The 121,662-nt window shown below is 42.6% G+C and overlaps 2 protein-coding genes across 4 annotated transcripts; one reads left to right on the forward strand and one right to left on the reverse strand.

Moving 5' to 3' along the window:
- Positions 1 to 23,145: 23,145 nt before the first annotated feature.
- snx20 (sorting nexin 20) lies at positions 23,146 to 41,210 on the reverse strand. Its single transcript, XM_080188110.1, has 4 exons — positions 41,060 to 41,210; positions 34,088 to 34,265; positions 32,730 to 32,881; positions 23,146 to 23,965 (listed from the first exon to the last, which is right to left on the reverse strand). Exons 2-4 carry the CDS (start codon positions 34,251 to 34,253, stop codon positions 23,294 to 23,296), a joined length of 990 nt encoding a protein of 329 aa, XP_080044236.1. The 5' UTR covers positions 34,254 to 34,265; positions 41,060 to 41,210; the 3' UTR covers positions 23,146 to 23,293.
- A 14,883-nt stretch (positions 41,211 to 56,093) lies between these two features.
- nod2 (nucleotide-binding oligomerization domain containing 2) lies at positions 56,094 to 107,448 on the forward strand. 3 transcript variants are annotated; one of them, XM_080186977.1, is made up of 12 exons: positions 56,094 to 56,327; positions 74,354 to 74,888; positions 76,884 to 76,986; positions 82,624 to 84,445; positions 91,442 to 91,525; positions 92,039 to 92,122; positions 94,739 to 94,822; positions 95,567 to 95,650; positions 95,766 to 95,849; positions 101,807 to 101,890; positions 104,305 to 104,388; positions 106,993 to 107,448. In XM_080186977.1, exons 2-12 carry the CDS (start codon positions 74,400 to 74,402, stop codon positions 107,063 to 107,065), a joined length of 3,075 nt encoding a protein of 1,024 aa, XP_080043103.1. In that variant the 5' UTR covers positions 56,094 to 56,327; positions 74,354 to 74,399; the 3' UTR covers positions 107,066 to 107,448. The 3 variants fall into 3 exon arrangements, with proteins under 3 accessions (XP_080043103.1, XP_080043104.1, XP_080043106.1); XM_080186978.1 differs by lacking the exon at positions 56,094 to 56,327 and adding an exon at positions 56,359 to 56,531; XM_080186980.1 differs by lacking the exon at positions 56,094 to 56,327 and having other exon boundaries at positions 74,670 to 74,937.
- Positions 107,449 to 121,662: the final 14,214 nt, after the last annotated feature.

Here is a 121,662-nt window from a genome sequence, read left to right on the forward strand (position 1 = left end):
TCCCAACATGCTTCATAGATGTACAATCAGAATAAATGCCGATCCTGAGAAGCGGCTATCGGAAGGAGTGATTCAAAGATTTGTTAAAAGGGTGGGTTTTAAGAAGGGTCTTGAGGGAGGAGCAGGAGGAAGTGGTGCGAAGGAGGCCCTTAAGCAGGAATTTTAGAGCTGAAAGGAAGGCTGCTAGTGATGGGACAAAGGGTGAGGGTGGGGGTTTTGCACAAGACAACAGATTTGGAAGGATGTAAGTTACCTACATGGGGAAGGGTGAGGCCAAGAGGCATTTAAGCATGCCAATAGGAATTTTAATTGGAAGCATTGGAGCTTGGGAGTTAATGTAGATCAGTGAGGAAGTGGGTGATAAATGAGCTGGGATTGGCATGCCATCAAATTAGAACAATGAAAGTTTGGACCCATTGGTGTTTATGGGTGTGAGGGATGAGAGGTAGGTGAGGAGAAGGGTGGAAGAAACCCTCTCCAGCAGGCAGCTAACAGATGAAAGTTTAAATCTGCCCTTCCTAGAGAAAAATAGTGGAGCGAAAAGTCCACACCCATACAATATTTCCATGTGTTACTTTGAAAGGCAGGGATGCCAAGCTCAATGGAGAAGACTTCATAGAATCTCTACATTGCAGAAGGAGGATATTCGACCCATCGAGTCCGCAACGACCACAATCCCACCCAGGCCCTATTCCCATTACCCTACTTACTTACCCTGCTAATCCCCCTGACACTAAGGGACAATTCAAAGGTTTCTGATTGTTAGGAAGCCTCAAAACTTCAAATCAAAGCTGTGTGCATACATTGGGGCTGAGTGCCAGAGTGCTAGGGGGAACTGAGTTCAAAGTTCAAATGGCTCTGCTGATTTTGAGTTTGCCTCTTTTGTGAGTCTAATTCCACCCCTATTTAGCATAGCCAATCCACCTAACCTGCACATCTCTGGAATGTGGGAAGAAACTGGGATGCCCCAGAGGAAACCCATGCCCACATGGGGAGAATGTGCAAACTCCACGAAGATAGTGATCGAGGCCAGGATTGAACCTGAGTCCCTGGCGCTATGAGGCAGCAGTGCTAACCACTGCTTAGCCCTATACCACTGTGCCGCACCACTGAAGTATTGAAAAATCAAACAGTGCAGTAACCACATCACCCAACAAGGTAACCATGATGAGGATGGGCCAAGAGGGAGGAGTTTCTGCATCTGGAGTTCTTTCACCAAAGGTCTACACTTGGTTCCAGATTATGGTTGGTCCTGATACAGCTGGTGATTAAATGGCTCAGCTGGGAGTCGATGCATACCAGTTGGTTCCATGTGTGGTTAAGGCTAGGTACTCTGAAGGTGAAGAATTATTTTTTCAAAATCTGCTTCTATGCAGTTCCCTTCATGAAGTAAGGTAATTGGAAAAGGGCAGCAATTGTTTTTTTTCTTTCTACTTCCCTCTCCCTCCTCCCCAAACCACTTGAGTGGCAGGTGTACACCAGCTTTCCAGCTTGGAGACAATGGGCCAGATTTTCACAGTGTCATGGAAGGCCTGGGGGTCTTTAAAATTGGTGGGCAGTACCCAGATCCAGAAGTTCCACCCCCATCTCCAGCAGTTCTCACTGTTGTTTGTCGAGGAAAGGGGTGGAATTTGACTCACAAAAGAGGGAAACTCAAAATCAGCAGAGCCATTTGAACTTTGAACTCAGTTCCCCCTAGCACCCTGGCACTCAGCCCCAATGTATGCACACAGCTTTGATTTGAAGTTTTGAGGCTTCCTAACAATCAGAAACCTTTGAAACCCTCTCCATTCCACTGGAAAGCCTTGCTCTCTGTCAATTTCAAAGTTTGGTACTTTGAGAGAACCTCTATTGACAGTTACGTTTATTATCATTTCCCTTCACTCATGAATGCATCTCAAGTACCTCCATTATTTCTAACCGCAACGTTAACATTCATTCTAAGCATGATTGACAGCCTGTGGTTCCTTCAAAAGGAATAAGTGGTTTGCAAAAGAGGAGGTCAATCTCATACTGCGTGACTTCTGTCTGTATGGTTTGGGAGGGAGAATGCTTATCATTGTTGAGGGGTTGATGGTGCTCTATGGATCTTTGGGATTCAACGCACCAGGTCCATGCTTGTGAGGACATGTACCAGAGCCTGCCCAGTGCAGATTCCACTGGGGAGGCAGGTGAATAGCAGGAAGGAATCAAATCAAGCTAGAAACCTGCAAATCAGATCTAAAATATTTGACTATTTATTGGGTTCCTGGTAAGATTGGGCAGGAACCTGATCAGGGCCAGCCTGGCAGACCAGAAAGGGTTCGATAACTGGCATAATAACCATTTGACAGCTTATTTTTAATTCTCTGGGCCATCACAATTCTCCGTGGAGGCAAGCAGAGAATTCTCCCACCTCCCCAATATTGTGGAACTGTGCAGCTATGGAATGACATTCTTGTTGAATAGGAATGCTTCTTCTGTGTGATGTGTCTTTGCTGTATTGACTACTTAAAGTGAAATTTAGTGTTTCTACTGAGATACCATTTGTCTGTGAATGCATGGTTAATTTTATGTTTGACTGTTAGAATTAAAGGTTTAAAAAGAAATCTTATCCATTTCATCAGATTTGTTTGGGGCTAACTTTCTTTTCAGGTCATTGGTCCATAAAATAGAAGCATAATATCATAAAATCGTACAGTGCAGAAGAGGCCTTTCGGCCCAGCAAGTCTGCACCGACATGCAAGAAGCACCTGAACTTCTACCTAATCCCACCGGCCAACACTTGGCCCATAGCCTTGAATGTTACGACATGCCAAGTGCTCATCCAGGTACTTGTTAAAGGAGTCTCTACTACCCTCCCAGGCAGTGCATTCCAGACCGTCATCACTCCTTGAGTAAAAAACGTTTTTCCTCACACCCCCACTAAATCTCCTGCCCCTCACCTTGAGTCAATGTCCGCTTGTGACTGACCCTTCAACTAACGTGAACAGCTGTTCCTTATCCACTCTCTCCATGTCTCTCATAATCTTGTACACCTCAATCAGGTCACCCCTCAGTCTTCTCTGCTCCAATGAAAACAAGCCAAGCCTACCCAACCTCTCTTCATAACTTAAATGTTCCACTCCAGGCAGCATCCTGGTGAATCTCCCCTGCATCCCCTCCATAGCAGAGGAGCGTGTAATGGAGTATGTAATGGAGTATGTAATGTACATACTCCATTACATACTCCATTACATACCCTAATCCTAATAAAGGTTTTTACTTTATTAACTAGGACAATTTTTCACTAGATTTGAGTTGAAAAAGTAGGAAGATTATAATCAAAATGTACATTTATTTTTTGAGTTACAAGTTGTGTCAGATCTGTTGCTGCAATGTTTGTTGCCTTTTTTGAAGCTTCTAATGTAATTCTGTAGCCATGTACTTTTAATCACTAAAACTCAACATATACTGGTATTTAACAGATCTCCGCACTAAGGATACCAGAAAGATCATTTTAACATATATTCCAATGTGAAAATAGAATCATAGAATCCCCACATTAAGAAGGAGTCCATTTGGTCCATCGAGTCTGAACTAACCATAATCCCATCCAGGCCTTATCCCCGTAACCCTCATTTACCCTGCTAATCCCCTGACACTAGGGTCAATTTAGCATGGCCAATCAACCTAACCCACTCATCCTTGGACTGTGGGAGGAAACCGGAGCACCTGGAGGAAACCCGGAGAGAATGTGCAACCGCCACACAAGCAGTGACCCAAGGCTGGAATTGAACACAGGTCTTTGGCACTGTGAGACAGAAATGCTAACTAAAAAGAAAATGTTTGTGCTGTTTACCTAATTAACTTTTACTTTGATGTTGCTCAGAAACAATCGTGAGAGCAAAACAGGAAAGGAAAACCCTACTCTGGTACCAGAAGTGACAATTGCATTATTACCTGAGCAGTTTGTATTTTCTGTGGAATTATTGGAATATTTTGATATTTGAACTGATCCCCAGACTGATCTAAGTGATGACATGCTAATGTTTAGCACAAAATTGTTATTCTTCATTTACACTTTGGCAGAGAACTACTTTAATGTTTAATTACATCTGCATATTTTCAATAATTTTCCAATGCTCATCTGGTGATCAGCTGTGTGCTTTGATACTTAGTAACATGCTAATTTTCAAAGCAAGGTTCTAACGTGTTTGAATTTAATATCAAAATATTGTATATTTTGTGTTCACCCTCCCATGGGGCATTCTCCTCTCTAGTGTGGAGAATGAGAGATAGAGAGAGAGAGAGAGTGAGCTTGCATTAAACAGGATCTTCCAATGTCCCTCAAAAACATTTGAAAACATCTCATGTGCAATGAATTCACTGACAGTGTAGTAATTGTCAGTGTAAGTAAATGCCTCAACTGTTTTATGCACAACCAGGTCCCAGAAACAGCAATGAAATGAGTAACCGGTTAATTAACAATTAGCTCTACTGGCACGGTGATACAATGGTTATCACTGCTGCCTCACAGTGCCAGGGACCTGGATTTCAATTCCCGGCTTGGGTCACGATTTGTGCAGAGTCAGCGTGTTCTTCCCATGTCTGCGTAGGTTTTTTCCAGATGCTCCGGTTTCCTCCCACAGTCTAAAGATGTGCGAGTTAGGTTGGTTGGTCATGCTTAATTCTCCCTCAATACACTGAAAAGGTGCTGAAGTGTGGCGATTAGGGGATTTTCACAGTAACTTCAGTGCAGTGTTAATGTAAGCCTACTTGTGACTAATAAATAAATAAACTTACTTACCTGTCAAAAAAGCAGTTCCATACCTCCCGATCATGAGATATGTCCTGGCAAGGATAGCTGAGAATGGTCTTCATAGGGTCTCAGATATCAGTGACACAGATGCCAAGCTGTGCCATCTGCTGCAACAACAATTGCAACTCTAATGCAATAGATAGTTGTTAACTTCCAGTGACCAGAAAGATCACGAATGGTTTGATGCATGACTTCACCTTCTTGTAGGTATGCCCCAGCGGTGATCCATAGGCATTGTACTGTTGACCGACAAAGAGGGTCACCACCTTTCCCTCAGCAGCCATTAAGGAGCTGCCATGAGGCAGCCTGCTCTATCCCTTCCATATAGACTTCTGGTTGTAACTTAGATTTTCCTTACTTTCACTTAGATTATCATGTTTTTGTCCTATCTTCCTCTCAACTTTGTTAAGTTTGATAAAGAGTTGGCATGTGTCTGCATCTTTGCAAAGGCTTCAGAGTTGTGCTAATATTCTAATGGTTCTCTACCCTTCCTTTAAATTTCACTTCCGCACAACTTTCTGTTGCATTAACTAGTTTGCTGGATGCATCTGTCTCAACCTGCACCTGAAACTATGAAAAAGAGTCAATGTCAGAGTACTGACTGAAAACTGTATTGAATCTGTCTCAAATTGGTCAACACCATTTGCATATATTATAAAATCTAGGCTAATAAGGGACAACTTATTACTCTGTGTTTGAAAAAGGCTGTCCTTCTCCGGGGAATAACTGCAGCAAAATTTCTTTGAAGGAGAAAGACGCAGTTTATTTTCTGTCGAGACTATTCATCTTATATATTATCTGACAAATGTCATGGATTTTTAACACCACGCTCCAGTGCCTGTTCAGGGACACTGAGGAAGAATTTAGCATCTTTGAACTGTGGGAGGAAATCAGAGCACCCGGAGAAAACCCATGCAGATACGGGGTGAACGTGCAGACTCCGCACAGACAGTGACCTGAGGCCAGAATTAAACCCGGGTCCCTGGCGTTGTGAGGCAGTAGAGCTAACCACTGTGCCACCGTGCTTTGTAATAATGATGATATTCTAGCTCAGGAGTCACCTCAGGCTGGTTCAAAATTGTATATTACATATACTGGTTATAACAAAGCCAGTGCGGAAATTCTTTGTAATTGTTATTATGTGATCTTAATGGTTGCAATAAATTATAAAAAAAGGAAGTTTTAACTACTGGTATTATTTTCTTGTATTTAAACGCAGAGTACATTTAAGAAATCAGGCTTTTTACCAGGTTTCAAGCTGATTGGAAGACCTTGATTGCCTTTGAGTGATAAATTGTTTTACATTTTCCTGACTTTATTTCCATTCCCTCTAATGGAATTCAAAACTAGGAAAAATGTGAAACATTAAAGTGCAAATCTTACTCACTGCCTTTCCATTAACTTTGACTTTTTAAAAGAAATTGGGTGCCTAATCCATGCGTGAGAGGCCTATTTATAATGGACAGCCTCTTAAGCGCTGAAAACAGGAATAAACCCATTATAAATAAAATAGTAACATATCAACTTTTAAATTTTATCTTTTGCTCTTCTGTGTTATAAATTGTCCCTGACAGCCGTATAAAAGTGGTTTCTACACACTGGTCACTGCACTTCTGATGAAGGTTAACAATGACACCAACAACTTGGCCTTAACATGTCCCAAAACATTAGCAAACCACATTTGACACCAAGCTACTTGAAGAGATATACAAACTGATGGTCAAAAGAGATAGGTATATAGAACATCTTGAATGAGAAAAAAAGAGATAGCGAGGTTGAGGATTGGGATGGGAATTCCAGAATTTAGAGCTTCGGCAACTGAAAGCACAGCCACCTGGATTGTTTAAAATGGAAATGCTCAAGAGGCCAGAATTAGATGAGTGCAAATATCTTAGAGGAGTGTAGAATTGGAGGAGATTACAGAGATAGGGAAAGGTGAGGCCATGGGGAGATTTAAAAATATGAATGAGAAGTTTTATGTTGAGATATCCCTTATCTGGGGGCCAACATAGGCCATGAGCACAAAAGTGAATAGGGCCTTGTGTGAGTTAGAAGATGATCAGCAGAGTATTTGATGGCCTCCTGTTTTGAAGTGTAGACAAGGAAATGAATGATAGTTTCAGCAATAGATGGGGTGTCACAGTGAAGGGGCGGCGCGGTGGCACAATGGTTAGCACTACTGTCTCATAGCACCAGCAACCCCAGTTCAATTCCAGCCTGGGTGACTGTGTGGAGTTTACATTTTCTCCCAGTGTCTATGTGGGTTTCCTTTGGGTGCTGCAGTTTCTTCCCATAAGGTGTGCAGGTTAGGTAGATTGGTCATGCTAAATTTCCCCTAGGTGCCCAAAAATGTGTAGGTTAGGAGGATTAGTGGGGTTACAGGGATAGGGCCTGGAAGGGATGCTATGTCAGAGAATCAGTGCAGACTTGATGGGCCAAATGGTCTCCTTCTGTACTGTAGGGATTCTATGAACTGGGGCAGGGGTGGAGTTGGGCAATGCTAAGCAGATGCAAGTGAGCAGTCTTAGTGATAGCACGAATATGTGGTCAGAAACTTTCCCAGGTTAATATGACACAGACATTATGATCATTCTGGTTCAGGTTCAGACAGTTGCCAGGGTGAGGGATGGATTCAGTGACTAGGGAAAAGAGTTTTTGGGGCAGACCAAAATCAATGGCTTCGGTCTTCCCTATAATTAATTGGAGAAAATTTCCACTCATCCAATACTAGCTATCCAACAAGCCAGCTGACAATTTAAAGATGGGAATAGTCAGAAGAGTTGGTAGTGAGATAAAACTGGATATTTTTGGCATACATGTAGAACCTGATGTCTTTTTGGATGATATTATCCAGGCGAAGATCAGTGATGGAGGGTAGGGAGGAGGATGGAAAGAGTAGCATACAGGTGGAAAAACAGACAGGGTAAAGGATAGATCTATAGATCCCTGTGGGGATTCAGAGATATCTGTGCAAGATTGGAAAGGGAAAGCCATTGCAGCCACTCTCTGTCAGGGAGGCACAGTGGCACAGTGGTTAACACTGCTGCCTCACACGCCAGGGACCCGGGTTAAATCCGGCCTCAAGTCACTGTCTGTGTGGAGTTTGCACATTCTCACCATGTCTCCATGGGTTTCCTCCGGGTGCTCTGGTTTTCTGCCACAGTCCAAGAATGTGCGGGTTAGGTTGATTGGCTATGCTGAAATTGTCCCTAGTGTCAGGAAATTAGCAGGGTAATTATATGGGGTTATGGGGATAGGGCTCAGGAATGGCCTCCTCCTGCACTGTACAGATTCTACAGACTCTTGATTCTATGATTAGATCGATATAATGGAATCAAGTTGTAACATTTCCATCCATGGCCAAAATCTCTTGCTTTAGATAGTATTCAGCCTGCTGCATTTATATCACAGCAGACCACAACTTTTGAAAGAAAAGTACTGGTTGGGCAGCAGTTTTGGAAATTCCTACTATAATGAAAGATGCAAATCTTTCTTCCTTTTCACAGTAGTTTCTATTCATATTTTAATTTTCAAATATCAATACTTTTTTTTATTGTGTCTCATTTGGCAGGATTGTCACCTCAGAGTCCGAAAGTTGTGTATTTGAATCCCACTGTAGAAACTGAGTACAGAATTGAGGCTGATATTACAGCACTGTACTGGGGATGTGCTGCACTGTCGGAGGTGATAAGTGGCCATTAAGCCGAGGCCTCGTCCGCCCTTTCAAGTAGGCGTAAAAGATCTTCTGGCACTATCTTGAAGAAGAGCAGGAAAGTTCACAACGTTGTTAGTTATAATTTAAACAAAGATTGGATCATCAACCAATGTTGAAAAGAATGTGTAATGGAGAATGAATGTTGAACTACTGGTTTGAGTTTGTGGTGAGGGCAAGCTGAGTTTAAATGCAGAAAGTATGACTTTTCTGAATTATTCAGAGCCAGCAGCTTTCAGCCAAGCTCAGCCAATTCATCAGCAACTCCAAAATTCACTTAACGTTGCCAGAGCAGCTGAAAGCATACTGAGGCTGGAGAGTGCACTTGTGCTTGAACTATACTGGAAAAAGAAAGTGATGGGAAATATGTCAGATGGAGTCTAGTGGAGTGAAACCGGCTCCCAGATTCACATGATGGAAGCTTGCTGAGGAATGTAAGTTTTCTGCATGGTGGAGCTCGGACTCACTCGGGATGTTGCAATTTTACAAAGTGGTGATTTGGTCCATTGGTTCCTGCAGCATATGCCTGCGAGCTTAACGTCTTCAGGAACCTGAAGGTGCAATGAGGGAGTCTCATCATATCAAGAGCTTCTGTGGCTCCTGTTCCTCAGCACTCAATCATCCTACTTTCCTCTTGTGGAGAAGCTCAGTCTTAATATCTCACTTTAATTGCAGCGCTCGAGGCTTATATTTCCTCGATCCTGTCTGGAGGTTTTGATTGACTCTCTGTCTTTTCTCGCTGGCATCATCCTACCATCGCTCCACTTCTGCCTGTCTTGATGTAGTCAGTGCAACCAGTCTAATGGCTTGTCTTCCGATGCCCACACTGGCACCTAGTGCACTCAAATGCTTCAACCTTCCATTATTTCAAATTGTCATTTGCATGCTATTCCACATAACAATATCTGTAAGTAGATGGGCAATTAGAGCATCAAATAGAATTTTACTGGTTCATCCCCCATATAATTTAAAACTCAGTGCAATGGGAATTTCACCGAATCTTCTTAAGGCTGTTATTGAAAACAATTTGCTTTTACTGAGTCAGAGAGCCAGAGGATTTGATCAGCTCCATGGTTTGCTTGCTAATATTTTTCACATTGCAAATGCTATTTTCAATGAAATTTTAGTCTGGGGATTTCAAAAATGCAATCCAGCCATGAGTGCCAGGACTGATAAAGGAGGTTTCATTTTACGATGGTCTGCAGTGAATAGGGCAAGATATTTAAAACTATCTTTTCAGCTTCGAATGAGGGAGATCAATTTAATGAGCAAAACACTGCAGATGCTAGACTCTGAAACAAGAACAGAGGATGCTGGAAAAACTGAGGGAGGTCTGGCAGCACCCATTAGGGGAGAAAGCAGAGTTAACATTTCGAGTCCATTGATTCTTCATCAGGACTGAAGGGAGGGACAATGTGTAAGATTGCGATAAGAAGTGACAACTTTAAGAACAAAAGATGGAGGGAGGGGTGGGGGTGGGGGCAGGGAAGGACGTGTTGAATTGAGGCAATACATCGAATAGAATCATAGAATCCCTACAATACAGAAGAGATTTAGTCCATCGAGCCTGCACGGACCATAATGCCACCCCAGGCCCTAACCCTGTAACCCCACGTATTGACCCTGCTCATTTCCCTGATGCTAAGGGGCAATTTAGCGTGGCGAATCAACCTTACCCGCCCATCATTGGACTGTAGGGGGAAACCGGAGCACCCGGAGGAAGCCCACGCAGACACAGGAGAATGTGCAAACTCCACACAGACAGTCATCAAAGGAATTGAACCCGAGTTCCCTGGCAGTGTGAGGCAACAGTATTAATCACTGTGCCACTGTGCCGCCCACTGTGCCACTGTATGGGATATTTTAAAAAAGGGTTTAAGAAGGAGGAGAAAGATCACAATCTAAATTTGCCGCATTCAACGTTGAGTCCCGAGGGCAGCAATGTGTCCAACCAGGAGATGAGATGCTGCTTCTCCAGTTTGGCTGGCCTTCACTGGAGCATTGCAGCAGGCCAAGGATGGACATGTGGGCATGAGAGCGAAGTGCTGAGTTAAAATGGCATGCAACAGGAAGTTTGGAGTTATGCTTGGGGACTGAGCAAAGGTGGTCACCCAAGTTAATATTAAAATTAATATAATGCTCATCAGAAACTATGGGATATTTTTCTTACAGACATACCCAGTGCCGGTTAATAGCAGAAATTATTTTGAAGAATTCCCTGAATGGAGTTTGGTTTAACACTGTTGGACTATTCTCTGCTGGTTCAGTGCATCTAACAATATTTTAGCACCATCTAATGGTAAATATGAGACATATCAGGAAAATGGCTAAGGGCTTGCAAACAAGCAGCTGGAGTCCGTGGTTGCCTTGGAGTAATTTAAGTACAAAAGGGACACTTTGCTTATTGAAAGCGCATTCATTTTGCAGGTTGAATTGAATGAAAAGATGTTAACTGTAATCTGTGGAAAAATATTGTATAGCAATGCAACTGAAATATTTCTGATTTCCCCACATTAAAATTTATGTTTCTTTAGCAACTGAAATTAAGCCCTTCATTGGGACGGTCGTTGAAACTTTCTGCTACTTCCTTTAAAAAAAAGTTTCTTACTGTCTTGACATTGAATAACAAAAATTCTTAATTTCAACCAAGCTGATCAGAGGGATTTTAATGATTTCCCAAATGCCTTCACAAATGTATCTATCGTGTTGCCTTTAACACAGGAATTGCTTCAGCACAAGATACTTTGCACAAGGAAAACGAAACACTAAATCATGGAGGATAAGGTTGCTCAAGGTTTTCAATTAAAAAATGTGGTTTGAAAAGGAATTTGAAGGAAAAGAGCTGCAGAGAATCTTGGGAGAGAAGCTCAATGTAGTGGCTGGAAGTTTCACCCAACATGAGCGAGAGGGGGAAGTCTCCAGGAAAGCTCACACCCATGAAAGACAGTACTGGAGTTAAGTTTCCAAACTGGGAAAGAAAAAGGTTGGAAGTAAACCCTCTGGAACTGAATCATTTTGGACTGTTGCTGGGAGAATTGAACGTCTGCTTAAAGGATAGTGTATTGTATGCCTTTGAAACATGTTTTCTCAACTGTGCTAAAATTAAAAGGGGGTCTTCTGCTGCACGGTTTAAAGCAGGGTTTGCCAGCCATAGACCACTTTTAACCCCTCAACATCCTGATGTAATCTCTAAGAAACATTCTTATTGTGTTGAAGAGTTAAACCTCGAAAACGTGATTGTTTTTACATAAGAACATAAGAAATAGGAGCAGGAGTAGGCCATCTGGCCCTTCGAGCCTGCCCCGCCATTCAATAAGATCATGGCTGATCTGTCGTGGCTCAGTTCCACATTCCCGCCCTCTCCCCATAACCCTTAATCCCCTCGCTTATCAAAAACCCATCAACCCACGTCTTAAAAATATTTAGCGAGGTAGCCTCCACCACTTCAACAGGCAGAGAATTCCAGAGATTCACCACCCTTTGAGTGAAGAAGTTCCTCCTCAGCTCCCTTCTAAAACGCCCCCCCTTTATCTTGAGGCTGTGCCCCCTAGTCCTACTGTCTTTTTTGAGCGGGAAGAGTCTCTCCACCTCTATCCTATCCATCCCATTCATCATCTTATACGTCTCAATGAGATCTCCCCTCATTCTTCTAAACTCCAACGAGTACAAGCCTAGTTTATTCAGCCTCTCCTCATAGCTCAACCCCCTCAACTCTGGCATCAGCCTAGTAAACCTCCTCTGCACTCCCTCCAAGGCCAAAATATCTTTGCGCAGGTGCGGCGCCCAAAAATGCACACAGTACTCCAGCTGCGGCCTCACCAATGCCCTATACAGCTGCAGCAAGACCTCCCTACTTTTATATTCAATCCCCTTCGCTATGAAGGCCAGCATTCCATTCGCCTTCCTGACCACCTGCTGCACCTGCAAGTGTAATATGTACAAAAAAACAAATTCATAGAAACATTTTCTATTTCTTACATTTATATATTTACTATATTTAAAAAGTTATTTTGTTTTTTAAAAAAGTACTTAAGTCTTAGCTTTTTGTCATTTTTAGTATCAGGAGTGATTCGGGTTCTTTGGTTCACTAGTTGGTTTAATATTTGGAGTGCTGATGGAAAGATGGATTCTCATATCAGACACAAACACACACACACACACACACACACACACACACTATCGCCTCTCAGACACACACAGATTCATACACACATGTACATATACACACACAAATACATGCACTCACTTTCATCCATCTCACAAATCCTCCTTCTCACATACACACTCACACCTTTCTCACACACACTCACCTCTCTTATACACACAGACAAAGATCACCCTCAACCCTCTCTCTCACATGACAGTGATTCACGTTTTCCCACCCTAACCATCATCCCGTTTTCCCTCTCGTGCCGTTCTCACTCCCGCTCTGAGGCTCACTCGTCCTCTCAGTCCTGCTCCATGGCTACTTTCCCACCTGTGGGATGGTCACTTCCACTCCCACTAAATCACTTGCTCTGCCAAACACTTCTTTTGTATGCTGTACTTCACACCATATCTGCTCTTGCACTGACCTGGAAATTTGAAGATTTACATTTGTGCCGTTCCCAGCTCATCAAATCAGTGGTTGGATTTTGGAGAAGCCAGCCTGTGATTAGGCAAGCAGCTTCATAGCATTTTTCAAATTTTACATGTTAGCTTGGCCTATCACAGAAACCCTGGATTTATCCAACTCCGTGGAACGCAATTTGGGAAACCCTGGCTTAAAGAATAAGCTCCCTACAAACTTAAAAAGATATGTTCAGAATGTAAAACTACCGATAACCTAAATTCATGCGATTCAATATGATTGGCTGAAGGCAATGTTCTATCTTTTCACCATGATCAGAGCTCCAAAATGGCCTCTGACGCCCTTTGCTCACTTTGGAAATATTAACCTTGAGCTGCAGGGACAGAACGAATCACATAGGAGTAGGAGTATGGCCCGTCAAACCTGCTTTGCCATTCATCATGATTATGGCTAAACTTGGGCCTCAACTCCTTTCACTCCCATTCCCAATTGCCCTTGATTCCCTGAGAGACAAAAATATGCCTAAATCATCTTCAAATATATTCAATGATGGAGCATCCACAACCTTCTGAGCTTTAGAATTCCAAAGATTCACGACCTTTTGAGTGAAGGCATTTCTACTCACTTAAGTCCCAAATGATCAGCCCCTTATCATAGAATCCCTACAGTGCAGGAAGAAGCCATTTGGCCCATCGAGTCTGCACCGACCACCATCCCAGCCAGGCCCTACCCCCATAACCCTACATACTTACTCGCTAATCCCACTGACCTACACATCTCAGGACTCTAAGGGGCAATTTTTAGCATGGCCAATCAATCTAATCTGCATATCCTTGGACTGTGGCAGGAAACCGGAGTACCTGGAGGAAACCCACGCAGACACGAGGAGAATGTGCAAACTCCACACAGACAGTGACCCAAGCCAGGAATTGAACCCAGGTCCCTGGAGTTGTGAAGCAGCAGTGCTAACCACTGTGCTACCATGCTGTCCATTATCTTATCCTGAGACTGTGCCCCCTAAACTCGATGTGGAGATGCCTGGGTTTGCAAAACCTCACTTACTGTACTGCCTGGAGACAATACACATCTCTTTAACCTGTGCTTAGTGCTCCTTCCACTCACACTGTTAGCCACTTTAAGACTTGAATAGCAGGTTAGGTGTAAAGATTCACATTCTAATCAGTAATCTGTAAACTGTCTGGGATGTAATATGCTCTGTCTGAGGCCAGAACTCTCCATCCACCTGAAGAAGAGGGAAACCTTGAAAGCTTGTGAGTTTACTATCAAATAAATCAGTTGGACTTAAACCTGGTGTTGTCAGACTTCTTACTGTATTTCCCCCTAAACTCCCCAGCCAAGGGAAACTGTTGAAAGGGTGATGGCTATAGAAAGGTATCCATTAAAGAAGTCTTTGTATTCTTCAATTGGTTAACTGTAAGTCTTTATTAATAAACTAATCTTCTCTTAACTGCTTCCAATGCATTTACATCCTTCCATAAATAAGGAGATGACTACTTTTCACCGTATTCCAGATGTGATCTCACCAATGCCCTGAACATAATAAACTTTTGCGATTGATGCGCCAGGATGCTGTCAGGAAAATATTAGGGACGTGAAAATATCAGGGAAATTCAAGAAATTGGAATATTTTCTGCTGGTTATATACTTTAAAAACCGCGGGAAAATATAAGCTAATTAAGACAGGGATAATGTGGATGTGCTGAAGCACAGTCTTACTATTTTTGTATTCAAATTCCCTCATAATAAGTAATTACATTCTATTAGCTTTTCTATACAGTAAAGGTACAGACCAGGAACTATCTTCACATTTGTGTCTGTCTCCGATCAACATGACCTGTTGTGCCATCTTATGTCACTATGTGGGTGATGCTTTATACTCACTGATGCCCTGTACAACTGAAGTATAGTGTCCCTTTGGTTCCAAACTCTCTCGCAATTAGCAATAACACTCTATTAGCTTTTCTAATTACTTGCTGTACCTGCATACATTAATTCTGCAGAAACAGTGGGAAGAATTCTCCAACTCCTCCTGCCAGCAGGATCTTCCTGTCCCGCCAAAGTCAACCTCTTTCACGGATTCCTGATGGTGGCACAGGCAAGAAATGTAAATCGCCATCAACTTCGCCACAACCAGAAGATCCTTTCAGCAGCAGATTGCAAGCAACGGTGCAGAGAGACCTCGGGGTCCTTGTGCATGAGTCGCAAAAACCCAGCTTGCAGGTGCAACAGGTGGTCAGGAAGGCGAATGGGATGCTGGCCTTCATAGCGAAGGGGATTGAATATAAAAGTAGGGAGGTCTTGCTGCAGCTGTATAGGGCTTTGGTGAGGCCACAACTGGAGTACTGTGTGCATTTTTGGGCGCCTCACCTGCGCAAAGATATTTTGGCCTTGGAGGGAGTGCAGAGGAGGTTTACTAGGCTGATACCGGAGTTGAGGGGGTTGAGCTATGAGGAGAGGCTGAATAAACTGGGCTTGTACTCGTTAGAGTTTAGAAGAATGAGAGGAGATCTCATTGAGACGTATAAGATGATGAATGGGATGGATAGGATAGAGGTGGAAAGGCTCTTCCTGCTCAAAAAAGACAGTAGGACTAGGGGTCACAGCCTCAAGATAAAAGGGGGGCGGTTTAGAACGGAGTTGAGGAGGAACTTCTTCACTCAAAGGGTGGTGAATCTCTGGAATTCTCTGCCCGTTGAAGTTGTGGAGGCTGCCTCGCTAAATATTTTTAAGACGCGGGTTGATGGGTTTTTGATAGGAGAGGGGATTAAGGGTTATGGGGAGAGGGCGGGAAAGTGGAACTGAGCGACGACAGATCAGCCATGATCTTATTGAATGGCGGGGCAGGCTCGAAGGGCTGGATGGCCTACTCCTGCTCCTATTTCTTATGTTCTTATGTTCTTATGTTCATCATGGGAAAACCCATTGTGGCGGGGGCTAGGGAATTCTGCCTGAAGTCTCAGTATCTGCTCCTTCATAACCTTAAATGGTTAATTGTTGCAGTGAGGATCACCTTTCATTTTTCTAAACTCCAGAGACCAGCCACAACCTATTCCGATTCTCATCATAGGATAACTCATCCCAGGAACCAACCTAGTGAACTTAGGATGTACTACTTCCAATGCAAACCTATCCTTCCTTAAGAATGGAGACCAAAGCTGTACACAGTACTCCAGGTGTGATCATACCAAAGGCTGCACAACTGTGGCAAAACTTCTTCATTACATGAAAGCATACGTACAACACACAAACCAGGTGCAGGAGCAGGCCATTCAGCCCCTTGAGTCAGTACAATCAAAGTTGATCTGATTGTAACCCCAATCCCTCATTCCCACCTTTCACCCCCTTGCTTATCCAAAATCTAACAACACCTACCTTAAACTATTTAAGAACTCTGCTTTCTCTGCCTTTTAAGGAAGAGTTCCAAAGATTTACAACCCTTTTAGAGAAAAAAAACTCATCTCCCATATTTTTATAGTGACCTCTAGTTCTAGATTCTCCAACACCTTATCTGCATCCACCCTGTCAAAACCCCTACGGATCTTATATGTTGCCTCTTACCCTGCTAAATTCCAACGGATACAAGCTTTGCCGATCTAACTTTCTCTTATCAGATAATCTGGCCATTCCGGAAATTAGTCTAGTAAACTTTCTCTGAACTGCTTCCATTTATGTCCTTCCTTAAATAAGGACACTAATACTCTTCACTGTATTCCAGGTGTGGTCTCATCAATACCCTATACAACTGAAGGATAGTCTCCCTACTTTGGTGTTCAAATTCCCTCACAATAAGCAATAGTATTCTATTAGCTTTTCTAATTACAGTAGAACCCCGATTTTATGCGCCCCAATTTAGCACAAAATCGGATATGACGCGATATGACGGATGGACCTTTTTTTTTGCTCTTTCCGGTTTAGTGATTTAGCGTGACCCCGATTTAGCACGACCCCGATAACATTCACGATAACATTTTATGGACCCCAGCCATCACGTTACAACAGGGCTGCACTGTACTTGCTGTACCTGCATACTAAACGTTTGTGATTCATACACTAGGACACTGTCAGGCAAATACTGGTGACGTAAAAATATCAGCAACATCCAAGAAATTGGAATTTTTTTGCTGGTTTTAAAAACTGTGGGGAAAATGGAATTTAATTAAGACAGGGATAATGTGGATGTGTTTATAGAACTAGTGCTTTTGAGATGTTGATGAGCTTGACAACACTGCAGACAAGACTGGAAGCAGCCCTTACATGGCCAATAATTGTCCACTCGTAGGCCTCAGCCACCCAGTGTAAAATTGTGGACTGCTCAGGTTGGGCAGGAAGAGCAGCCAGGAAATTTTACTCCCTGCAAACTTCCCGATGGGGGACGGTAAAATTCTGCCCCATTTGGCATTTAGATCTAAAGCCTTTATCTCTATTTGTGCCACCCACACATGTTTAATAATGCATTCAGATAAAGTGACTTGAATTTTATCTTTTTACTTCAATTCCCTGCATGGACTTTACTCTCTGATTACCATTACACACTCTATTCCTTCCTGTCCCACTCAGCTTGTCTTTATTCATATCGATTTACCATTTTATTGCCTCAATTTTTATGTTTGGATTTCTATATTGCTCTTCACACAAAAACTCCTCGCACTCTGTTAGTTAAAAGTAATTTTTCCCTCCTCTGTCAACAGTTGCTGGCTACACTCTTATAAGAACATAAGAACATATGAACATAAGAAATAGGAGCAGGAGTAGGCCATCTGGCCCTTCGAGCCTGCCCCGCCATTCAATAAGATCATGGCTGATCTGTCGTGGCTCAGTTCCACTTTCCGGCCCTCTCCCCATAACCCTTAATCCCCTCTCTTATCAAAAACCCATCAACCCGCTTCTTGAAAATATTTAGCGAGGTAGCCTCCACCACTTCAACGGGTAGAGAATTCCAGAGATTCACCACCCTTTGAGTGAAGAAGTTCCTCCTCAACTCCGTTCTAAACGCCCCCCCTTTATCTTGAGGCTGTGCCCCCTAGTCCTACTGTCTTTTTTGAGCGGGAAGAGTCTCTCCACCTCTATCCTATCCATCCCATTCATCATCTTATACGTCTCAATGAGATCTCCCCTCATTCTTCTAAACTCCAATGAGTACAAGCCTAGTTTATTCAGCCTCTCCTCATAGCTCAACCCCCTCAACTCCGGTATCAGCCCAGTAAACCTCCTCTGCACTCCCTCCAAGGCCAAAATATCTTTGCGCAGGTGCAGCGCCCAAAACTGCACACAGTACTCCAGCTGCGGCCTCACCAATGCCCTATACAGCTGCAGCAAGACCTCCCTACTTTTATATTCAATCCCCTTCGCTGTGAAGGCCAGCATCCCATTCGCCTTCCTGACCACATGCTGCACCTGCAAGCTGGGTTTTTGCGACTCATGCACAAGGACCCCGAGGTCCCTCTGCACCGTCACCTGCTGCAGTTTTTCGCCCCGTAAGTAATAGTCCTTCCTACCATTCTTCCTACCAAAGTGGACCACCTCACACTTGCCAACATTAAATTCCATTTGCCATTTCCTGGCCCATTCACCCAGCCTATCTAGATCCTTCTGCAGACTCTCCACACCCTCCGCACAATTTGCCGTTCCCCCAATCTTGGTGTCATCCGCAAATTTCGACACCCTACACTCGGTTCCCTCCTCCAGATCATCTATATAAATGGTAAAAAGCTGAGGCCCCAGCACCGACCCCTGGGGCACTCCACTAGTCACCATCCGCCAATCCGAATAGCACCCGTTGACCCCCACTCTCTGCCTCCTATTTGACAACCAATCCTCTATCCACGCTAACACCCTACCCCCAACTCCATGTCCCCTGACCTTCTGCAATAACCTCTTATGAGGTACTTTGTCAAACGCCTTCTGAAAATCCAGAAAGACCACATCCACCGGCTCTCCTCTATCGACCGCCCTAGACACATCCTCATAGAACTCCAGTAAATTTGTCAGACACGACTTCCCTTTAATGAAACCGTGCTGCGTCTGCTCTATCAAGCAATTGCCTTCAAGATGCCTCGCAATTTCCTCCTTAATGACGGATTCTAACATTTTATCTACCACAGATGTTAAACTAACCGGCCTATAATTCCCTGCCTTTTGCCTGGCACCCTTCTTAAACAACGGCGTAACATTAGCCGTTTTCCAATCTTCCGGCACTTCCCCGGAATCCAGCGACGTCTGGAAAATAACCACCAATGCATCCACTATAACCTCCACCATTTCTTTCAGAACCCTCGGATGCATTCCATCCGGTCCTGGGGACTTGTCCACAATCAGCCCCTCCAGTCTGTCGAGCACCGCCTCTCTAGTAACAGTAATGTCATTAAGACCCTCCAGTCCTACTACCTTTCCATCGCTAACACCCGGCAAATTATTCAAGTCCTCCTCCGTGAAGACAGAAACAAAAAAGTTATTCAATACCTTAGCCATATCCCCATCCCCTACCACTAGGTCCCCTTTCTCATCCTCTAAAGGACCAACGTTCACCCTAGCCAGCCTCTTCCTTTTTATATATTTATAAAAACTCTTGCTATCCTTTTTTATATTAAGCGCTAGCCCAGCTTCATAGTTTCTCCTACCCTCCTTTATCAACTTCTTTGTCAATCTTTGTTGACATTTAAACCTCTCCCAATCCTCTTCTCGCCCACTACTCTTAGCTACTCTAAATTCCTCCGCTTTTAATTTAACACTTTCCTTCACCTCCTTCGTTATCCACGGCTTATTACCTCTCCTCCTACAGTCCTTTTTGACCATCGGAATAAATTTCCGCTGAGCACCAAGAAAGATCTCCTTAAAGACCCTCCACTGCTCCTCAGCAGACCCTCCCTCCAACGCATTCCCCCAGTCCACATTCGCCAATTCTTCTCTCATCCTACCGTACTCCCCTCTATTCAAACAAAGGACGCGTGTCCGGGAACCCACTTTCTCCTCCTCCATCTGCACCAGAAACTCCACCATACAATGATCACTTTCTCCAAGAGGATCCTTCACCACAAGGTCCCTAATTCTACCCGCCTCATTACATAGCACCAGATCCAAGATAGCTTGCTCCCTCGTCGGCTCCAACACACACTGTTCAAGGAAATTATCCCGGCAGCATTCCAAGAACTCCTCCTCGAGCCCACCGTGTCCAACATGGGTCAACCAATCAATATGCAGATTGAAATCCCCCATAACTACGGCCGTTCCATTCCTGCACGCTGCACTTATTTGCGCGTTAACAGCCCGCCCCACCTCCAGATCATTATTCGGGGGCCTATAGACGACACCCACCAGCGTCTTTCTCCCTTTGCTGTTCCTAATCTCCACCCACAATGATTCCACGTTCTGCTCCTTGGCTCCAATATCATCCCTTGCTACCACCTTGATGCTATCCTTAATCAGCAGAGCTATGCCCCCCTCTTTCCTCCTGCCTATCCTTCCTAAACACTTGATACCCCTGGACATTCAGCTCCCAGTCCCTGTCACCTTGCAGCCACATCTCTGTAATGGCCACCAGATCGTATCCATTTGTGTTGATCTGCGCCACCAGCTCATCCACTTTATTCCGAATGCTTCGTGCATTCAGATACAGCGCTTTCATCCCAGCCTTCACCTGGACCCTATTTGCCGTAACGCCACCAACCATACTCACGCCCCCTACTCCCTCTATTATTGGGACATCCTCGGCCTCTTCCCTTACCTGTACCCTCTCCTTAACTTTAGACCTCGTAAGGTCACCTACCCTCGCACCCTCCCCCCCCCCCCCCCCCCCCCCCCCAATTAGTTTAAAGCCCTGTCTACAGTCCTCTTTACTCGATTCGCCAGCACTCTGGTCCCAGCACGGTTCAGACCCACCCCGTCCCGCCCGAACAGGTCCCACCTACCCCAATACTGGTGCCAATGCCCCATAAATTCAAACCCATTCCTCCCACACCAATCTCTGAGCCACCCATTCACTTCCTTAATCCTGTCAACCCTACGCCCGTCTGCACACTGTTCAGGCAGTAGTCCAGAGATAACCACCTTGTCGGTTCTACTTTTTAATTCCATTCCCAGCTTCTCATACTCCCTCCCCAGATCCTCAGTTTGCATTTTGCCTACGTCGTTGGCACCCACATGTACCACAACGACCGGATTCTCACCCTCCCACTCCAGGTTCCTCTGCAGCCCAGCTGCCACATCCCGTACCCGAGCACCAGGCAGACAACACACCCTTCTGTGCACTTTGTCATTGTGACAAAGGACAGTGTCAATTTCCTTCACCCCACTGTCCCCAATTACTACTGCGTTCCTTTTCCCCTTCTTTTTGCCTATGTCCTGCTGCATCACTGTACCGTGTGCAATTTGCTCACCAACCTCACCTGCCTCGTCCTCTTCCAGACTGGCAGCAAGAACCTCAAACCTGTTTTGCAGATTAAGAGGCTGAGGCCTCCGCTCCTCACGCCCCTTCCTCTTCCCAGCAGCCCCCTCTTGTCCCTGACCCTTAGAGTTAGCCAGTCTAGGGGGGGTGGATGTCACTTGCACCCCATTGACAATGGCACCCTCTCTCCCCTTGATGAGCCTCAGTGTCTGTAGCTCAGAGGCCAGCTCATCCACCTTGAGCTGGAGCTCCTCCAGCAACCTGCACTTACTACAGACATGGTCACTGGGGAGGACCCTGGAGTCCACCAGCTCCCACATCATACAGAAACCACACATCACATGCCCCTCCATTATTCGCTGTAGTGGGTTTGAGAAAAATTTTTTTCCTTGTTTTTTCAAACAAACTCACCTGGCCTTTTTTCCCTCAAGCCCTTTTTGATATTAAGCCCTATTAACTCACTCTGCTTCCCTCTCACTCCGCTGCCCGCTCAGACGCTGCCCGCTGTCTACACCAGGCCTCCTTTTAAACCTGGCGCTGATTTAAAGCAGGCTGGTCCACAACTCCTTCTAAACACTCCCTCAGAATTCTTAAAGCAGTAAATACAATAAAATAAATGCTTTAAACAGTTCTACAAAGAACAAAGTGCTTTAAGCTTATTTTAAACAGGTTTTTAAAGGTAAAATCTTAGCTCTCTCTCTGCTCCTTCACTCATCTATGCTTGCATGTTCTGTGCTTCCTTGTCATACCCTGGTTATCATTATTGCTATCCTGCACTATGGCCTTGTCCCTTCTCTCCAACTTCCCAAATTTCCCCTCATGTGGACCTTTCCCCTGACTATTTAACTTAAAGTGCACTTTCAACCACAAATATCTGACCACCAGGACTCTGGTCAGATTGCGGTTCAGCGATGACCCATTTAAGTAGCAGAATAAGAAAGTTCTTCGATATCAGCTGTTTAACCTGTGCAACAATGAGTTTGAACTAATTTTGTAATTTTGCAAAGGAAAGAATTACAGAGATCTATTAAAGTGGAACATAGTTCCATTCAATAGATCACCATTGTAATGAACACTCTGGGGGAAATTTTCTCATCCCTGTTATAGGAACTGTAGCAGGCACGGGGGCGGATAAGGTCTGTGCTCATCCCAAAACTGGAAAATCCCTCCTGAGATCAATGGGCCCACAAAGGTCCGTTGACCTCGGGGTGGGGTTCCTGTTTTGAGGTGAGTGCGGCCAGCAAATCCCGCAATCTATAGTGACTTTTGGATGCAACAATAAATTAAAGTCAGCTATTTCATGGCATTGAAATCATAGAGTATAATTGTGTGCGGTGATTGGAGGGGTTACAAATGATCAATAATCCATTTGCTTCAATAGCTAATTTTCTTGTTTAAAGGTTATTTTTCAATCCAGAATCCACTGCAAGCAGTTCTTCATTGTAAATCCAAACAATGATCAGTATTACTTATTTGCCCACTTAAAAATCAGGGAGTTCAATTTCTATTTCTTCCAGACCACAAAGCCCGGGTTTTAGATTATCCATAAGACAGGCTATCTACGGAGAAACCAAGTTTTAAGGTCAATGCACCCTACAGCTTCCAGATGATCTTATACTTCTTTATCTGTATGTATATATACACACACAAGAGAATGAGAGAGAACATTATTTATTACATTGTTTATTGGAAAATTACTTTTTTTGATAGAATTGACTGCACTTAGTAAGATTTTTTAAACGTGCACAAAAAACATTTTAGCAGAAGTGTGGCAATAACCTTTTACTGAGCTTTACAAAAACAATTTTTTGGGAGCTGGGGACTTAAACTTTAATGTATGTATTCCTGTACCACCAGCTCTTTCAGTGAAGGTAAGTTGCCTTGGCAACCATGTAGTTCCTCTAATTCAATGACCTTTTGTCGGAGGTCTCTCATGTTCTTGCCCAGATCATTGCCTAGAGTTATCTGAAACTTCAACAAAGGGATAAGGTACTTGTGGCGACTCTGGTTGTGCAAAATAATGCCACCTTTCTCACAGAATTGGTAGGCATCCTCTATATTACCCAAATCCCTGCAGCACACACTGATAGCGCTGAGTGTAAGAACAGGCCGATCATCGTAACGCATACACAGTTTTTCCTGCAAGCTAAGTACATTCAGAAGACAATTCAAAGCTCTTCTATACTGCCCACTTCGAAGGCAGCAGTATCCTTCTTGCACCTCTGGTAGGAAGAAGAACTCAATAAATTCATCTGTTTCACGGATGTCTTTGATCGCGTACAACTGTTGTAAGTAGTCGATGAATGCCAATTTACGCTCGGTGATTTTCTCTTGCACGAAGTTCCTGGCCACGATTTTCTTTGGGAATGTGATTTCTTCTATCTCTTCTTTAAAATTCTTCAAAATGTTTTTATGTAATTTTTCAAAGTCCGAGTATCGCCGTTCAACATAAGCTTGGCTGCCGTCATAGGTGCCAGACTTTATTACCACCACTTTGTACACCTGAGGAGGCAGAAAATATAGATCAGAATAGTCGTCAGCAGTTCCAACTAATGGCACATGTTTAATTAGAAAATAAAGAGATGCCACAAACACTCTTGCGGCTCAGACAGTACAATTTTATTGTCTTTGCTAGCTTTAGTGCTGGCCTATTTGATGTGGCACAAAGCAAAATTGGAATTCTGCACCATAACACCTTTGGAGAATTTCAGATCCCTTTTTACATAAATACAATTCAGAAGCTCTACCCCATTGAGGTTTGTGGGATTTGTGTTATTAATTAATGACTATGTTTTCCTCCCTAACTAATTTTAGCACAAAAATGGATGTGAATATAAAGCAGGGAGCAGAATTAGCAAGTGGAGGAAAATATCTCCCCAAGGGCACTATTCCAATCTGCAATATAAGCAAAGAGCAAACTATGAAATGGATTTTTTAACCAAAGTAGAAGATTTCTTACACTTTCTTCTACCTAACAGTTGCAGACTTCTGCATATGTGCTACAAGATGTAGAATTCACCTGGGGAGGAATATAAGGGCCACAAGCACTCAGAAACAGAATTGGAAATGTCTAGAATTCAAATGTGATTGGCAATAGAATTTGCACTATTATGTCACATTGGAACCAAGAGCTTATATGGAAGAAAACTCTGAAGATGCAACGGCGACGGTCGGAGCTTATTGACATTTTAATGAAGGCTTACCAATGTGTTATCAAATGGGATGTAAAGATCACATAACAATTTATACAATAAGAATAATGTCTGATTTTCCTGTTTGGTGCAGACTTGTCATCCTGATAGCACAACCATATGAGGAGGGAAATGTAACATTTGTAGATTTCTCTGATGGGAAAATTATAATTCAATATGCAATAAAGCAATATTTTTTCAAAAGTTTTGTTTTCTTGTGATTAAGCACCATGTGAATGTTTTAAACATAAAAAAGTTTCTTCCTTCTTTGTAGAGTAGCTTTATCATTGAACATCGATGACTGGAAAGTCAAGGATTAAATCCTGCTGCACATGTCCTTTTTAAACAGCATTGGTATCAAATAAATATGAGGCAATTTGAAAATTGAGTATGTATTTGCAGTGACACTGACGATGAGGAGATGAATTACTTTCATTTGGCCTGTAGGATATGCCAGCATCAAACTGGAATATAAATTTGTATTTTGTCATAGAGTGACCCCATCTAATAATATCTGTCAGCAGCCAGTTTCCATTGGCCAAATGTGGACCATGAGTCTTAGCAGCATCTATTGAGGTCATTATATGTATTTCTCCTTGAGTCCTCCAGCAGCAATATATCAAACTTGAGGGTTTTTAATGCATCTGGTTTGCCAAATCAGTTGTGCATCAACACACCTTCTGGAATGCAACTTGTTCCTTGCAATTCAAAGCAGCTGATATATAGAGAGTGGCTGAGATTGTCTGGCTGTTCACACCCCACTGCAAGCAAGGATGGAGAATGTGGCGTTCAGCCAAATCTTCATTCACTGCAGCAGAACCAGAAATTCCCACTGGCATGAACGGTTGGAGAATTCTGCCCACTATGTTGTGGACTAGGTAAAATCAAAAATCTGGCTGTCAAACCTCCACAATTGTGCTCTAATTTAGCACTTGGGGTTGGGTGACTGTTTTCAAATGGAGCACACATTTGATGGGCAGCCAATGGCCGTAGCGAGAAGCCCAAACCATTTTCACAATAGGTCCTCACCTTAACATTGTGGATAAGTGTTTATTTATTTGTTCATTCATTAGTCATAAGTAGGCTTACATTACCACTGCAATTTCCCCTAGTCGCCACACTCCAGCACCCTTTCGGGTACACTAAGGGAGCATTTAGCATGGCCAACAGACCTAACCAGCACATCTTTTGGACTGTGGAAGGAAACTGGACCACCTGGAGGAAACTTAATAGCCATGATTGAATGGTGGAGCAGGTTTGATGGGTCAAATGGCCCAATTTTGCTCCTACATCTTATGCTCTTATGGCTATGCGAATGTACATCCAGGGTGCTACATGTACTGCTGCACTGTAGTCGTACGCCAAGCAGCAATGTATCAGTTCACCAGACACATGGCAAGCTGTAAAAAATATACTTGATGAAACCCCAGTATTTTTAATCTAAAAGTGTGATTATTCTGAAATTCTGGGAACCAGAAGATGTAACATGAATGACCCAGCAAGTTCAATGGTCTACTCCTGTTCTTATTTCTTATGATCTTATGAGCTCCGCTTTAAATTTATTATTTTAATAACAGTATAATGATAGGCCATTGTGGTAAAATCAAGAATCTACCTACCTCTGACTTAAATATACTTAATGACCTGGCCTTCACAGCCTTCTGTGGCAATGAATTCCATAAATTCACCATCCTCCGGCTGAAGAAATTCCTCCTCTTTTGTAATCAGTAAATTTGGCAAATTACAATTGGTCCCTTCATCTCAGTCATTAATATAGATTGTAAATATTTGAGGCTGCAGCACTGATCCCTGAGGTACTCTATTAGTTCCACTTTGTCATCTTGAAAATGACCAATTTGTCCCAATAGTTTCCTTTCAGTTAGGCAGTTCTCTATATTTGCTAAAATATGACAACAATGCTATAATCTCTTACCTTATATGGTAATTTTATCAAATACTTTTTGGAAATCCAAATGCACTACATCTACTCGTCCCCCTTTATCCACCCTGCTTGTTACATCCTCAAGAACTCTAATAAATGTCAAACATAATTTCTCTTTGACTTCTGCCTTCTGTAAGACATTCCTTAAAACCTACCTCTTTGATCAAGAATGTGATCACCACTCCTACTGTCTTCTTTGTTGACTTGATGTCAAATTTTGTCTGTTGACACTCCTATGATGCATCTTAGGACATTTTGCTATGTTAGAGGAGCAATATAAATGTGTACCGCTGCAACGATAACACCTGAGGTCAGAAATTGCTGTAATGCTGGATTAGGCAGTGCATGATGTTGATTGGACTTTTATACCCATCATTTGATATTGCATAATACTAGCACCACAAATTGCTGGATCATCAATCCAATAATGGTACAGTAGTGTAAATGCCACAGCTGGGATGTTCTTGAGCGATAAAAAAAAATAGAAAGAAGGAAATCAAGCAAAGCAAGGAAATAGGGTGAAATGAGTCAAACAAAATAGAAACAGAAAGAGGAATAAAGTGAGATAAAGACAGTAGATTATAAACAAGAAAAAAAGCAGAAAAGTAAAGGAAGAAAATATTAAAAAGAACAAGGAGTGAAAAAAAGCATTGCAACCCTATTTTGTGTTTAGGATTTTTGCTTTGTTTTTTGTAAAGTTAGTGAGTGAATAGTATGCAAAATAAGTATTATGTTCAAATGTTCTTAGTCTATGAAATTCAGAACCCCAATACACCAATCAATCATGATCAGGAACAATGGAACACCCCATGGGCGCAGTAAGAACATAGGAGTTGCTAGACAGACAAATACCAAGGTCCTTTTATTTTGCCTTCTACTATCTAGGTAGTTGCTTGATATGATGGAGTTATTGATTAATCATAGCAATAAATCATTATCAATTAGTTTACAACAGATCTAGGAATGTGACAACAAAAACACCAGTGGTGCAGAGCTTTGGAAGCAATTAAATCACCCTTCCCCTCGCTAAGCATGCTACACCTACACCATCCTGTCTCAGACCACTCAGATACTACATCGCAACATGTTATTTTCTGAAAGAAATGCATTTCCCTTGCATCTGAATGAATGAACGCTTCTGTCCAAACAGATTTGCCTTCTGAAAATAATTGCCTTGCAACTGTGGATGGCATGCCTAGCATGAAGGACTGCCAAGACAAATAAACAGATTAAAAGATCTCTCAGAATAAACCGCTGTCTGCTGGACTGAGACACCGCAGCTGCACTGGTCTTGTGGTAAGCCTCCAAAGTTCAGTGATATATAAGGAACAGAAATCATTTCATTTAGCAGAGGCCTCCACAAAATTGATTATCAGTCACAAGTGACTGTTGTGGGAATCAATCTTAACAATGTCGTAAATCCAGGGATTTCACAATTGCCATTAAGTTTAGTGGCGGGACCAATGGCATGAAAGAGCTTTTATCATTGGTTTTGGCAAGGCCAATGATGGAAGGGTACAAATCATCCAGCAAATTCGGAACTCATCATCTATCTTTCTTACTCCGCTAATTGCTGGATTTTTAACTAATGAATAAAGCTGAGTGCTGTGAACCCATCACTTGCACAATGCAACCTCCCAACAAATTTTAGTCCAATTTGTCAGCTATGTACAAAAGGAGTTCATTCAACTTCAGCAAGAAAGCAAAATAACCAAGGAATATCAGCACACAACATGGCTAAAATTCCAACTAATCTCAGTGAGGCGGAAAGATAATGGCTGCAATTCTCCCAAATTGGGACAAAGTGCCCATCCCAGCAGGAAAACCAAAAGGTGTCTCACTGGTGTTACCAGCGATCTGCACTCACAGTTCAGAGTATGTTAATGAGCCAATTCTGCCCCCATATGTCTAACGCAGACTTCCCAACGTCTGCTGCCTGATTCACTGCAGTTGGGATTCAGCTGTTAGCCCTCTACAAGCAGGAGAAATATTTTGGCGCTCCTTTCAGCCGCACTATCAATTCATATAACCGGAAAAGGTCAGCACCCAGATTCCTCGAGTTGGAGGTGGCGAGGATGCCTGAAGCTGTGGAGGAGGGTAGGGCCACCCTCTTCCCGAGAGTCGGCAGGAGGCTGCCATTAGGTCAGGTAGCAGAGGCGCAGGAAGCAGTGACAAAGGCAGTCTACGCAAGGATCTTTACTCAGAGGGTAGGCATGCAATGCTGGAAGATGAACGACCTGCCCCAGTCGGCAGTGGTGAATGCCCACTTCTTGCCCCTGATGACACGCATGTCCCTAACCTCTGCCATCTCACTTTAATCTACCTTAATCCCCTTCAATGCCACCCCTCCCCCTTCTAACATTGTCACACAGAATCCCCATCTGGCCCATCCCACGCCCACGCCCCACCTCACACGCAGTCCAGTTTATTGTTCTCAGCAGGTATCATTTTTTTAAACAATTGCATTTGGCTCACGTAAAAACAGTTCAGATGAAGCTATTCCTTTTCCTTGATATTAAAAATGAAATGCAAAATGCCTCCTTCCCTGTCCATATATTTTACTGGGCCAGAGACCAAACCTGGGGTATGTCGGTTGTTTTTTGCTCAGTACTTTCTCCAACAAATACAGAAATTCCACTAAAATGAAAACACAGAATCCTGTATCAATCCCTGAGAGCAAATTACTGAAGACTTACGCAGTGCAGAATAGGGTTTAAAAAATATAAACAAACAACATTCTTCATAGTTAACCAACATTCTCCTTTCTCTTTAACACAAAACTCTAGTCTGTGTGTTCAACTGGACATTGAATTTCCCCCGGAAGCTCACTATTCCTCTTTTCGTTCCTTAAAATGGAATTTAAGGCATTTAACACGTTGCAATTTTCTCTTATTAATGAGGAAGTGGTTTCAAAATGGCACCATACCATCTGCCAATCATTTTCAGTAAAATTAGTTTGAGGTGGATCCAATGGCCGTAACAGGTGAAGCCATAAATGGTATGAAGCGTATTCTAGGAGGAGGCAATTCTCAGAAGCAGAAGAAAGAACTTAGTGTTAGCAGTTATACAGCGATGGTAACCTACACTAGTGACTGTTCTCCTTCATCTCAGTGGACCGCAAGATCGCTATGACCCTTTGAATAAGATTGAAAATATTTAATACACATTTCATAACAAGTAATAGAAAATCCTTAATCATTCATATATTTATAGAACTTCAAATGGCAAGAAGTAAGATAAATATTTATGCTTGATTGGATGCAGAGGGAGCGCATGATTCTTACAGTCAATGTTGTATGCAATCAGTATGCACTTTGCTTTACGGGCATATCACATCAATCATACCAATAGGGGGAAAAAATATGGATGGAAACCAGCAGAATGTGACATCTCTGTGCAGGGCCAACAGGCAACAACCCAGGCTGCAGATTGCCCACCACTGATCTACTAGATTCTGTTGTTGGATTTTAAATACATTACGACCGGTTTGCATTTTTAAAAACAAGTAGTGATTCCCACCAGGGTAAAGTTACATTGGGGTGTGGTTTGGGGTGGGGAATTAATGATCCCAGAAGCAATGCTGCTAAACCAGGTAATGATATTTAAATACTTGGAAAACATGTTTTTGCTCTTTCTGGGCGTGAACCTGATTATATCGCTAGCCGGGATCAAGGGAGGGAGGAGGCAGAGAAGATCACAAACTGTGATCTCACTGCTATACATCCTGAAATGCCGTCTCAGAGTTAACAGCTATAATGGGATTTCTGCCTGTAGCAAAAGCACTCTGAGAATCTCACCCAGGGATTTTGAAACAAAAGTACGTAGAAGACCAGGAGAATAATACAGGCCAATCAGATAGAATCATATTGGTCACCAAAAGCTTCAGTCCGTAATAAGTATCCAAGAGTTTGCCTGAAGAAATTCTCTTGTCTCAACTTTAACAAAGACTCATTCTTGAGACATCTTTTACCCGCACTAAGAAGGCTGTGATTCAAATCTGCTGACTATTGCAGCTATAGCTTCTGCCTCAGATCAGGGTAAAGATAGCATTGCCCCTGACTGGCAAAATGACGGTGGCTCTTAAGTCTTATATTCTGGCTCCTTCCAGACTGCTGCTGAAGATATAAGCACTACACTGCATATGGGAAGTAACTGAGGTTTTCTATACACAGAGGAACATCTTCACCACATTCCCTCTTCCCAAAACACAAGCAGACAGAGGAAGGATGAGGGGTTGCGTAAAACTGCAGGCTTCCATATGGTAAAGGGTCCTATTGATTATACACAAACATGCACGTACACGCATGCACGATCATGCTACACTGCTTTGCATGAGCTTCATGTCAATTAGGCCATTTCCATGAACCAAATGGGATTCCGCCCAGCGGTGTGTGACCACAGACCATCTTACAAATGCAGCTGTACAAAACTCTGGTGCAGCCGCACTTGGAGTACTGCATACAGTTCTGGTTGCCGCATTAAAGAAAGGATGTGGAAGCATTGGAAAGGGTGCAGAGGAGATTTACCAGGATGTTACCTGGTATGGCAGGTAAGTCTTATGAGGAAAGGCAGAGTGACTTGAGGCTGTTTTTGTTAGAGAAGAAAGTTAAGAGGTGACTTAATAGAGGCATACAAGATGATCAGAGGATAAAATGGGGGGGCAGTGGGAATCTCTTTCCTCAGATGTTGATGACTAGTACGAGGGGACATAGCTTTAAATTGAGGGGTGATAGATGCAGGACAGATGTCAGAGATAGGTTCTTTACTCACAGAGTAGTAAGGGCGTGGAATGCCCTTCCTGCAATAGCAGTGGACTCGTCAACATTAAGGGCGTTTAAAGGGTCATTGGTTAAGCGTATGGATGATAGTGGAACATAAGTCAGGTGGGCTTTAGATTCGTTTCACAGGTCGGCGCAACATTGAAAGATAAACGGCATGTACTGCACGATAATCTTCTATGTTCTATGAATGCCTGTTATTCTGTTAGGAGTCAGGATTCCTTCATTCTGTGGCAATCTTCCTTGCGACCTGTATTTGACCTATTGAGGCAAGTCAGAGACTTGGCTACAATGCAACAAATGTTATCCGTTGGGATTTTCAATGCATTTTATTTTCTGTCCACAAGAACCGTTCAATGTGATTGGTTACTTGGGCTCTTGACAACATCACTGATGTTAGATGCCAGCGATAGTGAGCACTGGAATTAAAATTAACAGCAGCAAAGATTAGATCATTAAATTTTAGCATGCAGCTTTCTTCAAGATGGCAAGTGCCATCATTTGACCACTGGCTGCCAAATCCATGCCAATTATTTTGGGTGATTCAAAACCAGTAAAACTTGATGATAGGAAACTCTAGTTAAAATACATGTGTCTGAGTTGAACCCATTTTCAGTTTCATTAATACAATTGCATCATGTCACCATTCTTGAAGTACATCAGTGGGTTTTTTTTCCCCAACAAGGATAGACAATTACATTCTATTATGCTGCACTGGCTCACGGACGATTTTACATTTGTGATCATGCCAGAAAGTTTGAGTGGATGCTTAACCATAACTTCAATTTGGAAAAACAGTGCAATTTGCACCCAGATCTGTCAATTACACCCAAAGTGGCAATTTTTAGGTGGCACGGTTGCACAATTATTAGCACTGATGTCTCACAGCACCAGGTTCCCGAATTCGATTCCCGGCTTGGGTGACTGTTTATGTGGAGTTTGCACATTCTCCCCGTGACTGTGTGGGTTTCTTCCAGGTGCTCCAGTTTCCTCCCACAGTCCAGAAATGGGCAAGTTAGTTTGATTGGCCGTGCTAAATTGCTCCTTAATGTTAGGGGGATTAGTAATGTGATGTTACGGGGTTAGGGCCAAGGTGGGATTGTTGTCCTATTTCTTATGTTCTTATGTTGTCAGTGCAGGCTTGATGGACCAAATGGCCTGCTTCTGAACTGTAGGTAGTCAATGATGCTGTGATTCTATATATCCCCAAGACTATGATTTAATGTGAAATTTCAGATATCACTTGTAACCAGCTTGATATTTTGGTCCAATAGCCTTTGCACACCTTGTAATTATTTTTTGTCCATTAGCTGCTGTATAATTACATGTAATTCAGTTTACTGATTGCAACTTACCACATATTTAGACCCCTGATCTTCCACAGTTCTAGTTTCTGGTATTTCAAAGAGCAGTCGGATTGGTTTCACCTTCTTATTTACAGCATTCCAGTACTGCAACAGTTGCTTTGTGGTTAGTGTAGCTTCCGGGACTGCTGTGCTGTAAGGAGCTAAGAAAGAGAGATAACGTAGAGAGTGCATGTGTTTTTAGCTTATTGAAACATCAGTTACATGTTCAACTTTTTGTGGCTTGAAATCAACCCTGTAACTTCATCAACATATTATTTCAATTCTTTGTTGTGCTGGATTTTGATAGAACACTTATGGCAGATACCCAATGTTGGTATACCCGTGACCTATCACTCTGTAGGATAATAGAAACTAAAGGACAAATGGAAGCCTTTTGGCCTATTGCACCTATAGCCAAACTAGCTCTCCAACAGAAGCTATCCAATCTTTTCCCATGTACTGTTATCTTCTTATATTCCTTTCCGAATGTTTATCCAGCTCCCCTTTAAACCACGTTATAGACTCTGCTTGAATAGTTACTTGTAGCAAAAACTTCTGTATTCTCATAATGCCATATGAAAAACAATCCTGAAATTTTTAACATCATTCTGGTGAAATTCTGGAGTCCATGCCACGTGTTACTAATTTGCCACAGTGAGACTGGTATTTCACTGTTTACATTTTATCAACCTCTCCATTTTAAAACTGTACATTATTTGTCTTCCTTAACATTTTCTGTCGTTGAGAAAAAATGTTTCTCAAACTTCTTTTATCCTCATTTCTCGAATTATTCTGCCGAATCTTCCATGATAGTATATTTCCTAAAATGGCCTGCCCAAAACTGCACACAATATTACATCAGTGGCATAACCAATTCCTTTTTAAATCAACATAATTTCCTTTTATGTTCAATGCCCCTTTGTATGAAACTCAATCTTGTTTATTTTTTTTAGTGCCCATTTTTGCTTTCCATCCCACCCATAAAGATCTTTATAACCACAATCCTGGATCGTTCTTGCCTCAGCAGATGGGATTTTCTGCTCTGGTGAGTGGAGGTTCTGTTCATTGAACTGAGTAAGCGGAACACCTTCGGCTGTTGAGCTCAGAGGCAGAAAAACCTGCTGGTCTGTTGTTTTAATATGCTGTGCCAACATGCTGCCCTGTCTGTTCCAAAGTTTGGGGGGAACAATTCACTTCTGTTCAATGTCTTGTGCTATTTTACTTATAAAACCAAACATAAGAGAAGCTAACAAGATTTGGATAGAAATCCTGAAAGGGTTGGAAAGCATTCAAATTGCACAACAATAACATAATTTAGTATTAAATGCAAGTGTAAAACTATCTTTCAGATACACCACCTCTCTCACCTTCTTTCTTTGGTAATGAAACTCCACCCGTTGTATTGCATCCTTGTGCACTGGGAACCGTATGCCTAACGCCGGTAACACTTTCTTCCTTAGTAGGCTTGTAATTGCAAAATGCAGATGAAAGTTTGTTGTTCACTGATGAATTGTGTTGTTCGTTCTCTTCCATAGTTTTAACAACCTGCGCACAGTAAATGCACAACATTATATTTTTAAATCTGAAGTGAATCTATGGATGGCCGATTGATTTGTATTATCTACAAAAGGTTGCTGAGCTGTAGATGAGCAGTATTGTAAATTCAGTATCTTTACCCCGGCATATATATTTGAAATTCAAGTCCTAATTTGGAGGACTTATTCTTTTCACTTATCTAAAAGAATGAACAAAATAAAAATATGCATTTATATTCTCAGAACTTTCTCAAGGTGCTTAACGGGACAGCACGATGGCACACTGGTTCGTCCTACTACCTCACATCACCAGGAACCCAGGTTCAATTCCCAGCTTGGGTCACTATCTGTGCAGAGTCTGCACGTTCTCCTCGTGTATGCGTGGGTTTCCCCGGATACTCTGGTTTCCTCCCACAGTCCAAAAGACATGCTGGTTAGGGGCATTGGCTTGCTAAATTCTTCCTCAGTGCACCTGAACAGGCATCAGACTGTGGCAGCTGGGGGATTTTCACAGTAACTTCATTGCAGTATTAATGTAAGCCTACTTGTTAGCTTAATAAATTAATAAACTAAAAGATTCCTGGAACTGAACTGAGACAGACAAGACAGTTTCTTTGTGCTTTGAGCCAGTCTAACTTGGAGGACTAAGGTGGATCGATTGCATAGGTCACCAGATTGGTGCTCCCAGTTTGCCACAATTATGATGATGTCTAAAAACAAAGTTAGAATGGGCCCCAAGCCTCACTGTCCTGGTGTGCCTTGGCTTTCACCACATGGATCACAACCAGTTTTGGGTGCGATGTGAATATCGGATCTTTTGTATTTCTTGAGACACAGAGATGGAATTGTACTGTCCCATCTCCACAAGAATTGGCAAAGAGCGGAGCATGGGAAGGTCTGCTGACCTCAGGTAGGGTTTTATGGTTTTGGGATGAGCAAGGCCATAAAATCCTGCCCAATTGGCTCAATTTTACGATTGCATCAGGCCCGTTTTCAGGCGCAAAAATTTGATATAGTCAGGTGTGAAGCAATTAGCGCGATCCGCACCCGTGTCCACGCAGACACCCACTTTACCAAAATGGCCACGATTCGAACTGAATCGGCCTGAAACAGGCACAACAGCAATTTACATGCATTTAAGTTGAATCAATGGGCAGCCCACCCAACTTAACCAGCATTTCCCCCTTTACCATTGCGTGAAACAGACATGCTCGGCAAAGGTCTGTTTCAGGTGCTCCAGCTTCTGAAGAGGTACGTTTAGAGCTTCCAGCAGCACTCTGAGTCAGATCGGTGGTGGGGAGAACGGAGACAGGCCAGATCATTCTCTGGTGAGTGCGGGGAGAGAGGGGTGGTGGAGGGAGGTCCGATCATTTTCTGGCAGGGGGGAAGGAGACGGGTCAGATGTATCTCTGGAGGGGTGGGGGAAGAGGGAGGCCTGATCGTTCTCTGGTGGTAGGGAGAGAGGAGGGAGGTGGTCAGATATATGTCCGGTGGGGCGGGGGGGGGGTGGAGGAGGAGGAGGAGGAGGCCAAATCGTTCCCTGGTGGAGGGGTGATGGGAAACTGGAGCCAAATGGTATTCTGGCAGGGTGGGGGTGTGGTGGGAGAGAAGGGAGGCCCAATCGTTCTCTAGTGGGGGGGAGGGGCATGGAAGATGGATCAGATGTATCTCTGTTGGGGAGGGGGGTGGTGGTGGAGGGAGGCCAGATGGATATCTGGTGGGGAATGGGGGGGGTAGGGGGTGGGGGAACCACTGCCACTCTGCGACTGATCAGTGGAGCGAGGGACGGCAGGGGTTATGATTGGCCTGGGTGGTAGAGGGAATGTGGGTGGATAAGGGGGACAGTTATGTTGTGGGGCAATCTCTGTGGGAGCCATTGCTCCTGAGCTGCTTTATTGCTTTTTGCGGCCTGGGAGAGATGTAACAGGGGCGTGTTTTTCAATTTTCTTTTTCACTGCACATGCGCAGCTCAAATCTCCAATTGGAGATGCAGCATTTCGGGCTCACAGCATGATTCAGACACATGATTTTTTTTTCAGGCTAAGTGTGTATGGGGGCGCCTGAGAGCAGTTTTCCAAGTTGTGCCTAGAATAAGCACTTAGAATCAAAATGGTAAAATTGGGCCCAATGTGTCCTAAATTCCGTGAGAATGCGCCCATGAGAAATCCCTTTGATTTCTCTCACCAATACCTCCTATTGTCTGCCTAATTCTAACTCGAATATTATTTTTGTCACATAATTATTTCTTGTTCTTCAATTAGGCACTTCTGGCCATTCTATTTCTTTTCCCCATGTGTGTTTTTTGCCCACACTTTTCACCTTGCTCCATTCCAGTTTAAACACTGGTCATCAATAATATCTTCCTCTGAGTCTCAGTATTGAAGTAAACAGACAATAATTGGAGAAAATTAGCCAGTCAAAAGCTCAAATTTTGAAAATTAATATATGGACGTTACTGGGTCAATCTTAGACTCCTAAAATTAAATGTAATCAAACAGAGCCAACATGGTTTTATGAAAGGGAAATTACATTTGGCTAATACATTGGAGTTCGTTGAAGAATTAACAAACAGCATGGATGCACCATATTTAGATTTCCAGAAGGTATTTGACAAGGTGTTACATCATGCCATACAAAATAAGGCTTTCTGACATTGCATGTAACATATTAGCATGGATAGAGATTTGGTTATCGAAAAGGAAACAGAGAGTCAGCATAAGTGGGTCATTTACAGGTTGGCAAGATGTGATAATTGGAATTCCACAGGGATCAGTGCTGGACCTCAATTGTTTATAATTTATATCAGTGAGATGGAAGGAGGGATCAAACATATGGTTACTAAATTTGTTGATGACACAAAAATAGGAAGCTGTGAAGCAGATATAACAATCTGCAAATGGATATAGATAGGCTCAGTGAGTGGGCAAAAAATTGGCAAATGGATTATAATGTGGGTAAATGTGAACTTAACCACTTTGGCAGGAAGAATAGAAAAGCTGCACGTTATTGAAAAGGTGAGAGATTGCTGAACTCTGAGACTCAGAGGGACCTGGGCGTCCTGGTACATGAATCATAAAGAGTTGGTAAACAGATATAACTAGTGATTAGTATGGCAACTGAAACGTGGATTATTGTCAGGGGATGGAAGATAAAATTATGGATGTTTACTGCACTTTGTACAATTTTGGTCTCCATTTTCTAAAAAAAGGACATAAATGCATTTGAGACATTCAGAGAATGTTCACTCAATTGATAACTGGGATGAGGGTGTTAACTTATGAAGAAAGGTTGGACATTGAGCCTGTATCCAATGAAATTTAGAAGAATGAGAGGTGATCTTGTTGAAAGATGTGAGATTCTGCGGGGACTTAACAAGATGGATACTGAAAAGATCGTTTTCCCTTTAAAATTAAGGGGCCGGCGATTTAAGTCTGAAATGAAGATAATTTTTTTCTCTTAAAGGGTTGTAAGTCTTTGGAACTCTCTTCCATTGAGTGTGGTGGAGGCACAGTCATTGAATATTTTTCAGGCAGAGATAGATAAATTCTTAAGTAACAAGGGAGTCAAAGGGTAGGAAGGAACGTGGAGTTGTGGCCACAATCAGATAATTGATGTTATCAAATGTCGGAGCAAGCTCAAAGGCTAATATATTCAGGGTTCGATGCCCACTGTGATTGGGCTGTGAAGAGACAAACAGTTACTGCTGAAACTCCACAGTTTTAACTATTATTTTTATTCCAATGCTGCGCTATACACCTTGCACCTTTTTCACAGAATGTTGGGTGTATTTCCTGATACCACATCTTCTTCTAGTGCCTTGTTCAATTATCTAATGACAAATGTTGGCTACTCTCCATGTGTGGTGGTAGGTTTGGGGTAGGGTTAAGAGTAGTGGGTTGGTTGAGTCCCTTTGGGGTCTATTTGATTCCAGAATCATATGTCTGGTAGTAAGTGTTAAGCTTCTGCTGAGGCCTCAGTCGTTCAACCTGAGTCAGACAGGTTTGCCTGTCTGCGGCAATATTGATTATTAGGATTTTAATTTGGTTTATCTCAACCTAATCTTAACATTCCATTTTAACTTCAGAATTAACATAAACTTTTCTTTATTTACCTGTTTACTTTTTCATACTGGTTCCTAAAAATCTATTCTGTGATTGGGAACAAATTCCAAAGCAATAGATCTCCTTTGGTTGAAGACAAGGTTTAAGAGTTAATTGTCCAGCCAATCAAAAGATTGACAACAGTAATTTAATCAAGCCCATCTACCATATGTAAAAATGCTTCAAAAGAGGAAGTGACTATGCCAAATGAAAAAAATACTTGTTTGCAGCTCCTGACACCTGACAATATAAATTCATCTGCGGCACAGTCGGCAAGTGCAACTAAGTCTTTAGATTTTACTCATAGGCAAGCCATTTCCTGTGTTTCCACATGGATGCATATTTGACATGTCTTTTATGTAAATATTGTTAAATAAAACACTTTGGTAATAATCTCCAGAAACTCCTGTAATTGTTGAGCAGAAGTCCCCGAAACTTGCTTTTACAACCATGTTGAAAATGCGCAGAATCTCGATTGACCTTTTAGTTGCCCCCCTGAGCATCTAGTGGACTAGGTACGCTGGAATGATCACTTGGGACTGATGAGTCCTAACAACCCAGTTCAAAAAAATCTTCTATTTTACTGCTAACTTGCTCTGCTTGAACTTCACGGCACTGAAAGTTCCAAATGAGCAGTTGCTAGCATTTTACTTTAATGGTAGATGAAACTGTACAGAAAGATCTGATTATATACGTAGTGAAAATGAAGGGAAGGGTTCATTAAACTGGTGCATGGGTGCAGCTAAAGGGCCCATGAGGGTAAAATGCTTGGATCCGCCTGGCCCAGGACATAGTCGATTACAAGGAAACCAATGCTGTGTGTGAATGCTATGTGGGCTGATTGTATAACTGCACAGAATTTTCAACTCAACGGGTAGGACTTTCTGACCGTGTTCACCCCAAAACCGGGAAATCCCGCCCAAAATCAATAGACCTTTGCATGATCTGTCCCCTGCCTGTTATAATTCCTGTGGCAGGTGGGACAGGGAAATTCCCCCCAACATATAAATCATAGAATTTACAGAGCAGAAGGAGGCCATTTGGCCCATTGAGTTTGCACCAACAACAATGCCACCGAGATCCTATCCCCGAAGCGCCACATATTTACCCTTCTCGTCCCCCTGACACTAAGGGGCAATTAATCATGGCCAATCAACTTAACCCATGCATCTTTAGAATGTGGGAGGAAACTGGAGCACCCAGAGGAAACCCACGCAGATACAGGGAGATTATGCAAACTCCACACAGACAGTGGCCCGAGGCAGGAATCGAACCTGGGTCAATGGCACTGTGAGGTAGCAGTGCTAACCACTTTGCCACCATGCCGCTAATGTGACCCAACAGTTCATGCTGGTGTTTATTCTTCATGAACCTCCACTTACCTTACAAAATTTCACATTATCAACATGTCCTTCTCTTCCTTTCTCTTTCATTCACTTTCCTAGCTTCCCCTTAAAAGCCTCAAAACCTCCATGTGGCAGCATTATATTCTCACCAAAGAGTAACAAAAGTTCCCCCTGAATATCCTATTTGATTTATGAGCAATGACCTTTCAGGCAAGACCCATAGTTTTAGACACTGTAATCCAATCAAACCCCTATATCATCTTAAATTCTAATATGCCACTAATATGCCAGAGAAAAGAGTCCAGTCTGTTGTGTCTTTCAGAATTTACAACCATTCTAACAAACATTCTAGAATAGACTATGAACAGCAAATTAATTTTCTTTAATTTCTGGAAAGTGTTCATTTATTAGTAATTTTACTACAAGCAAGATGATTATTTACATGTGAATACAGTTTAAAATTAGATTCGTGTGCCCATTAAAAAATAAATCTAAAATCTCACTTGTGACTACAATGTCCCATCATTGCCAGAACTGAATATTTGCTGTGCAGAGCCCAAAGCAACAGGTCCCTCCCACGCACAACAAAACCGTTATACTTCCTTAATTCCAGTAACATTTCCTCAAAATATATTAAACACAAAATATATTAAATAGTCCTCTGCATATTTTAAGTACTGAAGAAAAGAAGCGAAAATCAAAACTTCAAATTATTTTCACGCAGTAGTTACACGTTCTTACATACAGTTATATAGAACGTTGGTTAGGCCACATTTGGAATACTGCGCCCAGTTCTGGTCACTACACTACCAGAAAGACGTGGAGGTTTTAGAGGGAGTGCAGAAAAGATTTACCAGGATGTTGCCTGGTATGGAGGATCTTAGCTATGAGGTAAGATTGAGTAAACTAGGGTTGTTCTCCCTGGAAAGACGGAGGTTGAGGGGCGACCTAATAGAAGTTTATAAAATTATGAAGGGCATAGATAGGGTGAACAGTTGGAAACTTTTTCCCGGGTCAGAAATGACGAACACAAGGGGTCACAGGTTCAAGGTAAGGGGGGGCAAGGTTCAATACAGATATGCGGGGATGTATTTTACACAGAGGGTGGTGGGGCCTGGAATACACTACCAAGCAAGGTGGTTGAGAGACACACTAGGATCATTTAAGACTTATCTAGATAGCCACATGAACAGAATGGGAATAGAGGGACACAAACAATGGTCTAGTTAGGAACACATGATCAATGGAGGATTGGAGGGCCGAACGACCTGCTCCTGTGCCGTATTGTTCTTTGTTCTTTGTTTGTTATTGTTGCAATTTGCAAAATAGGAAACACTGAGGTAGAAACATACACTAACCTTTAGTATCTCGATCCTGTCCTGGAGCTAGTGCGTCAAAGCAGACTCGGACTTTGCTGTGATGCTAGATGTGAAGAACTGAAGTGTGCTTTCAGTTTTACGATACCACAATGTTTTTCTGTGGAAGCACGCAACTATGATAAAGACACTTTGCTTTACATGGTTAAAAAAAACAGAAGCTATGCCCTGCTAAACTAATCACTTCCTACAAGGGAGGGGTTTATACAAAGGAAAATAGTTCTGAGCCGTTTGCTTAAAGGGACACATACTAAATCGAAAGATAGATAAAAGATAAACAGTAAATAGGGAGAAACTATTCCCATTGACAGTAGGATGAAGAAACCGAGGATATTAGTTGAAAAGAATTGGCAATAATTGGGTTTTCAGTGATGTCAGCGAAAGAGGAAGCACCTAGGCCATGGTCAAAACTCTTAATTTTGGAATAAGAAAGCATTTTATAAATAGATATGAATTATCTTTCATAATCTGATCTTTCATAGCAGCCTTCCAGTGCAGAAGGAGGCCATTCAGCCTATCAAGTCCCACCTAGACCCTATCTCTGTAAACTCAGGTATTTACCCTACTAATTCCCCTGTCATTAAGGGGCAATTTCACATGGCCAATCAACCTAATCCACGCATTTTTTGACCACAGGAGGAAACCAGAGCACCTGGAGGAAATGTGGAGAACGTGCAAACTCCACACACAGAGAGACCTGTGGCTGGAATTGAACCTGGGTGTCTGGCGCTTTGAGGCAGCAGTGCTAACCACTGTGCCACCATTCTAGCCCAGATAGGGCATTAAAACAAACCCCCATCTGATTTGGATAAAAAAGATCCCAACCACACTTTTTGAACAAAAGGGATATTCCTGGCCAACATTTATCTAACAATTAACATCATTAAAAGAGATTTGATACTTTCTCTCATTGCTGTTTGTGGACCTTGCTATGCACAAATTGACTGCTACTTTCTCCATATTACAATAGTAACTGGGCTTTAAAAGTATTTACTTTGCTGTAGGATGTCACAGTTAGAAAAGGCACCAAATAAACGCAGTTATTTTGGAAAAACTGCGAAGTACTGGTTACATAGGGAGCCACAAAAAATATGGGTACCATAGAAAAGTGATTATATTACTAAAATAATAATCCAGAGACCTGGATGAATAACCTAGAGACTGGGAGTTAAATCTCTGCCTTGGCATTTGGAAAATTGAAGTTTAATTAATTACATAAATCAGGAATTTGTGATGGTGACCATGAAAGTATCAGCATCATAAAAAGACTTTTCTTGAGTATCCTTGGACAAGGAAATTTTCTGACCTTATTTGAACTATAATTACTGTGGCAATATGGTTGGCTCTTAACTTCCCTCAGGAATGGACAAACAAGTCACTCAGTTGCATAGGGAAAATTGAAAACCTTGGGGCACATTTTCCCATTCCGCCTGCTCCGGAATCGGAGTGCGTGAGGGGGGACCATGGAAAGGTCCTTTGACCGAGGGTGAGATTTTCCAGTTTCAGGGGGAGCATGGATGGAAAATCCCAGCCTGGGGTTTGGATTTTCCCATTGGAAACAGCTTGCTTGGATCAGAAACGTGTCTCCTTCAGAAATCTGAGTCCAGTTGCAATTTTCCTGCGGATGAGTCCTTAATTGGGCTGGAGGCAGTTTTTCCATCCAATTAAAGCTATCAGGGCAGGAATGGAAACAGGATTTAGGTCCAAACTTAGGGTCCAAAACAAAGTTTAAAAGTATTCAAATAATTCCTTTCGCTTGTCCTTGAGGCACAAACTGTTGAACTATTGCAAGTATTTTGAAGTTCACTGGTATTCTTTTAAATCTTAGGAGTTCAATTGAAATTCAGGTAACTGCACCTTTCTGGAATTAATTTTAGTTTCAGAGAGAGAGAGAGACTCCTGCAGTGATGTCCTGGAGATGAGATGACTGATTGTCGATCACCACAACCATTTTACTTTATGCTAGCCCTGACTCCAACCAGTGAAGAGTTTTCCCCTTGATTCCCATTGACTTCAGTTTTGCTAGAGCTCCTTGATGGCATAAATGCAAATTACTGCAGATGTGGGAATCTGAAACAAAAACTGAAAATGCTGGAAAATCTTGATTTTCCAGCATTTTCAGTTTTTGCTCCTTGATACCATACTGTGCCAAATGTTGCCTTGGTGATAAGAGCAGTCACTCTCACCTCACCTCTGGAGTTCAGCTCTTTTATCTATGTTTGAACCAAGATTGTAATGAGGTCAGGAGTTGAGTGGTCCCAGTGAAATCCAAACTGAGCGTTAGGGAGCAGCTTATTGCAGAGTAACTGCTGCTTTACAGCACTGTTGATAACCCCTTCCATCACATTGCTGGTGATCGAGAGTAGACCGATAAGGCTGTAATTGGATAGGCAAAGGACAAAACTGGGCAATTTTCCACATTGCTGGGTAGATGCAAGTGTTGTAGCTCCACTGGAACAGCTTGGTTAGGGGTGCGGTAAGTTCTGGAGTACAAGTCTTCGGTACTATTGCTGGAATATTGTCAGGGCCCATTGCCTTTGCAATATCCAGCTTTCAGACATTTCTTGATATCTTATGGGGTAAACTGAATTGGCTGAAGACTGATATCTGTGATGCTGCAGATCTCCGGAGAAGGCCAAGATGGATCGTCTACTTGGCGCTTCTGGCTGAAGATTGTCGCAAATGTTTCAGCCTTATCTTTCACGTTGATGTGCTGGATTCCTCCATCATTGAGGTTGGGTATATTTGTTGTGTCTCTTCCTCCAAAGAGTTGCTAATTTTCTACCTTGACCATTCTTGAGATTATTCATGTCTCAGGAACTCATGCAGGGGCTTGTTTCATGGAGAAATTGGCCAACCTCATGATGAGACACGTGTGGCAGCATTTGGAGTGCATATATGATCAGTATGAAATTCTACACAGGATATAAGGCTCACTCAGTGACCAGCCTGTCCATGACATGAGTGCTAATCTCCAATGAATGTGCAAGGAACTGTGTACCCACAGCAGGACACTTGCAATGATGAGGGGTTGGTATTGTGCCCCTGCAGCTGACTCCCTGTAGGCTGCCTGAAAACCTACTCATGCCTGAGGAGGACAAGGAGGATGTGGGTCTCCAGCAGCTTTCACACCCTTATATTCCAGAGCATGCCCAGCCCCTCAGTAGCCACCTTCTGTGGTACAGATCCCGGTGACCACAGCTGCCCTGCAGGGGACATAGCTGCAGGCCAGAACCAAATGGTTCCTTACACACTGAGGCCAGCCACCACATTACTCAAAGTCACATAAACCAGAGTGGTGAGCAGCCTGTCTCCACCTCCTCCGAGGAAACACACAGCATCACAGAGGAATGAGTGCATTTGCAAGGTGCCCTGTCACCATAAACACTAAATGGGTCACCATGTTGTTGTAATAGTTGTCAACGTTTGTTCATTTAGTAAGTTGATGATTCACTTCAAAAACTAATGCAAGACTTCTTGAGAAGGTGAGAGGGCATGGGATCCAAGTGCCTTTGGCCTTGTGGATCCAGAATTGGCTTGCCTGCAGAAGGCAGAGAGTGGGTGTGGATGGGGCTTTTTCTGAATGGAGGTCAGTCACCAGCGGAGTGCCTCAAGGATCTGTTCTGGGACCCTTGTTGTTTGTCATTTTCATAAATGACCTGGATGAGGAAGTGGAGGGATGGGTAAGTAAGTTCGCTGATGACACTAAGGTCGGTGGTGTTGTGGATGGTCTGGAAGGATGGAAAAAGTTGCAGCAGGACATAGATAGGATGCAGGACTGGGCGGAGAAGTGGCAGATGGACTTCAACGCGGATAAATGTGTAGTCGTCCATTTTGGCAGAACCAAGGGATGAACGAGTACACTATCAAGGGCAGAAGTCTGAGTAGTGTTGAAGAGCAGAAGGATCTAGGGGTCCGGGTCCACAGGACTCTTAAATCGGCCTCGCAGGTGGATGAGGTGGTCAAGAAGGCGTATGGTGTACTGGCCTTCATTAATCGAGGGATTGAGTTTAGGAGTTGGGAGGTAATGCTGCAACTTTATAAGACCCTTGTCAGGCCTCATTTAGAGTATTGTGCGCAGTTCTGGTCGCCTCACTATAGGAAAGATGTAGAAGCTATTGAGAGGGTACAGAGGAGATTTACAAGGATGTTGCCTGGACTGGGAGGCATGCCTTATGAAGTTAGGTTGAGGGAGCTGGGACTCTTTTCCCTGGAGAGACGAAGGTTGAGAGGCGACCTGATAGAAGTTTACAAAATGTTGAGAGGAATAGATAGGGTGGACTCTCAGAGACTATTTCCCCGGGTTGAAATGGTTGCTACGAGAGGACACAGATTTAAGGTGCAAGGAGGGAAGTTCAGAAGTGATGTTAGGGGTAAGTTTTTCACTCAGAGGGTGGTGAGTGAATGGAATCGGCTGCCGTCAGTGGTGGTGGAAGAGAACTCGCTGGGGTCTTTTAAAAGACTTCTGGATGAGTATATGGGGTTTAATGAGATTGAGGGTTATAGATAGGTCTGTAGGTTGGTAGGTGTTGATGTGATCGGCGCAACTCGTGGGCCGAAGGGCCTGTTTGTGCTGTAGTGTTCTATGTTCTATGCTCTAAGTAAGATTCTTACCACGACCAATTGAGGCGATAGAATGTAGTCCGTCTGTCAGTGATGGGACGATTGTGAAAAATGGTGGCATGGACACTCTCCACATGAAGACACAGATTGGTTCTGTGCCTGTGCTGTGAGCTCCACATGGCCGCTCAGTTGAATTGTCATTATATTAGGAGGGCCTTGGTGACAATCGCATCTTGTGAGACCCACCAACAGACTCCTGGCATGCTGTGTATTGATCCTCTCTTCATCGCCCGCCACTGCTAATGACTCACCTCTGACTTCCTTGGCTGTTCCACTCCCTTCTTCTCCTCTGATTACATGGCCCTTCTTCAGAGTCTATCCCCTTAAGGCATACCCTCCTTCTCTGTGCCTTATTGTGTGTTTGCAACAGACAATTGCTATTCTGGAGACTGGCAGATTAAATTCATAGAATGCCTCCAGAATGGTCAAGGCACCAAAAGCACATCTTTAGCAGGCTGAGTATCCAGTCAATGCTGGTCCGCCTCTGTGTATGGCTCACACTATGAAGCTATTGGGCCCCACTGTGTGAGGTTCTCAGGGGAGTGAGGAACCACCTCCTTAAGGAGCAGCCACACACCTAGGGAATAAATGAGGCGGGCACAACTTTCTGCAGAATAAAAGCATTGTGACATTTGCCTGGGAACTAAGTACAACATGCAGAAATACCTTCCCCTGGTCACACAACACCTGAATGTTAATAGAATGGAATGCCTTCTGATTTATGAATCTTTCAGGGTTGGCTGTGAATGCCCTCGTGGCTGCTCTTCCCCTCATGCGTAAGGTTGACAGTTATGTCCAGGTGACTTAAACAAACTATTAATAGTATGGGTTAGCTTTGTATAAAATTTCTCCATCTTCCTCCAACAGCATTTACAGCTCTTTGTGAAGGATCTGCTTCCAATCACTGCAGCTTCAGGAACAATGAAAATGGGGCCTGAAACCATTTTCCAGTATTGTTAATGGTTCCCCTGACTTCTCCCCAAACTCCTATGTGAAAAACACCCTCTCTTCTTTCCCAAACAAATGAAAAAATACAAAGCAGAAATGTGAGCAGGACTTCTGCATCTAGGTCTTGTCCGACATTTTTTCTTCTTCCCATTTCCATTTTACAAGAATGGAGGCATGAAAATCCATTTGATTTGATTTGATTTATTATTATCACGTATTAGCATACAGTGAAAAGTATTGTTTCTTGCATGCTATACAGACAAAGCAAACTGCTCATAGAGAAGGAAAGGAGGGTTCAGAATGCAGTGTTACAGTCATTGCTAGAGTTAGAGAAAGATCAATTTAATGTGAGGTAGGTCCATTTAAAAGTCTGACGGCAGCAGGGAAGAAGCTGCTCTTGAGTTGGTTATTACATGTCCTCAGACTTTTGTATCTTGGTGGAAGAGAGGGGCAGCTTGGTGACACAGTGGTTAGCACTTCTGCCTCACAGTGCCAGGATTTCAGGTTCAAGTCTGGCCTTGGGTCACAGTCTGTGTGGAGTTTGCACATTCTCTCTGTGGGTGTTCCAGTTTCCTCCCACATTCCAAAGATGTGTGGGTTAGGTTGATTGACCATGCTAAATTGACCCCAGTGTCAGGGGATTAGCAGGATAAATATGTGAGATTGCAGAAATAGGGCCTGGATGAGATTGTGGTCAGTACAGACTCAATGGGCTGCATGGCCTCCTTCTGTGCTGTAGGGATTCTATGGAATTCTATGCCTGGGATGCATGGATGTCCCTGATTATGCTGGCTGCTTTTCCAAGGCAGCAGGAAATGAAGGTGGTGTCAATGAATGGGAGACTGGTTTGAGTGATGGATTGGGCTTCATTCATGACCCTTTGTAGTTTTTTTGTGGTCTTGGATAGAGTAGGAGCCATACCAAGCTGTGAGACAATCAGAAAGAATGCTTTCTAGGGTGCATCTGTAAAAGTTAGTGAGAGTCATAGCAGACATGCCAGATTTCCTCAGCTTGCTGAGAAAGCAGAGGTGTCGGTGAGCTTTCTTGACTATAGCATCGGCATGGAGGGAGCAAGACAGGTTGTTGGTGATGTGGACTCCTAGAAACTTGAAGCTCTTGACCATTTCCACTTCACCCCTGTTGGTGGGGCATGCCCTTCATTGTACTTCCTGAAGTCAATGTCTATCTCCTTCGTTTTGTTGACACTGAGGGAGAGATTATTGTTGTGACACCAGTTCACCAAATTCACCATCTCTTTTCTGTACTCCGTCTCATCATTGTTTGAGATCCAACCCACTACGGTGGTGCCATCAGCAAACTTGAAAATCGAGTTGGAGGGGAATTTGGCCACATAGTCTTAGGTGTATAAGGAGTATAGTAAGGGGAGAAGGACACAGCCTTGTGGGGCATCAGTGTTGAGGATGATTGTAGAGGAGGTGTTGTTGGCTATCCTTATTATTTGCGGTCTGTGCGTTAGGAAGTCTAGGATCCAGTCACAGAGGGAGGAGCCAAGACCCAGGCAACAGAATTTAGAGATGGGTTTTGTCGGAATAATGGTGTTGAAGCTGAGCTGTAGTCAACAAATAGGAGTCTGACATATGTGTCTTTGTTGTCTCGGTATTTCAGGGTTGAGTATAGGGCCAGGGAGATGGCATCAGCTGCGGACCTGTCGTAGTGATAGGCGAACTATAGTAGATCCTGGCAATCTGGGAGGCCAGAATTGATTCATGCCACAACTAACCTCTTGAAGCATTTCATAATGATGGGTGTCAGAGCCACCAGACAATAGTCATTAAGGCACGTTGCATGGCTTTTCTTTGGTACTGAAATGATGGTCATCTTCTTGAAGCAGATAGAGACCTCGGATTGGTGTAAGGAGAGGTTAAAGATGTCTGTGAATACCCTCTCCAGCTGGTCCATGCAGGGTCTGAGTGCTCGTCTGGGTACCCCATCCGGGACAGTCGCTTTCCGTGAAGTCTGTGATGGTTACCTCGGATACAGGTTCATCCGAGACTTCTGGGGAGGAGGGCGTGCTCTTGCTCAAAACGGGCACAGAATGCATTGAGCTCATCAGGGACGGGGGCATTGGCGTCAGCAATTTTACCTGCCTTCATCTTGTAGCCTGTTATATCTTGCAGACCTTGCCATAGTCGATGGGAGTTCGTGTGGCTAGCCTGGGACTCTAGCTTAGTCTGGTGCTGTCTTTTGGTATCTCTGATGGATCTCCGTAGATCATATCTGAAGGATATCTGCATTATTAACTATTCCCTTCAGGCCTATCTCAAATCATTGATGTACACAGTGAACAGAAATTATTCCGGAACAGAAGCCTGTGGGACATCATTATCCCCTTTGAGAACTTGCTTTTAACAGCTACTCTTTCCAACCTTTTAACATTTTTTTAATCAACATTGTTAATTAGTTAAAACATATTGAGGAACTAACACACCAGTTACTCATTAGAGACAATGAGCAGGATTTTACAGCTTTGTTCATCCCGAAACCTTAATGTCCCATCCGAGGTGAATGGACCTTCCCACTGTCCACCCCTTGCATACTTTGATTCCTGTGGCAGGCAGGGTGGTAAAATTCCAGCCAATGACCATGTAAACTTTATGAAACAAAGGGTTTTTTTTCTCAGAATAAACAAGTCAAAAACTGCCTCCATTGAAGCTTCTAAAACTGTTTTCACTTTAAGGCAATTTTCTGTACCAAACTTGCTAAATATTTTGAGGAGAAAATGTTAGAAGCAGATGCTATAGATGACAAGCACATTAGAATCCTTATAGTTGTGGATAGATATAATACATATGACAAGCTATAGTAAAATAGGTGGCACAGTGGTTAGCATCACTGTCTCACAGCACCAGGGACCCAGATTTGATTCCTGGCTTGGCTCATTGTCTGTGTGGAATTTGCATATTCTTCCCCACATCTGCGTGGGTTTCCTCGGGGTGCTCTGGTTTCCTCCCACAATCCGAAAGGTGTACTGGTTAGGTGCATTGACCCAAACAGGCGCCAGAGTGTGGCAACTAGGGGAATTTCACAGTAACTTCATTGCAGTGTTAATGTAAACCTTACTTGGGACTAATAAATAAACCTTAACTTTTAATTTTGACATGGTACCACACAGTATCTGATTGGAGAAGATTTAGGCATATGGAATTAGGAGTAGGGTAGCAAAGTTGACTGAAAAGTTGTTAGAAGGGAGGGAACAGTAACAGCTCAGGGCAGTTTCTCAGAATGGTTCAAAGTGGCTAATGATGTCCCACAGGCTCACACTTCTGTTCACTATATCAATGATTGGAGATAGGGCTTGAAGAAGTGGTGCCCAAATTTCCAGGTAATATTGAAAACAGGAGACACATTAACTAATTCTGAGGACCAACGAAAGCTGAAAGGTGATTTTAATAATCGTGCAATGGGTAAAAAAATGGGTAGATGGAATTCAATGCTGGCAAATGCAAACTGGTACATTTTGCTAAAATAAATAAAAGCAAGAATTATTCTTTGACTGATATCAAAGGGTAGATGGATTTAAAGGCTCCAGTTCACAAGGCATTAAAAACAACAGCTGAACTTAATAATTTAACAGTGAGATGAGGAGGATTTTCTTCTCTTAGGGAGTTGTTACTCTGAGGAATTCTCTTCTCCAGTGGAGGCTGGTGCAATGAATATATCTGAGGCTGAGTTAGATAGATTTATAATCGACAAGGGACTTGATGGTTCTGGGGGATAGGTAGGAAAATGGAGTTAATACCACAGTTCAGATCAGTCATGATCTTACTGAATGGCTGAGCAGCCTTGAGGGGCCAAATGGCCTACTTTACTCCAGCTCCTATTTCTTATGATCTTATAATTAAAATAAATGAACAGAATACCAAGTTTTATGACAAGAGGTGTAGAATATAAAAGGCACAATGTAGTGGTCAATGTAGTGGCAGCAAGATGGCACAGTGGTTAGTACTGCTGCATCACAGCGCCAGGGACATGGGTTTGATTTCCAGCTTGCGTCCCTGTCTGTGTGGAGTCTGCACATTCTCCCTGTGTCTGCGTGGTTTTCCTCAGGGTGCTCTGGTTTCCTCCCATAGTCCAAAGATGTGCTGGTTAGATGAATTGGCCATGTTAAATTCTCCCTCAGTGTACCCAAAAAGGCACCAGAGTGTGGCGGCTCGGGGATTTTCACAGTAACTTCTGTGTGGTGTTAATGTAAGCTTATTTCTATGAGGATGTGACCAGTGTGGTAGACAGAGGGGAACCGGTGGACGTGGTGCTTTTAGATTTCCAAAAGGCGTTTGATAAGGTGCCTCATAAAAGGTTGCTACAGAAGGTTAGGGTGCACGGAGTTGGGGGTAAGGTGTTAGCGTGGATAGAGGATTAGCTGTCTAATAGGAAGCAGAGAGTTGGTATCAATGGGTGCTATTCCGATTGGCAGTTGGTGACTAGTGGAGTGCCACAGGGATCGGTGCTGGGGCCTCAGCTATTTACCATTTACATAGATGATCTGGAGGAGGGGGCTGAGTGTAGGGTGACAAAATTTGCTGATGATGCGAAGATGAGTGGAAAAGCAAATTGCGTGGAGGGTGTGGAAAGTCTGCAGAGGGATCTGGATAGGCTAAGCGAGTGGGCGAGGACCTGGCAGATGGAGTATAATGTTGGCAAGTGTGAGGTTATCCACTTTGGCAGAAATAATAGTAGGACGGATTATTATTTAAAAGGCGAAAAGCTGCAGCATGCTACGGTACAGAGGGACCTGGGGGTCCTTGTGCATGAGTCGCAAAAACCCAGTCTGCAGGTGCAGCAGGTGATCAAGAAGGCGAATGGAATGTTGGCCTTTATAGTGAGGGGGTTAGAATATAAAAGTAGGGAGGTCTTGCTGCAACTGTACAGGGTACTGGTGAGGCCACAGCTGGAGTACTGTGTGCAGTTTTGGTTGCCGAACTTGCGGAAGGATATATTGGCCTTGGAGGGAGTGCAGAGGAGGTTCACTAGGCTGATACCGGAGATAAGGGGGTTGGACTATGAAGAGAGACTAAATAGACTGGGTCTGTACTCGTTAGAGTTTAGAAGGATGAGGGGGGATCTTATAGAGACGTATAAGATAATGAAGGGGATGGATAGGGTAGAGGTAGAGAGATTCTTCCCACTTAGAAAGGTTGGCAGGACTCGAGGGCACAGCCTCAAGATAAGGGGGGGGTTGCAGTTTAGATCGGAGTTGAGGAGGAACTTCTTCACTCAAAGGGTGGCGAATCTCTGGAATTCTTTGCCCATTGAAGTGGTGGAGGCTACCTCGCTAAATATATTTAAGTCATGGGTAGATAGGTTTTTGATCGACAGGGGAATTAAGGGTTATGGGGAGAAAGCGGGAAAGTGGAACTGATCCACTTCAGATTAGCCATGATCTTATTGAATGGCGGGCAGGCTCGAAGGGCTAGATGGCCTACTCCTGCTCCTATTTCTTATGTTCTTATGCTTTTATTATTACTTATGACACTAATAAATAAAAAAACTTTATATATAAATCTTTTGGAATCATAGAAGAACTACAGCACAAACAGGCCCTTCGGCCCACAAGTTGCGTCGATCATATCTCTACCTATTAGGCTTACCTGTAACCCTCAATCCTATTAAGTCCCATGTACTCATCCAGGAGTCTCTTAAAAGATCCTATCGAATTTGCCTCCACCACCACCGACGGCAGCTGATTCCATTCACCCACCACCCTCTGAGTGAAAAACTTACCCCTGATATCTCCTCTTAATAAGCTTATAATTGGAGCATGTTGTGTAATTTTGAGCTCAACTACGAGACTATTGGAAGGATGTAAAGACGAAAGAGACGGCACAAATTTACTAGGATGTTATCTGGTTTCAGTAAATTCAATTATGAAGAAAGACTTAAAGATCGAGATTGTTTTTAGAAGTGATTTGGTGGAGGTGTTGAAATATATGAAGAAACAGAGAAGCAAGAAGCAAGCAGTGTTAATTTTTAAAAATTCATTCATGGGATGTAGGCATTACTGACTAGGCCAGCATTTTTTGCCCATTCTAGGTTGCCCTTGAGAAGGTGGTGCTGAGATACCTTCCTGATTGCTGCAGTCCCTGAGGTCTAGCCCACAGTGCTAGAAGGGAGTGAGTTCCAGGATTTTGACCCAGTGATAGTGAGAAAACAATGATATATTTCCAAGTCAGGATGATGAGTGGCTTGGAGGGGAACCTCCAGTGGTGGTGTTCCCAGGTTTCTGCCATCTTTGTCCTTCCAGATAGTAATGGTTGTGGGTTTGGAAGGTGCTGCCTAAGGACTCTTGGTGGTTCCCTGCAGTGCATCTTGCTGCTTTTGCTGCACACATTGCTGCTTTTGTGTGACAGTGGTGGAGGGATTGAATATTTGTGGAAGGGATACCAATCTGGGGGTGGGGGAGCTGCTTCGACCTGGATGGTGTTGAGCTTCTTGAGTGTTGTTGGATCTGCATTCATCCAGGCAAGTGAAGGATATTCCATCACATTCCTAATGTGCCTGTAGATGGTGGAAAGGCTTTGGGGAGTCAGGAGGGAGTAACTCTCTGCAGAATTCCTGGCCTCTGACTTGTTCTTGTAGTCACATTGTTTGTATGGCTGGTCCAGTTCAGCTTCTGGTCAATGATAACCTCTCAGGATGTCTGAGGAATGTGGGGAAATAAAGATTAAATGTTAGAGATGAAGCGCAAACCATATAGAAAATTTTGCACAGAATTTGTGAGACTATGGAATGCAGGATTTGAATTAATGATAGAAGCAGAGACAATGTCAACATTTAAGAATAGGTTGGATAAGTAGCTGAGAGCCAGGGAAAGTGAAAGCTGTTACATACAGTCACACCTTGCAGCAATACCAGACAGCAGTTCACTTATAATAAAACTCTTATTAAAACCAGGCATTATGAAACATAAAATTGGTCTTTTGAAGCTGTATTCCTCATTTCAGGATAAATTCAGAATCATCTTAAAATACAATTTTTGTGTTTTTAATGTATTTATTGGCACTATGTACTGCATAACTATTCTATGAGAAGTCATAGCATGCAGGTTGATTGGATTTAATCCTCTCAGCATGCTCAGTCAATGAGGAATTAGCAGCAGTACCATCAGAGCATCAAATTAAGCGCTTTTTAAGCAAATAAAGTTGCTTTGTCTTCTTCTTAGGCAGTCCCTCAGAATGGAGGGTGACTTGCTGCCATTGCAGTTTGATGGGTTAGTCCATTGCATGATCTGCAGATTCTGCCACATGCACAGCACATGGTTCCAGAAGGATTGGATAGCCGAGTGCTTTAGAAGTTTGCATTCTCTCCCCGCTGCCTCAATGTTAATAGAATCCCCACAGTGCAGAAGGAGGTCATTCGGCCCATCGAGTCTGCAACTACCACAATCCCACCCAGGCCCTATCCCTGTTACCCCACACATTTACCCCACTAATCCCTCTAATCTATGCATCCCGGACACCAGAGGGCAATTTAGCATGGCCAATGCACCTAACCCCCACATCTTTGGACTGTGGGAGGAAACTGGAGCGTCCGATGGAAACCCACGCAGGTACCGGATGCTGCATAGTAAATGATTCATCAGTCCTCCTGTCCTTCAAAAGATACTACATTCAGCAACTTCAACAAGGGCACCCCGGTTTGAAAGTAACTAGATACAGGGCCAAGGAATCACTGTACAGGCCATCCATTTACACAGATATGGAAATGGAAATCTCCAGATATGCACCATGCAATGCACTCAATCCGCATCAAGTAAAAAAAGCGCTGTTTTTACTTGAATTCCAAGACCTCCCGTGATTATTCACAGCAGTTAATAGCTTTGAATAGAATGGTAAAGAGCAATGGTCTTAGTTGATTCACATTCCGGGTGGTTTGAACTTGATTACCTGCCAAATATGACAATTACCACAGTCATCAACAAGCTCAAGAGACATTTCACTACACATGGCATCCTCTAGACTCTTGCCAGTCAACGCTTGCCAATTTACGTCCTCTGAATTTTGAAACTTTGCACACACATGCAACTTTGAGTATATCACGAGCAGCTCCCTATAACCACAGTAAAAACAGACTGGTAGGATGCCAGTTTGCTCAGCCAAGCACCTTCTAGAGAAATGTACATGGGATCACACAGACTACTATGCTGCACTCATCAGCCTGCAAAATTTACCACCACAGGGCCTGCCCTCATCAGCACAATGATTCTTTTCCATGTGTACCAGGACCAGTTTCCTACCAATATGGCTCTGCTGCAGCCCAAACTTGGAAGCAATGTGAAGGATGACCCTATGCAATGCAGATTGAGAAGGAAAATGCATTATAAGCAAGATGCCTTGGACTTCACCCTCTCACATCTGGTCCAAATAACCAGGATCCAGACCGTACATGGCCATGACAAGTTGGTGGTTGTACTCAGTGATGCCTCAGAGCTGAACACTTACATGGCAGCCTCAGACAGTGCCCACTATGTACATAGCTGTTGCCACCGTCTTCAGGTATCAGAACCAGCACCAACAGATGACACAGCACTTCAGTCATTGGGCTTATGGCACAGGCCATCTACGGCAGTAAGCATGCAGACTAGTCCAGAGGCCAATGCAATGAGCCCTGCACCCACAGAACACTTTAACAGAACATTCCGAGTCATCCACACCGAGAACCAAGCCAGAGAAAGACTGCAATACTATCAACCAGCATAACCATATGTTCAAAGTGTCTGAGCAAACCAAACATGAGGTTCCAGAACTTTATTGTCATTTCGCCTAGATCTGGCTTTAGAATCTCATCTTTCTACAATGACAGGTTGACTGAGAGGGAAGCGAAAGAGATACAACGAACTATGCACTAGCTGCATAAAGTTGATGTGTGCCTCACTGCATATATAAATAATTATGCATTGTCAGCTTGTTGCTCAGTGGTCTGTGAATTGATTTCCTATTGCACAGATTGCAGCAGCTCATGCTATTAGCTGTTCTAATGAAATGGGGAAGGTGTAGATGGAGTGGTCACCTGAAGGCACAGCTATAAAGGAGGTCACGTGTTGGGAGTTATCCATGGGAGCATGGGCAGAGCAGAAGTGTTGAACTGACCGAGTAAATGAACTCCTCTTTGTTATAACTCATTCATGTTTGTGGTTCGGGATCCCAACATGTTTACACGAAGTATATCAGAGTGTCAGAACACTATTTCTACAAGGGGCAGATGCCATTTCCTATACAATTCATCATCAATATTTTTTTCAATTACCATCTGTTGCCAACTTAGACACATAACATTTGAACATTCTGTAAATTCTGTAATGGGGGGAGGCTGGAATTCCTGGAGCTACACATGCAAGTTAACCAATAATCAAAAGTGTATTCTTCCCAACTGCCGGAAGTGCTGAACTGTCTTTTTTTCTCGACATATGCCAGCAGACTTCCTGTGTTGCATCTGATGCCAGCTTTCTCTCACTCAAACATAAAGTATCAGGAACTGGAGAAAGCAGCTTCGGTGTTTTGATGGGGTCGGAGTGATTTCACCCTGCCAACAGCCTGAACACCCCACCGTGTGAAACACCACCACAAGCAGCCTGGGCGCTTGAAAACACTAGAGCTTGCACGGTTTAACAGCTGGATGTAGCTGCATTTCCTCTCCGCCCTAGATAGGAAGTTCAGCGAAGGTTAGTGTTCTTTCCGAGCCTACAATCACTAAAGCATTTAAACACCCCCCCCATCAAAGTTGACGGCACCGGTGAAAGGGAGTAGCCTTTCCGGCTTTGAAGTTGCCTGCGGCAGCTACAAATTTAAAGGGAAGTTCGTGTAAGCTTTAATAACACGATGGAACCGCTGTATTTTTGCTACTCAGGCTATTGGGACCGAGAAAGGTACATATTCTGGAAAAGTAGGATCGCACCTTCTGTCCAACTTCTTACTGAAGGTATTTGTGGAGTTGGATGTGGAAGCATTGGAGAGCGTGCAGAGGAGATTTACCAGGACGCTGCCTGGTTTGGAGGGTAGGTCTTATGAGGAAAGGTCGAGAGACCTAGGACTTTTCTCTTTAGAGTGGAGGAGGATGAGAGGCGACTTAATAGAAGTTTATAAGATGATGAGGGGGATAGATAGAGTGGATGTTCAGAGACTATTTCTTTGGGTGGATGTAGCTGTTACTGGAGGGCATAACTATAAGGTTCATGGTGGGAGATATAGGAGGGATGTCCGAGGTAGGTTTTTTACTCAGAGAGTGGTTGAGGTGTGGAATGCACTGCCTGCTGTGACAGTGGAGTCAGACACTTTAGGAACTTTCAAGCAGTTATTGGATAGGCACATGGAGCACACCAGAATGATGGGGTGTGGGATAGCTTGATCTTGGTTTCAGACAAAGCTCAGCATAACATCGAGGACCGAAGGGCCTGTACTACGCTGTACTCTTCCATGTTCAAAATCTTGCGATAGCACCACAGGAACGTGCCTCTGTGCCCACCTACATACTCTCATCAAAACTTCCTGCTTTGCTATAAATGGGTATTTGAATCTTTTTTTAAAAAAATGTTTCTCGATAGCATTCGTGAACTAAAAAATCTGGAAATATCTATTTGCGAGAAGCAGTATTTACTAAGCTCAGTTGCAATAACTGAGGAACAGACAGAGGCTTTTATATCTTCTGGGTTCATATTGGGCAAATGAAGCGACTCTGCTTTGTGTGACTCACTCCGCGTTTTGTCCTGGGTGGACACCACAACCACCGCCCCACCCCAGAATAATTGTTTCTTACAAGTTTATAACTTCGCGGTTGTTTCAAGGGAGCAATGTCTCACTTTGTGGCAGCTGAATCTTCCTAGAGCTCTGGAGGCTTGAGGTATAAAGGTGAGTAAACTGAGTACAATCACATTTCATTTTGGAGGCCCACTTATGTCAATGTATGTGTTGCAAGAAATAGAAGCAGGAAGAGGCTACCAGGCCCTTCAAGCTTGCCCTACCATTCAATTCAATCATGACCAATCTATGCCAGCCTCAACTCCTTTTCTGTGTCATTTCCCCATTGCCCTCTATTTCTCAATCAAATATTTGTATCAAATATTTATCCAGAAGCACTTTGAATATTTCTGATGATTCCGCCTCCAGTACCCTTTGGGCAGAGATTCCCACCCTCAGTGAGACGAAACTTTTACGCATCCCAGTTTTAAATGGCCAACCCTTTATCTAGTAGCTAGCCCCCTTGTACGAAACTCTCCCACTGGTGGAAACATCTCATCATCTATCCTATCTGCCAAGCCCCTTCAGCATCTTATATGTCTGGATCACCACTTACTCATCTAAACTCCAAGGAATACAGAGCCAGTCTTTCTTGCTATGACAACCCTCTCACCTCAGGAATTGGCCTGGTGAATCTCCTTTGGACTGCCTCCAATGTCACTGTATCCTTTCTGAGGTAAGGGAACCAAAACTGTACACAGTATTCCAGGTGAGGCCTCACCAACAACCTGTACAATCGCAACAAAGCCTGCCTATTTTTAAACTTCAACCCTTTTGCACTAAACACCAAATGCTATTTGTTTTCTTAACTACTTGTTGAACCTGCCTGCTAGCTTTTTGTAATTCATGCACTGGATCACCTAGATTCTTTTGTACTTCACTCGTCTGCAGTCTCTTTCCATTTAGATAATAACCTGCCTTTTGATTCCTCCAAGTGCATAGCCTCACACTTCCCCACATTAAACTCCATTTGCCAGGTTTTCGCCCAGTCACCCAATCTTTCTATATCCTGTTGCAGAATCACAATATCCTCATCACAATGTGGCCTTCCACCCATCTTCATATCATCAGCAAATCTGGAAACCTTACATTCTGTTCCTTCCTGCAGGTCATTAATGTAAATATAAATGTTAGGGTATGGATCAGAAACCCCAAGGTATGTTATGAAATTAGACTAGATGTCTGCTATTTTTTCTATTTTAGCATTGGTTTGAGGAAGATGTTTCACTCTAGGTATGATTCTATTGACACACTCGGGAACTTTATCAAAACAAACTTTATTTAACAATACTGTGTTCTAATTAAAGCAATCTTAAATATTTCAATGAGATCACCTCTCATTTCTTAATCTCCAGAAAATATAGAGTCAAGTGATTGAGGAAGGTACAATAGCAACATTTAAAAAGCATTTGGATAAGTACATGGATGGGAAAGGATTAGAGGGATATGGGCCAAACTCAGGCAAATGGGACTAGCTGGGAGGGCACCATAGTTGGCAGAGACCATTGGGCCAAAGATCCTGTTTCCATGCTGTATTGCTCTACGATTCTATGACTGGGATTTTACTGCCATGCCCCCCCGGAATCAGGACAGGCACTCATAGAACAGAGTTCTCCATTGTCCTCGAGCAGGATTTTACAAGTTTCACCTGAGCAAGGTTGCAAAATACCAGCATATAACTCTATTTTACTCAGCCTCTCATTATAGGACAATTCTCTCATCCCAAGCCACAGTCAAATGAAGATTCAAGATAGAGACATATAAGATAATGAAGGGGCTAGATAGGGTCGAGGGAGAAAGATTGTTTCCACTTAGAAAGGAAACCAGAACTAGAGGGCACAGCCTCAAAATAAGGGAGGGGGGTGCAGTTTAGAACAGAGTTGAGGAGGAACTTCTTCTCTTAGAGGGTAGTGAATCTCTGGAATTCTCTGCCCATTGAAGTGGTGGAGGCTACCTCATTGAATATGTTTAAGTCACAGGTAGATAAATTTCTGATCGATAAGGGAATTAAGGGTTATGGGGAGCAGGCGGGTAAGTGGAACTGATCCACTTCAGGTCAGCCATGATCTTATTGAATGGCGGGGCAGGCTCGAGGGGCTAGATGGCCTACTCCTGCTCCTATTTCTTATGTTCTTATGAAGTGGCTTGACAGGGCTAGATGGCTGAAGTGTGGTGCAAAATGATGCCAACAGGACATATTCAATTCCCGCATTAGCAGTGGTAATTCAGGGAGTGCTACCTCTTTGTCTTGCCCCAAGCTTGCTGTAGAGTGGTGGCTCTCAGGCTATATAACCATTTGTCTCTCTCTTTCTCTCTCTCCTCTCTCTCTCTCAATCTAATGGAGAGAAATGCCTCTGGTCCCTCATGAAGTATGGCTAATTACCTGACAGGATCTGCACTGAGACATTGTTTCCCCAGATTCGGGAGTCTTGAACAAGGAAGCTGTGTCAAGATAAAGGGCCAATCATTCAGGATTGCAATGAGGTGAAGTTTCTTCACTCAAAGGGTGGCAAATTTTTAGAATTCTGTACCCCAGAGAGTTTAGGAGGCATTTTCACTGAATATATTTAAGGTTGATGGGAGACAGTTATTTGGTTTCTCAGCAAATGGGACAGTGAGTGGAAAAGTGGAGTTAAATCCCAAGATCAGCCGTGATCATGTTGAATGGTGGAGCAGGTCAATGGGTTATATGTCTTCTCCTGCCTCAAGTTCTCAACAGGGCAAGACTTGCTGTGGCACTGTCTATTGTGGGGAAATTGTTAGACCTTGTGATATTCTGGAAATAGAAAATTTCAGGATCTTTATTTTAAGAGGAGGGGTGCGCATCAGCCTGTGGGTGTGGACGTGCCAGTGGGTATTTGAGATTGAGAGAAGCTTGAGAGGGAATTTTAAAGATATTTCCAAAAGTGAGGTGTTTACAAGGAGTACCTCCAAGAAGTGGTGTGACTCAGTTAAGTCATTAGGTTTGGTGTATAAGATCATTGATTTACAAAGCATTTTTCACATAAGGAGCCCTGGAAAACAAGCTCTGGGAGAAAGGATAGACTTTTGGATTGAATAATATGCCTCATGGTATAAAGAAGCATTCATATCATTAATGGTAAATAAATATTTAGGTATTTGTTTTATAGTTTGTAAATGACTTTTTTAATGATTATTTCTGTTTAGTCTGTGACGTTTTATATTTTGTGTACACTTGGAAACTGGCCAGCAGTGAATGTTACAATCATGACTTGGATTGCACCAATATTATGTGGCATTAAAGTCCTTTTGGCAATACGTCATCAATCTGATCAATTTGGCAAGGTGATTGTGTTTATCAATGGTGATGTCTCCAATGTATTGACAAACCAGTTGTCAGTGGATGATTCAACCAACATGTTGTCAGATCACTTAAAGTGTGAGAACGTCATGCCTTCCACATCCCTGTTATTGACATTTTCAGCAGGTATTGCCAGGTGCTCTATACAGAGGTCAATGCAAATATTGATCACATTTTATATTAGTGCCCAAAATATGTCAAATCCATTTTAAAACAAGAAAACAGTTGCTTTAGCTATAAATTTATTCTGATGTGAGAGGAAGGATGAGGAAGGAGCAACACAATGGCTCACACTGCTGCCTCATGGCGTCAGGGACAGGGATTCGATTCCCGGCCTGGATCACTGTCTGTGTAGAGTCTGCACGTTCTCCCCATGTTAGCATATGCTTCTTCTGGGTGGTTCAGTTTCCTCCCACAGTCCAAAGATGTGCAGGTTAGGTTGATTGACCATGATAACTTGTCCCTTAGTGTTAGGGAGTTTCGCAGGGTAAATATATAGGATTACAGGGATAGGGCCTGGGTGGGATTGTTGTTGGTGCAAACTGGATGGCCCGAATGGCCTCCTGCAGTGTAGGGATTCTATGAATGATTCTATGACACAAGCCGCGCACAGGCAGTCCTCAACTTTACAAAGTTAGAGTTGAAATGAATGGCACACTCAATGTTTAGAAATTGACAGACACCCTATTTTGACTTTACAACATGTGCTTCAACTTTATGATACCACACCAGCAAACTGTTGATCCATACCAATTGGTATGTTCCTTTATATTCCACCTTTCACAACCTCAGGAAAGGCAAATTACTTCTCAGATATGGTATAGAAGTGTTGTTTGGAAGTCTAGGCACTATTATATTATGGGAAATACATTAAAGCAATTATACAGAAGCAAGATCTCAAAACCTTTCATTATTCAGTGAAAATTGGGTATCACACCTTGGTTCAAGATCCAATCCCCCATTTATAACATTGTTCCGAGTGGAAAACTGGTTCTGACTTATATGTTTTGACTTGCAACGCAGTTTTTGGGAACTGAATGTATGGGAAGTCTGAGAATTGAGTGTGCAACATCTCTCTCCACAGATGCTGTCAGACCTGCTGGGATTTTCCAGCATTTTCAGTTTTTGTTTCAGATTCCAGCATCTACAGTAATTTGCTTTTATCTTGTGCAGTATGTAATGATAGTTCTGAAATGAGAAACAGACTCTGGGAGTATTTACACCACATGTACTGCAGCGATTTAAGAGGGTGGTTGACCACTACCTTCTCAAAGGATATTTAGAAACTGGCAGTATTTGCTGGCCTTACAAATTACACCCACTTTCCAGGATTTTTAATCAAACAGCCCATGGGAGTCTGGAGAATTGGGGAGTTTGTAATACCTTCCCAGTGAGGGCTTAGGAGCAGGCCGCTATGATTTACAGAGTCTACAATTGAGAACTCATGGATGCTGGCCTGAAAAGAATAGTATTAAAGGGATATCACAACTCTTTGGTCAGTCTCTGAGAATATCCAACAAAGGACAGCTGTAATCTTAGATTGCACTACCTTTGTTCGTAGCATTGAGATGTTTTTCCTTCAGTGCAGACCTAAATGCAACACATGACAGCTTCACTGGAATTTGGAACAGATGTGCACCCTAAGAAAAGATCAATCAGTTCCTCCACTTTCATGGAAGAATAGATTGATGGTAGATGGGAATAGAATATTTGGGACTCAGTATATACTAGCTTCCAGACCTTGATCTGATTTTGATTTAATTTGATTTATTATTGTCACATGTATTAGTATACATTAAAAAGTATTGTTTCTTGCATACTATGCAGACAAAGCATACCATTCATAGAGAAGGAATCGAGAGAATGCAGAATGTATTGGTTGTCAGACAAGCCAATCCAAGGACCACAAATCCAAGGTTGAATGTTATGGCAATGGTTAGAGTTAACCAGTCTGAATCTACTGTCCCTCAAAACCTTCAGCTTCCCCCCCACTCAGAACACCACAGCAATATCACATGGGCCATAGCAATAAAATTGCAAGAAGGTGCAATGGAGATGCAGCCATTGACTGTTTCCCATGGGCATGTTGCCCTGAGAGACCCTTAACCCCATGACCATGTTTGTAAAGCAGAAGCATCTTGTGTGACATACTGACCCTCAGGCTTCACTTAGAGGAAGCACCAGAATAGGCATGTAGATCATAGAGTCCCTACAGTACAGAAGAAGGCTGTTTGGCCCATTGAGTCTGTACTGACCACAATTCCACCCAGGCCCTATTCCCATTACCCCACACGTTTTTCTGCTAATCTCCCCTAACGCTGAGGTCAATTTAGCGTGGCCAGTCAACCTAACTCGCACATCTTTGTACTGTGGGTGGAAACCGGAGCACCCAGAGAAAACCCACGCAGACACAGGTGAACATGCAAACTCACACAGACAGTGAACCGAGGCTTGAACTAAACGTGGGTCCCTGTTGAATAAGCAAAGGGAAGTTTGGTGTTTAAAAAAGGAATATGTTTGCATGAGCTAATTTTAAACTTTGTTGCAATACAATAGAACAGAGCTTAAGCAATACTTCGTTATTGATGGAGGTTACAGCCATAGAGGAAAGGGTTCAGGTATTTCACAAACGCAAAACACTGCGGATGCTAGAATTTGAAACAAAAACGGAAAAATGCTGGAAAATCTCAGCAGGTCTGACAGTGCCTGTGGAGAAAGAATAGAGGCAACATTTCAGTCTAGATGATCCTTTGTCAGAGCTGAGAGGAAAGAGAGTGGGCAGAGATTGATACTGTGAGGATAGGGAGGGACGATGGAATGGGACATAGGGATTGTTAATGAGTATGCAGAAGGCTGAGAAGGTGTTGAAAGTGTCCATTAAAGTGATCAGAATGCATGAATGGCAAAACAAAGATATAGCTTGGTAAAGGACTGCCTGAGGAATGTGTCAGTTGGCCTGAAGATTGGGGGGTGAGATGGGGGGGAGTGGGGAGAGATGGGGGTGCTGAGATGGGGGGAGGGATGGTGGTGGAAAGAAGGAGAGCAATGAAATGGAGAATGAGATGAAATGAAATAAATGGAAATGGGGTGAAGATGGAGAGGAAAGTTCATCCTCTGACGTGGTTGAACTCAGTGTTCAGTCCAGAAGGCTATAAAGTGCCCAATCGGAAGATGAGGTGCTATTCTTCCAGTTTGTGTTGGGGTTCGCTAGAACATTGCGAAAGGCCAAGGATGGACATGTGGACAGGAGAACAGGGCGGTGTGTTGAAGTAGCAAGCGACAGGAAGGTCTGGGTCCTACTTGCGGATGGACCGAAGGTGTTCAGTAAAGCAGTCACCCAATCTGTTTAGTCATTCTGATGTAGAGTAGACCATATTGGGAGCAGTGAATGCAATGGACCAGATTGAAGGAGGTACAAGTGAAGCGCTGCTTAATCTGAAAGGGGTGTTTAGGACCTGGGATGATGAGCAGGAAGGAGGTAAAGGGGCACCTTCTACAATTGAATGGGAGGGTGACGTGGGCAGGGGGGTGAGGAATTGGATGGGATGGAGAAGTGGATCAGGGTGCCCTGGAGAGAACGGTCCTTGTGGAATGCTTACGGGGAGCAAAGGGAAGATGTGTAAAGTAGTGGCATCATGCTGGAGTTGGCAGAAATGGCGGAGGATGATCTTTTGAATGTGGAGACTGATGGGATGAAAAGTGAGGACAAGGGGGACCCTAACCTGATTCTGAGAGGGTGGGGAGGGGATGAGAGCAGTGGCCTGGGGAATGGGTTGGATGTGGTTGAGGGCCCTGTCCACCACAGTGGGTGGAAAACCACGATTGTGGGAGAAGGAAGACACTAGTTTGGAAAGTGGCATCATCAGAATAGATGCAGCAAAGACGAAGGAACTGAGAGAATGGGATAGAATCCTTACAGGATGTGGGGTGTAGTCAAGATAGCTGTGGGAGTTGGTGGATTTGTATTTGATATTAGTGGACAGTTTTGTACTGGATATTAGTCGACAGTTTTGTACTGGATATTAGTGGACAGTTTATCACCAGAAATGGAGATCAAAGAAAGGAAGAGAAGTGTCAGAGATGAACCATGTGAAGGTGATAGAAGGATGGAAATTGGAAGAAAAATTGATAACCTTTTCAAGGTCCAGACAGGAACATGATGTGGCACCGAAACAGTCATTGATGTACCAATAAAGGAGTTGCGGGAGGAGGCCGGAGTAGGACTGGCAGAGGGAATGCTCCACATAACCCATAAAGAGACAGACATAACTGGGACCTACACACGTCGCCACAGCTTTTATCTGGAAAAAGTGAGCCGAGTTAAAGAAGGAATTGGTTCAGCCAGACGGAGGAGAGTGGTGATGGACACTTTCAACATCTTCTCAGCCTTCTGCATGCTCATTTACATTCCCTTTGTCCAATTCCATCACCCCTCCCTACCCTCATAGTAGAAATCATTGCTGACTCTCTTTTCTCTCAACTCTGACAAAGGACCATCTAGACCCAAAATGTTGGTTCTACTCTCACTCCACAGATAAAATCATTGAATCCTATAGTGTAGAAGGAGGCCATCTGGCCCATCGAGTCTACACCGATCACAATCCCACCCAAGCCTTAACCCCATAACCGCGTGGATTTACCCTAGCTAATTCCCCTGACACTATGAAGCAATTTAGCATAGCTAATCCACCTAACCTGTACATCTTTGGACTGCGGGAAGAAACCAGAGTATCCAGAGGAAACCCACACAGACAAGGAGATAATACAAACTCCACACAGACAGTGACCCAAGTCGGGAATCGAACCTGAGTCCCTAGCGCTGTGAGACAGCAGTGCTAACCACTGTGCCACCAAGCCACCCTTGCTGTCCAGATGCTGAGATTTTCCAGCATTTTTCTGTTCATGTATGCTGACTTATTCAGTGAGGTGATTAATAGAACATAGAACATTACAGCGCAGAACAGGCCCTTCGGCCCACGATGTTGTGCCAACCAGTTAAAAAACAATGACCCGCTAACCTAAACCAATCCCTTTTCGTCCATAAACCTATCCACGGATCTCTTAAACGCCCCCAAACTAGGCGCATTTACAACTGCAGCAGGCAGGGCATTCCAATCCCTCACCACCCTCTGGGTAAAGAACCTACCCCTGACATCCGTCCTATAACTACCCCCCCTTAATTTAAAGCCATGCCCCCTCGTGCTAGATTTCTCCATCAGAGGAAAAAGGCTATCACTATCCACCCTATCTAAACCTCTAATCATCTTATATGTTTCAATAAGATCCCCTCTTAGCTGCCTTCTTGCCAGCGAAAACAACCCCAAATCCCTCAGCCTCTCCTCATAGGACCTCCCCTCCATACCAGGCAACATCCTGGTAAACCTCCTCTGCACCCTCTCTAAAGCCTCCACATCCTTCCTGTAATGTGGGGACCAGAACTGCACACAGTACTCCAAGTGCGGCCGCACCAGAGTTGTGTACAGTTGCAACATAACGCTGCGACTCCTAAATTCAATCCTCCTACCAATAAACGCCAAGACACCGTATGCCTTCTTAACAACCTTATCTACTTGATTCCCAACTTTCAGGGATCTATGTACACATACACCTAGATCCCTCTGCTCATCCACACTATTCAAAGTCCTCCCGTTAGCCCTATACTCAACACATCTGTTATTCCTACCAAAGTGAATTACCTCACACTTCTCCGCATTAAACTCCATCCGCCACCTCTCGGCCCAGCTCTGCAACCTGTCTAAGTCTTCCTGCAAACTATGACACCCTTCCTCACTATCTACCACACCTCCGACTTTGGTGTCATCAGCAAATTTACTAATCCACCCAACTATACCCTCATCCAGATCATTAATAAAAATTACAAACAGCAGTGGCCCCAAAACAGATCCCTGAGGCACACCACTCGTAACCGAACTCCATGATGAATATTTACCATCAACCACCACCCTCTGTCTCCTATCCACTAGCCAATTCCTGATCCAATTCCCTAGATCACCCCCAATCCCATACATCTGCATTTTCTGCAGAAGCCTACCATGGTGAACCTTATCAAACGCCTTACTAAAATCCATATACACCACGTCCACTGCCTTACCCCCATCCACCTCTTTGGTCACTTTCTCAAAAAACTCAATAAGGTTAGTAAGGCACGACCTACCCGCCACAAAACCATGCTATCTCCAATCAATTTATTACTCTCCAAATAACTATAAATCCTATCCCTAATAATTTTTTCTAAAACCTTGCCCACAACAGAAGTGAGACTCACCGGTCTATAATTCCCGGGGAAGTCTCTGTTCCCCTTCTTAAACAATGGGACAACATTCGCTAACCTCCAATCTTCCGGTACTATACCAGAGGCCAACGACGACCTGAAGATCAGAGCCAGAGGCTCTGCAATCACTTCTCTTGCCTCCCAGAGAATCCTGGGGTAAATCCCATCCGGACCAGGGGACTTATCTATTTTCAAACCCTCCAGAATATCCAGCACATCCTCCTTATCAACTGTAATACTGTCAATTCTACTCCCCTGCAACCCAGTGTCCTCCTCAGCTATATCCATGTCCCCCTGCGTGAACACCGAAGAGAAATATTGGTTCAATGCCTCTCCAATCTCCTCCGGTTCCACACATAACTTCCCTCTGCTGTCTATAACTGGCCCTAATCTTGCCCTCACCAACCTTCTGTTCTTGACATACCTATAGAACGCCTTAGGATTCTCCTTAACCCTATCAGCCAAAGTCTTCTCATGTCCTCTTTTAGCCCTTCTTAGCTCACTCTTCAACTCCCTCCTAGCCAATCTAAAGCTTTCTAGTGCACTACCCGAGCTCTCACGTCGCATCCGAACATAAGCCTCCTTTTTCTTTTTAACCAACGAATCAACTTTTTTAGTGCACCACGGTTCCCTAGCCCTACCAATTCCTCTTTGCCTGACAAGGACATACCTATCACGGACTCGCAGTAGCTGCTCCTTGAAAAAACTCCACATTTCGGACGTTCCCAGTCCCTGTAATCTCCTAGTCCAACCTATGCTTCCTAATTCTCTCCTAATAGCCTCATAATTACCCTTCCCCCAGCTAAAACCACTGGCCCGAGGTTCATGCCTATCCCTTTCCACCACTAAGGTGAACGTAACCGAATTGTGGTCACTATCACCAAAATGCACACCAACTTCCAAGTCTAGCACCTGGTCTGGCTCATTTCCCAGCACCAAATCCAATATAGCCTCACCTCTAGTTGGCCTATCTACATACTGAGTCAAAAAACCTTCCTGCATGCTTTGTACAAAAACTGACCCCTCTAACGAGCTAGAGCTATAACAATTCCAATCAATATTAGTAAAGTTAAAATCCCCCATAACAATTACCCTATTACTTTCACTCCTAACCAGGATCGTCTCCGCAATCCTTTCCTCAACCTCTCTAGAACTTTTTGGAGGTCTATAAAAGACTCCCAACAGGGTGACCTCCCCTCTCCTATTTCTAATCTCCGCCCATACTACCTCAACAGACAAGTCCTCATCAAACTTCCTCTCTGACACTGTGATACAGTCCCTGACCAATAATGCTACCCCTCCCCCCCTTCTACCTCCTTCTCTACTCCGACTAAAACATTTGAACCCCGGGACCTGCAGCAACCATTCCTGCCCCTGCTCTATCCATGTCTCTGAAATGGCCACAACATCGAAGTCCCAGGAATATTGGCGTCCTCATCTCGGAGCAAAGAGACAATGTGTTGACTCAGTGATGGAATTATTATCCATGTGTAGATGGGGCAGGCTTAATAATCCGCAAGCCACTAGTTGACTTGATTCTCTTTTTGACATGTTCAGGAAAGACCAAGTTTCAAAGGAATGATGCAAGGTGAAAATCTTCAGCAAATTTCTCATTGGTCTAGAGGGTTCTTTGCCATGTTGTCACACACAATCTCTACATTCAGGGTGTCAAAGTCCTTCCAAATGACAGAGCTGTTTATAGAGGCTTGCAAAGCAACATTGATTCCACATATTGCATCTTGGGGAAAGTCAACAGTTGAGTGAAACTGGATGGTTGTAGTTTCCCGTTGCTTTACCCAAATGAAAGTTGATGAATTTCTGGAGTTTCCCTCTAAGTTGCATCAGAAAGTCAATTAATACATTTGGCTCATATTGCAGAAATGTCCTATGGCAGCGTGAATAACCTTGCATGTGGTTGTTACCTTCCTAGTTACTGAATTCTTAGGGTGGCAGAGACTCATACCCCTGCCATCCAGACAACGAGTAACCCATCCCTGCTGGCTCCAACAGGCTCACTGCCATTTTACACTCTAATGAACATTGGTTGGCAGCAGGCGGAACTTCCATTCTCACTTGCATGGAAATCCCATCTTGGAGAGCTGCCAGCCCAGTCAGATTGTTTATCATCAGCTGTCCAGCCCAGCCAGCCACATTGCTGCAGTGGATGGAAGAGGCACTGCAGTGTCCTGCCTGGGACTATGAGTCGGGACATGGGAACCAGGTAATATGATTGGGGTAACAAGGGAGACAATTGGGTTATCAGGGGATAGGTGGTGGGGTAAAGGGAGGACTGAGATGTCCAGTCCTTGAAGGGAGGGTGTCCTCAGTCAGAAGGTCAAAAGGGGACTTCTGATGGAGGCACACCCACATCTCCCATTCCTCCACACTACCAGAAACTCCCACCCGAGATCGAGGATAGTAAATTTTTCTATTTCTCACTCTGAACTATCTATAGCCTGCCAGTAGGAAAAGGCCCTTATGTTTCTTAACTGAGGCAAGGGCAGACTTCCTGTCCGAGGGCTTGCTTCCCCACCATAAAATCGTGTCCGAATTGGCGCGGATATCATCCCAGAGGCAATCAAGTCCATGCAACCTGGCACTCCTAACCCCCGACCCTGCCTCAAAACTCACTGGTGGAATCTGTATAATTCAGATCAGAAAGAACTATAACTGACAGAGTTTTTTTATTATGTGTTTGGTAATGTGTGGTTTTCGAGTACACATTTCCTCACTAGGGTCTTCATTGGGTCCTATATTGCCTGTACATTCCTATGATAGTGGGTAAATATCTGATGGATGTATCTCCTTTCAAAGCTTTAGTGTTCCTCTTTCCTACTCTTCCCTACTCATCCTTCTCCTCCTCCATGGTAATCTTAAACAAAGGTATACCCTTGGAATCTGCCTCTGAGAAGCCCTCAAAGGGGACATGGGGTCAAAATTTCCCAGTCATTTACAGTTATAGAAGAAGTCAAAGCTGCAAAAGCAAAATGTCGTGAGAAATCTCTCCAAAAGAATCAATCCCTGCTGCAGATTCAGATGGAATGAAAAGCATGCTGGTTCTATGAGGTGTTCATTTCTTTCCATTAGCTTTCCGCCCAGTGAAGTTGAAAATTTGAGATAATAAGTTTTACAATGTTTCATCAGTTAGCATTTTACTGACTACGTTTAATCACATGAGCAAAAGAAGCTTTTGCAGTTGTACTTAAGAATCACAGAATTCCTACAGTACAGAAGGAAGCCATTCAGCCCATCAAGTCTGTACTGACCACAAGTCCACCCAGGCCCTAATCCCATAACCCATCCCTCTGATGCTAGGCTCAATTTATCATGGCCAATCAATCTAACCCACACATCTTTGGGCTGTGGCAGGAAACTGGAGCACCCAGAGGAAGCCCACATAGACTCGGGAAGAATATCCATACAGACGGTGACCCGAGGCCTGAATAATTGAACCCGGATCACTTGCGCTGTGAGGCAGCAGTGCTAACCACTCTGCCGTCCCAACTTAACTTTTAAAGACTCATACAGTGAAGAATTTTCAACTTTTGGTCCAGTTGTAACATTTTAAAATAAATTGATTTGACTATAAAAACTCATTTCTGTTGAAGGTTTTGGAGTTTTTAATCTAATCATTTGGCTACAGTAACAACCAAATCTCTTGAGGAACATTTTGTCACTTACTTCCTGTTTCATCACTTGCACTCACATCCTCCTCCATCCTGAAACATTTTGCAAGCCTTTCTGTTTAGCGATATAAAAATGGTTTTTCAGTCATTGCGACAGCCATTTCTTAGAATTTTTATTGTGAAATATCAGCTGACTCAAATAAAAACAGAACAAAATAGGAATTAGTAGGCCTTTTGGCCACTCAAACTAAGACCATCGCTCAGTAAGATCTGATTGTAGTCTCAACCCCACTTTTCCATCTGCTCCCCTTGGTTCTGATGTGGATGTGCCGGCGTTGGACTGGGGTAAACACAGTAAAAAGTCTGACAACATCAGGTTTTAGTCCAACCGATTTATTTGTTAGTAAACGCACAAGCTTTCGAGGTTTCCCTCTTCGTCAGGTGAATGGAGAGTTCTGGCCTCGGTCAGAGCATATAAAGCACAGACAGTTTAGAGATTACTGATTAGAATGCGAATCTTTACACCTAACCTGCTGTTCAAGTCCTAAAGTGGTTGACAATGTGTGTGGAAGGAGCACTGATCACAGGTTAAAGAGATGTGTATTGTCTCCAGGCAGCACAGTGAGTGAGGTTTTGCAAACCCAGGCAAGTCACGGGGGTTACAGATAGTGTGACATGAGCCCAAGATCCCTGTTGAGACCGTCCTCATGTTGTGGAACTTGGCTATCAGTCTCTGCTCAGCGACTCTGCGCTGTCGTGTGTCGTGAAGGCCGCCTTGGAGAACGCTTACCCGAAGGTCAGAGGCTGAACGCCCGTGACCACTGAAGTGTTCGCCAACAGGAAGGGAACAGTCTTGCCTGGTGATTGTCGAGCGATGTTCATTCATCCATTGTCGTAGCGTCTGCATGGTCTCCCCAATGTACCATGCTTCGGGACATCCTTTCTTGCAACGTATCAGGTAGACAATGTTGGCTGAGTTGCAAGAGTATTTACCGTGTACCTGGTGGATGATATTCTCACGTGTGATGATGGTATCCATGTCGATGATCCGGCATGTCTTGCAGAGGTTGCTGTGGCAAGGTTGTGTGGTGTTGTGGTCACTGTTCTCCTGAAGACTGGGTAGTTTGCTGCGAACAATGGTCTGTTTGAGGTTGTGTGGTTGTCTGAAGGCAAGAAGTGGGGGTGTGGGGATGGCCCTGGCGAGATGTTCGTCTTCATCAATGATATGTTGAAGACTCCGGAGAAGATGTCGTAGCTTCTCCGCTCCGGGGAAGTACTGGACGACGAAGGGTACTCTGTCCACTGTGTCCCGTGTTTGTCTTCTGAGGAGATCGGTGCGGTTTTTCGCTGTGGCACATCGGAACTGTCGATCTATGAGTCGAGCGCCATCACACGACAGCGCAGAGTCGCTGAGCAGAGACTGATAGCCAGGTTCCACACACATGAGGACGGTCTCAACAGGGATCTTGGGTTCATGTCACACTATCTGTAACCCCCGTGACTTGCCTGGGTTTGCAAAACCTCACTCACTGTGCTGTCTGGAGACAATACACATCTCTTTAACCTGTGATCAGTGTTCCTTCCACACACACTGTCAGCCACTTTAGGACTTGAACAGCAGGTTAGGTGTAAAGATTCGCATTCTAATCAGTAATCTCGAAACTGTCTGTGCTTTATATGCTCTGTCCGAGGCCAGAACTCTCCATTCACCTGACGAAGAGGGAAACCTCAAAAGGTTGTGCGTTTACTATCAAATAAACCCCTTGGTTCTCTCATAGGTAAAAAACAATCTGGCTAACTCAGCCTTGAATAAATTCAATAATCCAGCCTTCATTGTTCTCTGGCATAAGGAATTCCAAAGATTAATAACATTTTGGGAAAAGAAGTTTCGCCTCATCCCCATCTTAAATGACAGACGACTTATTTTTAATCTGTGCTCCCTAGTTCTAGATACCCCGACAAGGAAAATCATCTCAGCACTTGTCAAGCCTCCATGAATCTGGCATGTTTCAACAATATTACCCCTCGTCCTTCTAAACCCCACTGAATATAGGCTAAGCCTGCTCACTTCCTTTGATCCCAGACTATATGTGTCCCCCTCATGACTTGCTTTCCTACCTTTGTAAGGTCAGCAAATTTGGTTACAATACACTCAAATCCCTACATCCAAGTAGACAAAATAGACCATAAATAGTTAAGGCCCTAGTACTGATCTCTGGTGTCAGTCCATTCATTGCACTTTGCCAATCTGATAAGGGCTCATCTCTCTGTTTTCTGTTACAGAACTAATCCACAATCCATGCTAATTTATGATACTCAACACTAGGAGCTCTTAAGTGTAATGACACTTTATGTGATGCCTTATCGAATGCCTTTTTAAAATCCAAAATAAACTATATATAGGTTCCCTTTCATCCATCCTGTCTCTATGAGAAAAACTTAGATCAGAACTTACTGTTTTAAACTTAAATAAAGACAAATACATGGTATGAAGACAATTGGATTCAGTGGATTGGGAAAATAGGTTAAAAGGTAAAATGGTAGATAAGTAGTGACAGACACTTAAGGTATTTCATAACATTCAATACACGTACACAACAACAGCGTAGTGACTGTTTATAGGCCTATAAACTCCTCCATCAGTGACTTCTTTCTATTTCTTACCTCAGTCTAAATTGATTTGAGATCTTGATCTTGATTGCTCAGCTTATGTTGCAATGCCGTTTTTTATTAACACTTCACTGTGAAACGGTGAAACTTGTGATGATACTATGCCTTTAAGAAATATATGTATATATTGTTTCTTGTAAGGGGTATGTTTAGCATTCAGGTCTGTTTTGCAAAATGCTGATTTGTCTAGCTAAACCTTTAAATTGATAACTGGGAGCACAGGATAACTTGTCATTGTAGACCTGGAGTATTTGTTTTCGGCAAAGCTAATGCATTTGTGTTTACTTGAGTCCCCCTTGGGAGTTTTAGAGTAGAGATTTAATTAGGTTAATTTGACAAAGGTAGAGTCATGTGCTCAATACGAGGAACTAAGCTTGCAGAGAAAACATAGTTTCTCTTTCATTTTTAAAACAAGCAGTTACCGTCTGATCCTGAAAGAAGCAAGATGTCTCTCTCTATCTCTCTAGACGTCATCTGAATGCTCCAAACCTGGCAACCGAAGTACAAGCAGATGGGCCTGTGTTTTGCTGACTAATTTTAAAGATGGATTTAGGTCTACAAGAAGAATATTCCTTGAATTGAAATTCATAGGGATAGAAAAGCAGTTAAGAATTAGGAGCAAGAGTAGGCCTTTTGATAGAGCATTTAAGTAGAGTAGGCCTTTTAAGTAGAGCACTTAAAATGTAGAGATTTAAGTACACATATACATTAGGTAAATGTGTTTAAGTACACATATACATGATGTTTAAGTACACATATACATTAGGTAAATGTGTACTTAATCATCTTGTCATGTTTAAATATTATGCAATTGATAGATGATAAGCTAATTCATTTGTTATAGTTAATGTTGTTAAACAGAACATGTTTTGATAAAAGCTCCCTAGTTTGTCAGTAGAATCACGTCTAGAGTGGAACTTCATATCCTCATAATGCCAAAATAGCAAACTGTTGGCGTCTAGTCTGACTTCGTAATATAATTTGGGGTTCCTGATCTGATATGCCAACAGACTTCATAACCTATCTGTTTCTTTATCTTAATAGGGTTATCCACCAACATTGAAGTAACCCTCTAAGGGCAGCAAGTGGAATGAATGCCGATCAGCTGATTAAGGCACAAAGATATCAATTCATCACAATTCTTGGAAGAGGTTCAGTGGAAATCTTTGAGAGCATCCTTGATCGCTTATTAGCGTGGGATCTTCTGAACTGGGAGGAATATGAACATGTGAAATCACCAGGACTTCTGTCTCATTCCAGTCGTAATCTCCTTGATATTGTAACATGTAAAGGGACCAGAGCCTGTGAACTTTTTATTTTAGTATTGGAAGATGTCATTAGCAGTTCACAACTGACTGATTTAATTCTGGAGAACTATAAGCCTCCAGAAAGGACTGATGAATCTTCAGAATTACTATCATCATTGGCATCCCAAACTCTTCAGAAACAAAGACCTGACTTAGTGAGGAAACTACATGGACACATTGCAGCTGTGTTGGAACATCTGCATGGATCTGGTCATTTCTCAAAATATGAATGCGATGAGGTTCAGTTGCCAATATATACACCTTCCCAGCAGGTATACAAACGGAAAGAATTACCCATGTCACTATGTAAGAGTGGGTAAGGTGAGAAAATAAAAATGAAGGCTTCAGAGTCTGATATTTGTAGTCTGTTTTTTCTGTAAATCCAAATTTATAAAGAATAGATTATACTCGGTGGGAAAATATGTCCTTTTAAATTGTTCTCAGGCTACATATCAGCTTTGAAAATAATAATTTAAATTGTACTTAGAAGACATATGAGGAAGAATTGTTGAATGTGATTTTATTTCCTGCCTGCTTACAGTTAATTTACAACTTCTTCACACCAGATTTGGTCAACCCATGAGTGACATAAAATCATATCACACGGCTGCTTATTGTATATTTTGATTATTTTGTGTTACCTAATTTAAGTTAATCATTATACTTTTTAGCATGGAGATCAAATATTTCTGTACAGCTATCTTAGATTTGCCTTGTTTTTTCTATTCTAATCCTACCCCTTCTCCAACCCTTGATCCCGTCGTCAACATTGAGCACCTTCAAGGATTGTCACTTCCTCCATAGTTTTCTCTTCCTTTTTTTGTCCACTTGCATTAAATTCATAATCCAAAAAAGTTATCAATTTGTTATATCAATTCACCTACACCAATTTATTAACTGCTAATATTCCAACTTTTCCTATTTAGACCTATGCTTGCAACATCACCCGCATGTTCCTAATATGCAGAATTGTCCTTTGTGCTTTACAATTTCAAAGTCTGTCCACTGTCTCCACTTACTGTCCCATGGAAATAATCTGAGAAAATTTTTTTTTAAAAGCAAAAAGATTGGAAAAGTTATCATGGAATATGACAGGTGCAACAGACCAAATGAACTCCTTTGTCGCTATAACCATTCTAATCATTAATTCATTTCTAAGAAGGCAAGCAGTCAGTTTAAAGGGAAATAGAAGCACTTAAGTAAAAGGGCAGTTAAAGAAGGAGTGAGAGCACAATGCTAAGGAGGCCATCTATACTTAAAAGTAAAGGAATGGCAAAGTCATGTAACAGTGTTTATCTCACAAACTCTTTGCATCTCCAACTTGCACACGTCAAGGTTGCCACCTCGGGCTTGGTCCAGAGATATGGAATCCATGTATATAGCACAATCTCAAATTCGGCTTTCTCCCCACAGGTAATCTGTTACTAAGATCTATCCTGGCACTTTAAGTGTGTTCCCTCTGCTCCAAAATTCTTTTCAGTTCTTTTATAATCATGTAGTTTGTTCAATGGTGACCTCTCACTTTCCATAAATGCAATTCATCCAAAGCCTAGTTGCCACGCCCCCATGACTTCTGTCCTTGCCCAGCTTCATCTGGCTCATACATCTTAGTGGCATTGACTTGCTCTCAGATCTCTTTCCCTCAGTATCACACAATTCTATCTCAACAATTTTGTTCATCTGTACATATCTCTGTGCGCCTCCTTTACATCACATGTTTGGGGTGGGCAACTTTAACCCTCCCTCTGCTCAGTCATTAGTAATTACACGTTGCAACTTTCTTAGCAATTACAACTTACATTCCTCAGTATTCAAAGGCTGCCTCATGATCCTTCATTTTGCCCACACACTTTGTCACACCATTCTCTCCATTTTTTTTTCCTTCCTCAATCCTCATAACTCCTCCTTGACCAACAGCTCTGTATAGGACTTTGACATCTTTTTTAAGCAATTTTCTAGAACAGTGCAAAAGTTTATTGCTCCTATGTACAAATACTAAACTGTTGAGATGTATTGCGATGATTAACATTTTTATTCAAATGAGTGGTTTAAAATGCCTTCTTCTGAAGCAGTCAGAATTTTTTCTGTGTCATGTCACTATATAAATGCAAATCATTGTATTTTGTTATGTTAAAAATGTTGTGCTGCTTAGTGGTTAGTACTGCTACACTGTGACGTTTACTCATTTGAAGACGTATTTGCATTCTACATACCTGTCAGCTCACAAGATGTTTTTCTTTTTGCTGTGTTTAATATTTCAATGCTAGGCACGAAAGCTGCTAGATCTCACTAAAGCTAAGGGGAATGATACAGCTCAAGTCCTGTTAGACTACATTGAATCTGAACCTAGACCCATCAAACCTGCCCTTGGTAAGAAGTATCTCTAGCTTCTTCAAACTGATTCTGTCACTGCTATACTTGTACTGTAACAGTGTTTAGGAGAGCTTCTTGTTTAGTGAGCTAGTAGCATTAAACTTCATCGCTTTCCAATTCCGGAAACATAGACCACTTAAAACATAGAGATTTAAGTACACATATACATCAAGTAAATGTGTACTTAAATCACAATGTGGAAATGCCGATGTTGGACTGGGGTAAACACTGTAAGAAGTCTCTCAACACCAGGTTAAAATCCAGCAGGTTTGTTGGACTTTAACCTGGTGTTGTGAGACTTACTGTACTTAAATCACATGCAGGGCTCTGCTAACTGGGATGAGTAATTGCTAATGCCATTTCTAATATGTGACTGTGACAAAAATAAACTTTTCCCCGTTGGCCTTTTTGACCTGTCTGCAGCCTTTTACGCATTTAGCCACCACATCCTTCCCATTGTTGTCCACTGGAATGGGCTTGCTGTCACCTGCCTCCATTGTTATCCATCCAGTCATACCCAGTATATCACTGGTAATGGTTTCTCTAATTGTTCCCACACTGTTGCCTCTGTTAACACCCAAGCATCCAGCCGTAGTCCTCTCCTGTTGCTCAGGAGAGGACACTCAGCGATCATCACTGGAAAGTACAGGGTTAGTTTGCGCTTATATGCTAATGACACTCAGTTGTATCACGCCACCCCTATTCCCAATCCTGCATTGTTGCTAAATTATCAGACTGTTTGTCTGACATCCAGTGCTAACTGAATAAAATCTTCCTGAAGCTATGGTTTTCAGTCACAACTCCAAACTCTTCCTGAGTTACCAAATCCATTTCTCTCCCTGACAACAGTCTGTGACTGACTGTTTGCAACTTTGGTGCCACACTTGGCCAAGGAATGAGCTTCTAATCACACATTTGTGCCTTCACTAAGACAGCCTGTTTCCACCTTTGTAACATCACTGACTTTTCCCCGGCTCAGCTCATCTTCTGCTGAAATCCTAATTTGTGCCTTTTTTACCTCTAGATGTGACTATTCTATCATGCTTCTTGCTGGATTACTGGATTCTACTCTCCATAAACTTGACATCATCCAAACCTATGCTGCCCATGTGTTAAACTCACACCAAATCCTGTATTCTCCCTTTACCCCTGTGCTCGCTGATCTACATTGCAAAGTCGTGATTGTACAATCTCATTCTTATTTTCAAATCCCTTCATGCTTTATCCCTCCCTAATCCTGTAATCTCCTCCAGCACCACAAACCTCCCATTTATCTAATTTTGGCTTCAATTTTAATTCCTCCATCATTGCTGGTTCTATGTTTCATAGAATCCTACAGTGCAGAAGGAGGAACTTGGCCCATCAAGTCTGCACCCACCACAATCCCACCCTGGCCCCGTCCCCACAACCACATGCATTTATCCCAGCCAATCTCCCTAACACTATGGCCATGCTAAATTGCCCCTATCACCTAACATCTTTGGACCATGGGAGGAAATCCATGCTGACATGGGGAGACTGTGAAAACTCCAGACAGTGACCCAAATGGGAATCAAACCTGGGTCCATGGTGCAGTGAGGCAGCAGTGCTAACCACTGTGCCACCGTGCCATTCTGGGCCCATTCTCTGGAACTCTTATTATGCACCTCTCTGCCTCTCTAATTCACTTTCCTCCTTTTATGACGCTCCTTAAAATCTACCTCTTTGACCAAGGTTTTGGTCATTTGACAAGGTATCTCCTTGTGCAGCTTAGTGTCATATTTTGTTTTAAAATGCTCCAGTGACTTTTTTACATTAAAAGTGCTATATAAACATGAGTTTTTCATATAAGTGTAAAGACAGAATGACCTGCAATATCTTTAATAAGACAAAAATTACAAGGATGACTTAGCAGCTCACCCAGGAAGCTTGACTTTGCATCATTTGCAGGCAAACTACAGCAGATAGCAAAGTACAAAATGGCTGGACTTAGTTCCTTGTGGTCTTGTACCCAAAGTGGATCTTTGAAAAGCTGTAAACACACACACTTTGTATCATTGCAAGGGAAAAAAACCACGTTGTGACAACGCAAGATGTACAACTTAATTGCTCTAAATCAAACATTTATGTTTAGAGTTAACTTATCTCTTGTGGTGTTGCACACTCTGGCAGTTGAAATACACCACATAGTTATAATGCTTAGCTACTGGCGTGGTCTGTTCCTTAATGTCACCACTCGGGTACTTTCAAGAACTGGTGATGAAATGATTGATACTTGATCTCTGCACACATCAGCATCATGCCATCCTGTCATAGTTAAATTTGATAAAAAGATGTATGGATATGAACCCATATCTCTGGGGGATTTTCAGGGCTGAATCCTCCCCCACTTTGCTGACTTGGTCCACAGCCATTCATTGGCCATGGGGCTGTTAACTAGCTCAGAATGAGACTTCTGCTCCCATCTGGGGAGTAATTCTCTTCCCCGAGAGTTGCCAGCAGCTTTCTGATCCAGCAAAAGCACCATGAGCTGTAACCACTGCTGGACTGCATCCAGCTCCCCTGGCGATCATCGATAAAAGCCATAAAAGGGTGGCACGGTAGCACAGTGGTTAGCACTGCTGCTTCACAGCTCCAGGGACCTGGGTTCAGTTCCCAGCTCGGGTCACTGTCTGTGTGGAGTTTGCACATTCTCCTCATGTCTGCGTGGGTTTCCTCCGGGTGCTCCGGTTTCCTCCCGCAGTCCAAAGATGTGCGGGTTAGGTTGATTGGCCATGCTAAAATTGCCCCTTAGTGTCCTGGGATGTGTAGGTTAGAGGGATTAGCGGGTAAATGTGTGGGGATAGGGCCTGGGTGGGATTGTGGTCGGTGCAGACTCGATGGGCCGAAGGGCTTGTTTCTGCACTGTAGGGTTCTGTGTTCTATGTTCATGATGTGGAGATGCCGGCGTTGGATTGGGGTAAACACGGTAAGAATTCTTGCAATACCAGGTTAAAGTCCAACCAATTTATTCAATAGTAAACTCAAATCTGGCATTCAGGCAAACCCCGAAAGCTTGTGAGTTTACTATCAAATAAATTGGTTGGACTTTAACCTGGTGTTGTGAGATTTCTTCCTGTGATCATCGATAAAGCCAGATGTGAAGGTAAGCAGGGAGAAGTGCTGCTAGGGCTAGGCTGGCTGCTAGAGTTACTGGAATAGAGGCTGAGGTGGATAGAGCAGGAAGGAAAAGGAAATATGAGGTGGGAAGATCTTGGGAGGTGGTGGGGGGGGGGCCTGCGAGGGGCACAGGGGGCTTGTAAAGGAGTTACTCCCCTTGCCCAGCCACTTGCCTGAGCAATTGAAACTGCCAGGTTGTGATGACGTTGGCCTCTACTGCTGCAGGTTAAATCCCTGCGGTGGTGGGAGCAGGCCCTTAGTTGGTCCATGGACAGTGAGTGTGCCTCCCAACGCTTCTCCTACTGACAGTAAGATTGCAGCAGAGGTGGATAGTTTTGTGCTGAGAATGGTGCCCATAGCATGGCATCCTATTTCATGGCCCTTCCCATCTGCCAACCCGCCTTGGGTGGCCGTAAAATCCAGCCCTTCGTTTCTATGTGTTCTGTCGCACTCCATTTATAATGCTGGTTGTATCAGGGATTGGCCATTTAGTAGTGAATTGAGGAGAAACCATTTCACTCAAAGGGTTTTTAACCTTTGGAATTCTCAGAGCACAAGAGAGTTATGAATGCTCAGTCATTGAATATATTCAAGGTACAAGTCAGCAGGTGTTTAGGTACCGAGAGAGGTGGCTGTTACTGGAGCACCCTCACAGGGGAGGGTTAAAAATAAACAGGCCCTGGTGATTGGAAAGGTAACCCTTCCAGCAACAGCACAGAGGCCATAGGGCAGCTATTGCCACTGGAGGCTCCTTCCTTGGATCATGTAGCCTCCAGATGCAATGGTATTTCTCCCCTCACTCCTGCTGCCAAGAATCTGCTAGAAGGCCATCTCCATGCAACTGGTAAACCCGCCACATGAGGGGTGGTAGGGGACAGCTCTGCCACCATCACAATGCCTCTTGTCAGCAGGCAGTAGAACTGCTAGTATTTCTGCTGCTGGTAAAATGGCTCACATCTGGACAGTGGGACTTCCAATGGGGCTCCCCAGTATTTGAGTGGAACCCCTTCCACATAGAATCTTCTAGTCTGTCATGTTGGGGCTGATAACTTCTTGACCTTGTTCCCTGAGATGAAAACTGCTGGAGATACTTGGTAAAGGCAGCATCTGTGCAAAGAGACAGAGTTACTGTTTCAAGTCCCATTGACCCTTCATTGCAACCAAGGAAAGGTAGAAATGGAAAAGATTTTGTACAAGTGTAAGATGGAGTGGGGAATGAGGAGCAAAGGACGATCTGTGATAGGGTGGAGGGAAGGAGATATCACAAGACAAAAAGCTTCATGGTAGATAAATCAAAGGGAGTCCTAGGTAAAGAAACAAAAGATGACCAGAATTTTACCATCCCGCCTGCCAGGGGAAACTGATCGGGCGAGGGGCGGACCATGGAACAGTTTATTGACCTCGGTAGAGATTTTACGGTTTTGGGACAAGCGAGGCTGTAAAATCCTCCACACTGTGTATAGATGAGGTGCAAATGGCTGGATAGCAGCTTTCCAAATGCAAATTGAAAGAATAAAGTCCAAAGGTGTGCGGGTTAGGTTGATTATCCATGCTAAATTGACCTTGGTGTCAGCAGGAATTAGCAGGGTGTGAGGGTAATGGAAATAGGGCCTGGGTGGGATTGTGGTCGGTACAGACTTGATGGACTGCATGGCCCCCTTCTGTACTGCAGGGATTTTATGATCTTCTATGAAAGAACAAAATGAGTAAAAATTGAAACAGCAAAAAAAATGAAAAAGATGGAAGCAGAAGTTAACTCAGTGTTGAGTCCAGAAGGCATTAGAGTATTGAGAAGAAAGCTGAGGTGCTGTTCTTTGCGCCTGTGTTGAACTTCATTGGAACCCTGTAGCTGGCCAAAGACAGAGAATTCAAAGTGGGAACAAGGTAGAGAATTGAGATAACAAGTGACAGGGAGCTCAGGGTCATACTTGCAGGCTGAACAAAGATGTTCTCTGAAGCAATCCCAGCCTGAATTTAGGTATCTCAGTGTGGAGTCTGAGAGATGATTTTACAGTGATGTAAGGTAGTTAAGAAATGAAATAAATTATTTGTCACATTACTTTAAATTGCGAATAGAACAATGAGAATCTCTTTCTGCAAATATGTCCCTGCGCCAAATAACACGGATCATACATGGCACGTGGGAGAGGCATGAGTATATTGCATACTTTTAAATTCCCCTCAAGTATGCATCATTCCCATCCCCTGTTGCTGGTCAAGTTTCTTATATTAGATATCTTGTTTAAAAATAAATTACCTAATATTCCTTAAAAACAAAAGGAATAATTGTCCAAAATTAGAAATCTCAGGTCATCACTTTTGGTATAATTCCCAAGATATTTTCAGAATTTAGTAGGAGTTACTTGTGAAAGTGATGAAGGGGTCACTCACTTAATAATAGTTGATGTTGATTACATGCTGCTAAGACAGTGTACCAGTAGTAGTACAAAGTTTACTGTAAACTCTGTGCCTTTTACATATTTTGCTCTCTTTTAGGTAACATCTGCTTGAAGTATCAGGAAAAGTTGAGTTCCACATTGGCTGCTCAGTCCCGATTTCTAACAAGCTATGCAGGAACTGAAAATATGCGCCTGGAGGATATTTACGTGGATTGTGTCTTGGAAATATCCAGTACTGCTGCCGAAACTGGCTGCCTGTCCTTCCTTATTGGACTGGAAGACATCTTTGGACCAGATGGAGTAACAAATAAAGATGCAGACACCGTGTTAATCACTGGAGAAGCAGGAAGTGGGAAAAGCACTTCACTGCAGCAAATTCAACAATTATGGGCAACAAAACAAGCATTCCAGAACTTTGCCTTTGTATTCACTTTCAGTTGCAGAAGCTTAAACTTCATTGATAAACCTATTTCGCTTAAGATGTTATTGTTTGAATACTGCTGCTGGCCTGATGATCACCAGGATGAGGTATTCCAATACATCCTGGACCACCCTGAAGAGATCATGTTCATACTTGATGGGTTTGATGAATTTAAACTCCAATTTACTGACAAAGAAAAGCTCTGTTCTCCCACCAAGCCCACCACGGCCCTGAATCTGATCTTTAATCTGCTCCAAGGAAACTTGATGAAAAACACTAAAAAGGTCATGACCAGCCGTCCAAGTGCAGTAACTGCCAATTTAAGAAAATATCTGCAAAAGGAGATCAATTTAAAAGGATTCTCACGGGAGGGAATTGAAACGTTCATAAAGAAATGTCACAGTGATGCATCAAGTGCGGAAAATATTTTAGATTTTGTCAAGGCAAACTCAGCCCTTCATGGGCTTTGCCATGTGCCTTTCTTCTGTTGGATAGTGTCAAAGTGCCATGAGCAGTTAATGCAGAATGGCAGTGATTTCACTCACACTATCACTGATGTTTATCTGCTGATTTTGGAACATTTTTTATTGCGTTTTACACACAGCAATGAAGGAATTAATGAAGTTCTATTGAGCCATGTCATGACAATCCTCCATCTTAGCAAGTTAGCACTGGATGGTTTATCCTCTAGCTGTTACATATTCTCAGCTGTACAGCTGCAGGAGGCTGAAGTATCTGAAGAGGACATTTCTTTAGGCTTCCTCATACATAGCCATAGTTTTTCACATGCACATTGTGTCGGTAATAATAGGAATTATGAGTTTCTTCACATCACTATCCAGTGTTTCTTTGCTGCGCTGTATATTACTTTAAATGATAATGTGGAACAATCTACTCTTTGCTCATTATTCAAACACAAACAGGGCGAAACATTTCCATGCATGTTGCCAGCATCATGTATTAAAGGTTGCTCATTTTACTGCCACCAGTCTGGTGACCAACATAAAAGGAAAAGTGAGGCTATGCTACAGGAGGCAGAGAGGTCAAATCTCCAAATAACAGCAAGCTTTGTCTCTGGGCTTTTGTCTGGAAGGCACAGGAACCTGATGGGGAAAACTTCTCTCATCCAGATGCGATCCAAGAAGTACAAACTGGTTAAAAAATGCTTAGCAAAGATCATACTGAAACATTTCCTCTCTATACCACCAGCTGTTGGTGGAGAGAAGAAAAGCATGCATGCTTTGCCAGAATTTGTATGGTGGATCAAATGCATTTATGAAATGCAGGACAGTGACTTAGCCAAACAAGCTGTTAGTAAATTGGACGTGGATCACTTGAAGTTGACCTATTGTGGAATCGGGCCAGTTGAGTGCACTGCTCTTGCTTATGTCCTCAAACATTTGAAAAACCCCGTGGGATTACAATTGGATTACAACTCGGTCGGTGATTTGGGAATTGAACAGCTCCTTCCCTGCTTGGACATTTGCCAGTCTATTTAGTAAGTGCTTTCAGTTGGAATTCACAGTCGTCAATATTGGTGGATGAATGCTTAACACGTTTGCATTCCATTCCTTTATCTGCTATTTGAAATCTCCAATTAATAGCACCAGTTATTTGCTGTTAGTTATTGTCATCCATACATAATTAAGATATCTAAAGAATTTTTTTGGTTCAAAACTCATAGGTTTGTTATTAAAATAGAAGACAGGAATACTGTCAGACCATGAACGCATTTTTCCTCTAATATTGGAAATAAGTCATTTCTACATTGATTTGGGAACATAACAGAGATGGGCGGAAGTGAAAATGAATCGAAATTAATTTGACTAATGCCTTGCAAAGGTGAAAAGTTTTTAATAAATGGACTTGAGTATAATAAGCTCAATTTGATGAGATTATAGTGGTAGCTTTTGTTTTTTTTAGCCCTGTTGAGCCTGATGAGAAATAATCACTTAAAGTGCAGAACTTGAATATTGCTGAAAACATGTTATTGAAACTTTTCATTTTGCAAAAATGCCAAATTTCAAACAATCACGAAGATTTATGCCACAGGAGAAAAGGGTATTGATTGGCTAAAGTATTATCACTGGGGGGGAGGGGAGGGTGGAAGCAATGGGAACAATAGGCTCACCACAGTCCTCATAGAATCCCCATAGCGCTGAAGGAGGCCATTCAGTCCATCGAGTCTGTGCTGACAACAATCCCACCCAGGCCCTATCCCCTAACCTCACATATTCACCCTGCTAATCCCAATAACCTACGCATCCCGGGACACTAAGGGACAATTTAGCATAGCCAGTCTCTCTAGCCAGCACATCTTTGGACTATGAGAGGAAACTGGAGCACCCAGAGGAAACCCACGCAGACATGGGGAGAACATGCAAACTCCACACAGGCAGTGACCCAAGGCTGCGAATTGAACCCAGGTCCCTGGAGCTGTAAGGCAACAGTGCTAACCACTGTGCCACCATGCTGCCCCATGTCCTGGGTAATTCACAAGAGATACAAGGTTTGCTCATATTCTTTTCATTTGAAGAGAATGGGTTGCACTGTATGTTACATCTAATGAGCATAAATGACACGTTATAAATTCAGCTCTTTATCTTAAATTGGTTGTTAGTGTAGCTATTAGCACAATCGGGATTGATCAACGAGTGCTGCCCAGTGGACATTTATTTTTGAATTCTGTACGTGTGGGCTGGTTGAGTACAGTCTGTACGCTGCCTATTATGAACTATCAAAGGGTTAATAATCACACAAGTTTAAAAATCACAAACTGCTAGGAGAGAAAACATCTTTCTTAAAACTCTTCACAGATAAGCACCAAAACCATTAGTCTAAGAGAATTCATTAAATCAGACATCTGCAACTGGAAAAAGGGAATGATAATCATGGACAGACACAAGCTGGGACAATAACTTGTAACAATGCTGCATTAGGTCAGCGAACATGATTAAGTCTTCACACTGATTGGATATTATAATTAAGCAAGCGTGAGGTTATTGTGATTGGTTTTAATATCTGAATGATGTAACCTTAATCAATAACTCTGAGTGGATAGAGATGACTCCTATATCTTGATCGGTACATGCTAATTATCTGTAATTGAATTTGAAACTATAACTGCTTGTGTATTCCTGAATTCTAGGCTCTGGCTACTTACAGACTGTGACCTGGGACTTTCTGACAGCTTGATTAAAACAGCTGTTTAAGAGAATTCTGTGACTTGGTTTGGTTACTCAAAGGGTAAAGTTGTGATCAATTAAAAGGCTGACTTCAAAGCCCGCAACATGTGCCGTTTGATTCCATCGGCCAAACACTGGGGTGTGCAGCTTTCATACCTGCACCACACTGATACTGAAATTCACACAACGGTTATGCAATTTTGTGGTAGGCAGCAGATCTTTTTGGACTGACAGACTAACCCTCTTGTTAGTGGAAAATTCCAGTCATGTAGCCAGAATATAATAGCAACAAAGAAATGGCTTGCTTGCCATAGAATCATAGAATTCCTACACTGCAGAAGGAGGCCATTCCAGCCCATTGAGTCTGCACCGATAACAATCCCACTCAGGCCCAATCCTTGTAACTACCCCCCCACCCCCTGTAATCCCCTAGATACTATGGGGAAATCCCACCCATATCTGTTCTGCATAACAACAATTATTTACCCTGCTAATCTCCCTAATCTACACATCTTGGGACACTAAGAGGCAATTTAGCATGGCCAATCCACCTAACCTGCACATCTTTGGAATGTGGGAAGAAAACAGAGTGCCTGGAGGAAACCCAAGGAGACACGGGGAGTATGTGCAAACTCCACACAGACAGTCACCTGTGGCTGGAATTGAACCTGGGTCTCTGGAGCTGTGAGGCAGGAGTGCTAACGTCAAATAAACTATTGTAAACTACAATAACCATAAATAAACTATTTAAGATATTTAGTCGTGTTTGTAACATGGCTCGTTTATGCTTGCTACATGCAACTAACATTCATACACAGGCACCTGTTCGCTGCATGCAAAAGGAATATTTTCATGTCTTGTGCCTTTTTTGAATTATTCAGGAACTTGAACAGCCCGCAGTTCTCTATTGCTTTCTCTATGGCAAAGTCTTGGCCAATCAGAGTCGACTTGTCAACAAATCAGCACCTTTTCCTCCGTGGTATGAATTGCTGTGACCATTTGAAATTTGGCATTCTTGGCATGGGGTAAATGAGATTATGGAGTTGAATGTATGGCTGAAAGATTGGTGTGAGAGAAATGGGTTTTGACTCATGAGAGACTGTCACCGCTACTGGGGAAGCTAGGAGCTGTTGGAAGGATCGTCATCTGAACTATCCTATGACCAATGTTCTGGCAAGTTATAATATATAATGAGGGTGGTAGGGAGGGCTTCTGAGTAAAGAGTGAGCATGGGGGATCACTTGAGGGAGACATAGTAAAATTAAGAAAGGCGAACATGCAACAGGGTATGATACTGACATGTGTAAAGACAACCAGAGTGTGGCAGGCTAGCCAAATCCCAAAGACTAAACTCGGCAAGCTATCACAATAATTTTCAATTTGTATTTTATTATGAGAAGATATGTGTGCTAATGTCAGGAATCCCAAATTCCAATAACGTTTTTGGAGATTTTAAAAATAAATTGAAGCATTTATTAGTAAAATAAAACTTAAACACACAAGATATCATTTACACAGTTAAAAATTAGTCTTACAGAATATTTCCCCAACAGATTCTTACTTGGTTAAATGTACAAATAAACAGTAATTTTTGGCAACAGTCCTTATAGATATTTATTCTATAAAATTCCAGTAATCTTAGCACAAGGCACAACCCCTGTTGCTGTAGGGGAAATATTTCACAGGACTTCTCTTTCATTCTCTCTCACCTGACTGTGGCAATCCAAGGCTTTGAACAAAACCATGCTTTCTGTAACAAACAGACATTTCTCGAGGGTGGCTGAAGACTGCTTCAGTTTGCTTCTTTTCACAGTATTGTCCCAGAGCAGCACACTGCAGGATTTTACATGGCCACTCTCCCAACATAGTTCCCAACCTTTCCTCAAATATGTTTTCTTTCCTTTCATCTTTAAAACAAAATATCTCTCTGAATTAATCGTCTTCAAAATATAAGAATCTTTCATGTTCTCTATTGTCCCCACTCTTGGGTTAAATAAAACATGATAACCTTTCTCAAGTTTACTTATGCCTTTCCTGAAGTTGTAAAATGTTTTAGTCCCCTTTTAAATTCGCCAGCTAAAAATCCAAATCCTTACTTGTCTCTTAATGCAAATTTCTACCCATGGTATGTTTACTTGTGGAACATCCAAGTTGGTTCTATTCATTCCAGACACCTACATTTCATAGATAGCCCCTTTTGATGGCCTCAGTTCCATAGACACTCAGTCCCCAGCTTAATTAAATTAGTCACATACATTGAATTTCCATACACCAAAACAATATCCTGAAAGATTAAAGCATTTTCATCACAGAATACACCAGCGGACAAGGCCAGCATTTACAAGAATGGTAAAAAGTCAGAATTACAGGCTCGGTATCTGAATGTGTGCAGTATTTGCAATAAAAGGGATGAATTGATAGCACAAAAAGAAATAAATATGTATGAGCTGATGACCATTTCAGAGTTGTGGATGCACGATGATCAAGGCCGGTACCCATACATTCAATGATTTGAGACATTTTGGAGGACAGGAAGCTAGGAAAGGTAGTGGGGTAGCTCTGTTAATTAATGGTGACAGCAGTACAATAGTGAGAGATGACCTTTGTTCAGAATCATTTTAGACAGAGATAAGCAATAGCTAAAGCTTGTGGTTGTAGTTTGTAGGTCCCTGACAGTAGCTACACTGTAGAGTAGAATAGCAGAAAAAACAATGGGGGTTTGTAAGAGGGGAATTGCAATAATCGTGGGTTCTCTTAATTTTCATATAGAGACAGGATGAATCATATTGGCACAGGTAGCCTGTAGAATGAGTTCATAGATGGTTCACAGGGAAATTTCTTTGAGCAATATGTTTGAGTCCAAAACAACATGCGGGCTATTTTAGGCTTGGTAATGTGCAATGAGACAGGATTAATTAATTGCATCATAGTAAGGGAGCTTGTAGGTAACAGTGATCAGAACATGATAAGATTTCACATTCAGTTTGACAGTGAGAAATGTGGGTCTAACATTAGTGTCTTAAATTTAAATAAAGGAATTTGAAGGATATGAGAACAGGATTGTCTGAAGTGAACCAGGAAATTAGATTCAAAGGTAGGGCAGTGAAGAAATACTGGTAGACATTTAAGGAGATAATCCATAACTCTCAAGCAAAGGTATATGCTATGAAAGAAACAACACATAAGAAGTTTGCACCATCAGTGGCTAACTAAGGAGGTTATGATGTGGAGATGCTGGCATTGGACTGGGGTGGGCACAGTAAGAAGTCTCACAACATCAGGTTAGAGTCCAACAGGTTTATTTGGAATCACAAGCTTTCAGAGAACTGCTCCTTCATCAGGTGAGTGAGACTTCTTACAAAGGAGGTCATGGACAGTATCAAATAGAGTCAACATGCTTTTATGAAATGGAATTCATGTTTATTAGAATTCTTTGAAGAAATAACATGCAATGTAGATAAAGGAGAATCTGTAAATGCATTATGCTTTGGTTCTATAAGGTATTCAACAAGATGCCATATCAAAGTTTTCTTCACAAAGTAAGAGGGGGAAACATGTTAATATTTATACAGGTATGGTTAGCGAACTGGAAGCTAAAAGGGGTAAATGGGTCATTTTGGGATTGATAAGCTGTTACTAGTGGAGTAACACAGGAAATGCTCTGCTACCTCAACTATTTACAATCAATGTTAATGACTTGGATGAAGGGACTGAATGTATGACTGCTAAATTTGCTGATAACACAAAGGAATGTAAGTTATCAAGAGGATATAAGGAATCAAAAGAGAAATTTAGATGGTTAAGACAATGGGCAAAAAAATTCACAGATTGTATTGTTGATTCATTTTATTGCATATGGGCATTGCTGGCTAGGCCAGCATTTATTGCCCATCCTTAATTGTCCTGGAAACAGCCATCTAAACTTGTGGTAATTCTTGAATTTGAATAAGCCCAAATTTAATTATTGCAAGTCTTTTTTTCAGATTAATATTTGCAATTACATTAATGACTGTGCAAAATTTTATTGATGAATATTATTTGTGTTAATTGATGTTGAATCATTGAGTGGTCTTTTGCAAATTGTGTACTTGTGACTGTGTTTCACCAATTGTCAAAAACTTATAAAATCTGCTTAAGGTTAAAGACTGCACACAATTCTCCTTTCAAGAGAATAATGAACTTAAAAAAAACTAAAAACAAGTTAAGGCCTTATCCAGCAAAACTAGCATGAAGCATTTAATGTCAGGACACATTTTTCCTTACTTCCTTCTTGAGTTTTGTTTTTAAAAATAGGCCTTTCTGGGACCGCCAGAATGTTCTTGATTTCTGGCTTAATATTAAGTTTGAAACGTCTAGCGGTACACAATGCAGTACTTACATTAGACACTAAGTGGAGCAAAATACTATTTTAACAGCTGCATCAGTGAATTAGGATCACATACAGCGTACCATTGTAATCGAGTTTGCTGGCTTGCCAAACTAAGATTGGGAACTTCTTTTTGAGTTTTGATGAATGATAAGAAACGAAATGATTGATAATTTTATCAACATACAAGCGAAGAAAGTTTAAATTGGAGAAAAGAGCTTTTTACTAGTGTAGGCCCACCCTACTACTCACAAACTATCTACATATTTGAATAGAATCAAATAACAAATTTCTTTTAGTAATATGTTTTGAAGATATTTATCCCAGATGGATAATGTTCTTGAGCATGGATAGTCGTGGCTGCAGAGAATTTGAGCTGTACCCAACAATGCAGTTTCCTGAAAGATTTAGCAGTCAGGCCTCTGGTCAATCTTATTCCAACAACTCTGCTTGAAGTGACCATTTTAGAAAACAATATTAGATTTATGGTATTTTACCAGTGGTTTGAACACCATTATTGTAATTAGATATTACAGTGGGCAGCACAGTGGTTAGCACTGCTGCCTCACAGCACCAGGACCCTGGCTTCGATTCCCAGCTGAGGTCACTGTCTGGGCGAAGTCTGCATATGTCTGTGTGGGTTTCCTCCGGGTGCTCTGGGTTCCCCCCACAATCTGGAAGATGTGCTGGTTAGGTGCGTTGGCCATGCTAAATTCTCCCTCAGTGTACCCGTAGATGCTGGAGTGTGGCAAGTGGGGGATTTTCACAGTATCTTCATTACGGTATTAATGTAAGCATACTTGTGATTAATATATAAACTTCAAACATTTCCAATAAAAAAATGCAATGGAATAAATGTTTTAAAATGGAGTTATATTGATTCTTTCAGTTTTTATTTCTGTTGATTATGTTGTGTCAACAATTTTATGCTTACATCTTGCAGCCTCCGGGGAAATAACATTTCTGACCAAGGAGTCTCCAAACTGGTTGACCGAGCCCTTGACAGCTGTAATTTACAAAAGATTGCGTAAGAACAATTATACTGGCTGTTTCCCTTGACATGGTACTGATATCTGCAACTGTTGAAAAATTACTCATACAAATAAAAAAAATTGTAAGGATATAGATGTAAGAAAATAGAACAGAAGATGATGGAGAGTTGTGCATATAGACGTGTTTATTTATATTTGTGGCCTTAATTTTAGCACAGCCATTTGTAAAAAGCTGGGTATGTGGACCAGGCAAGTCTGAAATTTGGAGAGATAGTGCATAATCTATATCAAGGGTTAGGCAAGACATGCCTCATTTCCTTTTCCATTATCATCCACCGCTTAACCCTTGTCCCACCTCCCCAACAGCACCTCACACCCCTAAGTGGTTGCATATCTGCTTCCTCCTTATTTCAGATGGTTTTGAATTCAGATGCAACATGAATTTTCATGTCTGTACCAAATATGTGAAGTGTAATAGTCTGACTGGATAGTAAAGTGGATTCAGGGCAAATGCATTAACTGCTCTAATTCCTATGTTTTTTTTGAAGATTGTTTCATAACAATTTAACTGATGCATGCGCCCAGGATTTTGCAAAACTTCTTAAACGTAAGGACAACTTTCTCGCATTAAGGTAAGATCAACGTGGCCAGGAGGGTTCACTAAAGGAAGCAATTAGAAATTAAAGATCTGAAATTGCAATCTGGCTTTAAATTAGATGAATCGCCCCAAAATGGATTTGAATTTGTAGCCCATGCACCAAGTTCTGCTTTCAATTCCATAAGGCTGGAGCAGCTGAATCCACCACTCGTCATCTTTATCCCCCATTAAGGGTATGTGTGCATTATACATACCCTACAAAACCTCAACAAAATTGTTTCCAACTATAAGTTGGCATATCTTCCTTTTAAGGTCCTTGGGAAGGACCCTAAAGGTTTACATATAGAAACATTGTTCCCAGTGGATTGATTTACCTCATACAGGCAAACATACCGCAAGATAAAGTAAAATTGTGCTTGGCTTGTGATTTCAGCGGAGGGCTTTGAAATATCAAGATCTCGGCTATGACATAGAAGGCTGGTTTCTGATGCTGTAACTAAGTAAGTTATTATATAGTAAAGCATTGTTCAAAGGAATTACTCGCCATACAGCTCTGTCTTCTGATACAAAGATTTTGTTTCTCCACCAACTGCGCTACCTTGCTCACTGTTGCATGTCGATTAAAAACATTTAAAAACATTAAGGCTTAAAGAAGGACAGGAGAAAATGAAAAAGTATCTGCTGAAATCCAGCATCTCACCTCAGCCTATGTGGAGTAAGTGAATGCCTTTAAAAAGCATCCTGAATCATGGAAGAGTCATAGAATCCCGACAGTGCAGATGGAGACCATTCGGCCCATCGAATCTGCACCAATCACAATCCCACTCAGCCCCTATCCCAGTAGCTCCACATTTTAACCCTGCTAGTCCCCCTGACACTAAGTGGCAATTTAGCATGGCCAATTAACCTAACCTGCACATCTTTGGAATGTGGAAGGAAACCAGAGCACACAGAGGAAACCCACGCAGACACAGGGTGAACGTGCAAATTCCACATAGATAGTGACCCAAGCCGAAAATAAAACCAAGGTCCCCAGCACTCTGAGGCAGCAATGCTAACCATTGTGCCACCATGCCACCCAGAATGTTAAAGCTAAACCTGGCCTGAGCTCGCAAAATCTCTTCATCCTTTTATGAAAATAGGCACACCTTTTTGATTGGATTCTAAGTCTAATAAAGCCAGTTGTGTCTTCTTTTGCCTGTTTAGAGATCCAGTCCATCTCTCTGAAACATGAATATAATGAGCTAATTGACCACTGATTACTTATTTGAATGTTGTGTGTCGGGGGGGTCTTTTGGGTCGGTCTTTTGGGTCGAACCAAGCAAACAAACTCAGATTACGTTAGGACAAAGAAAAAGGGGCAGCTCCCCAAAAGAAGGGGGTACCACCCAAACAGAAACAAAAGTACAAAGGAAACTTAAGACACGTCAAATCAAAATGTGATTGTCGGGGTCTATAACACACCTCAGCCCCTGTGGTGCCCAATGGGCACCCTCTCCAGGGGCACCCGGCCGCGAACGTAGCCGCGGTAGAGGGGAACGTTGTGTGTGGGCTGCTGATTTAAAGTTAAATGTTAAAGTTTTTTTTTTATTAGGCACAAATTAGGCTTACATTAGCACTGCAATTTTTAATCGACATGCAACAGTGTGCAAGGTGGTGCGGTTGGTGGAGAAACAAAATATTAGTATCATAAGACAGATTTGTATGATGATTTGGTGCTGCCATATTATGGGGCTGTCCCCTCAAGCCACATATATCTGGTGGGGCACGTAAAACACAGCCCCTTATCTCTATAATCTCCTCTAGCTCCACAGACCTCTTCTGGCTTCTTGCACATCCCTGATTTTAATTTCTTCACAATTCATGGCCATGCTTTTCCTAAACACTGAAACTCACTCTTTAAACCCTTCTGCCAACTCTTCTTTCTTTCCTTCTTTAAGACACTCCTTTTAATTCTACCCCTCTGACCAAACTTTTGGTTGTCTGTTTTAGTATCTGTTTCTGTATCAAATTTTGCCTCATAATTCTTCTAAGGAGTAGGTTTTACTATGTTAAAGGCAGGATATAAATACAAGCTGGTGTCTGTGCAGCATTGTTGGATTTAGGTCATGATGGTGGTAGGTTTACCAGAACTGATGTCAGAATCTGTGTTCAGGAGATTAAAAATCAGTTTGGATTCTTGGTCCATCCATAGGAGGTGATTTTGGGTGAGCCTAGGATCTTCCTGCTGTATGTGGAGGACTTAGTGAAAGTTTTTTGTAAATTATAATGCAGTTTGAGCTTTTGTAAAGAGCTTTGACTTGTTAGAGATTCAATAAGCTATAAATAAGGTTTATAAATACTTTCAATCTATATTGGCTTATGTTTGAATAAAACAGCAGCAATGATTTTGGTACCAAATCTCTTGATTTTTGTCTCACGGAATGATGCGTTCGGAGTTACTATTACGGTTATCAACTGCATTTTGGCTTCCTTAAGATTTAAGATGGTAAAAGCAAAAGCAGTAGTTTTTTTTTGATTTAGGAAGGGTCTAGGGGAACCTCAAAGCACAGTGACTATCGACAACTCCATCTTTACAATAGTTGATCAGGGTGAAATGTCTTTAAATGGTGCTTGTTTATGCCTAGTATTCATTCTTTAATGTTCCCAGGCTCGGCAACAACCACCTAACAGGTGATGGAGCAGAAGTGCTGGCGGAAGGTTTAAAACAGAATAACTCCATCCAGTACTTGGGGTAGGTCATTAACTACTTTCTTCCTTGTTCTGCAGTTCACATGCTAATACTTAACATCACACACACCTCATTTATCTAGGATTGGAAAAGACCAATAATAAATGTTTACAATCTCTTTGTAATTTTATTTGTCTGTTGGGTTTGGTGGATTGTCGGTCATTCTGCTGTAGAAACTGTGCCTTCGTGGTAACAAGTAAAGAATGTATGAAGTGTTATAATATCAGAAACTCAAACATAAACACAAAATACTGTGGATGCTGGAATCTGAAACAAAAATAGAAAACTACTAGCAAATCTCAGCAGATCTGATAGCATCTGTGGAGACAGAGTAGAGCCAATGTTTCGAGTCTAGATGACCCTTTGTCAGAGCTTTGTCAACCCTTCCATGAGCTCTGACGAAGGGTCATCTAAACTCAAAACTTTGGCTCTATTCTCTCTCCACAGATGCTGTTAGACCTGCTGAGATTTTCCAGCATTTTTCTGTTTTTGTTACAGGAACTCAAACATATCACTTGTGTGGTTTTGGAGGTAACTTTTTGAAGTCAATGGAAAGTAAGATCTGAAAGGCTGTAAAACAAACAGCCCAGCCAGTCTCCCACCTAGTATGCTAAATTAAAATGACCTCATTTCATTATTGTATAACCTAAAACTATCTTATACTGTAGCCATGACGTCATTTTACACGGTGTACTACATTTCTGTAATACCGGGATTCTTAAAATGTTTACTTCACTATTTATCCAGACTTTGGGGAAACAAGATTGGAGATGCTGGTGCTTGTGCTTTAGCAACAGCTCTGGAGAATAACACAAGCATGTTATGGCTAAGGTAAGGCTATGTCAGCGCAATAATGTCTCTAACAACATGTGTTGTTTCAAACTTCATTTCTAAAACCTGTTGTTTTTAGGTATGTATTTCAAAGGACTCTTTTTCTGACCATTAGCCTTGTAGGTAACAATGTTGGCAGTCATGGTGCCAGAGCATTGGCTTTAATGCTGAAAAAGAACACCGTCCTTGAGGAGCTTTGGTAAGTGTTTTCAAGATATTAGCACGGCAAAGTGACTAAATACTGAAGTATTTGGAGCCAGCTTGTTTTGGGCTGTGGTCAAATCATGAACCAGACTGTGAGTTGAATTTATTTATTTTTTATTCTGGTTACTAATATTTATGAATCTGCAAACCATTTAAAAAATACATACTTTTTACCTTGTTAGTTGATCATTACCTGGTCGAATGCACAATTTTGTCAGAAGATGAACACGTGATGTGGAAGAGGGCTTCCATCTCTTGGGGCCCTGAAGTTAGTGCTGCAGTCTACAGTAATATAAGCAGTGCCTGTGGAATTCTGCAACATATCAAGGCCAATGCCTACGGCAATCCCAACTAAATTCTGCACTGTGGGAATGTAGGTTCCATGATAGGACTGCACTGAGAGATTGCAGTTGTAATAAATGTTTAAAATGCTTTGAAAATCAAATGCTAATGGGTTGCTTTTGTTAAGAACTGAGCATTTCAAATTGTTTAAAAGACAAGTGTTGTTTACAGTTTTAATAGCTGCCACTTGATACTGAGATGTCTTGGCAACTAGGTGGCAAACTAAGTTGTTGACTAGTAGGTAACTGATATTTAGGTGTTCAGGATCTGAATATGCAAACTCCCCATTCCCACTGATTTATGGCTCATTAATCTTCGTGTATCTGACACATTCTATACTTAGCTGCTAAAATAGACTCAAAGCTTCTGTAAAGAACTCTAATTAAGATGCTGAGAGCAATAGTCTACATAATCCCCAAAACATTTCAGTATGATTACTGTAACACTTGAAGATGTAAAGCTGTTTCTTCAGCATCGTTGGGTCATGACCCTGGAACTGCCTACATAAAAGCACTGTGGGAGAACCTTTACCACACAAACTACAAATTCATAAAGGCAGATCACCACCACCTTCTCCAGGGCAATTAAGAACAGACAACAAATGCTGACCTTGCCGGAGATGTTCACATCCCATGAATGAATAAATGAAAAAAAATGCACTGTGACTTAAGGAGCTGCGTAATCATATTAATGTTACCCAGCCCCATTTAGAATAAAAACATCAGGTGTAATTTCCAATTTATTTGCAGTCATGAAGGTTGTTTATGGAGGGGCATGATGAGCAAATGGTAATTGAGAAATCCCACTGCAGTTCAGAGAATCAAAAGGCTAGAGTAGGGAGTGAGAATGGGGATGGAGAGAGCAGTCACTATAGTTAGTGGGAAACCCAGAGCCAAAAGCAATGCATCTTTTCAACCAAGCCACTGCATTACCACATCATTTTTGGGGTTTCCTGCCCAATTAATGTCACAGCTTACTTGAGGCATTTTTAACACTCGTATTTGAAGGAACATTTCAGGTATGCAATTCAATGGATTTTGGAGTTGAGAACGCAAATGAAGGGGATGGCAGATTGGAGTCCAAACATTCAAAGGCTGTGCCTTGTTTTAATGGTGGCACAGTGGTTAGCATTGCTGCCTCACAGTGCCAGGGATCCAGGTTCCATTCCTGGCTTGGGTCACTGTCTGTACTGGGTCTGCACATTCTCCCCATGTCAACTTGGGTTTCCTCTGGGTGCTCTGGTTTCCTCCCACAGTCCAAAAGACGTGCTGGTTAGGCACAGCGGCTACGCTAAATTCTCCATCAGTGTACCTGAACAGGTGTCAGAGTGTGGTGACTTAGGGAGTTTCACAGTAACTTCATTGCAGTGTTAATGTAAGTCTTATGACACTAATAAGTAAACTTAAAAATTTAATGACCCCTCGCTGGATATGCTGCTGAGGCTGTAAGGCTCCACAGGAGAAATATGTTTCCTACTGACAGAAGGAAGAAATCTGCAGAGGAAACAAAGAATGATAGTTGATGATAGCAGGTGGGTTGTGCCACACTCATGGAATCAATGCCAAAAGCAGCTTCTGACCTAGGCAGGGCAGGAAAACTAGCACTCTTGCCTACATTCTGATGTGTGCATCACCTGAAGCTTTGAATCTGGTTTCTCGAGCCTAGTCCAGCATCTCACTCCTGAAAGCAACATACCTTCAAGTTATGACCATCCCTCTCTGTCTATGCACTTCCTCACATTCTATCCAACCATCCACCATTGACACACACTCACATCACTACGCAATGCCATACCTCTCCCTCACCATCACCTTCAAAAAATGCCATCCAATAATCTGTTTAATACATTCCATTACTTTCACTTGAAAGTGTCTTCTTCCCTCCATTCCAGGTGCCGAAATCAGCAGCAGCCCACTTAGTATATTTAAATAATTAATTACGCTTCTCAGCTAGCTCAGGATAATACACTACGCATGTTTGGTGTGAGTAGGGTAGTGGGGGGTCTGTTTTTTTTTGGCCTAAATGGAAAAAGACAGAAAAAAGAGGGAGGGGACCACCTCATTCAAGGGAGGAGGGGGGCATGCCCAGTCGGAGGTATCTTTCTGCTCAAGATGTTCCATCCCACTTTTCCTTCTACACTTCCTGCCCTCCAAAGCCCAGACCCTATCCCTGGATTCTTACATTCCTCCCCACCCTGAAAGCCCAAGACTTACCTCTCTGAGGCAGCCATTGGTCTCCTTCATGCTATTTCTTAGAGTCCCAGCACCACCCACTGAGCTCAAGCACTGTTGGGACTGCCAGAACAGCTGACTACTCAGACTGCCTAGTTTCACTAAGTTAGCCCATTCCCATTGTGTTATGCCTGCGAGAGGGCTTCTTTCCGATGTGTTTGACTTTCCTTCCAGGAATGCAGGCATTTTACCCTTTGTAAAATGCAGCCTCAGTCACTTTGGATGGTATGTTATGCTCATCTTGAAACTGTAAAATCCTACCCAAGGTCAACAGACCTACCCATTGTCTGCCCCTCACCCACTCCGATTCCCCATGGTGGGCGGGGTGGTAAAATTCTGGCCAATTTCCTTCATTATCAACTCCAGCAATTTCTGGATAACAGATATTAGGCTAACTAAAGTAAAGTTTATTTATTAGTCACAAGTAGGCTTACATTCACACTGTAATGAAGTTACTGTGAAAATCCCCTAGTTGCCACACCTCAGCACCTATTTGGGTACACTGAGGGAGAATTTAAACAAGGCCAATGCACCTAATCTGTACACCTCTGAACTGTGGGAGGAAACCAGAGCACCCCGAGGAAACCCATGCAGCCAATCTGTCCTTGATTTTCCACTGTCACCTTTCTTAAAAAAATACAACATAACAACACCTGTGTTCATCTGCTAGTCATGATGTGGAGATGCCGGTGTTGGACTGGGATAAACACAGTAAGAAGTCTGACAACACCAGGTTTAAGTCCAACCAATTTATTTGATAGTAAACTCACAAGCTAATAGTGATCTGCAAACTGTCTGTTACATGCTCTGTCTGAGGCCAGAACTCTCCTTTCACCTGACCAAGGGGCAAACCCCGAAAGCTTGTGAGTTTACTATCAAATAAATTGGTTGGACTTAAACTGGTGTTGTCAGACTTCTTACTGTGTTCATCTGCTAGACCATATCTCCAATATGCAGAGGCTAATATGCAGATTATATGTATAAACCTCCAGAACATGAAATATGTCACTTCTAAAGTTTGTAAATTAACCCCTCAACACAAGTCTATGAAGAAAGCCTTTTGTATAAGCTTTCATGTAGACTTCCCGACATGATCAATTTCCCAGTTTTATCCTTCCCCATCCCCATGCCCTGTTCCACATTAAAATTTAACCCACTGAATCATACAGCTCAGAAGGAGGCCATTTGGCCCATCATGCCTGTGTCAGCAATACCTAAATAAATTTCATAGTGATTTTGACGACAATGGGTCCTTGACCATACTGAAAAAGTGGACTCAATCAAAATAAGTGGATATTTATTATTAAACTCCACTGCACATTTCATTCCCTAGTCACTGACTCCATCCCTCTCCCTGGGTTCTCTGAGAGTGAACCAGATATTTTGGGACCATGGTGTCAGATTTGAGGCTGAGATGAGCTTCCCACCACGTATTCATGCCATCACTAAAAGTGTCTATTTTCACCTCTGTAACAATGTTGTGTCAAACCTCCTCAGTTCCCCTGTTGTTGAAATGCTCATCCATATTTGTTACCTCTGGGCTTGACTATTCTTCTCACATTCTATCCTCTGAATATTAGAGGTAATCCAAAACTCTCAAGTCCTGGTTAGCCATCTCCACTATGTTTGCTGATCCACAGTGGTTTGCAATTAGCATAACCTCAATTTCAAAATTCTCATCCTTGTTTCCAAAAAAAAAAGCCTTCCATCCATTGACTCTGTCTACACTTCCCGCTGCCTCAGCAAAGCAGCCAGCATAATCAAGAACCCCACACACCCCGGACATTCTTTTTTCCACCTTCTTCTGTTGGGAAAAGATACAAAAGTCTGAGGTCATGTACCAACTAATTCAATAACAGTTTCTTCCCTGTTGCCACCAGACTTTTGAATAGACCTACCTTCAATTAAGTTGATCTTTCTCTACACCCTAGCTACAGAATGTAACACTACATTCTGCACTCTCTCATTTCCTTCTCTATGAATGGTATGCTTTGTCTGTATAGCACGCAATAAATAATACTTTTTACTGTATGCTACTACATGTGATAATAATAAATCAAATCAAATCAAAAATCAAATCCCTCTGTGGACTTTCCACTCCATGTCTTTATAATCTTCTGCAGCCTGACACCCTTCCAAGATGTCTAAGCTCCTCCTCTGTTGGTCTCTCGAGCATCTTTTTGATTGCTCTACAGTTGGCAGGGAAACCTTTGGCTGCCTTAAGCTCTGGAAATCATTTCAGACCTTTAAGCTGTAGATTTCCCTCCATACGCCTCTCTGAGACTCTTTAAAATCTATTCTATTGATCAAGCTTTTTTTCATCTGCCCTAATACTTTCTTGTGTGGTTTCATGTTTGCTAATGCTCCTGTGAAATACTTTTACTACAATCATATTATTATAAAGTTGTTATTTTCAATTGCTTAGAACAGCACCAAACTAGTCAAGGCAAAAATTTAGAAGAGTAACTAAAGAATGTACGACTATTTAGCAATAAAAACAATAAATTGCATTTGAAAATGAAAAGGAAATGTGTAAATGTGCCAGATTCTAAGATTTTAGATAGCATGCAAACTTTGTGGAAAGGAAGCCGATTTCGAGGTATTGATATGGCTTGAGTAAGTGGTAAGGAATGATAGTAATATTGTATGTTGTATCAGATGGATGCCAAAATGAAGGGTCAGAGATGGCATGAGCTGACATGTATTCTTCAACTGACTGGACAACAGAATGGACATCTTAGGAGTGTGATTATATATACAATATAATGTGTGAGCGCTTGGAATGACATAAGTGAGTGAGAACCAGGCTACAGCTATGACTAGAAGATATTGGCAGGTCTCAGCAGGGGCAATATAACCTTAGGATGCAGAAAATCTGAAGTTGGAGGAGCAGAGGGAAAAATATAAGCGAGCCTTGGGAATCAAGTGAGATGATTGAAAATGGCAAAGGTGGCAAGAGGTGGCATTGGGAACAGAGTCAGCAGAGGACCAGCAACATCAGAATTGGGAGTGGGAATGGTACAGGGTTGCAGAGGCAAAGCAAAGTAGGCATCATCAAAAGCCAAAAAGCCATTGAATTTCTAGAGAAATTAAAAGCAAGCATGATGCCAAGTAAACATGCTTTAAAGCTGTTCTGTGAGATGCTGATCAAGCAACTCTCAGAATCTATTTTTCCCAGTGAGTATGTCACAGAATATTTAAAACCACCTATGAGTCAGTAAGTAGTTCAGCTGATTCTTGATTCTATTTTATCTTCAAAGCTGGCAAGTGATTATCTTGCCCAAACCATCAAATGGTCTTTAATGCGAACTAGTATGTTTAAAATAAACTGTTATCTGAAAAATTAAGTCCTAATGTATCTTTCTTTTTTTTGTTTCAGTCTTCAGGAGAATAGTTTAGTTGATGAAGATATGCTTCACTTTGCAGAAGGACTCCAAAGCAATTCAAGCTTGAAGGTTCTCAAGTATGTAGTGATGTGTCAAAACTGTGGCTCCAATTCTAATTTTGCCCCTTGGACTTCACCTATGAACCTTTCATGCAATAATGTCGTTGTTGTCCCTTATCCAATGAATTCTATTCTCCTGGTCTCTGTCCATAGCCCTGCTAAGTTCCCATTGTCCTGCAGTTTGTCAGGAAATTGAAATTATGAACCACGCTTGAAAACTATTACAAATTTATTTTTGGATATATTAAGAAAAGTCAAATCATGAATTCCTTCCCATTTCTTGGACATTGTTTGATTAATTTCATCAATTAGAAAGGCCTTGTTTGCGGTTAGTCTTTTCCAATGCTGCTGAAAGTGAATTTGAGTTTTGGCTTCAAAGCCACATTTTCTGTTGCAACAGGTCCTGCCATGGACGAGACTGGAGCATTCTCCCCATATTATGATACAGGATATTTCTGCTCACTCCAAGTGTACATGATGCCATTTTCCCTTTCCTCATTGGGTCCAGTGTGTACTTTTATATTTGAATCAGTCTTTCTCTTTCCTTTCCATTGTTGCGTCTCCTGATTCAGAACTACCAGGGATTCCAAGTTAATTTTCTTTCCAAAATGTATTTTATTCATAAAATTAGTAAAAGTATATTACAAAACATTCCAAACTGAAAATGACAGGAAACGTCATTGAATACGGCTCATCTCCATACAGTATTTTCCACTCTTAGATACCTCTATAGAATTAAAATTTTCTTGATATTTACAACATACATTCCATATCAGGCATTCGGTCTGAGGGCAAAAAACAGAAAGGGCAATAGAATTCAACTTTCCTTTGTTGAGCATGTTCCTCTGAGGTGCCTCAATGCAAATTCAAAACGCTTGATAATCATCAAGTACATTCAATATTATGCATAGGGACTAAGGCTTCTACATATTTTCCAACCCCTCAATGTACCATGGCTGAAAGACCGTAGACAGCAATCTTTCCCCAGTGCGCTTCTGCAGTGGCTGTTCCAAACTTTAGAGTGTTTCAGCACATTGCCTTCAATGTGCCACTCTGCAACATTCAATTGAGGATACCACTTTGCACTGGGAGATCAGCAAGGTTCAAGCAAACGAAAGAGAGATTCCAAGCTGGATTCTTGATTGGGATTTCTTTTGCAAATCACAAGGGTTGTTTTACTGTTGGCATTCAGATAGGCTAGTGCAAATCAATCTTTTTAACCATATGCCAACTAGATTTGATGAAAATGAAAGATCATCCTTCTTGGTACGCTGGATCAATTCCTTATATTTTGCATAAGCCAACATAATTGACGAAAATGCCCACTGAACCATTAAAAGGGCATTGATGCAACAGTGAGAGACCAGAGAAACATGACTTGCTTAAAAAATTGAGCTTTATTGGACAAGATGAAAAATGATTGAGAGATTAATTAACCTGTCTTTAGCACGCAGAGAGAATACTGACTAAATACATTTATGAAATTAGATAACTGTGATGGAAGAAGATCCATCCAGTTTCAGGTTTAAGAATGTTATAACTTCTATGAATTTGTGGTGACTCCTCAATACTAATAACTTAATATGTGAGCATTGCTTACTATATTCTTCCATGACTTTGTACTTTTTCTAACTGAATAAATTCATCATATGGAGATCAAAATGCAGCAAGAATTCTGGGTCATCAAAATGAGTTATAGTGAACAAAAGAGATGCGCACATTGCATTAGCATTTCCTGGGTATCCAGCTCCTAATTTAAATTGTGTTGAGTCTGACTGAGTGAACGTCCATTCATACTACTCTCCTACCCTCACTCGTTCAGCTACAGAAATATATAACGTTAATTATAGACTGTGTGAGAAGAGCTCTGTAGTTGCCAACCGTCAGATGTCACCCAACTAGCAAGACACTTCTTGCGACAGAGTTTTTTGACTTTGAGGTATATCTGAGAACAGACTTAGCATCTTCCTCTCTAGTCAACCAAATGCACAAATAACTGAGGTGAGGCTGAAGTTGGTATCTGCGAAGACGTGCATTTATGAACAAATGCTTATGAAAGGACTGCTATTATTTTGATATTAGAACATTAAGGCACTGATGAGATTAAGATCTGAATTGGTCACTAAATCTGCTGACTTAATTTGCTTCTCTGTATACTGCATTCTCTCAAACATAAGGTTGCACAGTCCTTTAGTGTGGTGTTGTTTCTAGGATAAAGTGGGTAACTTTATTATTTTTATTACATAACCCAATTGTTCAACCTGAACCACAATATTCCATTCACTGTATGAATAAGATTTTAGGCTGGCATTGGAGATTGGTCTCATATAGTTAGTGTGTGTGAATTAGAGGTCATCCAAATTGCATTAGTACCTTCATTTATTTGTGAACAGGATGATCACACACGGTTTTCTATTTCTTTCTGCCTGCAGGCTGGCTAATAATAGAATCAGTAGAAAAGGAATGGACTTTATTATCAAATCTTTGAAGTACAATGCTACTATTACATCTGTATGGTAAGTAATGAGTTAAAAACCAAATACATTGTGGTCTTTCCAGTTATATTAATCGAAGAACCATTCTATTCAACCTTTAGGAACAGTAGTTGTAGCATGCATCCTTTTGAGCCGGTTCCACCATTTTAGAATCATATAGAATAGGATAGCACAGAAAGAGGCTATTCTGTCCACCAAACCTCTGTAAAAGATGATACAATAACAAATGTGTTTGGATGACACAGCCATTCCTGTAGTCAGCAAGAGTCATTAGTTAGTGGTCAACAGGGAGGCTGAACGTTCCTTTGAGAAACCGAGGGGGGTGTGAGGGTTGGTGAAGAAGCACTTACTGCTTCTCTGGGCTCACAAGGTGTGTCTAAAAACAGTACTTCCTTGTGGAATGAGCAGTTCCAACCTCCCTTTAATTATCAAGTTCCCCAACTCCTGGGAAACCTGCACAAATGCAGTTAATTTTAAAATGGGGAGTCAATTGCACTGTGGGAGTCTGAATTAAATATATCAATGAAGTATATTGCTTCTTCACGACAGAACAATTGGATGCCATGAAACCCAGCTCCATAAAAATGGTACTCACACTCTGGTCACTTGCCTTGCTTGGCTAAACTAACCTGGTGCTGGTCCTTTCAATGTGCAGTGCATTCACTGAACTGATAGGCTAGGCACCACAATCTCACCATGAAGGATCCATATGCTTACCAGCATTTTATATTGGCCAACATTATCTTGCTGCTATATCGGCTTTTTCAATATTCTCTAACACTGCGACTTCAGTCTAACCAAAGCATTGAGGGTCTAGCAGATGGAGTACAATGTTGGTAAACGTGAGGTCATCCATTTTGGTAGGAATAACAGCAAAATGGACTATTATTTAAATGGTAAAAAATTGCAGCATGCAGCTATGCAGAGCTTTCTGGTGTCCTTGTGCAGGAATCTCAAGGAGTTGGTTTGCAGGTGCAGCAGGTAATTCAGAAGGCAAATGGAATTTTGCCCTTCATTGCTAGAGGGATGGAGTTTAAAAACAATGAGATTATGTTGCAGCTGTATGAGGTGTTGCTGAGGCCGCACCTGGAGTACTGTGTACAGTTTTGGTCTCTTTACTTGAGAAAGGATATACTGGCACTGGAGGGGGTGCAGAGGAGATTTGCTATGTTGATTTCAGAGTTGAGAGGGTTGGTTTATGAGGAGACACTGAGTAGACTGCGGCTTTACTCATTGGAATTCAGAGAAATGAGGGGAGATCTTACAGAAACACATAAGATTATGAAGGGAATAGATAAGATAGAAGCAGGGAAGTTGTTCCCACTGGCGGGTGAAACTAGAACTAGGGGGCATAGCCTCAAAATAAGGGGAAGCAGATTTAGGACTGAGTTGAGGAGAAACTTCTTCACATAAAGGATTGTGAAACTGTGGAATTCCCTGCCCAGTGAAGCAGCTGAGGCTACCTCATTAAATGATTTTAAGTCAAGGATAGATAAATTTTTGAACAGTAAAGGAATTAAGAGTTATGGTGAGTGGGCGGGTAATAGGAGCGAAGTCCACAAAAAGATCAGCCATGATCTTATTGAATGGCGGAGCAGGCTCAAGGGGCCAGATGGTCTACTCCTGCTCTTAGTTCTTAGGTTTTTATGTTCTTATGTCAAGTTATTATAATAATAACTCATAAGGGATTGGGTAAACATGTTATGGGTTTATTTATTTAGACTGGGCACATGAAAATAGTTAAAAATAGTTATAAAGCTTGAAGACATCACAAGAGTGTGTGGTGTAGGTGTACTACTCAAGTAAACAGTGAAACTAAGACGGGATTACATGACACAGTTCCTTTCTTGTGCTGTCATGTTGCTATCTCTTAAGACATATTACGACTGTAATTATGTTTGCACGTGGGTTATGATCATGTTTCATGCAGTTGAGGGTTTAGCACCCCACCCATTAGCCTATTATTGGGCATTAATCTGGAAGTCATTATCACTGGAAAACTTTGACTCGTGGCACAGTGATTAGCACTGCTGCCGCACAGCGCCAGGGACCCAGGTTTGATTCCTGGCTTGTGTAGAGTCTGCATATTCTCCCTGTGTCTGCATGGGTTTTATCCGGTGATCCTCTTTCCTCCCACAGTCCAAAGGTGTGCAGGTTAGGTGGATTGGCCATGCTAAATTGCCCCGTAGTGTTGGGGGTTCTAGTTAGGGTAAATTATAGGGATAGGCCCTGGGTGGGATTGTGGTCGGTGCAGACTTCAAGAGCCGAATGGCTGCCTCCTGCACTGTAGGATTCTATGTTTTATCTTCCTGTTCAAAGATATGATTGCCCTTATCTCTAATGTCTCCAGAGCTCAAACAGATTTTCAAGACTGTGTCCAGAGTTGAAGTATAAATAATACCCACTTGCAGAGATGCCATAGGGTGCAGAAATCTCTGGAGTCATAGGGAAGCATGATTTTCAAGAGAAGGAACTGCAATTTTGTGGAGGGGGAAGGGTATTAAAGAAGCTATCAGCCTCTGCAATGTGTCACATTCTATTTACAGCAAAACTGGGAATCTGGTGCAAACCAAAATAATTCTGAAGAAAATTTGAGTTACATATAAAATATTGCTTTCTTTTCAGGTTAAGAGGGAATCACGTGACTGCAGAGGAGATCGAAGAAATGACTAGAGCAGAAAGAAGATTGACATTTTGATCAAAAACTGGAAAAGGGAACTACTATTTGACCTTTTTGATAGTTTCCCTGCATTACATAATATGCTGTGGTGCTTCTGTCTCTGAACTGTATTTATCAATGAGAAAAAAATTTATCAGGCGGGGTCATAGTTATAAATATTTCTTTACAAAAATCTATTGGTCACTTGTTGTGATTTTATTTCTATTCTTCACTAGAATGGTCTGTCTCACATGGCCAATACACTGGATTCCACTTACAATACTGCCTTCCTTTTATAGGTCCTGTTTCCAACTGTGATTCTGACTCTCTAATTTCAGAACCCTGTATGCTTTAGCTAAATAAGGAGATTGCATTTATTTTGGTACCTCCAGGATATGTCAAAATGTCTCATAGCAAATTAAATGTTTTTGAATTGTAGTCACTGTTGTAATTTAGTCAGATGACAACAAATGTACAGATTGCAATGAGGTCATCTTTTCTTTTAGTCTTTTAGTACTTGGAAGTGCATTACAAAATAGGACTGAGTTAGCATGGCTTCATCAAGGGGAGGTCATGTCTGACAAATCTGATAGAGCTCTTTCAGGAGGTAACAAGGAGGTTAGGTAAAGCAGAACCAGTGAGCCTAATTTATTTAAATTTCTAGAAGGCCTTTGACAAGGTGCCACAGGAGACTGTTAAATAAGTTAAGAGCCTATGGTATTAAGGGTAAGATCCTGACATAGATAGAGGATTGGCTGAAGGCACAGAGTGGGGGATAAAAAGGTATTTTTCAGGATGGTAGCCAGTGACTAGTGGTATGCCTCAGCGGTTGGTGCTGGGACCACAACTCTTCACAATATACATTAATGATCTGGAAGAAGGAACTGAAGGCACAGTTGTTAAATTTGCAGATGATACAAAGATATGTGGAGGGACAGGTAGTATTGAGGAAGTAGGGGGGCTGCAGAAGGACTTGAACAGGCTAGGCAAATGGGCAAAGAAGTGGTAGATGGAATACAGTGTGGAAAAGCGTGAGGTTATTCATTTTGGAAGGAGGAATGGAGGCATAGACTATTTTCTAAAAGTGGAAATGCTTAGGAAATCAGAAACACAAGGGACTTAGGAGTCTTTGTTCAAGATTCTCTTAAGGTTAACGTGTAGATTCAGTTGGCAGTTAGGAAGGCAAATGCAATGTTAGCAGTCATGTTGAGAGGGCTATAATATAGGGATGCTCTTCTGAGGCTGTATAAGGATCTGGTCAGACCCCATTTGGAGTATTGTGAGCAGTTTTGGGCCATGTATCTAAGGAAGGATGTGCTGGCCTTGGAAAGGGTTGAGAGGTGGTTCACAAGAATGAGGAATAGTTGAGGACTCTGGCTCTATCCTTGTTGCAGGTTAGAAGGATGAGGGAGAGGATCTTATTGAAACTTATAGGATACTGCGAGGCTTGGGTAGACTGGATGTGGAAAGGATGTTTCCATTAGTAGGAAAAACTAGAACCAGAGGGCACAACCTCAGGCTGAAGGGGCAATCCTTTAAAACAGAGATGAGGAGGAACTTCTTCAGCCAGAGAGTGGTGAATCTGTGGAACTGTTTACCGCAGAAGGCTGTGGAGGCCAGATCATTGACTGTATTTAAGGCAGAGATAGATACATTCTTGACGAATGAGGGGATCAGGGGTTATGGGGAAAAGACAGGAGAAAAATATCAGCCACGATTGAATGGCAGAGCAGACTCAATGGGCCAAGTGGCTTAATTCTACTCCTATGTTTTATTGTCTTATAGTCGTGCTGGTTGAGAATTAAATGTTGGTTGGAATACCGAGAACCTGTCTGCTCTTTAGTGAATGGTTCTGCAAGACATTTTGTGTCCACTTGCTCTGCTGGTCAAGGCCTTCAGTTTAATGCCTCACCTAAAAGTCAGTGGAATACTTTCTTAGCATTGCAATAAAATGTCTGCCTGCCTAATGTGTTTCCCCATTGCTTTCTCCCTGGCAAAGTCTTGGCCAATCAAAGTCAATTTGCCAACCAATCAGCCCTGTTTCTTCTGTAGTATAAATTGTTGTGATTGTTTGAAATTTGGAGTTCTTGCTTTTGTTCTATTGATGAAAAACTTTGGCTGCATCGATTTCTTTTCTGAAAAAAATCATTAAAAGTAATGGCCTGCTTAATAAGACAATAAGACAATCAAACCAAGCACTAGAGTTTATTGAGGGATAGAACTGAAAAGTAGAGAAGTGATGTTAAAATTGTATCAAATCTTAGTAAGGCCACATGTGGAGAACTTTGAATGGTTCTGGTTACCATATTATAAACAGGATATAGAGGCACTAATGAGGGTTCAAAAAAAGAGCTGTGAGGTTATACTGAGCAGAAAAGAGGGGCTTAATCCCAAAACTTTCCAATTTCACAGCAAGAATGTCATCACGTAAGTCAAGATTGGAAATGGATACATCCAGGTGGATCTGAAATAAGTGAATTTTTGTAATAATAGACTTAAAACTCATTATAAAATGAAAACACCATCTTAAGCAGCTGTTATAAAGGTTTTTGTGAAGTTTTGTGGGATTATCTATACTCACTAACGATGCTTTTATTATCAGAATCAAGGACAAAATTCTAAAAAGGAAGTTTGATATAAAGAGTTATTTCTGTCCTTAATATTTAGGACAAATGTAATTGTGCTGTTTTTTGGAAGAATTATTAAATTTCTTTTATAATTGACTATTCAGGTTCGAAAAACACACACTAACTCCTTAAAATCTATGTTCTGCGTTTATTTTAATTTTTTAATGTTTTGCACAACAGCATATGGACCATTTCGAAGTATCATGCATAGGAATACGTTGGATATATTGCACAGAATCAGGCCATTCTGCCCAAACAGTACATGGTACTCGAGCCTCTGCATATCTTTCCTCAACTAAATCTGTCATTGTAGTGCTCAATTCCCTTCTCCCTCAAATGCTTGTCTGGTTTCCGAGTAAATGCATCTATACTATTCTATTCGACTACTCCCTGTGGTAGTAAGTGCCACATTTTCACCACTCGTCAAGTAAGGAAGTTACTTCTGAATTCCCTACTGGATTTCTTGGTGATTATCGTATATTGATGACCTCTAGTTATGGTCTCGTCCACAAGAAGAAACATTCTCTCTGTATCAACTCTATCAGAATTTTAAAATTTCATAATTTTAAAAGCCCCCACTAGGTTTCCCACTTAGCCTACATTTTTGAAGATAAAAACGAACCAACTATCAATTCTTTTCCTCACCACACATTTCTGGTATCTCTTTCTCTCTTACAGTTTTCCATGTGTTGCATGGGGTTCCCACAATGCTGATCACTCTTCTCCAGTGCCATTTACATCTATCATCGTTTTGGATTTGATGTGTGACTTTATGTCTGGAAGCATTCCTTTTTTTTAACCGAGGGATGTGGGCTTCACTGGCTAGACCAGCAATTATTACACATCCCAAATTGCCCTTGAAAGGTAGCGGTGAGCTGCCTTCTTGAGTCACTGCAGTCCATGTGATGTAGATATACAAAAGTGCTGTTAGTGAAGGAGTTCCGAGATTTTGATAGTGAAGTAATGGCAATATATTGACAAGTCAGGATAGTGAGTGGCTTAGAGGGGAACTTCTAGGCGCTGCTATTCCCATGTATCTGTTGCCTTTATCCCTCCAGATGCTAGTGGTCCAGGGTTTGGAAGGTGCCTTGGTGAATTCCTGCAGTGCATCTTGTAGGTGGTACACACTGTGCGTTAGTGGTGGAAGGAGTGTTTGTGGATGAGGTGCTAGTTATGTGGGCTGCTTTGTCCTGGATGACATCAAGCATCTTGGGTGTTTTTGGAGTGGCAAATCCAGGCAAATGGAGAGCATTCCATCACACTTGTGCCTTGTAAATTGCGGTTACGCTTTGGAGATTCAGGAGGTGAATTACATGCCACATGATTTCTAGCTTCTGACCGATTCTTGTGGCCATAGTATTTATCTGGTTAGTCCAGTTAAGTTTCTGGTCAATGGTAGCTCCCAGGATTCACGATATCTCCCCACTTATCCAGGCTCGGGACCAGCAGTGATGAATCTGTGCCCTGACAAAGGGTCATCCAGACTCAAAACATTGGCTCTATTCTCTCTCCACAGATGCGGTCAGGCCTGCTGAGTTTTTCCAGTATTTTCTGTTTTTGTTTCTGATTCTGGCGTCTGCAGTATTTTGTAAGTCTCACAAGTAGGCTTACATTGACACTGCAATGAAGTTACTGTGAAAATCTCCTAGTTGCCACACTCTGGCATCTGTTCAGGTACACTGAAGGAGAACTTAGCATGGCCAATGCACATAACCACCATGTCTTTCGGACTATGGGAGGAAGCCAGAGCACCCCGAGGAAACCCATGCAGACACAGGGAGGAAGTGCAGACTCCAAACAGTGACCCAAGCCAGGATTGAGTCCAGGTCCCTAGCGTTGTGAGACAGCAGTGCTAACCATTGTTGCTCTCTGCACCCTCTCCAGTGCCTCTACAACATTTCTCTAATATGGTGATCAGAACTGCATGCAATATGATGCGTGTTCTAACCAAGGTTTTAAACAAGTGTGGCATAACTTAGCTTCTTTTCAATTCTTTCTGTCTAGAAATAAAGCTTAGTGCTTACTTTTCTTTTCATGGTCAGGCTAATTTGTGGCACAACCTTTCGTGATTTTTATATCTGTTCTCTAAGAATCCTTTGTTCATCCATACCCACTTAGACTTGCACCTTCTAAGTAGCCTCCCTATTCTTCTTGCTGAAATGTACAAATACACATTTGTCTCTGTTGAACTTCATTTGCCTATTATGTTCTGTAATTGATTGTAATCCCCCTTGATATCAGTTAGGCTGTCAATATTTGATGAGACAAAATCCAAACATATTGTGGAACATGAGTAGGGTTGATTGTGATATAGTGGAGTTCTGATGTTTCATTTGATAAAAAATCATTGAAAATCTTAATGATAGGTCTGCATTGTATTAGAGAATGTGGAAGTAAAGCTTATTCCTATTTCAGACACCAAAATGTGGGAGATTTTCTTCTCAGTTCTTAGTCAAAAAAAAGGTGGGGGTGGGAGGAAGTGTGTGGGCACAGAGATTTGAGGAACAACAGGCAAGGCAATCACCCTCCAACTAATCACATTTTTATTTCTTCCCCTCCCTGCCAACAGTATCATTTTAAATCAGCCATACATTCTTTGTTCAACCACTGTACTTAAATGATAAGTAGGTAAGGATTCCATCCAACTTCTTGTCATTCCTGCTTCATATAGTCAGTAGAAGAGGTGGTGTCAAGAATTGACGTCATATGAAATCTGACAACACCAGGTTGAAGTCCAACAGATTTATTTGATAGCACGAGCATTCGGAGCATTGCCCCTTCATTAGGTGAGTCTCACCTGATGAAGGGGCAATGCTCTGAAAGCCCATGCTACCAAATAAACCTGTTGGACTTTAACCTGGTGTTGTGAGGCTACTTACTGTTCCCAGCCCAGTCCAATGCAGGCAACTCCATATTATGAAATCTGTGGCATTGGGATGCAGATGGGATAACTGGGAGATAAAATTACTGGTCATCTCTCCCTCTCCCAACCCTTCTAAATACAAGTTCGAGGTTTGCTGGAGTTCATTGAGAAGGACCTCAAAATGTTGGACTGGCACATTAAATACCATGATGTAGAGTTGCCAGCATTGGACTGGGGTAAACACAATAAGAAGTCTCACAACATCAGGTTGAAGTCTGACAGGTTTATTTGGAAGCAAAAGCCACTAGCTTTCGGAGCGCTGCTCCTTCATCGGGTGACTATCACCAGTTTTTTAACATATTCAGTACCAGTTGCAGGTGCAACAGTCAGTGCCTCCCAGTAGCACTTCATCACTTCCTCAATTAATTGAATCAAATCTGAAGAATGAGGCAGGGTCGCGGTGGCAGGGGAATTCCTTCTTAACCCACATCTGGAGACAATTTCTACATCAAGGAAAATGCTACACTCCCACGCTCCCCGCAAACCTGCCTGCCTTACACTTTATAAATCTCCAGACGAGCTAATCAGAGGAAAATAGAGGCTCAAACCAGAAGTGTAGCAACTCTAATCATATATGTATTCCTATTAGCTCCTAGGACAGGTGATGGTGTGGTGGTATTGTCACCGGATTAGTAATCTAGAGGTCCATGGTAATGTTCTGGGGGCCTGGGTTTGAATCCCACCATGGCAGATGGTTACATTTCAATTCTATTCACAAAAAAAACTCCTGTTAGTTGAACAAAGAACAAAGAACAACCCAGCACGGGAAACAGGCCCTTCGGCCCAACGAGCCCGCGCCGCCGCATCACCCTACACCTATTCTACCCTGCGTGTCTACGAATGGAACCCCTAACTTAGCCAGATTCAGGGGAGAATAGTGTCAATTTGGTAAACCAATCAGCCTAAGAGCACATCTTTGGGGTGTGGGAGGAAACCGGAGTGCCCGGAGGAAACCCACACAACCACAGGGAGAATGCGCAAACTCCCACAGACACAGGCCCAAGTCCATGTATCTGCACAGCTAGCAGTGCTAGTCACCGAGCTGTTGCGGCGCCCGTCTACCAGTCCAGGATCAAGCACACACACCGACACGAAGTACTAGGCCACTCCCGGAACTTCCAAGAGCAGCCCAAGCACGACCCACCGTGTGCATGCCCCTCGTTTGACACGAGGTGGACCTCCACCTGTGGAATAAAAAGACAAAAACGTTAATCTTACAAGTCTGCTTTTCCGGTGTCTCCCGAGGTTCTAACCTTATTTAATAGCCCCTTCCATAACACTCCATCCTCGTTTCACTCATGTGTCTATCTAACTGAACCTTAAACGAGTCCAACGTTCCTGCCTCCACCACCCTACTCGGTAGCGCGTTCCATACCCCCACAACTCTCTGCGTAAAGAACCTTCCTCTCACTTCCAAATTATACCTCTCTCCCCTCACCCTTAAATCATGACCTCTCGTATTTGTACCCAGTCTAGGGAGCAGTCTCTCACTATTAACTCTATCTATTCCCTTCAGTATCTTATATACCTCTATCATGTCCCCCCTCAATCTCCGTCTTTCCAAGGAGAAAAGTCCCAGTTTCTCCAACCTTTCCTTGTAACCCAGCCCCTCCATGCCAGGCAACAGCCTGGTAAACCTCCTCTGCACCCTTTCCAGAACTCCACGTCCTTCCGGTAGTAAGGTGACCAGAACTGGATGCAGTACTCCAAATGCGGTCTAACCAACGTTCTATACAACTGAAGCATTAGACGGCAGCTTTTATACTCTATACCCCTTCCTATAAAGGCTAACATTCCATAAGCCTTCCTAACAACCTTCTCCACTTGTGACGCAACCTTCATGGATTTGTGAACCTGCACTCCCAGGTCCCTCTGTATGTCTATACTCCTAATCTGTCTACCTTTTATCACGTAGCTCCTCTCTGCATTATTCCTTCCAAAATGCATCACGTCGCATTTGTCAGGATTAAATTCCATCTGCCACCTATCTGCCCAATGCACCAACCTATCTATATCCTGTTGTATCACCTGACAATCCAGTTCAGTACCCGCCAACCCTGCCATCTTGGTGTCATCAGCAAACTTGCTGATCACACCACCTACGCTCTCTTCCAAGTCATTTATGTATACTACAAAGAGGAGAGGTCCCAGTACTGAGCCCTGCGGCACACCACTGGTCACTGGCCTCCAGCCCGACAAGGTCCCCTCCACAACTACCCTCTGTCTCCTATTACCCAGCCAGTTCTCAATCCACCTAGCTACCTGGCCTCGTATCCCATGCGCCTTAACCTTTTCTACCAGCCTACCATGAGGGACTTTGTCGAACGCCTTACTGAAATCCATATAGATGACATCAACGGCTCTCCCATCGTCAACCGTTTTTGTCACCTCCTCAAAGAATTCCACCAGATTCGTAAGGCAAGACCTCCCTCTAACAAAGCCATGTTGCCTATCCCTAATCAGATCGCAACGCTCCAAATGCTCATACATCCTACCCCTAAGTATTTTTTCCATTAATTTCCCTACCACCAATGTCAAACTCACCGGTCTATAATTTCCAGGGTTATCCCTACTACCTTTTTTGAACAGCGGTACCACATTTGCTACCCTCCAGTCCTCTGGGACCTCAGCTGTGTCCAAAGAAGAGACAAAGATTTGCGCCAGAGGCCCAGCAATTTCATCTTTCACCTCCCTAAGCAGCCTGGGATAAATACCATTAGGCCCCGGAGCTTTATCCGTCCTTACGCTACCTAAAAGCCCTAGCACTTCCTCCCTCATAATAGATATTTCCTGCAACTGATCCTCAGCTCCCTCCAAGAGACCGCACGATTCCGAACCCCTCTCCTTCCTGAATACCGACGCAAAGTATTCGTTCAGGAGCTCCCCCATTCCCTCCGACTCAATACATAACTCTCCACTTTTGTCCCTAAAAGGACCAATTTTCCCTCTAACTACTCTCTTGCTCCTAATATAGGAATAAAATGCCTTTGGATTTTCCTTAATCCTACCAGCCAAAGCCATTTCATGCCCTCTCTTCGCCCTTCTAATTCCCCTTTTTAGCTCCCTCCTACTCTCTCTATATTCCTCCAGCGCACTCTCCATGCCCAGTTGTTTCGACCTAACATACGCCGCCCTCTTCTTCCTGACCAAGTCTTCGATACCCCCTGTAATCCACGGCTCTCTAATCCTACCTTTCCCATCCTTCCTCTTAACCGGAACATACCTCCCCGCAACCATTTCATTTTGCCCTTAAAAGCCTCCCACTTGCCAACCATGGACTTGCCAGCTAATAGTCCCTCCCAATCAGTGTCCTGCAGCTCCCTCCTAATCCGGCTATAGCTCGCCTTTCCCCAGTTCAGCACACTCCCGTTCGGCCGGAACTCATCCCTTTCCATTTTTATCCTAAAGTAGACGGACTTGTGGTCACTGTTAGCCACATGTTCGCCTACCTCTACCTCACCCACCTGCCCCGGCTCATTCCCCAACACTAAATCCAGTATAGCCCCTCCCCTAGTCGGGCTAGTTACATACTGCTCTAGAGACCCTTCCAAAACACATTTCACAAACTCCTCTCCCTCCGTACCCCCAGCTCTAGGCCCCCTCCAATTCACTCCGGGAAGATTAAAGTCACCCACTACAACCACTCTATTCTTCCTGCACCTGTCCAAAATGCCTCTGCAAATGCCTTCCTCCACCGACCTCGGGCTGTTGGGTGGCCTATAGTACACCCCTAGCAATGTAATCTCTCCCTTTTTATTCCTCAACTCCACCCACAGTGACTCAATCCCTGTCTCTTCCATATCGTCCTCCCTCTGCACTACTGTGATGTTTTCTTTTACTAACAGTGCCACCCCTCCACCTCTCTTCAACCCTCCTCTGTCACACCTAAAACACTTGTACCCAGGAACATTCAGCTGCCCGTCCTGCTCTTCCCGTAACCATGTCTCCGTTACAGCCACCACATCTAACTGCCTCACAAACATCAAGGCCCTAAGCTCATCCATTTTCCCTGCCACACTCCTAGCATTGAAACAGACACAGTTCAACCCACGAGTGTCCCTCGGAACCTCCTTCTCCCTGATAATTTTCCTTTCACCCGACTCTCTCCCAGCCACCTCCCCACCCCCGCCTCCTTATTAGTTTAAACCATTCCTGAACACCCCAGCTAACCTCCCCGCTAAGACACTAGTTCCCCTCCCGTTCAAATTCTCCCCACCCCTCCTGTACAGTTGCCCTTCTCTCCTAAACACCTCCCAGTGATCCACAAAAGTAAAGCCCTCTACCCTACACCAATCCCTCAACCATGCATTCAACTGCATGATCTCGTCATTCTTTGCCCTGCTAGTACTGGGCAGCAACCCAGAGAGTGCCACCCTGGAGGTCCTGCTCTTTAGTTTGGACCCCAACTCCCTAAATTGCCTACGGACCTCTACCCTACTCCTCCTTCCTATGTCCCCCTCCCCTACGTGTACTATGACCTCTGCCTGGGTCCCCTCCCCTTTCAAAATACCCTCTACCCTTTCCGTTCCATCCTTTACCTCTGCTCCAGGGAGGCAGACCACCATCCTGGAGTCACGCCTCTGTCCACAGAACCTCCTATCAATACCTCGGACCCTCCCATCCCCTACCACTATCACCTTGCCAGCCCCCTTCTGTCTCTCTAAGTCAGTCTCCCCTTCCTGCCTATCTTTCTGTGCCCCTGTCGACGAACCTTGGGGGGCCTCCGGGGAGGCCGGGGGACCCTGACTACTCTTCTTCTTCCTCTTTCTCCTCCTAACAGTCGTCCACCCTTCCTGCTCTTCAGCCCTTGGGACCTCTTCCTGCTCATGGTTCCTAGCCATCAACTCCTCGTTTTCCCTGACAAGAAACGCATCTTCCAGACGCCCCTCGAGTTGCCTGACCCGGGCCCTCAAGCGCTGCAGTTCTAAACATTTACTGCAGATGTGGACCTTGGGGACACGTGACAACACCAAGAACTCCCACATGTGGCACCTGACACAACTTATATTCCTCCCTATATTCCCTGCCATGTCCCAACCTCCTGTAAGCGCCCAAAGGTAGAACGTGCAACGCCCCTTCTCTAAGCCTACTCTCTCCTCAGCTCAGCGAGCCAAAGCCCTTCTCACTCAGTTCCCACTCACTCCGCTGCCCGCTCCCGACGCTGCCCGCTGTATGCTGCTACCCCTTTTTTATACCCCCCGCTCCCCCTTAACGACAATCCCCTCGCCTAACTTCCGGTACGGAAGTAAACTACACTCTAACAAGCCCCGAGAACCGGAAGTACAGGAAAAAAACGGTTTTCAATTCAAATCAGTCACTCACCACAGCCACAGCCCCCGGGTTCAAGGCTCCGGACAACAACGAGTGTTGCTTAATTAGTTTATATTCAGAGATTTACACCACAGACTCACTTGTACTGTGTGAGGTGCCCTCAATCACTTGCTCTTGCATACAGGTATGATTTCAGCTCTCTGTTTTGCCAGGAGCAATAGTGTATTGAAATAGGCAATTCGCACGGGGAATACTTTCAGTCTAAGTTACCGAGCCACTCAGCCTCGAACATCAAACAAACCTTGCCTACTCAAATGTTGTTCTGAAAGATTTCAGCATTATGTTTTATTGGAAGATATTACAAGTGGACATTATCCATGGGTATCAGGCACTGGGATCCCAAGGGTATCCATTAATTGTCATAGCGTAATTTGACTGTGGATGTACATCAAAAACTGGACTTGCTTTTGTTTGGAAAAAGAACACTGTCAAAAGTTTGTTGTTGGTTAAATGAAAACACATCAAAATGTTGAAACGGAAAGGTTTCAATTGAAAAGAAGATTAATCCAGTCAAATATCAGTATTTCATGTTGAAATATTTTAGGAGTATATTCCGGGGCAAATGAAATGTGTAAAATTGAAGCTTAAGCCATGAAAGATAAAATGAATAAAAGCAAATTACCGCAGGTGCTGGAATCTGAAACCAAAAGAGAAAACGCTGGAAAATCTCAGCAGGTCTGGCAGCATCTGTAACGAGAGAAAAGAGCTGACATTTTGAGTCCAGATGACCCTTTGTCAAAGCTAAAGGCATAGAAAATGGGAGATATTTATACTGCAGGGTGAGCAAATGAAAGATGAGTCATAGCCACAGAAACCAGGGAAATGACTGCAAATGGTTGTCCACAGAAAGAATAAAGGGTATGAATGCCCAAAAGTTGGAGAAGCTAAAATGAAGATGTGGGTGCAGGGGGGGCAGAATGGATGGGACTGAGGTAAAATTTAGAAAAGATGAAGCAAAGAGGGAGAAAAGGTAAGGGAAGGGGGATAAAGTAGGGGTGGGGAAGAAAAGTGGAAAAAGACAATAAAGAAATAAAAGGTAGAGAATAGTAAAAAATTAAATGAAATAGAATGAAAACAAAGGGGTTGAGATGGGGTAGAGCAAATCATCTGAAGACGTTGAATTCGATGCTAAGGCCGGAAGACTCCAAAAGTGACCAGCCGGAAGATGAAATTCTGTTCCTCCAGTTTGCATTGAGCTTCACTGGAACATTGCAGTCAACCAAGGACAGACATGTGGGCGTAGGAGCAGGATTGTGTGTTAAAATGGCAAGTAACCGGAAAGTCAGGGTACTGATTGTACAGACCGATAAAAAGATAAAATGGATGATGTTGAAGGTAGTTCTTATCCTGTGCTCTCTCCTTCAGCACCTCTCTTGTCATCGGCATTTTTGGTTATTGTGTCAGCCACGACTCAGTTTACCATCTGCTTGGCTCTTCAGTCTGGGTTCAAAACACATTCCAGAACTTACTTGACACTCTAATCCAGTATTGAGGGAGTGTTGCACTGTTGGAAGAAGAACAGGGGAGTTATCTCTGGTGTCCTTTTCGATACTTATGCCTCGATCAACAACTCAAGAACAGATTATCTGTTCGTTGACGTTGTGGGGGCTTGGTATTTTTGGAGAACAGATATGACTGATTCGGACTTGAATTCAAAACATGAATTGAAACTTGAAACATGAATTCAAAAGGCAAGTGGCAGCCAATCCCTGTGGCAGTGGGCGGGCACAGTGGCTAACAATGCTGCGTCACAATACTAGGAACTCAGGTTCAATTCTGTATGGAGATTGCACATTTTTTCCGTATTTGCATGAGTTTCTTCCAGGTGCTCCGGTTTCATCCCACAGTCCAAAGATGTGTGGGTTAGGTTGATTGGCCATGATGAATTGACCCTAGTGATGGGATTAAAAGGGTAAATGTGCAGGGTTATGGGAACAGGGGCTGGGTGGGATTGTAGTCGGTGCAGCCTCGATGGGCCAAATGGCCTCCTTCTGCACTGTAGGGATTCTATGATACCTGTTGGAACAGTTTTTTTGAATTATGTGAGCTGGATTAAAATATTGGCATTTTCTAAAGTTGGGTGGATCAACCCCTGACATCCTTCTCAGAGCTATGAGGTCATGTTTCTTTTGCTGAGGGCTACTTATCTCATTATTTAAATATATTCCTTACATAGCAGTTGGGGCAGGACCACAGTAGGAGCATGACAGTAAGCGTAGGTTTTGCTTAATTGCACTTGCAACAGTATCATTTCTAAACCAGGATTTAAATGTGGATGTAAAATTGTTACTCGAAAATCATGACTATTATTTCAAAATCATGATAAAATTAAGAAAGATTTGCAGACATGAATACTGTGCTTTCCACAAAACTCTTGATTGTATATTTCTAATTACTATGGTAGCCATATTAGTTCTTTTCCATCAATTGTTTATATTTTTGGTCAAATTAGCAGAAAAGTAGAGAGGGAATACTCCTTTCAAAATACTTTCCCATTTCATGTGGAAAGGTAATATAACTTCATGGTAAAAACTTTAATATCAAGATGGGAGGAAGACCTTTAATAGGAAATAGGGCAGCACGGTAGGACAGTGGTTAGTACTGTTGCCTCATAGTGGCAGTGACCTGGGTTCGATTCCCAGCTCACATCACTGTCTGTGTAGAGTCTGCATGTTCTCCTTTGTGTCTGTGTGGGGTTCCTCCGACTGCTCTGGTTTCCTCCCACAGTGCAAAAGACATGCTGGTTAGGTGCATTGGCCATGCTAAATTCTTCCTCAGTGTACCTGAACAGGTGCCGGAGGGTGGCAACTAGAGAATTTTCACAGTAACTTCATTGCAATGTCAATATAAGCCTACTTATGATGCTAAATAATCAACTTTAAACTCAGTTTTATCTTATAGACTACTCCAGAAAACACAATTTGGTATCAAGATAATCACTTTCTCTATTACTTGGACAATTAATCAGTCTAACAGTGGTGGTCTTAGATTCATAACATGTTTATACAATTGCAATCTTTAAAACCCCCTTCCAGCGTGACAGGAATCCTTCAAATTGCTGCTGCAAAATATTCAAAATGACCCTCGACAGATGATTTAAAATCAGAACTGACATCTTCAATTTCATGCTCAAAATTGTTGTGCTACTTTGGTTTCAAGGACACAAGTTCAATATGGAATATGTGTTGCATGGAAATTATGATGGTGTGGACAATATGAACAGGGAAGGGGAGGAGCCATGTTATTTTGGCAATAACCTTTAAAGTTCAGGCACAAAGTGAATCTGAAACGTGGCGCTTGATGATCACTCACTTCTGAGGATTTGGTTTAAAATTCCAGCTGGCCAGTAATTCTGTGTAAAGCCAAAGTTTAAAATTTATTTATTAGCGTCACAAATAGGCATAATTAGCAATGCAATGAAGTTATTCATTGCCTGTTGGGGTATATCAGAGAATTTAGCACAGCCAACGCATCTAACCAGCACATCTTTCCGACTGTGAAAGGAAACCGGAGGGGACCTGCACAGACACACTGAGAACGTGTAGGGACCCAAGCCAGGAACTGAACCCCCAGTCAGTCCCTAGCGCTGTGAGGCAACAGTGTTAACCACTGTGTCACCTACCAAATAAATCTGTTGGACTTTAACCTGGTGTGGTGAGAAGTTTTACTGTGCCCACCCAGTCATTACACCGGGACACTAACTGAGCGGCCGCTGTCGCTGCTCGAGCTCTCGCTAGCAAATTCCAGCACACGCG

The sequence above is a fragment of the Carcharhinus amblyrhynchos genome, chromosome 4 (genome assembly GCF_965287045.1).
Source record: "Carcharhinus amblyrhynchos chromosome 4, sCarAmb.v2.hapA, whole genome shotgun sequence".
NCBI classification, from domain to species: domain Eukaryota; kingdom Metazoa; phylum Chordata; class Chondrichthyes; order Carcharhiniformes; family Carcharhinidae; genus Carcharhinus; species Carcharhinus amblyrhynchos.

What these genes read in the sequence shown, in the direction of transcription:
- snx20 (XM_080188110.1), bottom strand. Translation starts at nt 34,253, where the DNA reads ATGGAAGAGAACGAACAACACAATTCATCAGTGAACAACAAACTTTCA. An exon ending in TTCATTACCAAAGAAAGAAG is followed by an intron (nt 32,882 to 34,087) that starts GTGAGAGAGGTG and finishes TCTCTTTCTTAG; the next exon opens with CTCCTTACAGCACAGCAGTC. An exon ending in ATCAGGGGTCTAAATATGTG is followed by an intron (nt 23,966 to 32,729) that starts GTAAGTTGCAAT and finishes CTGCCTCCTCAG; the next exon opens with GTGTACAAAGTGGTGGTAAT.
- nod2 (XM_080186977.1), top strand. Translation starts at nt 74,400, where the DNA reads ATGAATGCCGATCAGCTGATTAAGGCACAAAGATATCAATTCATCACA. An exon ending in ACCCATCAAACCTGCCCTTG is followed by an intron (nt 76,987 to 82,623) that starts GTAAGAAGTATC and finishes GCTCTCTTTTAG; the next exon opens with GTAACATCTGCTTGAAGTAT. An exon ending in ACAAGCATGTTATGGCTAAG is followed by an intron (nt 95,651 to 95,765) that starts GTAAGGCTATGT and finishes TCTGACCATTAG; the next exon opens with CCTTGTAGGTAACAATGTTG.